The sequence below is a fragment of the Dama dama genome, chromosome 5, assembly GCF_033118175.1.
Source record: "Dama dama isolate Ldn47 chromosome 5, ASM3311817v1, whole genome shotgun sequence".
Taxonomy (NCBI): domain Eukaryota; kingdom Metazoa; phylum Chordata; class Mammalia; order Artiodactyla; family Cervidae; genus Dama; species Dama dama.
The window spans coordinates 31,275,197-31,397,092 of record NC_083685.1 but is presented as its reverse complement, the minus strand read 5'-3'; the positions used below and the strand labels follow the sequence as shown (position 1 = coordinate 31,397,092).

The window sequence follows — 121,896 nt, the reverse complement described above, 5'->3', positions numbered from 1 at the left end:
ATTTAAAAAAGAGTATTGAAGTACAATGGAAATCAATTTGATGCTTAAATTCTCATGAAGTTTAGACAGAAACTACAGGTATTTCTAGGCCACTGTCAGTATTGGAATTGTCCTGTCCCGTTCCTCCACATGGCAGAACTTTTAAAGAGGAAGAAAGATCTGAATTTGAGTGCTTAAAGGAACAGTTCTATTACAATTTTTGGTATTTTATCACTTGGAAGTTAATTCTTTCCTTCTATATATATTCTAACGCCTTGATCTTTTTTGCATTGTCAAACGTAGTCTTTTTAGGATTACAGATAATACTCTAATTTCTCCCACCCCCATATCACAACCTTCTTTTCCAGGGGGGGAGTCATTCCCTGTCTGCTTCCACTGCGCCTGCCTGTTTGCATTCTAGATTCTATTTGCTGTAGAAGCGAAAACGGTAAGTCTAAGTGAGACCCAGAGGTCATCAACCCTTGCCTCTGTGCCAGGACACACAAATCACCTAAACCAATCACTAACCTGTTTTTTAAATACCTCCAATCAGAGAGATTCCACAACTTTGTTTTTGTGAACGGTTGTACTGTACAATGGCATGCTGTAAATGTCTCTTCCTACCCATGTGTACTCCTATTTGCCTGTTCTATTTTAACCCTCACTTGCATTAACCCTTTCTTACCTTTTAATGGATTTCTAGGCCACTTCTCAGAAGAGGTGGGAGATCAGTGTGACTCTGGACACAGCCAGGATGAAAAGGTGAGTCCCTGGGAACTCTGATGCTCTAATCCCAGGCCTCGGGGGTGATGGCATTCATCTCAGGAGGCCTTTATTCTACTGCTGCTAAGCAAACCCTCTCAAATGCCTTTGAATTCCAAGAGTCTGTTTCTAAACAGGACACTAGAGGGCTCCCGGGGGTTAAAAATAAGTGGAGAAATATTTGAATGAAAACTGCTTCTGGACGGCATTTGTTTTTTTAGGAATTTAAAATTAAAGTTCTTTTTTTTTTTAATATTAAAAAAAAAACCCTCACATGTCTTAAAAGTGGGTTGTCAGCAGCCAGTTAACAAGTATCCGCTTTGCTTTGCAATCAGTAGTTTTCAAGGGAACTTTTAAAGCTGAGCTGAAATATTTGAAATGTGGAACACTCTTGACCATGAAATATGTTCTACTTACATGCCTCAGCCTTTAAAAGTTCTTTGCATTAGAGTCAGAGATTACATTCTTCCTGGAGCCAAGCACGGGGCCAGCTGTGTAAGTAACGTTGCTTACCAGTTCTTCTTCTTTTTAATAACGTGAAAAAAGACAGCTAGAGAGCTTTGGGTTTTCTTTCAGCTGAATTTGGTGGAAAGAAAAGGACTAAAAAGCAGTTTGATGCTTTGTGTTTTGTGTTTATGTTTGTGTGTGTGTAATCGAATAAATGCAATTACTTCCCAGATACGTGAGCATGCATGGCTTTATAGTATAATGACCCTTAATGTAAGATAATGAAATGTATTATGAAGAAAAGATTGTACCATCAGATTAAGAGAATATATTTTTGAATTTGAATGTTAATACTTGGTGCTTCTGCCCAGTTAATTAATGCAAGGTTTATAAAAATAAATAAAAGATAGCTATAGATTTTTAAAACCCTTTGTTGCTTTTCTTAAAACATTTTTTAATTTCAAAGAGAAAAGCCTGGATTTGTCCAATTTTAATGCTTTTCCTTCAGGATCAAATTAAAAGACTTGCTACAAGTTATAAAACAGTCTTGGATTTTGGTAGTTTGTTTTCACTAATTGCAACTGAATATCAAATGTATACATCTATCTTGTTTATTTTTTAACTCCATTTAAAAAATCATTTAGTGGGGACAGTAATGAAAGGAAAGCGTCCAGTTTTTTAAATTTCCTCTTGTGGAGGAACTGAACGGGAGTTTGAAACTGACTCAGTGCACTGTTTCCATTCATTCCCAGGAACTAGTCAGACTTCTCCTTGGGGAGACTGATGGGGGTGTAAAAGGTTTGTTGTGGCCAGTGTCAGAAGCCCTCCCGGCTCCATCACCAACGCCGAACTTCCACCTCGACCCCCTGGAGACCACTTAGACACCTGAGCGGAGGCGACAGCTGCGTTAGAAAACCATGCTTCATGTCAGCAGGCACCAACGGCCGAGTTTAAACTCTGTTCAGCATGTGGACACGGCGGAGAAATGAGCTGTCGGGACAAGCCAGGGCAGCTCATAAACTGGTTCCTCTGCTCCTTGTGCGTCCCGAGGGTGCGGAAACTCTGGAGCAGCCGGCGCCCCAGGACGCGGAGGAACCTCCTGCTGGGCACCGCCTGCGCCATCTACCTGGGCTTCCTGGTCAGCCAGGTGGGGCGCGCCTCTGTCCAGCACGCAAGGCCGGCAGGAAAGGGGCCGCACCGGAGCCGGGCTGCCACCGAGGCCCCCTTCCCTGAGATACCCCTGGATGGCACGCTGGCCCCTCCCGAGTCCCAGGGCAATGGCACCACGCTGCAGCCCAACGTGGTGTACATCACCCTGCGCTCGAAGCGCAGCAAGCCAGCCAACATTCGTGGCACAGTGAAACCGAAGCGCAGGAAAAAGTATGCGGTGGCTTCTAGAGTCCCGGGGCCCGAGGCTTTGGGGGGACCATCCCTTCGGCCTCAGGTAGCTGCAAGGGCAGCGGATCCTGGAGTGCCCGGGCACGTCCCAGGGGCAAACCTGGCCAAGGCTGGGGAGCGACCCTGGAGGTGGATCCAGGGTCTGGGAGCGCGAGGTGGGGGCGCCGATGTGCAGCCGCCCCTGGCCGGGGAGAGCAACATCCGGATCTACAGCGAGAGCGCCCCGTCGTGGCTGAGCAAAGAAGACATCGGCCAGATGCGCCTGCTGGCCAACGGCGCCGTGGCCGGTCTCCAGCCGGCCCAGTCCAGGAGCGGAGCGCGCCTGCTGGTGCTGGAGGGGACTACCCGGCCCTCGGTGCCTGCCTGCGGTCCCAGCCCCTGCGGGCTGCTCAAGCCGTCTCTGGACATGAGCGAGGTGTTTGCCTTCCACCTGGACAGGATCCTGGGACTCAACCGGACCCTGCCCTCTGTGAGCAGGAAGTCTGAGTTCATCCAAGGTAACCCTTTCCCAGGCTTCGTTCTTTGCAGCTGTTGGGGATTGGACTTGATTTTCTCTTTTGCCTCCCTCTCTTTTTCTAAATGATTTTCTCCACCCACGGTTCCCATTTGGACAGCAGCAGCAGCGTGTCTATCCACGTGGTTGGCATCCTTGATTTTCCCAGCTTTGGGAGGATGCAAGAGTGCTGGGGAGAGGCTGTCCTCCACAGGCAAGAGAAAGCCCCCACCACGGTAATCTGAGCTCTCTGTTGCCCTGACCTTGCTTCCCAGAGGTTTATTAAGCCTAATTAAAGCCAGTGGCAATTTCAGTGATGAGGAGTGGAAGCTGGGGTGGAAGAAAAGAACTTGCGGGCAGTCAGACATATTATTAAATAGGATACTACTATGGAAGTAAGTAGAATGTTATGCATGGGAAGTTGTTAAAAGTAAGGGGATCTGTTTCACACTTGATAATATACATGTTTCGATGCTGTTCTCTCAGATCATCCCACCCTCGCCTTCTCCCATAGAATCCAAAAGTCTGTTCTATACATCTGTGTCTCAGACTCCAACTAATAAAAATAATTGGGAAGAAAACAAAACAAAACAAAAATAAATAAAAATAAGGGGAGAGTGGGTTATCTTTTTTTCTGCAGATGGAATCTTTTTAAGAGGCCCAGAACCAGATCATGTTAGATTCAACACCTTCATTTTTCACAAAGGTGGATTTAACTGCTTTCATTTACAAAGCTAATGAGGTCAAAAGAGGTGATTTGTTCCGTAGATACACTAATCAGCTGGTGGTTTCTCCAAGTCCATGACTATGGTTTATGGAACCTGAGTGTCCAGATGCCTTCAGGTGATAAACATTTTGTCAAGTTCCGGGGTGTACAGCCAGTTGCTTCGGTTGCAGGTGGCCAGGACTGGTGTGTGGCCATGCTCTTGCCACAGAAAGAATTTTCTCTGATGCCTGAGGCAATTCCAGAGTGTTAGGACAAAGAAGGGTAGGTCCCTTGCTTGTATTTAAAGCACAGTGATCCCAGAAGTTGTCACTAGCTCAATCCAGGCTAGTCCAAGAGGCTAAAAAGAACCCCAAAGAGATTCTAAGCTCAAAGGCTGTTTCTTTACTTCCTGTCGCCACGTGAGTACGAGCTCAGTCGCTTCAGTTGTGTCCGACGCTTTGCAACCCCGTGGACACCATGGAGCCCGCCAGGCTCCCCTGTCCATGGGATTTTCCAGGCAAGAATACTGGAGTGGGTTGCCATGCCCTCTTCCAGGTTATCTTCCCAACTCAGGGATTGAACCGGCATCACTGCATTGGCAGGCTGGTTCTTAACCACTAGAGTCACGTGGGAAGCCCCTTCCTGTCACCATAAAAGCATTTCATCCCAGGCCCTGTGGAGTATGGACTGGAATGCATTAAAGCCTTGGGAGTGGTCAAAAGCCAAACTGCATTTTAATGACTTTAGGAGTATCTTAGCCTTAGAATGGGCACTTCTTGAACTACCTGTGACTTGCTTAGAAAGACTGGTCATTCCCTACTCATCTTGGTTCATGGCTTGGTTCATGGCTAAGTGCTTCAGATTCACAGGTGTGTTTCCATGTCTCAAGTTCACAGAGTCTTCACCAGGATGAGGCCAATGTGAGAAAGCCTCTCTAACATTCACTCCAACGTTGGTAAAAGCTCATTTCTAGCGGGTGCTTGCTATTTGCTAAACACTACACAAGTTGAGACATACAGTCCATATACACCTTGATTCCTATGTTTCTCACAACAGTGCTAGCAGGTAGGTACTATTATTATTTCCACTTTGTAGATGAGAATACCGAGGCTTATTTAGGCAAAGTAATTGGCCTTGTATTCATAGCTAAGCTCGGTTTTGAGCGCAGGTCCAGCAAACTTCATGACATCAGCTCTTAGCCTTTGGGCTTAGGTGGCTGTATCACTTCCTCCAGACAGAAGCATCTTGGAGAGAAGGGAGATCCGGGAGGGCGCAGAGACAGAGACAGCAGGCACACGCTGAGGCTCTCCTGGGCCAGCAGCACAGAGGGTCCCCCAGGAAGGCTCTCTTGCCATTCATTTCACGTTGTAAAGGCCCTTGAGAAGAGGTGATGCATGCTCGAATGTATCCCGAGGAACCATAGTCTGATCTGTCCTTCCAGCTTCCCTGGGAAAATGCTGGATGGAGTTGGGAGAGTGAAGTAGAGTTAGAAGCCTGGGCTCTGCAGCTAGACCGCCTGAGTTTGAATTTACCAGTCATGTGACCCCCCATGAAACAATACCCACCTCAAGAGGCTGTTGTTTGTTAATCCATAGAAAACCTTCAGAGTGTGTGTGTGTGTGTGTGTGTGTGTGTGTGTGTGAGTCACTCGGTTGTGTCCGACTGTTTGCGATCCCATGGACTGTAGCCCACCAGGCTCCTCAGTCCACGGAATTCTCCAGGTGAGAATACTGGAGTGGGTTGCCATCTTCTTTGCCAAAACCCTCAGTCAATATTGGCTGTGTGTATTACTACACTAAGCATATGAGGTACCAAGTTCATTGAGTATAGCCTCCAAGCCTCATCTGTTGTCTTATTTGTTTTAATTGAAGTGTAGTTGATTTACAGTGTTGTGATAGTGTTGGGTGTACAGCCCAGTGATTCAGTTATACATACACATATATATTCTTTTTATACACATATATGAGCACTCTGCACAATATAATTTTATTCATGGAGACACTGTACTGATATAAAGATTCTTTTCAGATTCATTTCCATTATAGTTTATTAAAAGATTTTGAATATACAAAATAGACTCTGTGCTATACAGTAGGTCCTTGTCAGTTATCTGTTTTCTATATAGTATTGTGTATCTGTTAATCCCAAACTCTTAATTATGCCTTGCTCTTTGATAACCATACATTTGTTCTCTATGTCTGTGAATCTATTTCTGTTTTGTAAGTAAGTTCATTTGTATCAGTTTTTTGGTGGTTCCACATCTAAGTGATATTATATATTTGTCTTTCTCTATCTGACTTATTGTACTTAGTACGATAATCTCTAGGTCCATCCATATTGCAGCAAATGGTATTATTTCAGTCTTTTTTACGGTTAAGAAATATTCCATTGTATATATGTGCCACATCTTCTTTATCCATTCCTCTGTTGATGAACATTTAGATTGCTTCCATGTCTTGACTATTATACTGTCGCTATGAACACTGGGGTGCATGTGTCTTTTTGAATTAGTTTTCTCTGGATACATAATTTCTTTTTTTTTTTTTTCATTTATTTTTATTAGTTGGAGGCTAATTGCTTCACAACATTTCAGTGGGTTTTGTCATACATTGACATGAACCAGCCATTGGATACATAATTTCTTTATGTGACAGGACGAGGACTGAAACCCAGGTGTCCTGCTTGCTCAGTGAAACTTCTTGGTGCCAGGATACCTCTAAGGTATTTAATTATGTTCTCCAAATATCCAGCATCTTTGTGAATGAAGAAGGCAGTTGCATTCAATTTGAAGGAGGCATTTATAATCCAAATATAGACGGGTGTTCCCCTCTTCTTTCAGAAGTAAGTGGTTATGGAAAGAAACTGGCAAGGTTGCACTGACATGACTCTCTGTGATTAATTAAATAGCAAAGATCATATTTCAGGTAATACCAGAACTTTCTTTGTTCTTTCTTTGATTCTTTCTCCTAGAATGTAGTTATTGAGAGTCATAAAATCAGGCCAGTTTCCTCAGGAGGCTAGGACCTAATTTAGATATAGTTATGAGCACTCTGCACAATATAATTCTATTCATGGAGACATTGTACTGATGTAAAGAACATACATAGATCAGTTCTGGTTGTGGTAAGTGATCCATAGTCTTAGTTTCCTGGTATCTACCTCTAGCCTTTTTCTGACTTGTGTCTTTCTCCCCTTGACTTCCACAGATATGTGTATCTTCCCTCTAGGGTCCTCCTAGTCCTCTCTTGGTCCAAGCTTAGCTTTATTTGCGCCTCCGCATCTACCTAAGTTGGTGATAGATCTCATCTAGGTACCCAGCATCTGCTTCTGGCTCATTCTGTGTCACTGCTTTGTAACTACAATTGCTTGTTGGATCATCTCTTCCTTCCCACTAGGCTCTAGGTCTGTGAAGGCAGAGATATCTCCTGTCTTGCTCATCACTGTGTTTCGGGATCCCAGTGGAGAGTCTGGCACAGAGTAGGTGCTCAGTAAATATTTTTGAATAAATGTAAGAATGCATTTTTGGACTGTTCCACTGACTCTAAACAGTAAATCTATATTTGCTTCAGGCTTTCAAAACTCAGGACAACTGCTGCCATTTTTTTGTCCTAAATCCAGGCTGGTCTTTCTCCTGCAGTATCTTATAAATAGCTCTTTGGAAAGGGTAATGAAAAATGTCCTTGGCAGCCTCTGAATTATGCAAATAATAAGGTTTATGGAGCTTATTCTTGTGAGACCCATCAATATAATATGGTCTGCAACCTCATGTGCTCAGTCACTTAGTTGTATCCAACTCTGCAGCCACATGGACTGTAAGCCGCCAGGCTCCTCTGTCCATGGGATTTCCCAGGCAAGAGTATTGGCGTGGGTTGCCATTTCCTCCTGCAGGGTATCTTCCCAACCCAAAGATGGAACCAGTGTCTCCTGCTGGCAGGCAGAGTCTTTACTACCGGGCCACCCGGGAAGCCCTTCATACCGTAATGTATGGTGGCATCATACAATGGTATGGTGGCTTCATACTGTGATGTATGTGACCTCATACCACTGAGCCACCTGGGAAGCAACCTCATACTGTAATGTGATTTGATATTGAGTTTTCTGTAGGAGGAACAGTGGAACTCAGGTATGTATTTTTCTGATGATCTGGCTTGGTCTGGGAGTAAAGCTTTTAATATCTGGGAGAGTGGTTAGGGAGACAGTCCTGTAGGTAATCTGCCTTAAGTGTTGTTTTTCTTCTCTGACTTTTGATGAATGTTTGTGAAAATGAATTTATGCTTGGTGACAAGAACACGGCTAGTCTGTCTTGTGTGGTGAATACAGATATTTTGCTTATCTCAGTTAATCTTTCAAAGAAACCTATGCAGGAGACACTGTCTTCAGTTTTGAGAAGAAAGAAAGATAAGAAGAAGGCAGCTCAAGGTCATACAATGAGTTTATTTTCCAGGAAGAATTCAAGCACTTGTCTTGTAACTTTCTGTTTATCATCTGCTTTCCTCACCAAATCATTTCAGGAGCTTTAATTAACTGTGTCTTCTTTCCCCATCACCACAACCTATTCATGTACTCATTAGTCAGTTATCTGACACAACTAGACGCTGATGACTTGCATGCTGATGAACAAATATGGGCTGTTTTATTTCTTAAGGAGACAACACTGTAACCATAGCAAGAATAATATTGAATGTCACCACGTGTCAGGCACTGTTGTAAGTACCATGTGCCTATTATCTCACTAAATCCTCCTAAACTTTTATGACAGGTACTCTATGAGAGACATTTTGTGGACATGGAAGGAGAGGCCTAGTGTAATTAAATACCTTTGCTCATAGTCATATAAATTACCCTGCTGTAAAAAGGGTCCATAAGATGCAAAGGGAGATGTAAAAGAGCATCAGAGGCTGTGATTGAATGATGTGCCTGTTGCAGCCCCTCAGATGAAGCTTTCTGCCCATTCAGTCCAAAGACAAAATGTCCCAGTGATACAGCTCATCTCCAGGTGTTTCTTATTTGTCTTTTTGTAAAAGTGACAGAGGTGATCCTGTCATCCCAGAGCCACTGGCTAAGGTTCATCTGGAGCAGGTTCTTGGTTGTACAACTTGATGAATTCTAGATGTCTCTCCTTGAATCCCAAAATATATAAATGTGAAATTAGCAGGTATACTGGCCCTGAATGGTGTACTGAACCATTTTCTGACAGATGTCACTCCAAATATATCCTAGAAAATAAGAAGGGTGTACTTGGGGAAGCGTAAGGTTGTAATTAGGTAGGGAGGGACAGGAGGGGACCATCCTAAAAAGCCTAGCCATGACCACTGGGCCAGAATCCCATCCTATGATACCTGTGTGGGAAATATAAAACTGAATTGAATGATAGCATCAGAGGCTTTGTAAAAAAGATGCATGTTTGCAATAATGAAATATTTTTTTAGTTGTGAGCCTATAAAGAATCTAGTGTTATGTATCACAGAACATCTATACTGCATTTGATGTCATTTATCTGTTGAATTACTTAACAATTCCACACAGCACAGTATTAATACTTTATATATGGGTATCCTGAGACTTGGTAAGGTGTATTTGCACAAGGATACATAGCTAGTGAGCAGTGGAAGTGGAATTTGTACCCAGATCTGTCTCATACTAAAGTCTCCCATGTTGCTTCTCTTACCCACAATACCACTCAAACATAATTTGATATAATCATGAGATAGTGACAGCAATGTTCAAATTTTAACCTGGTGACTTCTGACTTACCATATGCCAGCCTTTCTATTTAACCTATTTTTTCAACTCAACCATTTAATATTGATACAATTTTCACTCAAGGGAAGTATGACCATAGTACTCTAAACACGGCTACAAGGGTTCAGTTCAGTTCAGTTTATCACTCAGTCGTGTCCGACTCCGTGATCCCATGAATCGCAGCACACCAGGCCTCCCTGTCCATCACCAACTCCCGGAGTTTATGCAAACTCATGTCCATCGAGTCGGTGATGTCATCCAGCCATCTCATCCTCTGTCGTCCCCTTCTCCTCCTGCCCCCCAATCCCTCCCAGCATCAGGGTCTTTTCCAATGAGTCAGCTCTTTGCATCAGATGGCCAAAGTATTGGAGTTTCAGCTTCAGCGTCAGTCCTTCCAATGAACACCCAGGATTGATCTCCTTTAGGATGGACTGGTTGGATCTCCTGTCAGTCCAAGGGACTCTCAAGAGTCTTCTCCAACACCACAGTTCAAAAGTATCACTTCTTCGGCGCTCAGCTTTCTTCACAGTCCAACTCTCACATCCATACATGACCACTGGAAAAACCATAGCCTTGACTAGACGGACCTTTGTTGGCAAAGTAATGTCTCTGCTTTTTAATATGCTATCTAGGTTGGTCATAACTTTCCTTCCAAGGAGCAAGAGTCTTTTAATTTCATGGCTGCAATCACCATCTGCAGTGATTTTGGAGCCTCCCCAAATAAACTCTGACTCTGTTTCCACTGTTTCCCCATCTATTTCCCATGAAGTGATGGGACCAGATGCCATGATCTTAGTTTTCTGAATATCGAGCTTTAGGCCAACTTTTTCACTCTCCTCTTTCACTTTCATCAAGAGGCTCTTTAGTTCCTCTTTACTTTCTGCCATAAGGGTGGTGTCATCTGCATATCTGAGGTTATTGATATTTCTCCTGGCAATCTTGATTCCAGCTTGTGCTTCTTCCAGCCCAGAGTTTCTCATGATGTACTCTGCATATAAGTTAAACAAGCAGGGTGACAATATACAGCCTTGACATACTCCTTTTCCTATTTGGAACCAGTCTGTGCTACAAGGGTTATTGTTGTTTAAGTACAAGCTAATGCCTCCCAGATCTTTTTGTTTTACCATAAACAATTACTTGTATGTAAATATGACTGAACATATTGGTATGTTTTCTGCCAAACTGTCCTTGGGAAAGCCATCAATCAGGACAGAGGTCACCAGATACTGTGTGGTGTTGATACATTTAGGTAAGTTTTTAACAAAATATTTCAAATATGTATCTAAGGCAAGACAAAGCAGATTATGTCTATGTAAAGAGCAGAGGAACCCAGCGGCCCCTGTGATCCTCCACTTAGCAGCTTGGCCAACCTTTGTGGCAGTCTGCTCAGCTCCGCAAATGAATCCCAAGGACTACAATTTTGGTAGCATTTAAGCATCCTACTATTTTTCATGCCTAGCATGGAAGATGCATTATGTTTGCTTTATTTTTAGGATGCTGCTTTACTGCCACAGAGATGTCAGACTGAATTAAGGTAGCCTCGTCCCAGGAAGTCTGTGTGCAAGGCTGCTTGGCTGACAAACTGCAAGCACCCCAACAACTTCCATTGAAATTCATTGTAAATCCCAAGTTGCTCACTGTTCTCTGCCTTGTACTGCCTCGTCTTATCATAAAGCAGGAGAAATATGCTGTGTGTTTTCCACTGTCCTCTTGAGTCCATGTGTTCAGTACTGTGAGTTTCTGGCTGATAGTGAGACTGCCAGGGCAGGGAGATCACAGCTGCACAATTCATGTTGTCTCAAGCTCGCAGGTAAGGACAGAGGTGTTTTGCAGGGAGTTATAAAAATCACCCAGATGCCCATACAACTTGGAAACACCCTGACTTCAAAATCTTAGAAATCTTGGACATGGGTGCAAACTTTCTTAAAATATTAACTCAAGAGTGTAGGAATCATGTCTTATTTTTGAGGAGCTGGGAGGAAAACACGTTGTGTTCTTTATCAGAAAAGCCTTGAGGGTTTTATTTCTTTAGCAATCAAATTGAGTTGGTAAGCTTAACACACAGGTTTACTGAGCATGGGCTCCAAGCAGCGCTAGGCTCTGCTATTTTCTTGTTTGCTCATTACATACTTTCATTGGCCAAGTAGGGGAACCTGGGAGCCTTCTCTGCTGTTCTTCTGGAAGGTGTCCCTGGATCTCCCATGAAGCTGGGATAGAAGGGCCAGTGGCTAATAGTTGCCACAGTGCTCACAGCCTGAAAATGGCATGTTCCTCAGTTCCATGAAATCTGTTTCCTTCTTCAGCATCACATTATCTTTTCTTCTTTTAAGAAATATTTATTGAGCACCTGCTATGTGCCAGCCACTCTTCACTGGGGGCTATATCAGTGGACAGAACAATCAAGAACCCCTGTCCCCGTGGAGCTGACATTGTTGGACCAGGTGACAGCTCATAGCCTGGAGAGGTTCTTCATATGACTCATGATTTCAAGATTGAATCAGCATGAGCCTGAGCCCAAGGTCATGACCTTTCTGTTGGGACTGAATCTGTTGCCGTCTCTAGGTGGGTTAAGGACTGCACAGGTGCCAATCTCAGTTAATGGGCAAATATTGACATTTCAGTTGAGTTTGGTTGTAATTTGTAGCATGTACTTTCTATCTGTGACTCTAAACATGAGGAAGAAGCTGTAGAGTTTTTAATTCAAATAGCTTTGCAGTTCACAGCGTAGACTGGCATATCTGTTTGCTAGGGCTGATACCACAAAATACCACAGACTGGATGGCTGAAACATTTATTTCTCACAGTTCTGGAGGCTGGAAGTTCCAGGTCAAGATGTCGGCTGGTTTGGTTTCTTTGAGGCCTCTTCTCTGGCTTGTAGACAGCCACCTTCTCACTGTGTCCTCCTATGAGCTTAACTGTGTGATCCTGGGCCCCTTGCATTCCCTTACTGTGTCCAAATCTCCTCTTTTTCTTTTATTTAAAAAAATTAAAATTTTTCAAAAAAATGTTTTTAGGATTTTTTTTTTTTATGTGCACAGTTTTTTTTTGTTTTTTTAAAGTCTTTAAGTTTGTTATACTATTGCTTCTGTTTTATGTTTTGGTTTTTTGGCCAAGAGGCATGTGGGTCTTAACTCCCTGAACAGGGATTGAACCTGCATCCCCTGCACTGGAAGGAGAAGCCTTAACCACTGGACCATCAGTCAAAGTGAAAGTCGCTCAGTAGTGTCCGACTCTTTGCGACCCCATGGACTATATAGTCCATGGAATTCTCCAGGCAGGCCAGAATACTGGAGTTGCTAGCCATTCCCTTCTCCAGAGGATCTTCCCAACCTAGGAATCGAACATTTCTCCCGCATTTCAGGTGGAATGTTTACCAGCTGAGCCACTAGGGAAGTCCCCAAATCTCTTCTTCTAAGGATATGAGTCATATTGCATTTAGACCACTCTTAATTGCCTCTTTAAAGGCCTTTCTCCAAATGCAGTCACCTTCTGAGGTGCTGGGGTTGGGACTTCAGCATGTGAATTTTGGAGGAACACAGTTCAGCTCATAATGACTGGCAGTCTAGACTCCCTGAATTTGAAGCTGGGTTCTACCACCTGAAAGTTGTGTGGTCTGGGAGAAATGACTTAATCTTTTTCTACCTTATTTTTTCAAGAGTATCATGATATTGGTAATGGTACTAACCTCATCGAGGTGTGAGCATTGAGTGAGCTGATGTGGATAAAATATATATAACAGCACCGCCCCTCCCAAAAGGACACTCAGTGATTGCTATCTGCTATTTTCATTTGGTTTCTAAGCTAATTCAGCTCTTCGTGATAATGTCTCCTTAGATTTTCTTAGTTTGTTTCTCTAAATTGATGTTTACATGAACTAAATAAACAGACGCGTCATGTTGTCATTTAATGAAGGTACTTCGGGTGGATGGTGGATGATCCCAGTCTTTCCTGTTTGTGGAGTGCGAGGCACTTTACCTTCATCGTCTCACCAAATTGTATGGCAGCTCCACACACCAGTTAGTCTTGAACAGGTTTCCTGTGGGGAAAACGAGGCTCAGAGAGTAAACATGTCCTCCAAAGGCTGGCAGGTCATGTGCAGTGGGGCTGGGGCCCAGCCTTATCCTTATCACTGTATGAGCCTTCACCATTATCCTCTCACCTTAATGGATTCTCAGAGGGTGTGGGCTGGGCCTTCCCAGGTAATCACCATCCACACCAGAACCTGCTACCTCCATGACCTTTTAGTATGATTCCCGAATGGAGCCAGGATGCCTTAACTGTCCCCTTCTCAAGACACTGATTTTGGGTCACAAGGAGTGAGGCAGTGTGTCTGCACCACTCCTGTCTTTATCATTCCCAGTCTCAGAGAATTATGGAGATGTGGGGCTGGGTGGTAGAATGAAGGCCTGGAAACCCCTGGACGTCCCCACTTCTACTCCTCAAGGGCCTCTGATTCTTTTTGATCCATTTATACTGTTGTTCAGTTGCTCAGTCATGTTCAATTCTCTGCAACCCCATGGACTGCAGCACACCAGGCTTCCCTGTCCTTCACCATCTCCCAGAGTTTGCTCAAACTCATGTCTATTGAGTCGGTGATGCCATCCAACCATCTTATCTTCTGTCTTCCCCTTTTCCTCCTGCCCTCAATCTTTCCCAGCATCAGGGTTTTTTCCAGTGAGTTGGCTCTTCACATCAGGTGGCCAAGAGTATTGGAGCTTCAGCATCAGCATCAGTCCTTCCAGTGAATATTCAGGACTGATTTCCTTTAGGATTGACTGGTTTGATCTCCTGCTGTCCAAGGGACTCTGAAGAGTCTTCTCCAATACCACATTTCAAAAGCAAAATTTCTTCAGCACTCAGCTTTCTTTATGGTCTGACTTTCATATCCATACATGACTACTGGAAAAACCAAAGCTTTGACTATACAGACTTTGGCAGCAAAGTAATGTCTCTGCTTCTTAATATGCTATCTAGGTGTGTCATAGCTTTTCTTCCAAGGAGCAAGGGTCTTTTAATTTCATGACTGTAGTCACCATCTGCAGTGATTTTGGAGCCCTAAGAGATAAAGTCTGTCACTGTTTCATTGTTTTCCCATCCATTTGCCGTGAAGTGATGGGACTGATACCATGATCTTCGTTTTTTGAATGTTGAGTTTTAAGCCAGCTTTTTCACTCTCCTCTTCTGCCTCATCAAGAGGCTCTTTAGTTCCTCTTCACTTTCTGAGTACAGTGAAATCACCACTTACTAGGAGGTCACATCAACCAAGTGTTTATTCAGGGGCCATGGACCATTGATTAGAATCTATAGGCTGGAGATGGAAAGTGGGGGATTCTGAAAAATTCACTCATTTATTCATCAGCATATTTGAATGCGTGGTCTAGACATTATGTCAGCAGCTGGAGAACCAAAGATGATTGGTGATGAGTCCCTGTTCTCAAGAGCTCCCAGCTTGGAAGACGGGAGGTGGCTAAGCAAACGCATCCTACAAAAGTGGTCAGGTAAAGACCCCAATGGAGATATTGTTGGGGAACCCTGCAGGCACAGGGAGGGATTTGTATTTAGGGGGATAGTTAGGAGTATTGCAAAAGATGTAGAAGCAGTAATGTCAGACTGTGGATGAAGTGAGAGATGGGTGGGTGTAGAAAGATGGAGAGAGCATGTGCCTGGAAAACAGTTCTGGGAAAAGGACATTAGCGATTGGAGGGGGAGAGTGGAGAATGACTGGGTTTGTGTCATGGAAGGACATGGACTTCATCCCATAGACCATGGGGAATCATTGATGCGTCTGAAGAAGAGGGGTGATGTGATGAGCTTTGGACTGCAGGAAGCTTACTACAGTCAAGAGTTCATGGCTTCTTCATCTACATTAGCAAACACTAAATGACCCAGGACTGCATCACCCAGATGTGACCAACACTTTATTGGCAAAATGTGATTGTCTGTGGGGCCTGGCAGTGATCCCATCCTCACGATCCTCTGAAGCTGAGGTCGGTTCCTATTTTTCAAAGTGGAATATTGAGGCAGGAGGAGTCTGGAAGTTTCCATTTTCATAGCGGAAGTCCTGGGCAGACCTCGAAAGCAGAAGTTCCTGTCCATGAGTCAAAGCTTCAGAACAAAGAAGGACACGTTTTAAAGTGGAACTATGGTTTGGATTGTTTGAGTTGTCTGTGATGGAGGAAGTCACAAGTGCCTCACGCTTAGCTAATGCTTCAGGAAATGTGGAGATTATTTAAACTCAGTTCAACCTCAAGAAAACTAGTGAAACAGTTAGAAAAGTACCTAAATGCATTTATTTTTTTTTTTTGTTGCAAGAACTAAATCACCCAGAAATCGGATTCCTAAAACAAGCTCTTATATTCAGGGCTCAACTGTCTGCATAGATTCTTAACATATAAAATATATGGAATTCTGCCTGTCTGTTGTCTTCCCCTTTTAAAATCATAAAAACCTAATATAAATTGGTTCTTTCTAATATGTGACAGTGCTGTATTTCAGTGTCTGTCTGGATCTCTTACCACCCTGCCAGACAGGTTTGGAAGATGGTCTTTTTACCTCTTGGGACACTCAGTGCCTCAGTCAGGGTGGCTGGAGGACTGGGCTCCAGTCCTATGGAGACCAGAGATACTGTCAAGAGTGGAACCCTGGGACTGCCCTGGTGGTCCCGTGGCTAAGACTGCATCCCCAATGTAGGGGACCTGGGTTCTATCCCTGGTCAGGGAACAAGATCCCAAATGCCACAATTAATGATCCTGCATGCTACGATGAAGACCCAACATAGCCAAAAAAAAAAAAAGGGTGCAAGCAATAGTTGTGACTTCTTTCTTGACCCCATCCACACACTCAGGTCTTCTTTAGAGAAGCTTCTCCTTATCAAAGGCTACAGCCCAATTCCGGAGCCCAGCAGTTTTTTGTTTTGCTTGTCTTTGCACTGAGAGCTCAGCCTTTATTTTAGTCCTTCATTCACTCCCTTCAGAACATTCTTCAACTGGCAGACATGTAACCTGATCATCATTACACACATGTTTGCCTGATTCTACTGAATTCCTAGCTACAGCCTGGGTCTTGCCTGGGCTGGGATCTGGTAGGGCCTCCACTTTTGGTATGCTTCACTCTGAACTCTTTCTGTCAAAAACAAAGGGACAAAATGGGTCCAGAAATTAAGGGGCAGTGGAAAATACATACTTTTGGAGTAAGAGGATGTTTAAAAGCCTGAGTATCTAATTCTCTGTCCCTACCCTCTCCCCCAAGGCCATGAGAATCTTGCATTCTTATTTATCCTCTTTCACATTGACTAACTTGTCCATGTTCATCAACACTAAGCCAAGAGGTCCTGCCTGCTTTTTTCACTTCTGTCTAATACTTTTAATCACTAGAATCTTACCATGAAAGGCACTGTAGAAAAACAGAGCAGATCATTCATTAACAACCAGACACCTGCTACCCTCTCATGGGAGGTACACCCCTTCAACACTTGCTTTTAGCAGATTAGAGTTTTACAACGTTCAAATTTTCCTTCAGTGCATCAGACAGTTGCAATGGTCCTGGGCAAAATTTGTTTCCTGTAACAGAGATGAGCCTCAAGTTTTGGCGGGTCTTGGTTTTCTTTAATGGATTTTGGAGTTATTTTTAATGAAAGGCTCTAAGCTGAACTGTCTCTTTCCTTTCTGTCTTGTTCACAAGAAGTCTTGGAACTTGGCCCATGTGATAAAAAAAGGCTTCTGATTTCAGAGCTCAGGGAGTTTTACTTATTTTTGCCCAGTGGTAGATACAGATTGACAACTCCACCTGTAGTTCACAAAGACAGGTCACCAGTTCAAGGTGAAGGGCAGTTAGTAAATTAGGGTAGAGGAGACTGTGTATAACATTCATTCTTAGTGGATTTTCACATTCATCTTCTCAAAAGAATGTCTTCTTTGTGCTTTTGAATAAAGAACAGACTTGGGAGAACATAAAAATTCAGGGGAACTATTCAGATTTTGGAAAAAATAAGTTTTCCTGGCAAGTCTCATTTTTTTAAGACAGCTGTATAACCTTTAGTTTACGTGAGCACCCACATATCTTCTAAAACCCCACTTCCTCCCCACTCTGACAGTCAGAATTTTATTTCTTCACTGTAAAATTTCTCTCGAGAGCACAGTGCTGCATCATTTTGACAAACTCGAATGTGAAGAGATGAATGCAGCTCATCTCTGAGGCACTTCAGGTAAGTTGCTTTAACCCATTTCCTGCTTTCAGAGACTATTTTTCTGTCATGTCTTCAGATCTATCAAAGTTCGTTTAATGCTGTTATCAGCCACGTTTTATACAAAGTGGAGTTCTCCTGGCAGTAGCTGCTCACAGTTCTGAGCTCTGGAGCCATTCTCAGCTGTCACTACCTCAAGGGAGGGCAATGTGCACAAATACTCTGCAAGACCTGTTTGTTGGGAGGAAGAGCGGGTGGCCTACCCACTCTCAGAACTGGCGCTGGCCCTGCTTTCTGGAAGCCCCTTTCCCGTGGTGACTGATGTCAGGCAGGGCAGGACAGAATCTCCTTCTGTGACAGTCAGAATATTTGCTAATGGGAGATGGATGTGGAGGAAAACAGTCGATACTAACTGAAAACCAATTATTCCTATCTGCTGAAAGCTCCCTGTGGCCGTTTGAGAACAATTTTTAAAATGATTTAATAGCAAATGTATCATTCAAAAAAATTTAAGGTTTAAAAAGAAGAAATGGAAAATGAAATGCAATATACTCATAGACTGAAATGGTAATAATTGATTCACTACAGTCTGTGGGTGAGAGATAGCCCACAGCCCATTTTTGTGTTTTGTGAGCTGCCAGTGGTTTCTACAATTTTTAAATGGTTGAAAAAATATCATCATCATAATAATATTACTATGACACTTAAGACATATATAAAATATATATGTCAGTGTCTAATAAAGTTTTATTGGAACTTAGTCACCACCCTTTGTGTATGTATTGTTTTCACTGCCTTTGTGTCACAATGGAGGTGAGTACCTGCTAGTGGACATTGTATGACCCTCAGTCACCATCTGACCACGGGACTAGATATCACAGTTAAAGTGATAATACTTAAGAATATTTAATTGTGAGAGACATGTTTGCAATATAACATTTAGTGAAACAGTTCTGACAAACTATATATGTAAGATGATTCCAAATAGTTTATTATCCTTGTATGATTTTTGTGTCTTTCCCTTGGTGGAAATGTAAGTTCTATGAAAGCCAAACAGCCACAAAAAACAAAACAAAAACCAAACAACTGAAAACCTGACATGTATGCATGTGTGTATGTATGTGTGTATGCTTTAGGCCTAGAGCAGCACTTGAGATATAGTAGATGCTCAATAAACAAATAAGGGCTAAGGGAAGGTTGATGAATTATGTGGTTTTATAATGCATACATGTAATAATAGTCAAAGCAAAACCTTTCTAGGATATGCATATATGTGAGGCACCATGCTGAGAACTTTAAATGCATGATCCCATTAACCCTAATGCAGTTAGTTTTGGAAGGTACAGTATTGCCCACATTTTACAGAGGACGAAAGCAAGGTTTGAAGAGATTATATAACTTGTCTAACATCACAAAGCTAAGAAGTAATGTGACCAGAATTCAGAAAGTCTCTTGGGTTCCAGAGTCTGAACTCTAACCACAAGCTCTATTCCTTAAATTTCTAAAAACAATTTATTTTTTCAGGTGCAAAAGAAAGACATGGAAAAGTATCTGATGTAAATATACAATTACTAGGATAGGAGATTTTAGATGATTGTTGTTTTCTGGCTGTATATATATATTTCTTGGTATTATAGTTGATTAGAATATTTTATTAGTTTCTTGTGTAGCATAGTGGTTCAATGTTTCTGTAGTTTTATACTCCATTTGAAGTTATTAAAAATCATGGTTATATTTTCTTGTGCTGTATATTGTGTCTTTGTGGTTTCTTTGTTTTTATACATAGTAGTTTGTGACTCTTAATCCGCTTCCCCTGTCTTGCCCCTCCCACTCCCCTTCCTCCACTGGTAACTACTAGTTTGTCCTCTGTGTCTGTGAATCCGTTTCTCTCTTGTTATATAATTTTATTTGTTTTATTTTTTAAATTCCACAAGTATGTGATAACATAGAGTATTTGTCTTTCTCTGTCTGACTTATTTCACTAAGCATCATACTCTTCAGGTCCATCCATGTTGTTGCAAATGGCAGAATTTCATTCTTATTACTGGGTATTATTCACTGAATGTGTACACACACACACACACACACACACACACACACACTCACCCACATCTTTGTTACCCATTCTTTTGTTGATGGACACGTAGGTCATTTCTGTATCTTAGCAATTATAAACTGTGCTGCTGCAAAGATTGGGGTGCATGTATCTTTTATAATTAGTATTTTTGTTTCCTACAGATATATGCCCAGCATTGTAATTGCTGGATCATATGGTAGCTCTAAATTTCGCTTTTTTGAGAAGCCTCCGTATTGTTATCCACAGAGGCTGCACCAATTTGCCTTGTTAGTAACAGCGTAGGAGGGTTCCCTTTCCTCTACACTCTTTGCAGCTTTTGTTATTTGTGTTCTTTTTTGTTATTGAAGGATCATTGCTTTACAATATTGTGTTGGTTTCTGCCATATATCAACGTGATTCAGCCACACAGATACCTATGTCCCCTCCCTCCGGAACCCCCCGCCTCCCATCTCTCACTCCATCCTACCCCTTTAGGTGGTCATGGAGCAGATCTCCCTGGACCACACAGCAAATTCTGACTTACTCTTTCACATATGGTGATATATGTGTCCATACTATTCTCTCAATTGTCCCGCCCTCTCTTCCCTCGCTGTGTCCACAAGTCTGTTCTCTATGTCTGCATCTCCATTGCTGCCCCACAAATAGGTTCATCAGTACCATCTTTTTAGATTTCATACACATGTGTTAATATACAAAATTTGTCTTTCTCTTTCTTACTTCACCCTGTAGAATAGACTCTAGGTTTGTCTACTTCATTAGGGCTGACTCTAATGTGTTCTTTTTTATAGCTGATATTTTATGGTAATATTTCATTGTGTGTATATCTATATCTATCTATCTATATACCACAGTTCATCTGTTGATGGACGTCTAGATTGCTTCCATGTCCTAGCTATTGTAAAAAGTGTTGCTACAAACACTGGGGTGCATGTGTCTCTTTCAATTATGGTTTTCTCAGGGTGTATGCCCAGTATTGGAATTGTTGGGTCATAAGGTAATTCTAACTCTCTTGCATTGTTGATGGGAATATAAATTAATATAGCTACTATGGAGAACAGTGTGGAGATTCATTATTTGTATTCTTTATTATGTTAGCCATTCTGACAGATGTGAGGTGATATCTCATTGTGATTTGATTTGCATTTCTCCGATGAATAGCAGGTTAAGTATCCTTTCATAACCTATTGGCCATCTGTAAGTTTTCTTTGGAAAAATGTTTATTCATGTATTCTCATTTTTTAAAGCTTTCTTTGTTTTTCTGATATTGAATTGTATGAGCTGTTTATGTATGTTGGATATTAGCCCCTTGTCAGTTATTTCATTTACAAATATTTTCTTCCATTCAATAGTTTTTCTTTCTGTTTTGTTTATGGTTTCCTTTGCTGTGTAAATGTTTTTAAGTTTAATTAGGTCTCATTTGCTTATTTTTGCTTTTATTTCTTTTCTCTTAGGAGCTGGCTCCAAAAAATATTGCTATGATTTATGTCAAAGGATATTCTGTCTGTGTTTTCTTCTAGGAGTTTTATGGTTTCAGGTCTTATATTTAGGTCTTTAATTCATTTTGAGTTTATTGTACATGGTATGAGGAAACATCTGATCTAATTCTTTCAACATGTAGCTGTCCAGTTTTTCCAGCACCACTTAATGAAGGACTGTATTTTCTTCATTGAATATTCTTGCCTCCTTTGTTGTAGATTGACTATATGTGTGTGAGTTTACATCTCCATTCTCTATTCTGTTCCACTGATCTGTGTGTCTGATTTTGTGCCAGTCCTTTACTATTTTGATCACTACAGCTTTGCAGTATTGTCTGAAGTCAAGACAGCATGATTCCTTTAGCTCTGTTCATTTTCCCTCAGGATTGCCTTGACAATTTGGGGTCTTTGGGGTTTCATAAATTTTAGGATTATTTGTTCTAGTTCTGTGAAAAGTATCATGGATATTTTGATAGAGATTATAGTAAATCTGTAGATGGCTTTGGGTAGTATGGCCATTTTAACAATATTAATTATTCCAAGAAGGCAATGGCAACCCACTCCAGTACTCTTGCCTGGAAAATCCCATGGATGGAGAAGCCTGGTAGGCTGCAGTCCATGGGGTCGTTAAGAGTTGGACACGACTGAGCGACTTCACTTTCACTTTCATGCATTGGAGAAGGAAATGGCAACCCACTCCAGTGTTCTTTCCTGGAGAATCCCAGCGACTATGGAGCCTGGTGGGCTGTCGTCTATTGGGTCGCACAGAGTCAGATACAATTGACGTGATTTACCAGCAGCAGCAGCAATCCAAGGGGGTGGGATATCTTTCCATTTTTTTGTACTGATATAATTTTCAAATTCCTTCATTAGTATTTTATATTTTTCAGTAAATAGAATTTTTACCTCCTTGATTAAGTTTATTCTTAGGAATTTTATTCTTTTTGATATGATTGTAAATGTGATTGTTTCCTTAATTTCTCTGAGAGTTCATTTTCAGTATATAGAAGAGCAACAGATATCTATATATCAATCTTGTATCCTGTAACTTTACTAAATTCATTTATTAGTTCCAACAGTTTTTTTTTTTTTTTGGTGGAAACTTTAGTGTTTCCTATATATAGTAAGATGTCATCTTTTAGCTATACATTTTAATGTTTTTCCACATTTCCTAAAATGAATAGATTTACTTTTTAAAAAAATGAAACAAATATTTCTAAAGCAAAGGAAAAAACAATGCAGAAATTGTTAACTGTTTATGTGCATCATTTCCTCCTTTCTCTGAGGGCCTCGTGTGCTGAGGAGACTGCTGGTTTGTCTTTCTTGTACATTGTTTTGTTGAAGTTCAGTGTTGGATTTTGACTCCCCTTGAGTACTTTCTAACCCTGAGAATGCAAAACACTAGCTGTGTATCATTTTGTTCCAAAGATACTGACTGATAGAGCCTCTTGGTGTTAATATTTCGAAGTCCATATCTTTGTAAGCTTCCCTGGTGGCTCAGTGGTAAAGAATCCGCCTGCAATGCAGGAAACACATGCAGGAGACGCAAGTTTGATCCCTGGGTTGGGAAGGTCCTTTGGAGAAGGAAATGGCAACCCCCTCCAATATTCTTGCCTGGGAAATCCATGGACAGAGGATCCCAGTGAGCTACAGTCCATGGGGTCCCAAAGAGTTGGACATGACTTAGTGACTAAACAACAAAAAAAATCTTTGATAGCTATGCTGCGTCTCTTACATGTGTTTGGTTACACTGGTTTATTCATGTCTCCCACTACATGATGGACTGTTCCTATTGTTATTGTTGTTTGGTTACTAAGTCATGTCTGAGTCTTTGCTGTCCCATGGACTGAAGCATGCCAGGCTCATCTGTCCTCCACTGTCTCCCAGAGTTTGCTCAAATTCATGTCCATTTAGTCGGTGATGTTATCCTACTATCTCATCCTCTGCCACCCCCTTCTCCTTTTGCCTTCAATCTTTCCTAGCACCAGGGTCTTTTCCAACGAGTCGGCTCTTTGCATCAGGTGGCCAAAGTATTGAAGCTTCAGTCCTTCCGGTGAATGCTCAGTGTTGATTTCCTTTAGGATTGACTGCTTCTACCTGAAATTTATTATTATTATTTTTTAAATTGACATAGTATTTGGAGCGTATACATTTAACATTATATTTAGCTAGCATCTAAGAAGATAATTAGGTCCCTGTAGCACCAAATCATTTAGGACAGTAAAAGAAATAAAAAGGGGTGAGATAACAATGAAGTTCTTTAGTCATGGTTCCTCTTTCTTTATTTTTCTTTTAATTGTACATCGGTGACTGTGACCTATTTTCCACAGTCTAAAGGACTTTCTACATGCCCTGGCCTAAATTGCAAGGCTAAAAGGAGAAAAAAATTTTTTTTTGAACAAAAGTGGAATGTAGGTGCTTAGAATGATTAAGTGAATGTTATTAATATTATTGAGGTCCCTGGAACACCAAATTGAAGAGTGGTTAGAAGAGTGACTGTCCTTGCATTAAAGACCAGAGATAAGAACTCTACATGAAGGCAAACAAGCAGGGTGGGAAAATACATCTTTAACAAAAACAGTTATAGATTGAGAACCTCTCAGGTTATTTGAAAAAGCTTTAAAAATTCCTGTGATGTGTCTTGACATTCCAGCCATAGTTTCAGAGGCTTCTATTGTTCAGGCTTGTTAAGAATGAGTTAAATGGGATTTTTTAGATCTTTGTGACTTACTTTATTTATTTATTTTTTTCCCAAGAGATCATTCTGATTTTTAAGTTACAAGCAAAGCTGCTCATCATCCTCTTTGAGTGACTTTATTTGACAGACATGGAGGCTTGAGAGAGATACTTTTGGCTTTAAGCCTGCAGTATCATTTAATGTACAGTTTAGCAGTGAAATTTCTAAACTATCAAAACTGAGACAAAAACATTCAAGTGACATTTTCTTTGAAATATATTCTATGCACTGGAAATTGAAAAAAATGATATTTGCTTAAATATACTTTATGCGATTTTATGTGAATAAATGATCATTTACCAGCAGTGCCATTGTTCCATCAGAAAAGAAAAAAGAAAAATACCCCCAAACACCTCTAAACCTCTTACTTCCTTTTTCTTTCTTTGGAGATTATAGTGACTGGTGTGAAACATACAATTTCACTTTTAAATTTGCAACTTCTAAAAATTCTTTTTCTTACTGACATCATACTGTGGCCTCAGAAAATCAGACAGTTGTTATTACAAATAGAGTGCAGCTCTACTCAGACACTGAATAGACAATTATAAATGTCTGGATTCTTTCCTTTTTCATGGTGGCTGCTTTTAGATGTGGAATAAAACCACATTAACCAGAGGGTGTTGTTATTGGTGGTTACAGGCCTATTCCTGCCACATCTATAAAGTATCTTTTTTTTTTTTTTTAATCCTTTTCTTTCCTTGTCTAACAGTAACTTTCCACCGTATAAGACTGTTATCAGGAAGCATCATAAAGGTATATGAATATTAAATTATTCAGAAGACAAAGGGACCATAAATGTCACCTAATCCAACTCTAGCACATGACAGATGAGAGTGTAAAGCTGTGGAAGAGTGAATGACATCCAAGGGCACACACAGAGTCAGTAACTTGCTAACTGTTTTTTTCTCTTCTTCTTTTTTTTTTTTGGCTTTTATAGATGGCCGCCCATGTCCTTTCATCCTCTGGGATCCATCTTTGTCTCCAACAAATAATGAGACCCACTCTTCTGTTAAGCTCACTTGGGGAACTTATCAGCAGTTGCTGAAACAGAAATGCTGGCAGAATGGTCGAGTACCCAAGCCTGAATGGGGCTGTACTGAAATACATCACCACGAGTGGTCCAAGATGGCCCTCTTTGATTTTTTGTTACAGGTAAGTTTATTCAATCAAGTAAGTAGTTGCCTGAGACTAACACTGAGCTATGACAGTCTACAGTTAGGAAGTTTCTGCACCTTTTGGGTTTTTATGAAAGTGTAATTTAAATTCTATAATGTTGTATTTGTCAAGCCTGGTACAATGTCAGAAGACATTATATCCTTTAGGAAATGTTCAGAAATGTCCCTTAGCCCTTTTATTAATTTCTGAATTGGGAAATCTTCAGTACATTACTACTGGAATCATCATACCTATCATAGATATAATTTATTATGATAACCCATCAGTGGCTTTTCAAGGTAGGCAGTCTCACAGCACTTGGGAGGTAAGTAAACTGAAGTTTGGTGAGGTTAAGTAACTCACCCAAGTTGTCACAACTGCTCAAAACTAGTCTGGAATCCTGGGATCTGGTGGTAGTAGAAGTTTGTCTTCTTTCTATTTTTCCACACTGTTTTAGTAGTCCCTTGGTCACTTTTCTTACAGTCACCATTTCCTGTTTTCTTTCCTGTAATTCTTTGTAAATACATCATTAAGATTGACATTGGAGAATAATAAATGTTGTCCATCTACATAACTGCATGATTAGATGTTTTATAGGTTTCTTATAACTTTTATCTCCTTCTGATGAGGATCTCATGACTCTTCTTGTCCCCTCATTCCAATTACTGCCTTCCTCTTCTTCCACTTTAGAAAAGCTGCCTTTCTGTTGTTGTATCGTTAATTAGTATTTTGTGGCAATTTAGGACTACCTTAGGACATCTGCAAAACATTCTCCTTTTGTTAATTTTGTGTGTGCATATGTTTGTGTGTGCCTTTTCAGCAAGGAACTAGAGAGGGACAAAAATGTAGGAAGAGGGGCTTCCCTGGTGATCTGGTGGTTATGAATCTGCCTGCCAATGCAGGGGACACGAGTTAGATCCCTGGTCCAGGAAGATCCCACATGCTCAGAGCATCTGGGCCTACACGCCACAACTACTGAAGCCATTCCCTTAGAGCCCATGCTCCACAATAAGAGAAGCCACTGCAATGAGAATCCTGTGCACTGCAACTAGAGAGTAGCCCCTGCTCACTGTAATTAGAGAAAGCCCAAGCAGCAATCAAGATGCCATGTGGCCACACACACACAAAAAAAGTATAGAAAGAAACCCAGTTTGGTGAGAGCCACAGGAAAGGGATTAGGAACTTTCGAGGAGAGATGATCTCTGGTGTCCATGCCTCAGAGCCACCAGTGAGAACTGAGCGGGGAGCAGGCCCCTTGGTTTGGGGAGGAGGCCATCAAGAAGCACCAGATACTGATGAACTGTGTAGCTGTGAGGCTCAGGCCAGGCTCCGTATAGGTATAATCTTATTATTCCATTTATTAGCACATTCTCTGTGTGAGGTAGACACCTTCTCTCCATTGTACAAGTGAAGCCACTGAGGCATAAAGAGGTTCTTATTGAGAACTGTGAAGTGTCTAAGGTCTTACTCTGCTTGGAGGCTAACAGGTTAGCCAGCTGTAGGTGTGAGCAGAAGACAAAGGACTCCCAGATGAGAGACAAATGACTTCAGTACCCATGTTCCTCTGCCCTCAAGGCCCACTGGGGAGTTACTGAGTGGCCTCACTGAATGCTGCACACAGTGGGTTTCTGTACTTCTAAGAAAACCTCCATTCTTATTTCACTTTTTTTAACTGAAAAATGAAATGATGTACAGCATTATGCTGGTTTCAGGCATACTCCACAGTGATTTGACACTTGCAGACATTGTGAAATGAGCACTATGATAAAGCTAACATTCATCTGTCCCCATACAAAGTCATTACAAAATTATTAATTATATTCCTTATGCTGTGTGTTACATCCTTGTGACTTGTTTATTTTATAACTGGAGGTTTGTATTTCTTAATCCCTGTCACTTATTTCACCTGTCAATCTCCCTCCTCTCTGGCAACCACCCATTTTTTTCCTCAACATTTAGAAGTCAGTTTTCCTTTTGTTTTGATATTTTGTTTATTTTTTAGATTGCACATATAAATGTGGTGTTTGTCTTTATCTGACTTATTTCATTTAGCATAATGCCATCTAGATCATCCACGTTGTCACAAATGGCAAGTTTTCACTTTTTTATGGCTGAGAAGTTTTATATATATATACATATGTACAGATATCTCACATCTTTATCCATTCATCTATGGATGGACACAAGTTGCTTCCACATCTTGGTTAGTGTAAAAAATGCTGCAATGAACGATGGTGTGCATAGATCTTTTCAAATTTATGTTTTCTTCAGGTAAATACATAGAAGTGAAATTAGTAGATCATATAGCAGTTATATTTTTAAGTTTTTGAGGAACCTCCATCAGTTCAGTTCAGTTCAGTTGCTCAGTCGTGTCTGATTCTGTGACCCCATGGACTGCAACACACCAGGCTTCCCTGTCCATCACCAACTCCCGGAGCTTGCTCAAACTCGTGTCCATTTGAGTTGGTGAGGCCATTCAACTATCTTATCCTCTGTTGTTCCCTTCTCCTCCTGCCTTCAATCTTTCCCAGCATCAGGGTCTTTTCAAATGAGTCAGTTCTTCTCATCAGGTGGCCAAAGGATTGGAGTTTCAGCTTTAGCATCAGTCCTTCCAATGAATATTCAGGACTGATTTCCTTTAAGATTAACTGGTTTGATCTCCTTGTAGTCCAAGGGATTCTCAAGAGTCTTCTCCAATACCACAGTTCAAAAGCGTCAATTCTTCGGTGTTCAGCTTTCTTTATAGTCCAACTCTCACATCCATACATGACTACTGGAAAAACCATAGCTTTGACTAGATAGACCTTTGTTGGCAGAGTAATATCGCTGCTTTTTAATCAACTGTCTAGGTTTGTCATAACTTTTCTTCTAAGGAGCAATTAGCTTTTAATTTCATGGCTGCAGTCACCATCTGCAGTGATTTTGGAGCTTAAGAAAATAAAGTCTGTCACTGGTTCCATTGTTTCCCCATCTATTTGCCATGAAGTGATGGGACCAGATGCACTGATTTATATGCCCACCAATATTGCACAAGGTTTCCCTTTTCTCCACATTCTTGCCAAAAATTTCTTATCTTTTGATAATAGTTATTCTGACAGGCCCGAGGTAGTATCTCCTTATGGTTATTTGCTGATTTTTTTGGGGAGCAGAGCAGTTGGTATGCAGGATCTTAGTTCCCTGACTAGGGATTGAACCCTCACCCACTACAGTGGAAGTGTGGAGTCTTAACCACTGGACTGCAGGTAAGTCCCTTTCTTTGCTAATTTTTTTTCCTGTGGTTTTATATTTCCTGGGTGATTACTGATGTTCAGTATCTTCTCATGTGCCTGTTGGTCATCTGAATGTCTTCTTTGGGAAAAATGTCTATTCATATTCTATGCCCATTTTTTAGTTGATTTTTGATGTTGAATTGTATGAATTCTTTGTATATTTTGAATATTAACCCCTTAATAGATATATAGTTTGCAAATATATTCTCCCATTCAGAAGGTGGCCTTCCTTTTGTTGACAGTTTACCTTGCTGTGTAAAAGCTTTTAGGTTTGGTAGTCCCATTTGTTTATTTTTCCTTTTGTTTCCCTTGCCTGAGGAGATAGATCCCAGAAAAAAAAAATTGTTAAGACAGATGTCAAAGAGCATACTGTCAATATTCTCTCCTAGATTTATGGTTTCAGGCCTTATATTTAGGTCTTTAATCCATTTTTTACTTTATTTTTTCATATGGTATGAGAAAGTAGTCCAGATTGATTCTATTGTACACAGCAGTACAGTTTTCCCATGACCACTTATTGAAGAGGCTGTCTTTCCCCACTGTATATTCTTGCCTCCTTTGTTGTAGATTCATTGACCATATAAACTTGGGGTTATTTTGGGGGCTCTCTATTCTATTCCATTGATTTATATGTTTGTTTCTATGCCAGTACTATACTGTTTTGATTACTGTAGTTTTGTAGTATAGCTTGAAATCAGGGACTGTGACAACTCTAGCTTTTTTTTCCTTCTGTCTCAAGATTGCTTTGGCTCTTTTGGGTCTTTTTTTGTTTTCATACAAATTTTGGAGTTATTTGCTCTAGTCCTGTGATAAATGCCATTGGTGTTTTGACAGGGATTGCACTGAATGTGTAGATTGCTTGAGTAGTATAGTCATTTTAACAAATATTGATTTTTCCAATCTATGGGCACAAAATCTTTCCATTTGTTTTGCCATCTTCAATCTCTCATGGTTTTCAGAGTATAGATCTTTTTCTTCTTTGATCAGGTTTATTTCTAGCTAATTTATTCTTTTTGATATAATTGTAAAAGTGATTGTTTTCTTAATTTCTCTTTCTTATGGTTCATAATTAGTATTTATAAATGCAGCATATTTATTTTTTATTTTTAATTGGAGAATAATTACTTTACAATGTTGTGTTGGTTTCTGCCATACAAAAATGTGAATCAAGTCTAAGTATACATATATCCCCTCCCTCTTGAAGCTTCCTCCCACCATGCACCCCATCCCACATGTCTAGATTTTCAGAGGATCAGGTTGAGCTCCTTGTGTTAAACAGCAATTTCCCGCGAGCTATTTATTTTGTATATGGTAATGTATATGTTTCAATACTACTCTCTCAATATGTCCCACCTTCTCCTTCCCCTGCTGTGTCTACAAGTCTGTTCTCTATGTTTGCGTCTCTATTCCTGTCCTGCAGATAGGTTCAATAGTACCATTTTTCTAGATTCCATATATGTTAATATATGATATTTGTCTTTCTCTTTCTGACTTGCTTCACTCTGTGTAACAGGCTCTAGGTTCATCCACCTCACTAGAACTGACTAAAATTTGTTCCTTTCATGGCTGAGTAATATTCCATTATATGTACCATGGCTTCTTTATCCATTCATCTGTTGATGGAAATCTAGGTTGCTTCCATGTCATGGCTATTGAAAATAGTTCTAGAGTGGACCTCAAGGTACATGTGTCTTTTAGAATTGAGGTTTTCTTAGGGTATATGCCCAGTAGTGGGACTGCTCAGTCATATGATAGTTTTATTACTAGTTTTTAAAGAAATCTCCATATTTTTCTCCATAGTGGCTGTATCAATTTACATTCCCACCAATAGAAAGTTCTTGCACCATTTTCTCTACATCCTCTCCAGCATTTACTGTTTGTAGATGTTTTTGATGATGGCCATTCTGATGGCTCATCAGGTAAAGAATCCACATGCAGTTCAGGTGACACCGGAGACACTTGTTCAGTCCCTGGGTGGAAAAGATCCCCTTGAGAAGGAAATGGCAACACACTCTATTATTCTTGCCTGGGAGATCCCATGGACAGAGGAGCCTGACGGGCTACAGTACAAAGCGTTGCAAAGAGTCAGACACTACTGAGCAACTAAGCACATTCGGACTGGTGTGAGGTGATACCTCATTGTAGTTTTGACTTGCATTTCTCTAATAATAAGCAATGCTCAGCATTTTGTTTATTGGCCATCTATGTATCTTCTTTGGAGAAATGTCTTTTTAGATCTTCTGCCCATTTTTTTTTATTGTGTTGTTTTTCTGATATTGAGCTGCATGAGCTGCTTGTATATTTTGGAAATTAATTATTTGTCAGTTGTTTCATTTGCTATTAACTTCTCCTATTCTGAGTGTTGTCTTTTCATCTTGTTTATGCTTTCTTTTGCTGTACAAAAGATTTTAAGTTGAGTTAGGTCCCATTTGTTTATTTTTGTTTTTATTTCCATTATTCTAGGGAGTTGGTCATAGAGGATCTTGAGGTCAAAGAGTGTTCTGCCTATGTTTTCCTCCAAGAGTTTTATAGTTTCTGCTCTTACACTGAGGTCTTTAATCCATTTTGAGTTTATCTTTGTGTATAGTTTTAGGAAGTGTTCTAATTTCTTTCTTTTACATGTAGCTGTCCAGTTTTCCCAGCACCACTTATTGAAGAGGCTGTCTTTTCTCCATTGTATATTCTTGTGTCTTTTGTGAAAGATAAGGTGCCCCATAGGTGCATGGATTTATCTCTGGGCTTTCTATCTTATTCCATTGGTTTATATTTCTGTTTTTATCCCAGTACCATTCTGTGTTGATGACCATAGCTTTGTAGTATAAAGTCAGGAAGGTTTATTTCTCCAGTTCCATTCTTCTTTCTCAAGATTGCTTTGGCTATTCTGAGTCTTTTGTATTTTCATGTGAATTATGGAATTTTTTGTTCCAGTTCTATGAAAAATGCCGTTGGTAATTTGATAGGGATTGTACTGAATCTGTAGATTGCCTAGAGTAGTGCAGTCATTTTCACAATATTGATTCTTCCAAAACAGGAACATGGTATATCTCTTCATCTGTTTGTCTTTGATTACCTTCATCAGTGTCTTATACACTTTCTGTATACAACTTTTTTGTCCCCTTAGGTAGGTTTACTCCTAGGTGTTTTATTATTTTTGTTACAATGATGAATGTGACTAACTCCTTAATTTCTTTCTGATCTTTCATTGTTAGTGTATAGGAATGCAAGGGACTTCTGTATATTGATTTTGTATCCTGTGACTTGACTAAATTCACTGATTAGCTCTAGTAATTTTCTGATAGTATCTTTAGGGTTTTCTATATATAGTATCATTTTGTCTGCAAACAGTGAAAGCTTTACTTCTTTTCCAGCCTGGATCCATTTTATTTCTTTTTCTTCTCTAATTGTCATGTCTAGGACTTCCAAAACTATGTTGAATAATAGTCATGAGATAGGGCACCCTTGTCATGTTCCTGAAATTAGAGGAAATGCTTTCACTTTTTCACCATTGAGAATAATGTTTGCTGTAGAAAACCAATCTAATGAGGTGTTGCTAGCAGACCTGGCCAACATTTGCCCCAGAAGGAGACATTATTTTTATTATTTGGTCAGGAAGAAAATCTGTCTTCCGTCCCAGAAGGAGACAGTCTTTGTAAGTTGCAATGCTTTCTGCTATATTGACATCCTTGAACAAAGTTTGCAGAACAAAGCTTGATATAAGACATGCGGAAATGCCATGAAGAATTGTTTCTCAACAGTTACCTCTTTCATTTGTTATTACTTAGTTAGCAAGTTCCAAAATAGAGATTTCAGCAAGTTTGTCTAACTGCATTTCATATTTTACACTATTATTTTACAACAACTGTCAAGTTATTTTTAGTTTAATGAAAGAAGTTGGTGTGATAAAATGTTGTAGCAATAAAGTAGATAATGTATGACGACTTCTAGGATGAAGTGTGTAAAGGTACTCACTGTAGGGGTTGAGCAGCGTAGTTGTTGAAAGTCCTGAGGGTGATGATGCCTTGTGGGAGCAGAGGATGGAGTCAAAGTTCATGAAACTAGTGGTGAAATCTACAAGAAAAGAAAGACCTTGAGGTTTGCCGCCTATGATCAGAAGAGCTAACCAATAATGATTAGAGGGCACACCTTATTTCTGGTGATATTTTGTTGTTGTTGCCCTGATTCTTGGTTTGCTCTGTGTGTTCTTTCCCTAGTTGTGGTGAATGGGGGCTACACCTCATCGTGGTGCATGGGTTTCTCATTGTGGTGGCGTTTCTTGTTGCAGAGCATGGGCTCTATTCAAGGATTTCAGTAGCTAGGGATCTTGGGCTTAGTTACTCCGAGGCATGTGGGATCTTCCTGGAGCAGGGATCAAACCCGTGTCTCCTGCAGTGGCAGGCAAATTCTTATCCACTGTACCACCAAAGAAATCCGACATTTGTTTTAATTTTCGAACCTTCAACTAAATCTCAACAGCCTCTTTCTTTATCATTTTCCTTTCTGTTGAAGGAAGCTCTAACTGTTCTCATACAATGAAAATATATTTATGCAGCATCCACTATGCAGGGGCAGCAAAGTCATGTGAAATGGCTATCCCCCACTACCCTACCCCAAGTTTGGTTTGTAAAACATTATTTAGTTAGGAAAATAGAGTGTATAAAACAAAAAGATAGATCCATGTAAAATGGCTGACTGAGATAATATAAGTTCCTATTGTTATGAGGTCAAAAGAAGAAGAACCTTTGGCCATAAAATAGTAAGGAGGAAGTTTGAGTAGGGTCATAGGCTGTGAATGATAAAGAAGATAAGAAAAGTGTGTCAAAGAACATGGGATTGGCAATGTTCTTGTGATATGTAGGATATCCTAAAGACAGGCACATCACAGGAGATTTGGGGTTTGGTTCAGACCACTGGGCTTCTCTGGTGGCTCAGATGGTGAAAAATCTACCTACAGTGCAGGAGACCCAGGTTTGATCCTTGGGTTGGGAAGATCCCCCAGAGAAGGGAATGGCTATCCACTATAGTATTCTTGCCTAGAGAATTCCATGAACAGAGGAACCTGGTGAGCTACAGTCATGGGGGTCACAAAGAGTTGGACACAGCTGAGCAACCAACACTTTCTTTTACACTTTTTCAGACCACTACAACAAAGTGACTATGATGACAAAGTCAGTCACACAGAGTTTTACATTTCACAGTGCATATAAAGTTTAGCTTGATAGTCTATTATAATCTCTTAAGGGTATTATAGCATTATGTCTAAAGAAAGCAATGTACTTAGGTTAATTAAAAAAACTAACACCGCTGAGAAATGAGTCCAATGGACTTGCTCAATGCAGAGTTTCTACAGACTTAGCAAATGCAAGTTCTTGTGTCTGATACACAGTGAGACCGAACAGAAACTTGGAGTTTAGAACAGAGAAATGCTTATTGCAGGGCCCTGCAAGGAAACTCCAAAACCCGGATCACCCTCAAAGGCTTCAGCAAAGTATTTTTAAAGGCAAGGTCACCATGTTCCTGTGAACTTCCAACAAGACAAATGTTATTCTCTATCTGCAGCTTTTTTCCCTTATATGAATGGAAAAATGTTATACCCTTAAAAGTTAGAGACTTGAGAATGGGCTATCATGTATATATATGACTCTAGGCAACATTCTTAACTTGAAGCAAAAGCAATAGAATACAAAAGTTAAAGTAAAATATGGAGTCAGATTTGTTTTTTCCTACTACAAAGCCAACTTGTAAAAAACACATTTTCTGTGGAGCACAATAAAATGATATATGCCTGTATACCATTTATCTGAAGCAGTTATTTAGGGGAGTAGTTATACTCTCTGTCTATAAGAGATACAATAGAACATTGAGGAAGAGAGCTATTTTTAAAAAATATAGTTATGTTGTAACTCTCTGTTCATTACCCTGACTCAGCAAAAACCAATCCCAGCTGAGCCACAGTCTCATGAGTACATCAGCCTTTATCATCACTGTGTCTATTGCCTGTAGTTGTGAGGATGTATCTGGGTATCACTCTAACAAGTTTTCAACAAAGATAAATATTTCAAATTCTTAAACTAATACTATTAATGATCTATCAGTCATATAACATGTGCTATATGCATGGCACTGTTCTAAGACTTGCTCCTAAGCACTAAAGTATTCACTTATTTAATTCTCATGCCAACCTTATAAAGTAGATATTGTTATTCCCATTTTAGAGGTGAGGAATCAAGGCAAAGAGAAATTAAATAATGACCTGGATCATATACCTGGTATGCAATAGAACCTGGAGTCAGACTCAAAGAGTTCCAACTTGAGAGAGAAATTTCCTACAATACCTCTACCTCTTCATTTTATGGGGGGTGGAGTGGGGGGTGGGGGGTGGATGGTGGTCTTCCTGTTTTCCAAGTCAAAAATTTGGAGTTGTGCAGGTGTTTCAGGATACTTACTCTTTCATCCACAAAGTGACCAAATCCTTGATATCTGCCCAATCCATCTTGTCTCAGGGATAGTTCACACTCTTATGTTAGTTCAGGCTTTGCCATTTATTAACTGGATGATTCCCTCCAATCCACTCAAATTGTATGAGCCAAGGTCACCTTTGGCTTGAGACACCAGGCATCAGGCTACTACCTCAGCAGGAACTGATGCTCTTGGCAGATCAGCTCTATTTGTAGTCTACCCTCTGCTTCTGCTGCTTGGGTGGGGAAGGCAGTCTTTCTCACCCTTGATAATTCATGAGAATGAGATCTCAGCAAGCCTTTCCTGAAACTGTTCAAGTAAAGACACAAAGATTAGAGTTCCTAATTATGGCTCCAGTAAAAGCACTGAATCTAAAAGTCAGAATTTAATCTGGTTGGTAAGAAGTTAATCTGGTTGGTGTGTATATATATGTATACACACACACACACACACACACACACACACATACAAGGATGGCATCTGTGAGAATGGGTTTACATTTTTTTTTAATTCATCCAACATTTATTTACTCCCAAAGTCTCAGACAAAAGGCTACTTTTTCACTAGATTTTGCAGTGTTTTATAATTCTACCAGTAATGTATGAGAGTGTCTGTTTTCTTCTCTTTCCTACTTTGGTAAATGGAAAACTAATGTTTTTGCTGATTTTTATGGAGGATTATAAGGTCTTGTATATATTCCAGTTCTTTCATTACAAGTGAGATTGAGGATATCATATTTTCATCTATTGATCATTTGCATTTTGTTTTCTGTGAATTGCTTGTTCATATCATTGATCTTTTTATTGCATTCCATAATTTTTTTCTTAACGATTTATAAAATCATTTTTATATCTGTAAAAATAGCCATTGTCCAATCCTAAATGTCTCAGGTAATTTTTCTTTATTGTTTTCTTTTGAGTTTTCCAATAGTAGATTTTATGCTAGAGAAATTTTACATTTTTTTGTAAGGTCATATCTTATCCTTTTACTTCTTATATTTAGCATTAATGTTTACTGAGAAAATAAATGAACAAGCTTTGGCCATTTTTCATGAGTACCATAATGAATAGTTATCTTTTATACAATAATGCTTCCCATCAATTACTTTGAAATTTTTATTTTAAAGTTGAATATAGGCCTTATTCAAATGGTGTTTGGGAATATGTTGGATTGTGGTGGATAGATTTTGTAAGCAGTCTTAGAAAAGTTATGCCTGAAACAAATTGAAATCACTTGCTCTGTGATGTTGCAGCAAGGACAAGAGGATACAGAACACAGTTGTTGATTTTCTATACACAACATTCTTTCTGTTTCACCCAGTTAACAAATCTACATTCCCAAAGGCGATGGCATTTTACTGGGTCTGTAAAATGTGATAGAGGCACAAGTAACCTTTTATTCTTGAAGCGTGGGGTTCTGAACTGAGTGGATAAAAATTCTTCTCCATTAGTATGACAAAGAGTAGTATTTTAGAGAGCATTTGAGTTTCCAGGATTTGGTCAGATTTCTTTCAAAAGATTAAATAAAATAACAGAAGATTTAGGAGGTAGAAAACTTGCTTTTTAACCTCAAATATAGTCTGTATAATAGGAAATGAGATTCTGGAACCAGCCTGCTAAGCTTGAAATCTAATTTCCAATGACTAATTTTTTTTCTAGGTCTTGGTTTCCTTAACTGTAAAATAGGAATAATCATATTGTTTATATAGATTATATATAACAATAACAATCATATTGTTATTTAGAAGATTCAATACTTTTTATACACATAATGGATATAGAATAATGCTTGTTAACACAGGAGGTGCTCAGTGGATATTTCATATTAATTAAGAAATTGATCACCCAGAAATAATAGTAGAGGTAAATATCAACATAAGAATTAAAGTATTTCATCATTATTTTCATGTATTAAATTATTCCCAAACCATTTCATTTTTTCTACTCTCCTGTGCTTTCATACTTATATTTAGATTTTAGCCTATTAAGTTTTAATTATTTTTGATTACTCTGTCTTCTTTAATAAACTGTGAATTTCTCAAGGGCAAGTCCCAGTCTTACTCAGTTTTATAACCTTTCAATTAGCAGCAGCATGTCTGAAAATGTTACAGTTACTCAGGGCATTTTTTTTTTTTTTGATCAAAGAAACCTACCTGGTTACATCAAAATATTAAATTCAAAGTGTGAAATTAAAAGTGTTAAAAGTGAAAGAAATAAAAGCATACTTGCTTTGCAGTAAAGAAATACAGTTTTGTTAAAGGCAGAGAATGAAATGTTTAGAAAATGAAAATCAAATGAATAGAAAATGTTTAATATTTTTACTATTTAATAAAGTCCTCCCTGTATTTATATTTTTTGTTTATTTGTTGGTAAGTTAAGGGATGTTTCTATAGACAAGGATCAACATAAAGGTGTCTTGGGAGATGTTTGCTTTCACCATAAACAGAATAAGTCACACATATTTCTTTCCAGTTGGATATGACAGATGCTTTTTGAGCTCTTCTCTTTTATAAAAAATTTTTATTTTTACTTTTTTATTTTACTTTATATTGGAAAATATTTGATTTACAATGCTGTGTCAGTTTCTGGTTATGGAGCTAAGTGATTCAGTTATATCTATCTATTTATATTTATATATCTAAACCTCCATTCTTTTTCAGATTCTTTCTCCCATTTAGGTTATTACAGAGCATTGCGTATAGTTTCCTGTGTTGTATAGTAGATCCTTTTTGGTTATCTCTTTCACATATAGTGATTCATATGTTACTCTGAAATGAGCTCTTTTCTGTTCCAGACACTCAGTAGGTTTAGCGCTGGGATAAAAGGCTGAGACTGTTTCCGTGCCCACAAGAGTCATGAAATCAGATAGAAGAGACAGATCATCACAGAAGAATATGTTATGTCTAATAATTGAGTTTAACAACCTGTAGAAACAAGTGAGATATTATGTGTTCTTATGGAATTTGAGGTAAAAATATATGGACAGAGAATGTGACATTTAATATAGAAAGGTAAGAACTGGCAGAAATCAGGTGAGCCACAGGAGTTAGGAAGAGAGTTTCAGAGGGATGGATGCTAACAAAGGACTGGAAGAGGGGAAAAGTTCCCTGAGTGGAAGAAATGATGCTTTGGAAACTTCCTCTTCCCTTAAGGTAGTTTCTTCCAGATGTCTGTGAGTAGTAAACTTGTGATCACAGATTTGGTGAGTAGCAACAGTGTGGACTGGTAAGCCTGGCCCCTAGCACGCTGTCTCCTCTTTTACCTTGGTTCATGGTTTAATATGTCAATTTAATGAATCAATTAGCATGTGTTAAACTCTGACCTATTCTTCCCCACTCTTTTTTCTGTGAGTTATTTTTTGCTCTTAACGGTGTGATAATAATAAAAAGGGCTTCTCAGATGGCGCTAGTGTTGAAGAACCTGCCTGCCAATGCAAGAGACATAAGAGATGAAGGTTTGATCCCTTCATCAGGAAGATCCCCTGGAGGAGGGCATGGCTAACACACTCCAGTATTCTTGCCTGGAGAATCTCAAGGACAGAGGAGCCTGGTGGGCTACGGTCTATAGGGGCACAAAGAGTCGGACACTACTGAAGTGATTTAGCTCACACAGCACAATAAGTAAAGGTAAAAATTTCAACTGACTATTAAGAGTAAACATTACTCTTCATTAAAAAGAAACTGAGTCTGTAGGAATGTTCTATATGCCCAGCAAAGAAAGATTCCTGCTGTGTGTGGTCTCCATGGTAGTTGATGACAGGCTTCTAAGCATCCTTCCCCTTTATCCGTACAGCTCAGTGATCAAGGGCCTCGCTGCCAACTTTGGAGGTCAGTGCAGAAAAACACTAACAAGCAGGTAGGTGTTCTGACAGCAAAAGGCATAGCAATCCAGGGACCCAGACACTGGCATTTCAAATACATAATTTGGGTCAGTTTTATTGCTTTTGTGTAATTAGCACACTGCCAATCTAAATGGCCCCTGGCCATGTATTTATTAGTAGGTCCAAACAAGCAAATATAGGTTCTCATTCGTTTGCTGGCAGATAATGAGGGATGATCCCATTGGATTCTATCTTGGCTTCAAGTAGCAGAGAAAATCTGGGATTAGCTTTGGCAATATCTGTTGGCATGCTGCAGTAGCTGGGCTCTAGGGAGCAAAAACTGCCAAGGATGATGAGAGGATTTAGAGAACATTACATTCCTGCTTTTTATTGTTTGTTAAAAACTCAACAGTGGTTCACTTGACTGTAGAGTCACTTTACTAAGGTAAAGGACATGGAGAATATGTTAGTCTAGGCTTTAAAAATGACAAGCCTCTAACTTTGCAGATACTTGTGTGCTAAGCACTAAAATATATTCTGGTTAACTAATAAATTTTCAAACTGTAAAACTAAATTTGCCCTTTTGATATTCAAAAATCTGACTTTGACATAGTTTCTTCTGTATGTATCCTCACACTGTCACTAGAAGAAACTCTTTCAGTATTAATGATGCTATAATATAGGGACTATTTATTGAAGAGACCTCAGAAGACTTTATGGATTAACTTGTGACACTATAGTTTCAACCTTCTGAGTACTGCTTGCAATATGTGAGCAAATTGTGTAGAAAATGTGGTACCATTGGGCCGTACAGCAGCTTTATTATTTTTTATGTTTTATGTGTAGAGATAGGGAAGTGAGGTAACAGAAGCATATTTACTCCTGATGATATCAAAGAATATAGGGATTTTTGTTTTATTAATTAAATTAATTTATTTAATTGGAGGCTTATTACTTTACAGTATTGTGGTGGTTTTTGCCACACATTGACCTGACTTAGCCATGGGTGTACATGTGTCCCCCATCCCGAACCCCCCTCCCACCTCCCTCCCCACCCCATCCCTCTGGGTTGTCCCAGTGCACTGGCTTTGAGCACCCTGTCTCATGCATCAAACTTGGACTGGTGATCTGTTTCACATATGATAATATACATGTTTCAATGCTTTTCTCTCAAATCATCCCACCCTCACCTTCTCCCACAGAGTCCAAAACTCTGTTCTTTATATCTGTGTCTCTTTTGCTATCTTGCATATGGGGTCATTGTTAATATCTCTAAATTCCATATATATGTGTTAATATACTGTATAGGTGTTTTTCTTCCTGACTTACTTCACTCTGTATAATAAGCTCCAGTTTCATCCACCTCATTAGAACTGATTCAAATGTGTTCTTTTAATAGCTGAGTAATATTCCAATGTGTATATGTACCACAACTTTCTTATCCATTCATCTGCCAATGGACATCTGGGTTGCTTCCATGTCCTAGCTATTGTAAACAGTGCTGCAGTGAACGTTGGGGTACATGTGTCTCTTTCAATTCTGGTTTCCTCAGTGTGTATGCCCAGCAGTGGGGTTGCTGGGTCGTGTAGCAGTTCTATTTTCAGTTTTTAAGGAATCTCCACATTGTTCTCCATAGTGGCTGTGCTAGTTTGCATTCCCACCAACAGTGTAAGAGGGTTCCCTTTTCTCCGCACCCTCTCCAGCATTTATTGTTTGCAGACTTTTTGATAGCAGCCAGAGTATAGGGATTTTGGCAGGGAAAAGATATAAATAAAATGGCTAAGCCATGCTAAGAAAATATTTTTATTATGGAAGAATTTGGCCTATTTTAATATTAATTCCAAGAAGATTTAACATACATTTTTTAATTAATTATTTTGTTATAATACTTGAATGTATAGCACTTTATTTTTAAATGAGTCCTTCCAGTCAGAGAGAGAGCATGAAGGACATCATTATTGCACCTGTATAGTTAAACTGTAATTTACTTTTAACAAATAAAAGTAAAACCTTTTATTTTGACAAAATTTTATTTTTAATAAAGGCAACTTGTCTCTTCAGCCTCTCAAACTTGAAGTCTGGAAGCAAATTTGTCACTTCCTTCCCTAACAGTGTGGTTTCTCTACTTACCTATTTCTTCTATTTATGACATTCCTATTTTTAAAATCAGCTAGATTTGAAATTTTTGAGTCATCTTTGCATCTTCCTTTCCTTGGTGACTTGTATTTGAATAGCACTAAACTTTGACAGTTCTGAATGATTCCACATGTTTCTTTTCATTCTTACTAATGCTGAGAACAACCCAGACCCGAATCAGACTCACCCCTATGGGTCAAGATGCTATGAGACTCTGAAGTGATTTCCTGGTATCTGGCCTTCCCCAGCACAATTTATTGTGCAAATCACTGCTGATTTCCTCTCTTCTACTTCACTTAATTGTATTACATCCTGTGAAAAAAAAAATTCTCCTAAGACTTCTATTTGATTGGAAAGTGAATTTTAAATGCTCCAATGCATTGAAAAAATGTATTATAGACAAATTAAACATATAGAAAAGTAGAACATTATAATGAGCTTTCAGGTAGCTGTTATCCATATACATCAATCAGTCACCTCATGGCTGGTCTTGTTTCATCTCCATCTATCCATTTCCTGTGCCCACATTTATCTGAGACAAGTCCCAAACATCATATTTCATCTGTGACTATTTCAGTATGTATTGTTGGAAGATAAAACACAGAAGCACATTACCACTATCACATTCATAAAAAAAATTATCAACAATTTCAGTCAGATATCTTGTCAGTGGTCAAGTTTTTAATTGTCTACTAAATATCTCTCTATGTATCTCTCTATGTATTTATCTATGCATCTGCCTATGTATTAAAGTGTATATGTATCTGTCTCTCTATCCATTTATCTCACAGTTGTTTTCTATCAGGATTAAAATGAAGGCTACCCTTTGTGAACAGTTGGTATGTCTTAATGAATAAACTCCACTTCATCTCTTCTTTTCTTCCCTTTATTCTACTTATTGAAGAAACTAGGTTGCCTGTTTTTAGAATTCTGGATTCTGGAAATTGCTAGTTTAACTTCTTGGTGACTTTATTTTGTCCTCTCATCATCTCTTTCCATGTAAGTAGGTGTCAGGCTTAGAGACTTGATCAGACTTAGATATAACTGATTTTATCTAGACTTCTTCACAGATAGTGGTGTATTGTACTAGGGACTTGCTGGTGGGTGTCGAGCTGGTTCTTCTTTTCAAGATAGTATCAGTGTGTATATTAATCACTCAATATTGATCCATGCATTCACTAGCCATTGAAAATGAGGGTGTTCTAATCCTGTCATTACTTCTTTATTAATTAGTTGGAATACTTCTTTACTTTAGGGAGTAATTTCCCTGCATCACTTATCTGGTTCTAAGCAGTACAGGTCATGTAGCATCTGTTTATCTAGAGGTATGGTTTACATAGAAGAAAATTAGCGTTACTTTTTAGAAACATCATGACATGAGCTTCTAACTTCCTTTTTATTCTCGCCTGTTATGATTCTCTTATATAATATTTGTGTACCATAGGCTGAGAACATTACAGTTAACAAGCACAATAAGGAGGTATGTGTTTATTAACTGCCTGTGTTAACTCTGTGTGTGAGTGTGTGAATTTTACAGTTTGGTGTATTCCAAACTGTCAGTGATGGAACGTGCCCCCAACTCTTCTTTACTCTGCTCACCATCAAGACTCTGCTCCTGCTCCTATCTGATGTACAGGCTGCTCACGCCTCCAAGTCCAGCTCAGATTCTGTCTTTGCAGAGTCTCTGGGACTAACTTAATCTGAGTAAGCTCCCTTTCCCCCCTGAATGTCTAATGCAATTTTAAAAAAAATCCTACACGTTTTTAATTCACTAAATTCACAGAGAAATAGCATAGATAGTGTTCATGTAAAACAGACTTGGGTTCAAATCCCAGCTTCTTCCAAGTCACCTCTGTAACCCTGGGCAAGTTTATAATCGCTCAGAGCTTTACTTTCTTCTTTATATGAAGAAGAAAATGATTTTACTTCCATTGGAGATTTGCTGTGAGAATACCATGAAATAATTCACATGAGGTACTTACCATGGTACCTGCCTGTCAAGAGCTGAGTGTTTGTTCACCCCAAATTCATATGTGACTCCCGCCCACCCCCGCCCAAGGTGATGGTATTAGGAGGTGGGGCCTTTGATGAGATCTTGATGACAGAGCCCCTAGAATGGCATCAGCCCTCTTAGGGAAGAAGCCCAACAAAGTCTCCCCGACCCAGTCCCTTCTGTCACTCCAGACTCAGTGAGGAGTCAGGAGTGTAGCCCCAAAGAGAGCTGTCACCAGAACCCAACCACACTGGCACCATGATGTCAGACTTTCAGCCTCCAGAGCTATGAGAAATATATGCTTCTCATTTATAAACTAACCAGACTAATGGACTAAGACACTGGTACAGAGCAAGTACTCAATAGATCAACATAGTTATCATCTATAACCACTCTGTTTATAGGAACTGAGTTTATATGGAAGCTATGATTTCCTGAATCTCCAAATACTGCAAACCTTTAGTGGTGGGAATCATGTAGGTCTATATTTGAATTTTCTGCAGTGTAGAGTTGCTCCTGGTAGCCTTTGGTGCTGCAGGAAACCATGAGAGTATGGGAGACCATTTCCATGGAACTGCAATCCGGTCAGGTTGGGGTGAGGGGCATTTTTGCATACATAGGGGAGCTGCAGACAATACCTCCTTTGGTGCTTGTTAATTACAGGGTTCTCCACTGACAGAATTCAGGAAACTAGCTGGGATTTTATTCTCATATTCTATTCCTTGAGCTTTCCTTGTCAAGACAAAAAAATATCAAAGAAAAACAATGGTCCTAAAAAGTAATGTGTTTTCAGCTTCTAGAATTATCCTGTCAACTTCTTGTGCATATTGGCTTTCAGAATTTTCTTTAGAGATAGAAATATGTAAAAGTTAGTGAAAGTCCCTTTGACCACCACCTCATGTCCCCTTCCTGCTCTTTGTCCCCAGAGGTGATCACTGTCATGACATTTGTATACATTTTTTCAGCCAATTTAAAAATTATTTTACATGCACAGTACATGGATATCTGTGTGTTTAAAAAATTTCACATATTGAAAATGCAGTTGAGTACATGCATTTGTCACTGCTGGTTTTTTTTTTTACCAATTGCTTATACTTTTAACAATTCAAGAGGGGCAGGGTCTAGCCAGGCTGTGGTTTTAGGATGAGGGAGGTGGGAGGTGGATATTAGGGAGGATCTATTCCTGAGAATATAGGTCTACAAGGCAGCAGCCAAGAAGTTTTTCCAGGATTGGAACTGGAGTCTTAGTGCGACAAATCCCACATTATTGCTTTTGAACTGTAACATTATGCGAAAGGCTTTGCTCGGTTTCATCAGTATTCTGTTTAAATAATTTGCTTTATAACCATTTGTTCTATTTTTCCTGTAAGCATATCTTCTTGCTTTTAATTTTGCTTTATAAACAAAACTAGGAATTCTAAGTGTACAGGATACTGCTTCCAGGGTTCAATTAAATGCAGCAAACTTGGACTGAAGGATTTCTGTGTTCCAGCTAGACATCCTCAGGCATCCTTTCAGGTTTTATGTCTTGGCTCTCAAATCTGACTCAGTGTCATTCCCAGGCCTGGGAACTATCGTTCTCTCCTTTCTCAGTGTGATTCCTCCCCAGAAGGCTCCTTGGTAGACTCACACACCCAATTCCGTCTACAGAGCCAGTAACATCTGCAGAAATGGACCCGTTAGAGCATCCTTCTCTTTAAGAAGCAGAGCCATCCCAAAACCTCGGGGAGATTAGAAAACCAACAGTAGAATTATATTGGCTTATATTTCAAAAGGCAAGCAATTTTACTTTTTATGTCCCTCATTTGGAATGTACTTCTGTTGCTAAAAATTCTCTACAAGAACATGGCAGGATGGAGAAAATCAGTACAAGGTCTTGACGTTTGTCAATCTATGTTTGTGGCCTGGACATCATTTCTCTAGTGGAGACCTTTTAGAGACCACATTCTCTCACTCTAGAGAATTTAAGCTATTTATTTTATTTTTCACGGAGACAACTTTAAAGAGAATGAGTTGCCTGGTCACAGTAAGCCTAGTGCCTGATAGAGGTGACCTGGCCTCTACAACACGAAGGTATTTCTGTAGATCCTGTACTGTACTCTGTTCAATCACACAGTTGTGTCTGACTCTTTGCAAACCCATGGACTGTAGCCCACCAGGCTTCTCTGTCTATGGAATTTTTCAGGAAGGAATACAGGATCAGGTTGCCATTTCCTATACCAGGGGACCTTTCTGACCTGGCCTACTTCCTATAATGATTCTATGTGTCTCAAAGCATCTGCCTCCTCTGAAGAGGCATAGAGGTGAGACATCTTCTTCTGACTTCGAAACCTTTAGAATTTTATACATCCTTTCCACCTACTGTCTAGCATTTATTCTCAGAACTTTCCAGGATGGATTATGCTAAAGCCTTATTTGCATAAAATGTGGACTGGATGACATAGGTCTTTGCTATTGTATCTTTCTGAATCAAAGGGGAAGTGTCTGGTCAAATCCATTATATTCATAAACCTCATATTACCAAATGACAACCAACTGAGCATTTCTGGGTCAATTCTAATTTAGCTATTAGTCAAAAGCATGATCTATTTTCCTTAATAACAGGTCATTTTTTCATATTTCAATCCTTGCCTTGGCATTTTTAGGCTGTGCTGAAATTGATGAGTATATAGTCAGTATATATCAGCCCTAACTCTTGTTGTATCCATAGATGGACTGGAGAGATCAGGGATTGGAGGAAGTCTGTGTGATTCTTTAAATAATATTTTGAGACTCAAAGATTGTTTAATGCATCATTTGAGCTAGATTTTGGGATTAGTTTCCCCACTGATCCTATGCCATTGAAATGTAGACACTTTGAAACCATCCTTGACTGCTCTGTTCCAGTAAACTATGAGGTCTAAGTTTCAGAGCTCTAGATAAATATGCCACAAAGTAGATAAAAATCCATGGAAAAGGCAGCAACAGTATTGCCACAGGGACAATGAGAGGGCAAGCAGATACTTGTCTGGCTCAATATGTATTATATTTTTCTATGTAATCATTTAAAAAGATTTATGGTTCATTTGGGCCAACTGAATAGACTCAGAGAGACTTAGGGGAGAGCTGGTCCATAAGGATTCTGTTAGCACAAGGCTCTTCCCAACCATATTCAAGTTGTTTATGGATGCAGATAACTAAGAGATAATGAGAGCTTTTAACATTTGTTACTGTTTGTGGTCACATTGAATGGGACTGTTTGGGACAGTGGCTTTTCTGTGGCCCTTTCAAGCGGCTCCGTGAGGTCACAACTATTTCTATAATAACACTGAAAGAGGTTTTGCTTTTCTTTAATGATGTTTACAAAATTTGCAATCATGGGGTGAATCTGTTGGTGCCTTAGGATGAATCAAAGCTGGCACCAGAACCTCCCAAGGGTCAAACTGCTCTCTGTGGCCAATGGACTCATGTGAAAAGACACATGGAATCCATGCCTGATTCAATCAACAAAGTCCTTGATGAAGCAATGTTTGTATGTTGATGATGTTTTTAAGTCTTTACCTTTAAGTGTACACCTTTTGAATATTCTGGGTAACAAAATGGAAAGTGTATATAAAGCACTTCTACTGCTTGTCACAGTGCAGTTGTTGTCTTGAGGAAAACTGCTTATTCAATTGTTTGAATCAGGGGCTGAGCTCACTGCAGAGTTTTTCTTTTAAAACTACTTTAACTTGTGAGAACAATTCCATTTCTCTTATTATTTTTAGAAAGTGTAGCAATTTCTTGTAAAATTGTTAACGTGTAACAAGTGTATCAGTGTTATTTTTCAATGAGTTAATGCATAGCTATTCAATTTTTTTCAGTTTTAATTTCTATATGGTAGATAACCACATCAAAGAGGCTTTTGAGGCTCCCATCCTTTTAAGAATGTCAAAATGTTCTAAAATAAAAAAGTTGGAGCACTGTGGCTCTAGGGTAATTTTTCTGAAATAAACTTAACTTTGCCTGTGTGGACTTCCTCTGTGGCTCAGTGTAAAGAATCTGCCTGCAATGAAGCAGACTCGGGTTTGATCCCTGAGTTGGGAAGATCCCCTGGAGGAGGAAATGGCAACCCACTCTAGTATTCTTGCCTGGACAATTGCATAGACAGAGGAACCTGGTGGGTTATTGTCCATGGGGTGGCAAAGAGTTGGACATGACTGAGCACACACGCATGCAATTATTTGCTTGTATAGGCTCTAAAAACTTCAACGTCATTACATTATTGTAATTCTAATATTCTTTGATTTTGATTTTAAGACTCTGAGCTTTTTACATGATATTGGATAGAGGAAAACATGGAGGTCCGGCCTGATAAGAGGTTTTTTAGTAGTTTAGTGTCTCTATCAGACAGACATCAATAGGAACCAGCATCTGTTCCTTCATTTTCCCCCACAGACTTTACTTAGAGTATGTACATTGCACAAAACCTGATGTGGTCAACGTGGAGGATGTACAATGAATCACACTTAGAGATGATGGATTGGAATCTCCCAGAAAGCAGGAATCTTGTCTTCTCTACACTGGGGGCAGTGTGGAAGAGGTAGAATTTGGTAGAAACCCACATCATTCATAGCTGTGTCTCCTTGGGCAGGCTCCTTAGCTTCATTGAGATTTTTTCTTTATTTGCTAATATGAGAGAAAAAAAAAATGATACCTTTGGCTCAGTTGGTAAAGAAACTGCCTGCAATGCAGGAGACACAAGTTCAATCCCTGGGTCAAGAAGATCCCTTGGAGAAGGAAATGGCACTCCACTATGCTTACCTGGGAAATCCCATGGACAAAGGAGCCTAGCGGGGTACAGTCCATGGGCCCATAGAGTCAAACGTGACTGAATGACTGAGAACACATATGTGTGTATAACTGAAATCCCATGGACAGAGGAGCCTAGCGGGGTACAGTCCATGGGCCCATAGAGTTAAACGTGACTGAATGACTGGAGAATACCTATGTGTGTATAACTGAGATTCCATGGACAGAGGAGCCTGGCGGGCTATACTCCATGGGGTTGCAAGAGTCGGACATGGTTAAGCGACTAAAACACCACCACCAATAGTTTGGGTTATTTTAATAATTAGAAACTGTATGATACAAATTGCTGTGGCAGTAGCCTTGGATTTTATTTCCAAGCTACATAAAGGGCTTTATTTTATAGCTTTTTGCCAACCCAGGGAGCATAAAAACAAATCCATTTTCAAACAGGAAATTCTATACATATGTGTAAAAATAATCTTTTTTAAAGTTTAATATATTAAAGCAGAATTCATTTTTCACTTTTCTGATTTTTCCCTTCTAGCTTTATTGAGGTATAATTGAGAAATACAATTGAATATACTTAAAGTGTACAATGTTGTGACTTGGAGATGTGATTTATATATACGTTATGAAATACTTACCACAGTCAAGCTAATTAACAGATTCATCACCTCACAGAGTTAACCTTTGTGTATGTGTATGTTGAGAATGTGTAAGATCTACTCTGTTAGCACATTTCAAGTGTACAATACACTGTTGTTAAATATAATCTGATCCTCAGGACTCATCCAGCTCCTCCCATCCAAAGACTAACCAGGCCCGACCCTGCTTAGTTTCCAAGATCAGACGCGATCGGGTGTGTTCACGATGGTATGGCTGTAGACAGAAATTATCCATCTTCTAACCGAAAGTGTGTTTCCTTTGACCCACTCAACAGCCCCTGGCAACCACCATCCTACCCTCAAGCAATATTTATTTTTAAATAGCCAAAGAATAATCAGTCTAGCAGAATTAACTTTTTATAAGAGAGCCAGTTTCCATGAATAATGAATTTCAATATCTTTAGGATATATTACATTAAGTTGTGTTAATCATTGTAAAAGAAAGAATATTTCATGGTGCTTGTTAAGGATGGTGAATGAGACTTTATCCAGGACCATCGAGACAGGTGTAGGGATCACTGCGATGGGATTTGACAGGGAGACAGGGAGAAAGATGGGGCTCCATGCAGCAGTGCAGGTGGGGATTTATAGCCAAGGAGCAGAGGAGGGGTCATGGGGTAGACAAGGGCTAAGAGCAAACATCAGGGGGAAGAGGAATTCCAGGTAAAGTGGCCTGACCAGATTCTTGCTAAAGACAGGTGACAAGACCTCACCTTGAGGATGGTGGAAGCTGAGGACCCAGGTTAGCTATTAAGTGTGATCAGGTAACTCCGAGAGTAAGGACTTTTCAAGGTTCTTGCTAAAAGTTAATTTTATAAGGAAGTGCACCGATAGGCTTAGGAGAATTCAGGAGACCAACTAAAGTTTGGTCAAGCAAAGTAGTTGTGTCACCACAATCAGAATTATGTTTTAGTGCAGTCATTTAGTTTATTTTTACTTATATTTGTGACTATCCTTGTGATAAAATACTACATGATAGGGTACAATAAAACTGATAGAAATTTCGTAAAAATGCTAAAAGTGAATGCATGTCAAGTTGAGCAAAGCAAAAGCTTTTAATGTCGCTGCCCTGAGATGTAAATGTACATCGTTTTAAAATTACCGGGCAACCCTATTTAATATTAAATCATGAAAAATGCTGTCTCAGTTCATTGGAAAAAAAGCATTTTTAAGAAACAGTACTTATAATTAAGGTTATTTTATTGCTGTTTTAAATTTATTTGCTTCATATAAATCCATTCTATAAATGAGAACTTGATAAAATGTAAAAATTATTGTTTCTCTTGGTCCAAGTGCTCTTTAGAAATCTTTACAGGAAGGTGGGTGTGCCTTTGATAGAGGCTATTTTCATGCAGCCCTGCTTGTGCAGATTACAGAATGTGAATTTTCTTTTCTTTAAAAATAGATTGTCACTTCCCTGGTGACTCTTTCCAGAGTCTTTCTGTGGCAGGATGATGTTTGATTTCTGGTATTTATTCAGAGTTACATGAATTCAAAATATTACATCTGTCGAGACTTCCCTAGAGGCTCAGTGACTAAGACTCAGTGCTTCCACTGCAGGGGGCATGGGTTCCCTCCCTGGTCTGGGAACTAAGATCCCATGTGCAATGTGACATGGTCAAAACAAAAACAAACAAACAAAATTATTCTATCTATAGAAACAGATCCAAATATATTGTAGTGTTAAAAATAGCTTTACTTATATATAAAAAATTAAAAAAAAAAAATAGGCTTCCCTGGTGGCTCAGAGGTTAAAGCATCTGCCTACAATGCGGGAGACCTGGGTTCAATCCCTGGGTCGGGGAAGATCCCCTGGAGAAGGAAATGGCAATCCACTCCAGTGTTCTTGCCTGGAGAATCCCATGGATGGAGAAGCCTGGTGGGCTACAGTCCATGGGGTCGCAAAGGGTCGAACCCGACTGAACGTTCTATATATAAAAAATACTATTATGTCTTTACTTATGGTTCAGCAATGGGACGTAAACTGGAGAGTCTGTCTTGAACTGGTACTCAATGATTGTTATTGTTCAATGAGGAGCTCTGGATTATAGGTGGTGTAAAGCCTGTTTACAGAGGCCAAGGCACAGGGGAACTCATGTCCATAGTTAGATATATGTACTGTAAATTATTTTTACTTTCCTCATTGTTCATAAGCTGCTCTGCTGGGCATTTGCATGCATACTCATTTAACAGGCTACCTGTTGCCATGGTAACACAGAACAAAAATGAAACCTATTCTTTTCTGAGGTGAGAGTTCCTCAGCAAGACAGATGCAGGCTGGTGAGAACCTCTGCTTTTGTTTTTGCTTTGTTGAGTTCCTAAGGTATCAGGCCAGGTCTGTGATCACAGGTACTGTGGGGGCCGTGGGGTTTGTTTGAAGTTGCTCTTCTCTATGATCTGGTAGAAATCCACACATCCATTAGACCACAGGGATCCAAATATGGCTCCACTGATGACATGGCAACCACGTATTGATCGACATCAAGACAAACCCAAGTACAAGGATTTCCCAATGTGAGTTATTAGCTGATGAATAAATAAGCCCATCTGTTTGTGTTTTTCTCTTTCTTGGGTGGGGATGATAATGTTAGTGATTCTCATGCATTTTCTAAAGACAAATGAGATGTCAAATGAGATCACTGAAATTCAAAGGAATTTTCCAGAAAACTGCAAAGCACAGTCCTGTTGTTACCTCTGTCACATCTTCTTGTCAAGTGTTTATCAAATGTCTCTTACAAGCAGGATGTCATGCAGACTCCCTGTGGAATGTGAGACTTCTGGTCCAATAGTGACATTGAACCCACATAGAGACGCCAACCAGGAGTGGATGACGAGCACAAGCAGCTCTGTTCTTTGCTCCCTGCCCATCTTTCCCCACTCGTTAATACTGGATGCTGTTTTTAAAAGACCCATGTCTTACTCTGCCAGCATGATTTTATTTACTTGACTCTTCCTAAAGAAGGGTGTTTGGAAGAGCTTTGTAAATAGCCAGATTCAAAGGGGATACCAACCATCAGGAAAATTCTCTTAACAATAAAATTTTATCAAGTGCCTGCTCTGTGCCAAGCGTTGGATGAGTTACTGTGCTAACACTTTACATATTTTATTGCACAATTTAAACTTTCTCTCTAAAAATGCAGTTTTCTTTGTAAAATTGCAGTTTTAAATTTTTATTCTATTTATTTATAATTTTTAACATTAAATTTTAAGTATACATGATTTATAATGATTCAGGTGTATGACCAAGTGATTCAGCTTTATATATATGTCATATATATATATATATATATATATATATACACCCATATATATATATATGTTCTTTTTCGGGGCTTCCCTGGTAGCTCAGCAGTAAAAAATCTGCTTGCAATGCAGGAGACACAGGAAATGTGAGTTTGATCCCTGGGTCCGGAAAATCCCCTGGAAGAGGGCATGGCAACCCACTCCTGTATTTTTGCCTGAAGAATCTGGTGGACAGAGGAGCCTGAGGTGATACAGTCCATGGGTCACAGAGAGTCAGACATGACTGAAGTGACTGAGCATTTACACATATATTCTTTTTCATATTACCATTATAGGCTATTAAAAAATTTTGACTATAGTTCCCTGTGTTCTCTTGTTGTTTATCTATTTTATATCTTGTAATGTGTATATTTTAATCCCCAATTTCCAATTTATCTCTCTCCCCCGAAAAGGTGGCATTTTTAAAACAAATAATTTGAAAAGAGATGATGAGAAGCTTGAGGTATTGACTTAACAGACCAGAGGCACACACCACACATGTGCTCACTCAAACCTTCAAATAAGTGAGGAAAGACAGGTAGAAAAATAGGGTGATAACATTACCTAAAATAATTGACTGAAAGAAGTTTTTGGATCGGAGAGTTTCTCATCTCTGTTCGAAAGTATCTCTTCATTTTAGTCTCTCCAGCTTCTGAGCACATCTGGCCTTGGTTCCCTTCGGTTCCTGTTCTTCTGATGTCTCCTGATGCCCTGCTCCCTGCCTTCTCCTCTTCTAGCCTTGTGGGAGAAGGTGGTGGTGGAGCCTGCAGATACATCCATTTCTCAGCTTTCGCTGTAGGCACCGGGTCCTTGGTCCGCTCCGGCTCCGAGTCCTTGGCTTCATGCCCCTTTTACCTGCAGGAAATGGGCTCAGACTGTGCTACTCCAGGTGTGGTCATGCACCTGGTCAGTCCAGACCCATTCGCGGAGAGAGAAGGGCAAACACTGCAGATGACCATCTAGAAACTTTGATATCCCTTTGGTAGAGTGGTTTTGTCTGTTGAATCTAACAAGATATTTGGTTGGTATTTTGTATCTTTTAAAATTTCATTTCTCTTGTAATAAATTATTTTGTTTTATTTTATTGTATTCTTTTTTTAAAAAAGAAGTTTCATTAGAAGGACAGTGAATACATTCATAAGAATATTTATCATAATAGGGTCTTTATGAAGCTCTTGTTCCCTGAGTTCTTGAGATGATTAGATGAATCTAATGGAAGCACTTCTAACTATGAGTGATGATGTTCATTTATTTATTTATTGAAGTGTAGTTAATTGACAATGTTGTGTTAATTTCAGGTGTAGAGCAAAGTGATTCAGTTATACATATATAGATATGTATGTATTTTAGATATAGATATGTATGTATTTTAGATTCTTTTCCTATTATAGGTCCTTACAAGATATTGAATATAATTCTCTGTACTGAACAGTAGGCCCTTGTTGGTTATGTTTTATGTATAGTGGTGATTATATGTAAATCTCAAGCTCTTAATTTATCCCTCCACCTTTACCTTTCAGTAACCATAAGCTTTTTTTTCTATGTCTGTAAGTTTGTTTCTCTTTTGTAAATAAGTTCATGTATATCATTTTTTTCATTCCATGTATCAGTGGCATCAGATGGTATTTGTCTTTCTCTGTCTTATTTCAGTTAATATGATAATATCTATTTTATTGTCTTTTAACAAAGCAACAGTCAACATGGAATGTGAAGCCTGGGGAGGGAAAAGACAAAAATACCAGGTTTTTCACTGTAGATCATTTGAGAAGTGACCATCTAACATACCCTCAGGTTCTCTAAAATGTCTTTTGATTTCCTACCTTCATGCCTTTGCCTGTTTTTTAGCTAATACTACCTATCTCTTAAATCCCAACTGTAATATCCTCTTCTACATGAATTTTGCCTGAACTTTTCATTGAAGTTCATTGTGTTTCTGCAGAAACCTTGTGACCAGTGATTATTGCAAGTAGGATCATTTAACCTTCTATACAAACACACTTGTCTTTCTATAGCACCACCTTTGAAGGCTGTCCCTGGGAGATACACTCAGGGTAGATAAGAGATGCACTTTGAAGGGGTGGACATCTGCTTTAGAATCCTGAATTTCATCATGTATGAGCTGAGGGACCCTGAGTCATCAGCTAGCTTGTCTGCACAGCAATGTCCTCATTTATAAAATGGGACTCTTGGTAGCACCTAGGTCTTAAGGTTGCTATGAAGATTGAATAATCTATGTAAAGATTTAAGTGTATAATTCCTGGCACATACAAAATAATCAATTAATGCTATTATGTTCTTCATTATTAATATTAACATGTTTGGAATATTTTAATTGTCTTTGTTCACACAATTAAATCAGTCATTTAACTGTTTTACTTTGAGGAAATAGAGATAAGAAACTCCCACAATTGTACTGACAGACCCACATTTTGAAGACACAGCTAGGATGGGTGGGATGCAGAAGCCTGGGAAGTGACTGGATTTCTGCAGATTTCTTCTGGGTCTTAGAGAGCTAGTCAGGGCAGCTAAGACTTCCTTGTTTGGACTCTGCACACATAGCTTGAGTCACTCATAGATACTTTTTCTTACAGACAAAACTTACACCACCAAATGGAAAATGGGATTAGAAGAAACTTCAGAAAGGCCAAATATCTAAAAATACCCCCACCAATAAAGTATTTGGCTGGAACACTTGAATTTTCTGAGTATAATTTTAATTAGGTAAACACTGAAAATATATATTTTTCTAAAAGAGGAAAGAGTAATTTTATGGAAAATAATGATTGTCATGAATCTTCAGATTCCTTCAGAAGATCAATTTTGCAAAAGACTTTCCTTGTTTTAAGGAGTGAGAAGATATGAATTTGAACAAGCTGCTGCAATGGTGATCAACATGTAACTGCTTAAACAACAAGATTTCCTCCCAAACTGGCTTTTTTGTAGCATTATTATCTAAAAACATAGACAGGAAGTTGGTAACTGTGGTGCTTGATCATGTGATTGTTGTTCAGTTGCTCCGTCATGTCCGACTCTTTGCGATCCCATGGACTGCAGTAGGCCAGACTTCCCTGTCTTTCACCATCTCCTGGAGCTTGCTCAAACTCTTGTCCATCACATCAGTAATGCCATCCAACCATCTCGTCCTCTGTCATCCCCTTCTCCTCTAGTCCACAATCCCTCCCAGCATCAGGGTCTTTTCAAATGAGTCAGTTCTTCGCGTCAGATGGCCAAAGTATTAGAGCTTCAGCTTCAGCATCAGTCCTTCCAATGAATATTCAGGACTGATTTCCTTTATGATAGACTGTTTTGATCTCTTTGCAGTGCAAAGGACTCTCAAGAGTCTTCTCCAACACCACAGTTCAAAAGCATCAGTTCATCGGTGCTCAACCGTCTTTATGGTCCAACTCTCACATCCATACATGACTACTGGAAAAACCATAGGTTTGACAATACAGACCTTGTTGGCAAAGTAATGTCTCTGCTTTTTAATGTGCTATCTAGGTTTGTTATAGCTTTTCTTCCAAGGAGTAAGTGACTTTTAATTTCATGGCTGAATTCACTGTCCACAGTGATTTTGAAGTCCAAGAAAATAAAGTCTCTCACTGTTTCCATTGTTTCTCCATCTATTTGCCATGAAGTGATGGGACCAGATGCCATGATCTTAGTTTTTGAATGTTGAGTTTTCAGCCAGTTTTTTCCTCTTTCACCCTCATCAAGAGGCACTTTAGTTCCTCTTTGCTTTCTCCCTTAAGGGTAGTATCATCTGCATATCTGAGGTTATTGATCTTTCTTCCCGCAATTTTGATCATGTGATAGTTAAATGAAATGATTGTTTTGCTGTGTGCTCTAGACAAGTAAATATATTAAAACCATATTATGGATACATACATGTCTAGAATATGTTTTGTTAGGTCTTAAAAAGGAGGTGAACTCTACTCAAAGTAAGCAGAAATATATTCAAGATATAACTGAATTAAATGCCAAGCAAAATGACACTTAATTTAAAGGAGTGGATAATGATTTTGTGGTCAGATTATTTTGGATATATTGAATGTCAATTTGAAAGAGAGCCCATAAACACAATTCTGGGAAGACCTAGGGAGTGGTATTTAAGAGCTGCTTAGGCCCTTAGGAGACAAGGCCAGTAAACAAAGACATAGTTTACTATAGGGGAGGCTAAGAAAAACAAAGTAAAGCAATTATTTGAAGCCTTACAGTGTGATTCTCTGTATGTGTACACACACACACACACACACACACACACACACACACACACACACACCATTTGAAAAGTGGTGATATACTCACCAAGTACATGCATTATCTGAATAAAAGGAGTGATAAACATTTTTGGAAAAGAAGTTAGGCTGAAATAACACACCTACTTTCAATAACAGGGCCTGTGAGACTTGAAGGGCACAGCAGTCTGACAGGGAAGTGGTGAAATCATCATAGACTGTTGAATGATTCAAATTGGATCAGACAAAATGCTTTTAAAATACACTGTTGGGGGGAAAAACATACACCATTGGAAACAATCTCACGTTGGGAAGGCAGTAAAAAGATGGACCTAGAGCCCATCACACAGAGTGGAGTAACTCAGAAAGATAAAAATAAATATATGTTAAGGCATATATATGGAATCTAGAAAAATGGTACTGGTGAACCTATTTGCAAGGCAAGAATAGAGATGCAGATGTAGAGAATGGGCTTGTGGACACAGCAAGGGAAGAAGAGAGTGGGATGACTTGAGAGACTAGCTTTGAAACATGTATTAGGTTGGTACCAAAGTAATAGCAATTTTGGACCATGAATTTTAAATCATTATCACTAGGCTCAAACACATCTTTATTTATCAAATAGGAACCATTACACTCAATACATTTTTGCCAACTGGAAATAAGTTTGCTTATTCCTGTAGTGTAAAGATTCATGCTTCCAGATTCCACGGAGTCTTGGAAAACATTTTCTGTTTCCTGCTAGTTGTGGAAGCATTTTCTTTGCAAAAAGTTGTTGAGATGCTTGAAGAATTGGTAGTAAGTTGGCGAGAGGTCAGGTGACTATGGCAGATGAGGCAAAACTTTGTAACCCAATTCATTGAACTTTTAAAACATTGGTTGTGCAACATCCAGGTTGGTGGTGTTGTGAAGAAACGGGCACTTTCTGTCGACCAATGCTGGCTGCAGGCATTGCAGCTTCCAGTGCATCTCATCAAGTTGCTGGGCATACTTCTCAGGTGTAATTATTTTACCAAGATGCAGAAAGCTATATTGGGTCAGACCGGCAGCAGACCACCAAAGAGTGACCACGACTTTTTTTAGTACAAGTTTGGCTTTGGGAAGTGCTTTGGAGCTTCTTGTCAGTCCAACCACTAAGCTGGTCATCCACTAGTTGTTTTATGGAATCCACTTTTCGTCTCATGTCACACTCCAATCAAGAAATCATTCATTGTTGTTGCATAGAATAAAAGAAGAGACACTTCATTTTTTTTTTTATCATAACAAAAGTAGTACATTTATTTATTTATTTTTTTATTAGTTGGAGGCTAATTACTTCACAACATTTCAGTGGGTTTTGTCATACATTGATATGAATCAGCCATAGAGTTACACGTATTCCCCATCCCGATCCCCCCTCCCACCTCCCTCTCCACCCGATTCCTCTGGGTCTTCCCAGTGCACCAGGCCCGAGCACTTGAAGAAGAGACACTTCAAAACAACAATTGTTTTGATTTGCTATCAACTCATGAAGCACCCGCTTATGAAGCTTTTTCACCTTTCCAATTTGCTTCAAATGCCCAATGACTATAGAATGGTCTGTTGAGTTCTTTGGTAACTTCTTCTGTAGTTGTAAGAGGATCAGCTTCGATGATTGCTTTCAACTGGTCCTTGTCAACTTCCGATAACCGGTCATTTCACTCTCATCTTAAAGGCTCTTGTCTCCTTTGCAAAACTTCTTGACCTACTTCTTGACTCATTGCACTGTAGAGTCGTTAGCAGTTCCTGGGCCAAATGCACTGTTGATGTTACAAGTTGTCTCTGCTGCTTTATGACCCATTTTGAACTTGAATAAAAAAGTCACTCGAATTTGCTTTGTGTCTAACATCATTTCTGTAGTTTAAAATAAGAATAAAATAAACAGCAAGTAATAAGTCATTAACAAAATAAATAAAGCAAGAAATGTGCATTAAAATGATGTATAACATAACCACATTTGTTTAAGAATGTATTCCAACATCGAATGGCAAAGTTCGACAGTGTAAAACTGCAATTATTTCTGCACCAAACTAATACATCACGATGTGTAAAATAGCCAACAGTAATTTTAAAAGGATGCTCTAAGTTTCTCTGTCTCACCTCTAACCGTTAATGCTTTCTTGTAGTCTAAAAACAGAAAGATATAATATTTATAGAGTACTGGAGGTTAGGGCCTAGATGCTAAATTGCTTGTTATCAAACAATATTATATGTTATACCCCTGGCTTTGTTGTAGTGACAACAGAAATGCTGCTATTTGTTTTGGCCCTTTCCCGCTACTAGAAATCAACAATGAAGAAAGAGCTTAGGGTTCAGAGCACCGTTTAAGAATTGGTTGGTAGATGTGTCTTTACAAGTAAAGCTCTAAACACGCTTATCCAACACAACACACCTTAATGTTGTAGCCAAAGTGAAATAAGATTAAGCTTTCTCCCATATATAATGTCATTATAATTGGATAAAAGCATACAATGATGATGGGAATAGGGTATAGAGACTCTTTGAGAATTATTAGCTACTGTATATATAAAAAAGGGACGTTGAATGAGAATCAGCTCCCTGAAGAGGTATTTTTTACATTCTCCCTGACCCCTTAATGGTGACTTGAATAACTGGCAAGCACATACCACCTCTTCATATCATTTGATTTCCCTTATATTCAAATCTGTCAAGATAATACATAAAAGGAATCAGCTGAGGAGAAAGGAGTAAATTCATTTTTCTAGTAGTTTCCAACTTACGCTTTTTTCATTTAACCACAGTGATGTGGTTGGGGCTCTCTTGCTCATTTTTGGGAAACATTCAACCAGGCCTGGGAGCTTATGTGCCCTGGAGACAGCCAGTGTGACATTTTTGGATAAACCCCTGGTTAGGCCCATGACCCCACAGATCAGCTTGCCTGAAGCTAGTTCTGCCAAGGTCCCCTGATCTGTACACTGTTTCTCGACCAGCATCATACCCTCTGAACTGTCCAAGAGGCTGGTGGCTCATGGAGCACCTCATCCCATGTGACTGCTTTTATATAAATTTCATAGAAAATTGGCTTACACTAACTTCTCATATAACCACTGCTTCCCAAAGTATGCTTTTTGATGCAAAGTCTGCTTACCTGCAGAAAGCAGAGAGGAGGGTCATTTGTCTGGTCGTGGGTTTGCTGTGTTAGCGAGGCAAAACTAAGCTGATTCATTTCCCTCTGGAAGTAGTGCTGGTTTGGGTGGGGTGCTGGCCCTGGGTGACATTTGCCTCAGTGCCTGGCCCACTGCTGGGTGGTAGAAGATATTACATAAACATTTGTTGGATGAATCAATGCAGGATTTTTGCAACGGAGGCTCAATTTTGGTACTACTGTTTCTGCTTTTCTGTCTTAGCAACTGACGACCTAGAGTGACCAGCCCTATAGGGTCTGCAGAAAAACAGGAGGAAGAGAAGAGATGGGAGTTTAGTAAATAAAAGAATAAAAGACTTAAAATGACAAAAGAATAGAAATGACAGCTTGGGGACTTCCCTAGTGGTCCAGTAGTTACGACTCTGTGCTTCAATTCAGGAGACAGAGGTTTAATCCCTGGTCGGGGAATTAAGATCCCACGTGCTGGGTGGTACTACCAAATAATTAAAAAATAAAGACAATCTGTGTCAAGCCATCTTCTGAATCTTGAGCATACATACAATCTTCGACTAGACAAACTATTCAATGTGGTGTATTGGGGAAAATGTGGCATTTCGAAGACAAACACAACTGCGTCTGAATCTTAACTTTGCTACTTACTAAAATTCTATGCAGAGTACAATATTTAACCTCTCTGAAGCTCAGTTTTCCTTCACTGAAATGGAGAAACTACCTTTTGTTTCAGAAGCTTGTTTTTTTCTCAATCATTTCATACAATGTGTACATGTGTGTCTCAACAATAGTAATGACAGTTTTCATTTTTTGAGTATCTTCTAGATGCCGGGGTCAGGCTGGATTGTATCCAGACACTTTTGTGTCCTTAACCCACCAAAAGTACAAGGCTAATAGTATGATTCCTGATATACAGATAATTAAATTTGAGACTCAGTATTGTAAAGGGAGCTATACAAGTTTGCGGAACTGCAAAGAAGAAACTTGAGTTTAAGTTTATCTAACTACTTAGCCTAGGCTTTAATTTACCATGATTAATAAACATTATTTTTTCCCTTGCCAAAAAGATATGGAAGTAACCCAATTCTCCCTTTCCTAGTTAATGTCTGCCCTCTGTAGGGTGGTCACCCTACTCCCACAGTAAACCCCAATAAACCAAAGTGTTCTGCTCATTCATTTAGAATCTAACTTTGTGCTCCATTATCATTGGGCTATCATTGTCGGATATCACATCTTTTCCATAGTTCTCAGTAACTTGGAGTTTTATACTGTAATACTGAAATCCAGAGAGAGTTAGGGAATGCAGTAAACTTTTGGAGCCACTGAGATAGCCCAGATTTTCTGGATGTATCCAAGTACAGTGATTCGTATCTTCTGTTCCAAGTATCATCAGAGATTCTTCTGGCCACACATCGACATATGATGTCAGTGGGAACTCTGAATGTGAAGGGTGGAGATGCTTAGTTTGGATGATCTGCCTATGGAGCTGTTAATGGAGCTGGGTCAGAAGGATATGAAATTTGGACTTATTCTGACAGTTAATTAAACGAACCTGGCCCCAATTAAATTCTGGCAAGTCAGCCACTTGGAAAGTACTTGTTCTTTGGAAATCTAACTTTCCCAAGTTTTGTTTTTACTCAGTATCTTGGATTTTGTTTTTGTCTTCCCTTTCAGATTTATAACCGCCTGGATACCAACTGCTGTGGGTTCCGACCTCGAAAGGAAGATGCCTGTGTACAGAGTGGACAGAGTTCAAAATGCGACAACCAGGATGCCGTGGTTCTAGCCCACATTGTCCAGCGAAAGGAGGACCCAAGACACTTGGTTTTTATAGATAACAAGGGTTTCTTTGACAGAAGTGAAGAGAACTTGAACTTCAAACTCTTAGAAGGCATCAGAGAGTAAGTTTCCTGATATAGTAACATCTGCAGGATTTTGCATTTCTATTGAATACATAGTAAGGTTTGAGAAGACTCATATCCTATGTCTGATCAATTTAACCCTTAAAGAGAATCTGGGAATGAAGGCCCAGAGAAGGGAATCAAACCCAAGGGAAGTAGAAAAAGGGTGCAGCCAGGTTTCCCTGTAACTAACCTGTGCAGCCTACAGAGGTCCCGCTGCCTTTCACAGGCATCATATTGCTTGGCCCTCAGTGTGAAAATCCAGGTGGGATGAGGTTGGAAGCATGCAGGCATCTCTGGAATAGGAACTAGCCTGGTGGAGGTGAGCAGGTCACAGGGGCTCTGTTACAGGGTGCAGGACGGGGGAACCAACAGACATTCAAATACTGACAAGGCAGGATGTCCCAGGGCAGAATAAACTCAGTGACTTTGATAAACACGTGGGAAGTTAGAGGCAACCTGCTGAGTAGAACACAGTAGCCAAGAATAATGGCTGTTCAATTCAGGTAAGAGGGTTTCTGAGTATTTGGAAATCCTTCTGTAGACATAGATTATGGGGACGAGTATCTTGAGCTTACACTCAAGAAGTATTTGGAAATAAAGGAAACTAAGATGCTCCATAGTGGCAGGGACCTCACTGTAGAGTCTGAGATATTCATCCCCAAACATGGGAACTGAAGCTACATTTCAGACTCCCCTTCATAAGCACCCATTCATTGTCTTTCTTTCTTTTTTCTTAATTGATTAATTAATTTTTGGCTGCACTGGGTCTCCATTGCTGCACGTGGACTTTCTCTAGTTACGGGGAATGAGGGTTATTTGTTGTGGAGCACAGGCTCAGTAGTTGTGGCTTGCAGGGTATAGAGTGTGGAATCAGTAGTTGTGGTCCGTGGACTTAGTTGCCCATGGCATGTGGGATCTTCCGGGATCAGTGATCAAACCTGCATCCCCTGAATTGGCAGGTGGATTCCTATCCACTGCACCACCAGGGAAATTCCCTTCATTGTCTTTCAGCCTTGGTCAGAGATCAGGGTCACTAAGAAACTGGGGTGTGTGTCTGAGACTTGAAAATAGGAGGGTGCTCTAGTGAGACAGTCCACCAGCCTTGTGAAGTTGAGTGATTGCTGGGGACACATAAGCAAGTCTAAAATTGAGAGTAGAACCCAGGTCCTCCAATCCCAAGTCCAGCCATTTTTCTGCAGTAATTCATGGCATTTCTGCTGTTACTATTTTTCTTGTTAACAAAACTCTGAAGCATATTTCAATAATTCTTCCTAGCATCATGAATTAGGTAATGGGGAATTTTATGTATTTCCAATGCTAGAGTTAATGAGCTTCAGGGCATCCATTTTCATGAGTTCTTGCCATGACTTTCTCTGTTAATACCCATTTCTTACATCTCTGTGGATGGAAGGTAAAATATAAGTGTCTGCTAAGTGTCTGAGCTGAGAAAATTTTATGTGTAGGAAAATTTACATACCAGTGGCATCACTTACTAAGTCGATATTATGGAGTCTTCTTAAATCCCTGAATTTCCTCTTAGAATTAATAGTGCCTGGAGAATCTATCTCTCTCATACATTCATAAAAATATGAATAACATTTTACTTATGCTTTCAAAGGAGATTTAACCCTAAATGCATTATAAGGAGTAATGGGTTTAAAGTTAAATCTTCTTTGAATATGCAATTTCCACATTCAAAAGCAAAAATGAAGATTTCACTAACCCAGATTTATGCATAGAATATTTCCATTAAGCAGCATAGCGCAGAGTCAGGTAATTTTTTTGATTTTCCTTTATGCAAAGGATTAGACACTAAAGAGATCCATGAATGTAGCGCTTCATCTTGTACATTTTGCCAGAGATAAGTTAGTTCAAGGGCCAGAGAATTAATAAATCATGGATTATTAATACTTCCTATAGCAAAAATGCTTAATTAATACTATGGTTACTAAACTCTAAAGGACATGTCTTTGGGGTGCTCAGAGCATCTGATTAACATTATTTAATTCCACACTTACTCAGACTCGTTAAGCACGTCCAGCTCTTTGACCTTTGGTCTCTTGGCAGCATCAGAAATGCTGGAACATATGGACTGCTGTATTCATGCCCCTTCAATGCCATCCCCAGCTTGATCCATTGAAATTTGGAAAAGATGCTTAGAGGACTGAAGCTCTTGGCAAACTGTACTCTTGGAACAAATATATATTCTGTTTTAGTTTTTAAGGAACTACTAAATTTACCCTTAAACCCCAGTATTTGTACTGTACTTTTATCAGCATTTTAATGAAAGCTGGGAGAGAGGCCAAATTGGAGATTCAGCAAAATGTTGCTTTTAATTTTGAACCAGAAATTTTACTAAATCCTTTAGATAATGTATGTGCTGTATCCCTTCCTTTATTCTTTCTAAATGAGGAGCAGAAATCATAATGCCCTTCTTTAGGTAATTCAGCAAGGATCCCTCTAAATTGACCTCAGGTTTTCCAGAGAGGTGCTTCCTTGTGGAGTACCCTGGCCCTCAAACTTGAGTTTTGCTAAATTTATTTGAAAACAAATTAATATTCTGGTTTAATATAATGTTTCCAGATTCTTAGAATTTTTGAAGTATTATCTGAACAAAAGGCATTTCAGTCTTTAATTGGGCATTTTGGTGTGACTTCTTTCTTTACACTACATGTATTTTGTATAATTTCTCATTAAGTTCATTCATGCAACTCTGCTTCAGGAAGAGTAATTTACTGAAATTGTCAGCATTTTTTTTACTTCTCATATTTTCTTACATATAATCTCATGTTGACACTTAAAAGGATAGGATTCTACTCAACAGATTAAAGTGGTTTCTTATGGGTGCAATGGAGTTTAAATTTGAGGAAAGTACTTTTCCAGATTATCAGAATTCTTGCTAATTCTGTCCCTGTCTCTGCCTACATATAATGATCTTAAGTAAGACATTGGTATGTCAAGTTCTCAGTGGTATAGAAAACTCAGTTCCTTTGAAATCTGTTCTTCTATTACATAATTATTGAGAAGTATAAGCTAGACACTGACAGAAATGTTTTGATCCTCAAAGTATTATCTGATAGTATGATTTATACCAGATTAATGACTGGCCAAACCACTGGGCAGGGCATAGTATTTCCAAGCAATTACGAAGAATGAAATATCATTTTCTCTTTTCAGGTTTCCCGAATCTGCAGTTTCTGTTTTGAAGAGCCAGCACTTACGGCAGAAACTCCTTCAGTCTCTGTTTCTTGATAAAGTCTACTGGGAGAGTCAGGGGGGTAGACAGGGCATCGAAAAGCTGATCGACGTGGTAGAACAGAGAGCCAAGATCCTGCTCACCTACATCAATGCACATGGGGCCAAAGTGTTACCTATGAATGAATAACAAAAGGTCTTCTGGCTGGTGGTCCAGTCCTTTCAGAGATGAGGCAGTGGAGATGAATACACAAAGTAATGAATTTAATCTAGTAAATATGGTGAGCCTGAGCACAATAGCAGTCTTTAAAAGCTTTTGCAAATATACTGCTAAAATGTATCTGTTTACATTTTCCTTTAACATCATGACCTGGAGTCTCAACATCTGAGCACAGAATGGTTGCAATTTTTATCCCAGTTAGTTGTGTTAAAGCATCTGTCACATCGGTTAATAGGATAGTATGAACGAGAAGTGGTGATTCCTTTAATAAATCCGATTTGATGCCATTTGCTGATTTGACCAAATACTAATGGGAACAGTTCTGGACATCTTTCTGTTGTTGACTGTTAGAACAGACAGCAGTTTCAACACTACCCAGAGGCAACTCTACACTGGAAAATGGAGGTGTATAATCTTCAGAAACTTCAGACTCTATAGTAATTCTAAGGAGAAATGTTGGTTTATTTGTAAAACCCCCAGTGTATATTCTATTATATCTAAAAATGATCAGCCAGCTCTGTGATCCTCAACACAAGAATCTCATTTCCCATTCCCTTTTGGAAATGTATTAACATTTTGTCATCAGTATAGGAACCTACATCTGACTGTTTATACATTAGGTAGCTTTACTCTCTGTTTTGGTCCAACTTATATCTGGTGGCTTAAAAATTCAATTTTTAGGTATAAAGTTGCATATGTGAAACTACGCTTATTGAGTGTCTTTTGGTTGGGTAGATGCTCTTTTTACATTTTTTGTCATTTTTACTAAGGGTAAGCTAAAATTTCTGCTTATTTCATAAATAATAGTGGATTTCTTCAAGCTTGTTCTTTGTAATTATATTTAAACAGAATTAATTGATATTGTCCAGATTTGACAATAGGGCCAGATATTGAGTGTTTGAATATATTGTTTGACTTATTCTAATATGAAAAATAGGAGCAAAATAAGTTAAAACCCAACTCTGATCAGTTCTCCTCAAGTGAAATCACATGACTAGAAACAGGAAATTGGAGGATATTTAGCCTCAAACAATTCTCTCTGAACTCTGTTGTTTAGTCAATAAATCGTGTTCAACTCTGCGACCCCATAGACTGTAGCCCTCCAGGTTCCTCTGTGCATGGAATTTTCCAGGCAATAATAGTGGAGTTGCCATTTCCTTCTCCAAAGGATCTTCCTGACCCAGGGATCGAGCCCATGTCTCCTGCTTGGCAAGTGGATTCTTTACCACTGCACCACATGTCCTTGGAGGCATCTACATCATGTTGTTTGACAGATGTTCCCATAGAACATCTATGATTTCTCAGTTCTGCATGTTATTCCTAAAGTGCATCCCATTTTCTGTGTTCTAATAAGGGTCGCTCAGAATCACTGAAGATTAGAACTACTAGAGACAGTATGATAAAGGCTAACCTATCTATAGATTTTAATTTATACAAACATTTGGGCAAAGTGACATAACATGTAGATTATAAGAAAACGTAGACAGAGGGAAAGGGGGTCATTTGGTCCTCTAATTATAACTTTTCTAGGCTTACATTCAAGTCCTACTTTTTAGCACCCTCACTTCACAGCTGACCCTTAGAGAGCTGGCCTTCAGACCATACCGTCTTCAGCGTTCCCTCTGTAGCCCTGAGTGTGTCTCCCCACCCTCTGCCCCATACTTTCTAAGTACACATGGACTCTGCTGAGTCTCCACCGCTACCTGCTGTATTTGGTCTCTTTAAGATCACTTTGTGTCTCAATAATCAGCATATTAATGAGACATTGGCCTAACAGAAGTCTGGAGATGCAAACTCTACATTAAAATAACTCTTTGTCAAGTTGCCTTATACTTTGTCTTATCTAGGTGGCATATTTGCATTTTAATATGCCTTTCATGGAATATACCATCTTGTCCAACTTTGTGATAGTGGTGCTGGAAATCCCAGGTTCCTCAGAAGTGGCTTTGATTTTGCATCTTAACCTATACCTCTTCTAGGCAACTTGGTCCTCCAGCTGGTGGGTCTCATTGTCTCCAGTTTTTCTGAAATGCAAAGTATCAAATGACAGGTCCAGGAACACATGTTTAATTTAGTCACCTTTGCTTTTTAACAATATATGTTGTTTTAGAATCAGTGAATAATTCATGTTATATTATTTTTGAATAATGGATGACTTCAGGCCAGGCTTTTCATTCTAATAAGTAATACTCTTCTCTTACTGAAACAATGAGAATACTCTGTGCCTTTCAAATGTACTCATTATGCTGCAGTTTGGTTCACATTGCACATTATGAGGTTTATTTATAATTTGATAAATTTAAAATAGAGCAGTTTACATAGGCAGACATACAAAAGCTTATTCTTGTGTGATTATTTTTAAACTGATATTATGAAAATAAATACATATCTTAAAAATATGTCATAAAATGTTAAAAATTAAAGATGTGTACTTTAAATTTTGTCAGTGTTTTTGTTGTTGTTGTTTTATTTTTATCTTGTTTTATAGGTGAACTTCTTTTCAGAAGTGAACTCTGGGGGAATGTTTGCTACCTTTATCCATGATAAAAGAAACAATTGAATAGTCGACAATTATACTAGACTGTGTTTGTGTATGCATATATTTGATATCATTAATAATGATATTATGCCTTCCCTTGGTGTACATTTAGCACTCTTTTAGGTGGTATGCAAATTACTTAACAGATATCATAAATTATAAGAAGATACTAATTTGGGGTTTTCTTTGCTTGATGTGAGTCTTACCATTATATTTAAGGCTTCCTTGGTAGCATTCATATTTATTAAATTTATTAGGCACCTGGGGAACTTATTAAAATATAAAATGTCTTAGACTTGTGCTTAAAATGTTTATAATCTCTAAACTTCTGTAATAGCCTGTTTATACCATTGTGCTTTTAGATATATGGTAAATTATATCCAATGACTGAAATAAAATAACCTAAATGTAGATTCATCTATACATTGTCTTATGAAATTCTAATATTTATCTCAGTACAGATTAAATAAGGCACATTTAGAACACTAGCCTGAAAATATGATATGGAAATGGTATTGATACATAAGTCAAATAAAGATGATCAAGGCATTTCTCTAAAGAATAAATAATGCTATCAAGAATCAGGAACTTTCATGAATGAAAGATGATTTGACTTGTCAGAAAAGGTATTGGACACTTGGAAATAGCCCCAAGTGTTCTTTCAGTGCAATGCTGGACTTGATTTTGTATTGAATGGACTATTTAACAATGCTCTAAAGCAGAGGTTAACTTGTAGATTTTTACCCCAGGAAGATATAAATAATTTCTGTCTGGTGGGTAAAGCAATCCTACCTTAATGGCTTTACAAATTATTACCCTGTTGGACATTAGCCAGTTTTTTTTTTTTTTAATTTGTCCAACAATCTTATCCTAACATTTGCCTATAAATATTTAGCTTTTGAAACACTCTTGAAATTGTAGTGTCATCTTACTAGTTTCCTTGTTATTAATTATTTTAATAAAATCTTTGAATATGTTCATTTTATATTTGCATAAGAGTTGTGGTTTTACCTTTTTGAAGATTTTGGTTTAATAAACTTTTGACTGTAGAGTCTTACAATTGTATTTACTTGAGTGTCATGATTTTAAATTTTGAAATTTTAACAACTTTTAAAAGAGTCACATAATTAAAAAAACTGAATGCTACCATTTGATCAACAGCTTATTTTCATTTCATCCTTTAATTGATTAAGAATTGTTAGTTGATTATCTACTTGAAAGGTCCGACTCAGATGGGTTACAGGCAGACTTTGTTTTGCAGTCTAAAAACGCACATTGTTCATGAAAGAAGTCACAGAAATCGTTTCTTATACTAGCATTGCATATAGTTAAAATAGTTCAACATTTTGTTTTTTCTTCTTAGAAAGGTATCTTTTTACCCTTATGTCTCCAAAGTGCATTTTATTTGTTGATAAAAACACACACAATTTTGCATGCATTAAGAAATCTCTATGCATCTTCTTAAAAGGTAATGTGTGTTTCTTAGCAGTGCTTGTCAAGATTTTTAAAGCTTTTGAGACAAAGAGATTATAAAAACCTTTCCTTGTCAGGGGCCTTTTTGTCATGCTGCAGAATAGCTAGCTGAGCTATATTTCAAAAGGCAAACTGGGCTGCAGGGAATGTGGCCAGTCACTAAATGAGACTGAAACAGCTGTGATTTTGCAAGACGTGCCAACATTTTCTTTAGCTCCAGGACACCAGACATTATCTGGCTCATAAAGTACTCTATGTTATTGGCTCAACTTCTGTTTAGGAGAACAAGAGATCTTGTTCTATATCCTCATTTCAGGCCCTCAGGAGTACTAAAATTTGAAGTCAATGTTATTTTTTGACCGTATAATACTTTAAAAAATAAACTGCAGTTCACAAATCCTCTCTAACTTGGTGAGAATACTTACAGTTAAACTTGCAAAGTTTAGGTCTTTCATAAGAGAATTTTGAAAAATATATAGCATCTCCTAGGAGGGAGTGTCTTCTTCTCTCTCAATCAGGTAACAAGTGACAGTTAAAATATAGGACTTTTCTGAGAGTTTCACTGACAATTATGGCAGTACTATTTGTGTCATTTCCATCTTACTGTATTGTTAGTTGCAAGCAGAGAGAATATGTTTAAAAAGGAGTGACATGGTGGCATCCAAAGTAGGAAGTTCCTAATTAAGGACTTAGATTCCTAATTAAATCTTGATGTTGGTCCCAGATTATTTTCCAGATGCTAGGAGTAACAGGTCTCCAAGTTGTGACAACCAAGAATATCTCCAGATGTTGCAAACTGTCCCCTGAGAGGCAAAGCTATTACCTTAAGGTTTAGAACTACTGCTTTAGTCCATTGATAAAAAGCACCCCCCTGCCCCACCATAGAAGGTAAACCTTTAATTTTCTTTTGTCTTCTCACATTCATAAAGATTGTCCAATTCCTCATATTAGAATGGGTTGCCCTGCTTTATGGCATCAATCAGAGTCCCAAGAGGTTTGATGGTTTGGGGGAAGGGGTCTAGAAATAAGCCACTTGAAAATCATGAGGATGAGACATCTTGGGCTCATCAAGACAAATTTCAGGTGAAAAATGTATCTGGAGCACAGCATTAGAGTGACGAACTGACTCCATGCTGCATCTGTTTATCTTACTTTAGCCTTTGCTTCCCATTTCTTTTGTTCATTACAAGGATACCGTTTATACATCACGGCCTGCCTCAGGGAACCCTGACCCCTCTGTCTGAATGTTAAACCAAAATGCTTTGTTCAGAACCCGGTCCACCTGTGGATGGCTACAAGAAGGAAGAAATTAACACCCCTTCCCCGAGGCTGGCCATTCCAGGAGATATTTGCAAGATTAATGACCTTTTTACTTTTCCTCCTCACCTACCCCCATCTTTGTTTTATAAAAGAACCTGGAATCCAGACCCCAATAAGATGGTTGTTTTGAGACATTAGTCTGCCATCTTCTCAGCCTACTGACTTTGTATTCCTTGCCCCAACACCTCATCTTTTGGATTTATTGGCCTGTCGTGCAGTGAGCAGAGTGACCTTGGAGTTGGTAGCAATATGATAAATTAAACATCAGGGAAAACATTTTGGATTGAGTGGTGGTAAAAGTGTTTACCTTCTTCTGTCTCTGGGGCCAGTATCTGTGTCCTTTGACATGAAGACTGGTCTGTAAAGAAGACATCCTCTCCTCAGGACCCTAACAGTCCTAGGAACCTCCTCCCCTACCTTGAGAGAAGATCAGACATTGTGGAAGGTGTTTCCTTGTTAGCAGGTGAGGAGAAAGAGAAATGAAGTGCATTAGAAAGAAACTGTTGGGCCAGGGTACAGTTGCAGCCAAAGGGCAGAGCATAATCGCATGGGAGATCTAAGAAAAGGTTAGAATATCAATATAATAGACCAAGTAGTGTCACAGGAGCAAAGTACCTTCAAATCTCCATGGCTGGAAACTGCTAAGTTTGATTTCTACTGGCAAATGTCCATCCCGGCTTGGCAGGAAGGCTTTGCTTTTCATAAAAACTGGAGATTCGAGCAGGTGAGCAGCCTGGATGTTTTCATCTCTGTGCCTGAGTGAAGGGAAGTTCTGAAGGGCTGGTACTTTCAGTTACAAGTCATCAGACAAAGCAGTTTGAGAATCGGTTAATGAACTATCTGGTGAATAACACTGGTGACTACAGTGGATGGTGAGAGGTATTAAACAAATGATGACTCTGATTATATTTGAAGCAAATACAAGCTACATCTTTTGTCCATCCACCAATCCTCTTCTTCTGGGGCCCTCCAACCCACTGTGTCACTTCCCCTCTGTCAGGGCCCCCAGTCCCTATTTGAGAGGTTCAGGGATGTACGTGTGACTTCCACTGGGCAAACAACATCTCTTTATTTAGCTTTGTTTGCTGTCATCATTGATTGGTTCAGAATTGAACTCCTAACTGACTAGGAGAATGTGCCTCAGAATTTTAGAGCTGGAAAAGAGAAAAAAAAACAGGAATAAAGTACTAATGGGCAATATTCTGGAGATCTTAATCAGACTTTCTTCTTCATAAGCTGGAGAATGCTGATGGTAGAAGAGCTGGCAACAGGTAGCTGCGCCCATGGTCCTGTGGCTTCTGCTGCCTTTGTTTCCCTGGAGATGACTTCCAATTCTTGCCTTGAAATGTCTCAGTATCTTTCATTGCTTTTTTGCTTCAACTTTTGCCTTTTTGCTTCAACTTAATCTAGGTTGATTGTTTTTCTGATGCTTGCATCCAACAGAAAAATCTCTGATTAAGCTCTTTTTCTAAGCCAAGTTTAGAAAGCATGTCATGATTTTTTCCAATGAGAGATGAAGATGTCCATGTTCTTAGATGCTCTTCCCCTACTTCTTTCCTTCATGAGCCAACTTCTGAAATATGTATCATCGTGCTCACATTGTTAATCTTCTTACTGTTTACTTTCTAGCTTCCTCCTCTCACAGGTGCCTTATTGCTTTGTGTGCATGGATTTCCTGCCTGCCATCAATTATAACTTCTGCATTCCTGAGGTCTTTGTTTTTCCTCCTTCATCTCTTTGCTGACACGTTTCTTCATCAGATGATTATTAAAGACTTACTCATGAGTTCTATATTCATAGAGACATCCTCATTTGTGAATAACAGTGTTTTATTGATGTATTTCAACAATAGCCTGGTGATAGGAAATTCGGATTTCATATTTTATTTTCAAAACAAAATGCCCCTGGAGGTTTGTAGACATTGCACATCTATTATTTGGCTTTGAACATTACTAATAAGATTACAGAGGTCACCCTGGATTCTTCTAACTTGTAGGTGATTTGCTTTTCAAATTTTGTTGCACATTGTGTTTTTTCTTCATTCCTTAGTTTTAATAAATTCTCAAGACATGTCTTAAAGCTGGTCATTCTACATCAGATTTTCCTAGAACACAACAAGGAATCAACATATTTATATTTTCCTTCATTTCAGGAATACTTTTACAATAAATATTTGAATATTATTTGCTTCTATTTGTTAGGTTTTCAGATAAAGAGATGTGTATGATGTGTGTATGGAATCTGCCTCTGAATTGTGTTTTCCTTATTCGCTTAATTTTCTCTATATTTTTCCTTCACAAAATTTACTATTTTCTCAAAGGTTTTCTTTATATCTCCGACTTTATCTCAGCAGTATTTACCCTATTTCTAACTGGTTCTAATTAGTCTTAATTCTTCTAAATGCATTTATCTTCAAATTTCCTTTTTAGAAAGCTCGGTTTTCATTTTCTGCTTCTATATTAATTTTGTGTTGATTAAAAAAATTTTTTAATCTTTTTAGGTGAAATAGTTTTTCAAAGAGTTTTAGAATTTTCTCAGAGACTGTAGGAAATAGTTTCTGAAATTTTTCAAGTAAAATTCAAATGAAATAAAGTTAAAATTGTATTTCCTCAGTCACACTAGCAACAATTTAAATGTTCAGTAGCCATGGGTGCTTTAATAGATACTCTGCTGTCATCAGCACAGGTGGAGGATGTTTCCATCATTATAGAATGTCTACTGGCTAGCACTGCTGCATAGCACAGGTGTCTCTGTATATTTTCATGTGCCACCCTCAGCAACAGCTGCTGTTCCCCAGTCTCTATCTCAACCTCATCTGCCAGGTAACACATCTAGGTTAGGGTTGTGGTCTCTGTCTTAGGCAGCTCGGGGTGCCATAACAAAATGCCACAGACCAAGAATTTACTTTTCACAGTACTGGTGAGGGGGAAAGCCAAGATCACAGTGTCAATGGGGCCAGAATCTGGGAAGGGCTCTCTCCTTGAGTTGCAGATGGCCACCTCCTTGCTGTGTATTCACATGGCCTTTTGGGGGTGTGCAGGTGGAGAGAGAGGAGGCAAGCTCCTGGGAGTCTCTTCTCACAAGGGAACGAATCCCATCATGAGGGCTCCATCCTCACGACCTCTTCTAAACCTCCCAAAGATTCCCAGCTTCAAGTATTATCACATGAGATTGGGGCTTCAACACATGAATTTTAAGTGTGACACAATTAGGTCTATAGCACTAGCCTTTCAAACTTCACATCCTTTTTACATAAAAGATGCATTAATTCCATGCAAATAACCCTCAAGTTTTAAATTGTTTCTGCATCATCTCTAAAGTCAAAAGTTCAAAGTTTGATTTAAAAATCATCGAAGTCACATGTGTAGGAGACTTGAGTTATGATTCATCCTGAAGCAAAATTACCCTCCAGCTGTGAACCTGGGAAACCAGGCAAGTTAACTGCTTCCAAAATACTGTGATGGGGCAAGCATAGGATACCATTCAGAAAGGGAAAAATAGGGATGATGGGAGGAGGGAAAAGGACCAAGCAAGCCCCAAATCTAGAAAGGTGATTTTCACTGGCTCTTAAGTCTTGAGAATAACCCTCTCTGACTCTATGTCCCACCTCCTGGGACCACTGAGGTGCCAGCATCACCCCCACAGTTCTGTCCCTGTTGCTTTCTGAAAGGGTCCTGCTCATGTGACGTCTGGGAGGGCAGTGAGTGGAGGCATCCTGGCCCAGTGAAAGCAGAAGGAACTAGTTCTGGCCCCCGAGCCTGTGGGGAGAGTATCAGCTCTGATGATCTCTGAATCACCTTCAGCATCATCGTTCCATTTTCTTGAGGAAGAGTGCACCTTTATAACTAAAGAGCTTCACAGTCCTGTGATGTAGAATCATGCAGGCTGAGTAGTCCTGTGATTTGCAGTTAGCAAGTTTGACAGCCTTGCTTCATTCTATCCTGCTTTCTCTGTCCCTTTGATTTCAAAATGGCAGTGTCTTTGGTGGTATAACCCCATTTTCTCTTTGTTAGGTTTCTTAGACCCTTTTATTTATTTTCAAAGAAATCTGCACTCTGCGTTCTGCTTTTGGTGATGATCATCTTATAGCTTTATACTAGACACATCATTCTTTCCCTTTTGCATCTTCTTCATTCATTTCAGTGGTTTCTGAAGAAGAATCATGTCTTTTATCCCTTGCCATGTTTTTATTTTTGTGAGTTTTTCTGTTCTTAAAGAAGAGAATCATGTGAGAAGAGAGTCTGTTGGGGTGGACTGGAATGTGTGTTGGGCGAGAGGATGTGGAGACCTGATCTAAAAGCTCTAGAAGTTACTTAGTTATGAAGAAATCAAAGAGTGAGGCAGGATGGGGCTAATTTTGAAGTAGTTTTCACACATAATTGTGGGCCATTACATAAAGGTTCAGAGGGAATTAACTAACCATTCTGAGAAAACTGTCATGGCTATGGGAGATAACATGAAAAGATATTCCAGAAACACCATGCAATAGAAATAGTCTGCTCTGGCTTAGATCCATTTTGTGCACCTGTAGTCATCACACCAGTAGTCATCTCTAAAGGGAACTATGTTTACCAGGGAAGGTCACCTGAGTTTGTATCATTGAGAAAGATTCAGAAGGACTGAGACACACACACTCATGCACACACACACACACGACATACAGGACAATAAATCTAGATACAGAGGTAGATTGCTTTTCTTTCTTTCTTTTTTTTAGGGGGTTGGTTCTTGATGAAAAGGCTGATTTCACAGTTGATTCAAAACCAAGTGATTTACTATTTTCAGAATTGAGGCTTTTAATTTAAGTGAGGGTGCCCCAAACCACGAGATTAAACCACACCTCAGGATTTTCTGATATAATTAGCTCTGAACTGGTGATGACTAGATAATTTTTTAACTTTATTTCTTTAAGGCTTTATTGACTTGTTCATGTGATAACTATTTCTTGAGTGCCAACTATGTGTCAAGCACTGCCTTAGATCTTGGGATATAGTGGAGGAAAATAAGGGATCACTCTTTTTTCCAGCAGCTTTCTTCTTCAAGTCTTTGATCATGAAATTGTAAAGGTTAATATCTGTCTATATGTGGTAGAATAGAAATCAGAAGCATTAGCTAATTTTTTCACACATAAGAAAAACTAATTTTGTATAGAGTTCCTTTAGCCTTTTCTTTCTGTTCTTCAACTGTTCTTACTAAAAAGGCATGTTATTTTTCAGATATGTTTATAAATCAAAACCTCTTGCGTAATATCTCAAATATCCTTCATGATAGCTCCAGCCAATGCACTTTATTGTCAGGAATTGTGTGTTTTGCGCCCTTGATGCTCTGTTCTTCTTTGATTTTATATTTGGTAAAAAAAAAAAAAAAAAAAAAAAAAAAACTCCTCGAATAAATCATGACAAGGACTCTGAAAAGAAAGAACTTGGATTTAGGCCAATCTGGGTAGCATGCTTTCAGATCAAGGAAATGTTCTAAAATCAATATTTAAATAGCATATTTGGCAAAATGTTCTGCCCTGAAAGGAATGGGTGACATTTTTTTTGAAGGGAAAGAGTAATGGGAACCAGACAGCAAAGTTCAAGAAGCCAGTTCCTGTAAGCCTGCTTCCCTCTGTTGCAACATCATCCCCTTCAACAGCTTTCAGTGTCTTAGATCTATTCCTCCATTATCAATTGTATTCTCTTTCTGCTTTGTTTTTAGAGCGTTGCAGAATTGCTACCTTCTATTTTGTTTTATGTAAAAAGTCTCTTCAATGCAATGTCTGACTATTGGAATCTTTTTCTGCCATATGCAGCCATTTCATCTATGTAAAACCTCCAGTGGTTCTTTCCCTTTTCCAGTAACTCAGATTTATTCTCTTTCTCCGAGATACAGAGATATGGTTCTTGATATTCTGTCCTGTTCTCCTACTTCCCTCAAAGACTCTACCCCATTTTCCCCTCTCCCATCTTGTTTCTCTTAAGAAATGCATAGCTTTGTTTCTACTGCCTGGGACAATGACAGCTAAATCAGCTTTGTCTAATGAATAGTTTCACAAACCTCTTGTTTGTCTTATTTTTCAGCTTTTTGAAAGTTTCTTGAATGAGTACTGGATACCATTTGAATCAATGGAGAAGAGCAGGACATAAAGAAAGAGGCAAATAATGAGTAGAATGAGACACTTGGATAACTGGTCATTATGTAGGCTCATTTGGTATCAATTTTTCATTTATATTTTGAAAATGATAATCTGTGAGTTATAGAAGGTTGTAACAACATAGATCTCCTAATTTAATAATGATAGCTACCCACCAGTCAGAATGGCCATCATCACATTTCTACAAATAATAAATGCTGGGAAAAAATGCTGGAGAGGGTGTGGAAAGAAGGGAACACTTCTACACTGTTGGTGGGAATATAATTTGGGGCAACCACTATAGAGGCACCATAAAAAACTAAAAACAGAGCTACCATATGATTACAGTAATCCCACTCCTAGGCATATATCTGGAGAAAAGCATAACTCAAAAAATACATGCAACATAATGTTCATAGCAGTTCTATTTACAATAGCCAAGACATGAAAGCAACCTAAATGTCCATCAACAGAAGGCTGGATAAAGAAGATGCAGTAATATGTACAGTGGACTATTACTCAGCCATAACAAGAACGAAATAATACCATTTGCAGGAACATAGACGGACATAGAGATGGTCGCACCGAGTGAAGTAAGTCAAAGACGAATGTATCACTTATATGTGGCTTCTAAAAAAATTGCATAAATAAATTTATTTACAAAACAGAAACAGACTCACAGACACAGAAAACAAATTTATGGTTACCAAAAGGGAAAGATTGAGCAGGGGAAGAATAAATTAGGAGATTGGATTATCATATAAACATTACCAAATATAAAATTGATAATCAACAAAGACATACTATATAGCATAGGGCACTGTTCTGTAATAACCTGTATGTGAAAAGAATCTGAAAGACAGTGGACAACTGAATCGCTTTGTTGTACACATGAAACTAACACAATATTGTAAATTAAATATACTCCAATATAAAATGAAAATTTAAAAAGATAGTTACCATATCAGGTTCACACTTTGAGGCTGCTATATATATATACTGTGATATACTTCAAAACATAGTATCTGCTTTAGTCCTCTCCACTCTATCTGACACAAGAGAAAATTAAAGAATGAAGAACAAGAACAGCCAGGAAATGACAATCTGAGAGTCATATCCAAATCCACCCAACTTTACAAGCCCTGCTTGTGACAATCAGGTCACGTGGCCTACACAAGTCCACCCAGAACTCTCCACTCTGTCAAGTGACTCACTTCCCCGAGAGAATTTGTATCACTTATACACACTGAGATAAACTGCAGAAACCATGGCCAGATGCTGAAGTGGAAACATTGTCTAATAGCCATCGGATTGAGAAAAGGGTCAGCCACTCAAGTTTTTCAGTGTCTGTCTCATATTTGGTTCTACTCAAGCATATTGAAATGACAGTGACCATTTTCCAAGATGGGTACCTACTCTTTAAAATCATTATCTTCTTGGTCCATATATTTGGACTTCCTGATTCACAGGAGACAGAGAATGCCAGCTCAGAATTGCAATCTCAATCCATTTGCCATGATGCTGAGTTACACAGAACTCGGGCACATGTAAAATAAATACCTCTTTCTGTTCCAAGCCTTGATGAGCATTTTTCTTGATGCATTTGGACTCCTCGGGTAAGAAAAATCACAATGTAAAGCCATTCTTTACATTCGATGTTGTGAGTTTGAACAAAGGGCTGTGAGACCGCTGTGATGTGAAAGCTGGCGAAGTTCACAGAACAAAGGAGGGCAAAGCCCCCTTAAAATCACAGCATTCCACTTCATTTTACTTTGTGTTGTTATGTCGAAAATTGAATTTGCTAGTTTGCAAGTAGATATAATAGCCAGTTAGAGCTTTGTTCAACTGATTAGTTAGTGTGTTTTAAAGCAAGAGATTGAAAAAACAATTAGCAGATTTAAACTCATATAAAATCAACTCCGTGGTGAGAACAAATTTTTACTTTCACTGAGAGGCATACAAAAAAGTTTATTTTCATGATCAAAATTGATACTTGAAAATTTTTTTAACATGACTTCGATTGAAGCATTTTTTGGCATTCCTGTTGCCAGTTGTATGAGTGATAACACTCTTAAAAATGATATTAAGTACCCAGCATATATTTAACAATCCAGTATCTAACTGGTTGGTTTATATGGAATTTTGGAACTTTTATATTGAGGATTGTGGAGGACTGAGAGCTAAAAATAGACATCTCTCCCTTTATTGTTGTGAGCAGGTTTTTAAGCACACTGGACTCTCCAAGCAGACATCTATCTCATCACAAGCATGAAACCATGTCAAAGCTCATAGCCGGGGGCTATCTGAGCCTGTAATGCACAAAGCAGTATGAAATCCATGGCTTCAGTCCAGTGTTTTGTGTGGGAGATAAGGTGTTGTTTTAGAATATTATGTTCTTTCTTATGAAGATAATAGGCTATCAAAATCTGTTCCAATGCCATATGTAATTATGAGAAGCAATACCTGAACAACTGGTCAGTCCAAGACCCATTTTAGAAGAGGCTACTGTTGGAAAACAAAGCTCCATCAATCCATCTATCAAGATGTGCATTCATACAGCATTGATTTATTTTTATTCATGTCTTTCTCTATGTCATTTGCAAAAAGACTTGAAGCACCTGGTTTCACTTGCCCCCAGTTGAAGCTAGAAGTAGCAAAACACTTATGCTATAAAAATGCAAATGATGAACTTTTGGAAGCTGAATTTTGATCCATAGCAAATAGAGATTGAAAAATAGAGTGATTCTTCTGAAAAGCTTTGTGTATAGGACCTCACAAAATAGAAGAAAATCAGTGAGTTATTTAGGACCAGGACAATCGACGTATTAGGAAATGGATGAATATGTGAGAGAAATGTCATCAATGTCACAGCTGCATTAAGTTTCACCAATGTTAATATTAGCTTTGAGATTAAAGCCAAAAGCTTTATCATATAGCTTATATAAATAGAGATTTAATGCACTATATGTTTATACATACATATAACATACATATTATGTTTACATATATTATATACATAAATATGTATATATAAAGACCCTGATGCTGGGAAATATTGATGGCAGGAGGAGAAGGGGGCAACAGAGGATGAAGTGGTTGGATAGTATCACCCACTCAATGGACATGAGTTTGAGCAAACTCTGGGAGATAATGAAGGATGGGGAAGCATGGTGTGTTGCAGTTCATAGGGCTGCAAAGAGTTGGACATGACTTAGAGACTGAACAACAAACAACAATATATTTAATACACACAGATGCATAAAATATACACATATTAAATACGCTCATGTATATTTATATAATGTATGCTGTGCTGTGCTCAGTCACTCAGTCATGTCTGACTCTTTGCAACCCCATGATCTGCTGCCTGCCAGGCTCCTCTGTCCATGGGGATTCTCCAGGAAAGAATACTGCAAGGGGGTAGCCTATCCCTTCACCAGGGGATCTTCCCAACCCAGGAATTGAACCCAGGTCTCCTGCATTACAGGTGGATTCTTTATCAACTGAGCTACCAGGGAAGCCTTATATAATGTATACACACATGCATTTATGAGTGTATAGTGTACATATATGTATCTACTTTATATAATGCATTAACTATTTAGTAACTGTGTATAACATTTCATAGCATATGTTCAGGCATATACACCAAAAACTTGAAGTCGTTCTAAGTTCAAGATCCTCAGAAACTCTTCAGTTGGTGTTAACAAGTGACCACTCCTGGTTAATTTCTGGTATGCATTAATTAATCGCTTCAATAAATACTTCCTGAACACCTGCCATATCCTCAAGTCCAAAAAGAAGTAGTGAACTAAGCAGATACGGTTCTCGACTTTTTGGAGCATATATTTAGGGAAGAATATGTATAATAACATTGAAAATTGCAGTGAAAGTTGTGAGCAGAGAGCTGTATTACTGATCAGGGCAGAAATGAAGGCCCCCAGAGGAAGGGATGTGGAGGCTGAGATCAGAGGGCTGAGAAACAGTTACCCCAAGAATGGGAAGAAGAACATTTCAGGCAGAAGCATCAGTACATGCAGAACCTTGAAAGTGGAAAAATATTCCATGTCCTCCAGAAAATGAGATAAAGCTCTTATGAAATATGGCAAATGAGGGAGAGACACTGCAGGTGGATGATGAAAGCTGAGGCCAAGATCATGCACCTCTGACCCAAAGGCCTTGCTAAGGAGTTTGGATTTCATCCCAGGCTTGGTGAGATCACTCTGGGGTCCGTGTGGAGAATGAGTGGGAGACAGGCGATGTTTTCCTGAAAGTTTTACTTTTGGTTTAGGTTTGGAGGATTCATTAACAAAAGACACCACTCATTACACACACAAATAGTTTTGCTTTTTTATAGACAATCATTTGAATTAATTTAAATATGCAGTCATTAAAAGAAAAGAAATAGAAACAATAGAGAGAAGTAACAGCACATACATCACCAAATTGGGCCGACCACCATTCGTTAAACAGCTCTAGGAAGTCACTCGTTAATAGAAATCTGGAGTCCTAGTTGGGAAAAGTTCCTGAGTGGCGGGTCCACCCCATGGGTGAGACTTCAAATTGCAGTTTGTGGGTCTCCTGCTTATAATCCCAGGCCACAGATATCATCATCAAAATTGCATGCAAAAATGCAGCTCTAGTTTTACTTTAACCTTTTTGCAATGCTATATGTTTTACCTTGTGAGTCACAGGATTTTGTTAGACCTTGGGAGTTGACCAGACCGCCAGGTGCTCAAGAATTCTAAGATCCACTCCATTTCTTACCTAGAGTGCCATCTGATTTCCTTTCCTTGAAGGCATGGAATCTAGGTAGTGTCCAGGCAGGTCAGAGTCCTACTCTCCTGTTTCTGAACTTGAACATGACTTTTTCCATTTTAATTTTTCTAACGAATATGGAGGGTGGGGAGACGGGACAAAAGGCCACCTAGTAGCTCCAATGAGAGATGGTGAACCATTATAGGGGCAGTGGAGATGGAAAATCAGTGAATTTAAAGTGTTTAAAGTGTATCTTCCATCTACTAGATGGAAAATGATGTTTTCAAGAATGACTACAAGGTTTCTCACTTGAGTAATCAGGTTCATTATGTTGCCCTGACTCAAATGGGTATGATCCAGTGAGAACCAACTTTGGTGCATTAAGAAAAAAAAAGTTTTTTTTTTTGTTTGACAGAAGTCATTGTGCATTCGAGTGGAGATGTTAAACATAGATGTGAGGTGTGAGCTGGTCAGGGCCTTTCAACACTGGTGTCATTTGAGATTTTGGGCCCAGGTAACATCCTGGAGACTGTAGAATGTTCAGCGCCATCTCCAGCCTGTACATGCCCCATGCCAGTGACAACCCGTCTTGCTCTGACAATCAACCTTTCTGCAGACATTGCCAAATGTCCTTGGGGGTAAAACCACCACTGACTGAGAGCGAATGGCTTAGAAATATAATTGGGAATTGTCAAAATAAAGATGAAATTTAAAATCCATGAAAGCAGAAGAAATTACCCAGGTGCTTTCAGTTCCTGCAAGATTGAAAAAAATATAAAAAAAAAAAAAAATCAAAAAATGCAGAATTCCTCCATTAGGATTGAAATGTCTGATAAAATCTTTCTATCAAAATGTAACATTGAGAACATAAAAAAAAAGAAAATGCCTAGACAATGGTATTGAAATATAATATAAAGTAACAGTACTATTATATGATGATAAAAGTAAGAAGGAATGGAATTTAATAAACAGCTGTTGTTTATTATAAACATATCAGCTGTTGCCTGATTTTGGAGGTGCAGAGGTTACTCACCGCATGAAGAGAAAATGGAACTTGAATTTTAATAACCATGCAGGGGCTGTACAAGGAAAAGATTCAGGGCTCCTCAAGAAAAACATTCTTTCATAAAGGCTGGGCTGTAGAAACCTGAAGCTTAAGTGAAAGGTGGAAATGAAATATCTAGCTCTCACTTAGCAAGCAAGTTCCTATGTCTGGTGTACGGAAAAAGGTTCCCCTCACCAATCCAAAGATTTGAAGGCTGACCTTTATCTGAGATGGCCAGACTGCCCAGCTGAGAAACTAATATAAGGTGGTCCTTGGGATAACTCTGGGAGTTATAGAAGAAATAACTCAACACTTCCTTGGGGCATCATCCTCAGAACCAGTCAGTACCTGAGACTCCAGTGAAAAACAAGCTCCTCTCAAAGAAGTAAAAAATTTTAAATTAAAATATAAAGAACACATTTACTGAAAGTTTACAGGAAAATCATTGTTTTAATCATTTGAAACAATAAATAATGTGAAACTTACTATAAATTAATAATGTGGTAAATGAAAATCATTTTCATGATTAAATATGTATATGTATATATTTATATGTGTACTTATATAAGTGGCACAGTTGGTAAAGAATCTGCCTGCTGCAGGAGACTCAGAAGATGAGGGTTTGATCCCCGGTTTAGGAAAATCCCCTGAAGTAGAAATGGCAACCCACTCCAATATGCTTGCCTGGAAAATCCCATGGACAGAGGAGCCTGGTGAGCTACAGTCCATGGGGTTGCAAAGAGTCAGACATGACTGGGCACACACCTTTACAGAAGAAGAAGAGGCCAGGAATAAAATAAGACAAGATGGAAACCAGACAGTAGGCTCTTACTCTACAGAAACTGGAGAAATTGGAAGATAAAGCTGAGGAAATATCACAAATTAAAAGTAAATCAGTAAGAATAGTCAAAGAGAGCAGAAAGATGACTTCGTTGTGAAAGATAGCACAGAAAAGACCCACACGTACCTGTGAGGAGTTCCAAAAAGACAGCACAGAGGGAAGAGAGATGTGGTAAGAACACGAGACAGAGCCCACAAATTTCCAAAACTGAACAAAGACAAATTCTCAAAGTGAAAATACTTTTAAAAAGCAGAGCATCCAGTAAACGGAATAGGACAGATGACAAGAAGCAGGAAGACCTGTCCCGGGTGAACAGCTACAGAAGGTGGATCGGGGGTATCAGAGCAGCCAGACACAGGAAGAACCCAGGTGCCCAGCAATAGACACCAGGCTTCAGAAGACATGAGACGGATATGTATAATGGAATATTACCCAGCCATTAAAAGGAATGGCATAATCCCATTTGCAGAGACCTAGATGGATTTAGAGACTGTCATAAAGTGTGAAGAAAGTCAGATAGGGAAAAATAAATATCGTATATTAACACATATTTGTGGAATCTAGAAAAACACTACAGATGAACTTACAAAGCAGAAATAGAGCCACAGATAATAGAGAGCAAACTTGTGGTTACCAAGGAGCAGAGGGACAAATTAGGCCTTTGGGATTAACAGATACAAACTGCTGTCCATAAAATAAGTAATGTCCATAAAATAAGTAATCGACAAAGATTGACTGTATAGCACAGGGAATTATACCCAGTATATTGTCTTAAACTATAATGGAATATGATCTGCAAAAAACCTAAATCACTAGGCTGTACATGTGAAGGTACCACAACATTGTAAATCAACTATTCTTCAGTGAAAAAAAAAGAATATTTTGGAGATTCATATCTGAAAAAATTTGTTCATGTGTGATTTCACTATATGCAAGTGAAAAGTGAAAAAAAAAAAATCTACCTAAATATAACATTTTTCCTCCAGGGCACAAGGACCATCTAACACCAGAACTAAAGCTCTTCTGCTTCATTATAAAAAATTTGATCTTGAGGACTTCTGTCTACTTCAAATCAAATGAAAGATTCTTGGCCTCTGCCCAAAATCTTTCACTTGGTTTTAAGAAACGTAACTTGTCTGACATTTAAAGTTTCCTTTAGTTTTATTAAAGTAACAAGAAATAAACTCTACTGTATGAAAATATTTTTCAGATTTTATAAAATTATGATAATAAAACATGTTTTTTTTTTTTTTTAATTTGAGGATGAAGCCTGACTTTATTTATGTACCAATAATTCAAATTATAAATCAATATGATAAATTAATGCCCATGCACATAAACATTAAGTCACACAAGTATAAATTGTCTACTAGCTATTCATTCACATGTTGATTGGGCTTCAGGAAATAAGATTCTAGGTGAGATATCATAAAATATTTAATACAATATAAAAATGGTAAAAATACAAGTGATACATATGCATATACCAATAAAAATTTTTTTTTAAATATTTATTTTTTTTTATTTTCATTTTTTATTATTATTATTATTATTTTTTTTCCCAGTGGGTTTTGTCATACATTGATATGAATCAGCCATGGATTTACATGTATACTGACACATGTATATGGAATTTAGAAAGGTGATAACGATAACCCTATATGCAGAACAGAAAAAGAGACACAGAAATACAGAACAGACTTTTGAACTTTGTGGGAGAATGTGAGGGTGGGATATTTCAAAAGAACAGCATGTATACTATCTATGGTGAAACAGATCACCAGCCCAGGTGGGATGCACGAGACAAGTGCTCCGGCCTGGTGCACTGGGAAGACCCAGAGGAATCGGGTGGAGAGGGAGGTGGGAGGGGGGATCGGGATTGGGAATACATGTAAAACATGTTTTTTACATTTATTTTTTTATTTGAAATGTTCTTTGTATCCTAAAATAATTTGTAAATACTGCATGAGTAGTTGAAAAGGATATATTCTCTTAGAAATATGGAAATTCTATTCTCTTAGAATCTTAGAAAATTTCATACATGTTAGTTAATATCATTAAGTGAAAAAACAACTTGCAAAAATTTTCCGAATTTTGTTTTGCTTCCCACCATAAGCCTGTAGAGTTTTGTTAGAAATTTCCTCTTTGTATTATTAATGATTTTTCCTATAGTCTCTATAGAGACTTTAATTTGTGTACTTTTTCCTATGCCCTTGCATTTTAATGTAAATATTTTGTTATATTTTGCTGTATTCTTATTTTTGACATATCTGTACTATTTGACTTCAGATCAATCTCTCTAAATAGCAGATAGCTATGGTTTTATTGTTCAGTTTAAGAGCCTTTGCTTTTAAGTAAGTCAATTTTAGTCATTTAATTCTATTGCCAATATTATTGCTCTTGGTATAACTTTAATTTTGTACTTTCTGGATGTTTTTAGGTTATATGTTTCTAGTTTGTCTTCTGTCACAAAAGCTATGCTGTTTTTATTCATATTAATAATAGCTAGTATTTGCAGTTGCCAGATGTTTTATGTAATGAAAGTGATATTAATAACTCGGGTATCTAGCTCTTTCTATGTGGCAAACATTTTGCAAAGATTTTCAGTTTTAAGTCTCATAACCACATGTGAAGCAGGAGCAACGATGACCCCTGATGTGTTCTGGTGAGAAGATGTTGCCTGAGAAAAACAAACACAAGACAGTGAGGAGCAGAGGTGAATTTAATCCCAGAGGCCCAGTGTCCTCCAGTGCATCAGTTCAGCCGAATCCATAAAGACTCTGTATGTGAGATGTCATCATCACATGCTGCAGGTGGAAAAAGATGGTACTCAGGGCAGCTAAACACATTGCTCAATTTCACCAAATGGTGAGCAGTGGGCCTGGGATTTCAAACCCCAATGAGAACTGGGAAGATGAGAGAGTCTATGTTTCCCTAGGAAACATAGGGACATCGGATGCTCTATTTGTTTAGCAATTTGCCAAGAGACAGCACAGTGTAGCAGGTAAGAATCTAATCTCAGGGCTGGAAAAAGCCCAAGATCAAATCCCAGCTGGACCACTTTCCTTCCCTGGGCCCTGGACAAGTGTCCCATCTCTCCTAAACTCCAGGTCTTAAAATGTAAATTGAGGATGAAAAATAGCTGCACCTCCCCGAATGTATTGCTGTGAGGAGTAAGTGAGGTGACTCATTTGAGGTCCCCACTGATACAAGTTCCATCATAGAGGATGTGCTACAAGGTGCCCTAGAATAAATTTTACGTTTTAAAATTCTAAAGCAGGTAACTAACAGAAGGAATGGATGGTACTTTGAAAAAGAAGTGAAGACTTTGGAAGCAACAGGGACATATTTTCTATATTCAAATGCCTGAGGAGATTTCATGTAGGAGATGGAAAAATAATCATTCAAGGCTTGCCTCACAAACAAAGACAGGACTTGTGGTTGGAAGTTGTAAGGAGCTTAATTTCATTCCAATTAGGAAATGCTCTTGCAGTCAGAACTATTCATAAATTCTCTGCTTCTGAGGATGTTTGAGTGGAGCTGGTTTCTGTGGGTCTGACCCTAGATTTTTAGGTCAGTATTTCCGACACCTTCTACATGCATTCTCTGTTGGATACTCACTGGGAAGGAAAAATAGATGACAGAAAAATGGAGGAAATGAAAGAAAAAAAAATTATATATATAGAGAGACAGATCAGGGCTGTGAACGGGGTACCATACCAGTTTTTCATGAGAAAACTGTGTTATTTTTGAATTTATAGTAGCTTCAATTTTGTCAGAATCTGTGACCCCCAAACTGTAGTGCACCACACTCCTCTCTCCGAGGGAATCTCCAGGCAAGGATAATAGAGTGGGTAGCCTTTTCCTTCTCCAGGGGATCTTCCTGACCCAGGAATTGAACCTGGGTTTCCTGTATTACAGGCAGATTCTTTACCATCTAAGCCACCAGGGAGGCCTTATTTTTGCATGCTAATCATTTAATTAAAATTTTTTTCTGAGTGCCTAATTTATAAGTAATAGTTTATAAATCCCTACTTTCCTGGAGCTTCCATTCTCATGGGAGGCAGCAGATGATAAAAAAGCCAATGATTGCATAGAAGGTTGAAATATCTCAGTGGACTGGAAAAAAAATTAAAGGAAGCTCAGGAGATAGGAGTGCAGGGTGGTCATTTTAAACTGAGTGATTTGGGAAGACCTCAACAGGAAGGTGATATTTAGAAAATACCTGAAAGCAACAAGAGACTGAGTCACACGTGATTAGGGAAAAGATCATTCCGAGCTGAGGAACATTCCTTGAAAACGTCCAGAGGTAATAGCTGCCTTCTGCGTTCTGGAAAGAACAAGAAGGCTAGGGTGACCAGAGCAAAGGGCCCCATGCAGGGAGTCAGAAGGAACAGAGTCAGAAAATTAAAGGGCTGTGCCATGTAGAGACTTGTGTGCCATTGTGAGTACTTTAACTTATACTCAGAGTGAAGGATTTAAGGATGACACCATCTAACTTCTTTCTTAATAGGCTCCCTCTGGCTGGAGTGTGGAGAGCACATTTCAGGGGCAAGAGCAGAAGGAAGGGGGCCAGAGAGGGTACTCTAATGATGTATATGAAGCACCGTGATGCTTTGGACCGCAGTGGTGAGATGCTGGATACACTTTGAAGGTGGGGCTACCAGATTGCCTGTGGGTTTGAGAGAAGTAGAATGAATAATGGTCAAGATGGGGGAGACTGCAGGCTGGATGGTTATTGGGGTCAGGGGAGAGGTCCATTTTGGCACATTTAAGTTTGAGGTGTTTACTAGGCATGGTGGCTCCTGAAAAAGAGTGAGCAGCACTATAGGTGGAAAACTATGCCATCTTAGTGCCATGCCTGAAATCTAAGAAAAAGAAAAAACAAAACATGGCAAAGAGAAAGATTAGAAACTGTGTCTGAGAACTGACCACTTATTAGTGATCTTCAAACCAAGTGTCTCTGGGGTACTTGGGGTGGAAGTCCAACTGGAGTGATTTTTTTGTAAATGTGTGGAGAGAAATTAGAGATGGCAGCAATATACCAAACATGGTCTAAAATAATAAATTCATCTTGAAATTTATATTACCTGAAAAATCTAATTTTCTTACATTATTATTTTTTTTATTTTTAAATACTCCATGACTTTTCCCCTCTATTTATCCCTATCTGAGTCTTGGGGTGAGATCTATACTTGACAGGGAAGAAGAATAATTAATATTTCAAAAGCTTGTTTGCACATTATATGACCAGACCATTAGGAAAGTCAATAGTACCTTGAATTATTCTCCTATCATAGTTAATGCAATGATTCATTAGTTAAGTTATACCTTTTTGGATATGCTATCATCATGATACAGACTTTTAATATTATGAAGTTATATTTAACAATGCAAATTAAGCAACTCTGATTATAATTTCCTTAATGAGCCTTCCTAACTGGCACTGGATTGAAGATTTCATGACTCTCAGAGCCTAACATACCAATCTTCCAGTGTATTCTATGAAAGAATATCCTTATTTGGCAAAGGGAAGAGTCAAATTTGAAACATAATTTTCTTTTTTATTTCTCTGAAACAGAAACTGCTGGGACTTTAATGAGTAAACTTCTTTAATGTTGGTGGAGTTATTTCAGGGAAGATCGCATAGAAAGCCTCAGGATGTGCTCTGCTCACTAACTAGCGTCTGTAAATATCTCACATGATGGTAGGTTTCTGGATCTCAGAACAATACAGGCCAAACTACAGAGTAAGTTTTAGACTATTGTGTTTTACATTATGGGTTCTGGTTCTATGTTCAGTGGGTGATCAAACATCCCTGAGGCACCACTTTGGCTTGTGTTCTGTACGCCATACCTTCCTTGACTTTTCTTGTTCTGTCTCCTCTGATGACTTTGAACCAATCCACTGTCATTTATTTACTGCTGCACTTCATATTTGCATCTTCTCTGGTACTTGACTAATCACTCAATGGCAGTAGGAGGAACGAAAGCCACAAAAAACATAACCGGAAAAGAACTGGGCTGGAAAAAATGGGCCAAAGTGAGGACTAAAGGTAAATAAGTAAATCCTGGGCAAGGATCCTTGGAATAGACTATGTCCACTTGATGGATATGGGATCTGCTTTCCAGGTTACAAGAGGCTAGGAAATGTCAGTGAAGTATGGAGGTGAGAGCTGAGGACAGGAGTAAGCCTTGTTTATGGCCCTGGCTGGATGCATGCTGCAGAGATTACAGCAATGGATGAAATAAAGTCTCTACTGCTGAGAAGTCTAGGATTGAGAGCTCGGTGATCTCTCTGAAAACTAGAGATAAAATATCAAGTGACTCCATAATAAAAATAATTATAGACTAGGTATTATAAGAATTAAACAATCAATATAAGCCAAAATATTAGCACATTTGATACAAAATTTTACTTTATGAAATGTGCCCTTGTTTTTTTTTTTTTTTTTTATTATTATTTTTTTTTTCCCAGTGGGTTTTGTCATACATTGATATGAATCAGCCATGGATTTACATGTATTCCCAATCCCGATCCCCCCTCCCACCTCCCTCTCCACCCGATTCCTCTGGGTCTTCCCAGTGCACCAGGCCGGAGCACTTGTCTCATGCATCCCACCTGGGCTGGTGATCTGTTTCACCATAGATAATATACATGCTGTTCTTTTGAAATATCCCACCCTCACATTCTCCCACAAAGTTCAAAAGTCTGTTCTGTATTTCTGTGTCTCTTTTTCTGTTCTGCATATAGGGTTATCGTTATCACCTTTCTAAATTCCATATACATGTGTCAGTATGTATAGAAATGAATGAAAATGAAAACACAACAACCCAAAACCTATGGGACACTGTAAAAGCAGTGCTAAGGGGAAGGTTCATAGCATTACAGGCTTGCATCAAGAAACAGGAAAAAAACCAATTAAATAACCTAACTCTACACCTAAAGCAATTAGAGAAGGAAGAAATGAAGAACCCCAGAGTTAGCAGAAGGAAAGAAATCTTAAAAATCAGGGCAGAAATAAATGCAAAAGAAACTAAAGAGACCATAGCAAAAATCAACAAAGCTAAAAGCTGGTTTTTTGAAAAAATAAACAAAATTGACAAACCATTAGCAAGACTCATTAAGAAACAAAGAGAGAAGAACCAAATTAACAAAATTAGAAATGAAAATGGAGAGATCACAACAGACAACACTGAAATACAAAGGATCATAAGAGACTACTACCAGCAGCTCTATGCCAATAAAATGGACAACTTGGATGAAATGGACAAATTCTTAGAAAAGTATAACTTTCCAAAACTGAACCAGGAAGAAATAGAAGATCTTAACAGACCCATCACAAGCAAGGAAATCGAAACTGTCATCAAAAATCTTCCAGCAAACAAAAGCCCAGGACCAGATGGCTTCACAGCTGAATTCTACCAAAAATTTAGAGAAGAGCTAACACCTATCTTACTCAAACTCTTCCAGAAAATTGCAGAAGAAGGTAAGCTTCCAAACTCATTCTATGTGCCCTTGTTAAAGATTTTATTTTCTCTAAGTTTTAAGGAATATCTCCAGTCATTTCTCAGGGAGACTGGAGAAAATGAGCTTTCCTTTCAGTCTGGGGTGAAGGAGGGGTATGAAGAATAAAATCAATAGCCCTCTGGCCTCAGCTAATGGGCTCAGAGGGTTTCAGCCCCCACATTTTGCAGCAGATGTGAAGAAACAAGATCATCTCCCTGAACTTCTCCTTGCCACGGGGGCCAATGGTGATGGCACCTCCTGGAACTCTGAAATCTGGGTCAGGATATTTGCCTGCCTGGACTCACTAGCAGGAAATACAAATTGTGCTTCTGTCCTGGCTAATCCATGTGTTCACTTTTCTCCAAGTACACTCTTCTCTCTCTCATCTCCAAAGAGGCTGGGTCTGGACTGCCCATTCATAGCCAAGTTGACGAGAGCAATATCAGATCATCAATAAGTGCTGAAATCACTGTTAAATCCCATGCAACAGTTGGTCAGGAAGCATTTATTTATGATTTTTAACAGAGCATTGTATTTCCAAGTGCTTCTCCAGAATTATTTTTCATTAGAGCAGATTAATCACTTGGTAGATTTTAACTTTGATCTTCCATAACTTTGACATTTGTTCACTTTTTCTTTTGCTAAGGATTAACCCGCTGACTAAATCCAGGTCCTTAAGAGACATATCTAAACAAACCTGCAAAAGAGCAGTATTTCTGTAGAATTTCCTTTGATGTGTGCTGCTAGAGGAAACACACTTCACTGTTCCTTTCAGGGTATCTTTTGTAAAGCAAAGGTCTCTCATTTAACTCCAGCAATTTGATATTTGATGAATTTCTATTGTTGCTTTTTCCTCAAGGTAAATAGTCTGTTTTGCAGATTGGGGTTTGGATTTATTCATATTTAAAAAAAAATATTATCTCAACAAATAGTGGGGAAATCTTCTGCAACATTTCACGAAGATGGAATTAGACTTTGCCCTAATTACAAAGCAGTTGGTTTGATCCCTGGGTTGGGAAGATCCCCTGGAGGAGAAAATGGGACCCACTCCAGTATTCTTGCCTGGAGAACCCCATGGACAGGAGCTCCTGGTGGGCTACAGTCCAAAGGGTTGCAAAGAGTTAGACATGATCGAGTGTGAGCTTGAATGATTGCTGGAATTTTACAGTTCCAGGCGAGGAGCTCCTCATAAAACTAACCATAAAGAATGATGCCAGCCTGCCATGCCTCCTCTACTGAGGTCAGTGTAATCCAGGGACAGAATCATTGGTTCCTGCCTTTCTTGTACATCCCTCATGTTCTATAACTTTCTTCATCTGCCATTTACTGGATTCGGGTTGGAGTTTGGATTTCAGATAGCTCTGACCTTGGTGTGTTCTTTTATTCTTTTTGGATAGCAGTGTGGATACACATCTGCTTCTGCCATTACTAATGCCAAAGTTATTTGCCAAGAATAGAAGATGGGTTTCTCAATATTTTGCAAATAAACCCTATTTTTAAAAAAGGATATCATGGGAATGAGAATATTTTGCAGTTAAATATCATATGATATCACTTCTTTGTGGAACCTAAAATAGGATACAAATGAACTTATTTACACAACAGACCCAGACTCATAGATGTAGAAAACAATCTTATGATTACCGTAGAAGAAAGATGGGGGGAGGGATCAATTAGGAGCTTGGGATTAACAGATACACACTACTACTATATATAAAATAGATATAACCAAGAAGAACCTGCTGTATTGCACAGGAAACTAGATTCAGTATCTTGTAATAACTATAATGGGAAAGAATCTGAAAAAGAACACACATATATATGTATGTGTGTGCATGTAAATATATATATGACGTGTTTTATATATATATAAAGTATATATATAATATATATATGTACAACTGAATCACTTTGCTGTACACCTAAAACTAACATAACTTCATAAACTAACTATATTTTAATAAAAAAGAATGTGTCCCCAAATAATAATGGAAAACTTGCTCACTATAATTGGAAGTGAAAAATATTCATAAATCATAATTTGCTTCTTAGATGGGCATAAAATCTCTGGCTCATCTTCCTACTCAGGGCATCTACACTTGATCTAAAAATTTCAAAATAATAGCCAAAGCAATAATGGTTCACGAATGCTTTTTCATTTAGTTTTGCTACCACTAATCTCTGCAGGAGGTGAAGAGCACTTTATTTTTTCATACTTCATTTTAATGTACCTGTTAAGTACACATGCCTTCAGGGTTTCTCATACTTGGTGCTCATGTGGTTCTGTTGGAAGTTCCAGGAAGATACATAAGGAGGTGGCCCCTGTCTGTAGGTGAAAATAAAAAGACATGGGGTGCAGCCAATGCTTAAGACTCCACTTACATTTTCAAAAGGTGTCTATGGCCACCCCTTCTTCTCACAGACTGAAAGACTGAAGAGGCTTGGGGCAAAGTCCCAGCAGGTTGCTCGGTTTGTTTTATGACTTATTTGTCAATTCATGACATCATGGATGTTTATTTTTATCTTGTTTCATGTCTAGAGAATCTTGCCGGGGGACACACTGCTTGCTAACATCCTCAGTGTCTTCTCTGTTCACCCATCTCCAGAGTAGCTTATGCAAACAACGTACTGATATTTTGCAATTTTAAATTCCAAGGGAACAAATACGCTACTTTCTTAGAATGCTACCAGGAAGCAAAAGGAAATTAATCCAGATTAAATTTCACCAGTCATGGCCAAATTCTTATCAGTCATAAAATCTTTTAAAACTTTTTAGGAAATTTTATAAAAAGTCTCTTGGCCACTTTTTTGTATAACATTTCCCCCTTTTAAACAAAATATTGTTTCAAAACTCATATAGGATAATGAATCAAACAACTAGCTTTGACAGATTACTGATGTGTGGCTTTGATGTACTTTTAAAATGAACTATTTATAAATCCATTAATTGTAAGTCAGGTATGAGTTCCATCCCTGGGTCAGGAAGATCCCCTGGAGAAGGAATTGGCAACCCACTCCAGAATTCTTGCCTGGATGATCCCATGGACCGAGGAGCCTGGCAGATTACAGTCCAGAGGGTTGCAAAGAGTTGGACATGACTGAGTGACTAACACTGTCAATGGTAAGTTATAAATTGGCTTTCTAAGTGAGTGCCTTATATGGACATAGTTGTTGTATAAATTTTATTTATTATATTTATGTATATAAGCTGCCATAAATTATTTCAGAATTTCTTATTGTTAAAAAAAAAGCAGATTTTTCTTCTTTCTTTCCACCTAGAACCATGCATTCTATACTTAGACTTCAAAATATTGAACTTAAATGAATAATCTTGATGTTGAAAAAGCCATCCCCCAGAAGTTCCTTGACGGTCCGGTGGTTGAGAATCCACTTGCCAATGTAGGAGACTCAGGTTCAATTCATGGTATGGGAAGATCTCACATACCCCCGGGCAACAAAGGCCCTGCACCACTGAGGCACAAGCCACTAGGGCCCAGGAACCACAGTTACTGAGTCTGCTTGCTGCGACTTCTGAAGCCTGAGTGCTGCAGAGCCGGTGCTCCCCTCAACAAGAGAGCATGCCCTGCCTGCAGCAGCTAGAGAAACCCCAAGCACAGCAATGAAAACTCGGCACAGCCAAAAATAAATAAATTAATTAAAAAAGACATCTCCCCAATTATTTATTTTTCCCAATTCTTTAATGTGATTGTCAATCAATAGTGGTCAATTCAATCAATTTCAGTAAAATCACATTTGGATGATACATTACAAGGAAATGTCTAATGTAAATCCAGAATTTTGATATGATTGCATCAGTACATACACAAATGAATCAGCTCTATTTTTTTTTTCTGTTGTTCTGCAGAACATTAGTTTCTAATTCTAGAGATATTTAAAGCATGACTCTTAACCGCAAAGGGTTGACTGAATCGGTGCTGTGCTATGAGGACTCTGTACTAGCTCTGGGGGGTGTAGGTTTTGGGAAAGCCTCAACTTGTGGTGAGAAGTGTGTATTTGGGTGGATGTGGGGGTAGGAAGGATTCTGGTTTCTAGAGACTGAAAGTTTCCATTAAAAAAAATGTTAAGAATAACTTAATGTTTTCCATTGCAATGTATTTGCTCTAGTGAAATTTATAAAATTGTATTCTGCTTTAAATATAATGTAATTACATTTAAAGTTTGGGGGAAGTGGAAAAAGAAAAAAAAATCACTCATAGCTACACTACTCTGATATTAACCACTGTTAACCTCTTGTTGCATTTTGTCCATTATTTTTAATTTTCCATATATTAAGCTCCTAACACCTTATTTGACATTGCTTTTTCAGGCAGATAATAGTGAATTATCTATGGAGCCCTGACTATAAGTACTTTACATACATTATTCCATTACATCTATACAACATTCCTGTGAGGCAGGGACTATTTATTAGCTCTGTTTCACAGACAAAAAGAATTGAGGAAGGCTATAAAGGTTAATTAATTTGTCCAAGGTCATATTCATATGGCCAGTAAATTGCAATGTCTGACCTTAAATCCAGGAAGCTTAACTTTAGAGTTCTTGATTTAAATGTTATGCTATAATGTGCATCTGCAAAGCTACTTTTGGTGGAATTTATATAGCTTGAAAATAAAATTATCTGGCTATTGCCAAAAAAAAAAAAACCACTTTAACATATTTTCTCCATTAAAGATACACGTTATGGGCTCCAAGTTAATTTTGTAGATTGATTATATTGTTTAAATTTATTGGTCTAATTCTTCTGATCAAAATTATAGTTAGCAATATCTTTAAGGGATATTTGGCTTAGTAACTAAGTAACTAGTTGAGTGGCTTTACCTTTAATTTTGTCTGAATTTTCCCTCCTCCCATGTAGGTTCTTAATCCTTCCCCCTGTTTTTTTTTTTTTGACTATGGTTACCTAACTTAATCAGGGAATATGTTTGGTGCTGCAAAGACATTTGCACACTTTGAAATTCATATTTCCTCTTTGGTTTTAAAAAAGGAATTGAGGCAAATTTAATCATGCTTCTTTTTAAAATTTATTTCCGCTGTAAAGCCACAATAGTGCCTGAGATTTCAGATTGTCTAGAAAATGAAAATTGGAGAAAGGATTAGTGAATTGAAGGGAGGAAGTCATAACTTACCAAAAATCAATCTGAATTTTTATTGCCCAGTTTCAGGGACATCAATTAAGAATGTGATTGTTCTTTGTGTAACTGTCTTTTTCATATTCAGAGCAAGACAATAGCAGCTGCCCAAGCAAACCCTTCAGTGCTCTTTTGAACAAAGTGAAATGCTGAGAGTTAGGATAATTTCAGGAAGGAAGCCAATTTTGAGACAGTTTAAGCAGCTGAATAGAACCTGACTGAAGTTTTGGTTTTTTCTAAAAGCTTATTTATTAAAGAGTGATCATAGCAAATGTTCGCCATATTGACGTGTTACAGTGTACTCTTAATCCTCAGAATGGGAGACAGAGGGGAGAATTCCTCTCCTGGAGACAAAACTGGGAGCTCTCTCCTTCACACTGTTTATAATCAGGGATGAAGAGCAAAGGAGAGAAAAGCTGGAATGATACTATGGTAAAAGTATTTTTGTGAGTTTTGAATTAAAACCAGCACTCTTTCCAATAGCCAAGACATAGAAGTAACCTAAATGTTCATTAAGGGCTGAATGATAAAGAAGATGAGATACATACCTACAATGGAATATTACTCAGTCATAAAAATAATCAAACAATGCCACTAGCAGCAATGTGGGTAGACCCAGTGAAGTAAGTTAAAGAAAGACAAATGTCATATGATATAACTTATATATGGAATCTAAACTATGATACAAATGAACTTATTTATAAAACAAATAGACTCACAGATATAGAAAACAAACTCATGGTTACCAAAAGAGAAAGACAGGAGGAGGGATAAATTAAGAGTTTGGGATTAACAGATACACATAACTATATATATATCAGATATATAACAAGAATCTACTGTACAGTACAGGGAATTAGACTGTATATCTCATAAATAGAAGAGAATGTGGGTTTCCCAGATACCTCAGCTGGTAAAGAATCCACCTATGATGTGGAAGACCTGGGTTTGATCCCTGGTTTGGCAAGATCCCCTAGAGAAGGGCAAAGCAACCCACTCCAGTATTCTTGCCTGAAGAATCCCCATGGACAGAGGAGCTTGGCGGGCTACAGTCCATGGGATCTCAAAGAGTCGGACATGACTGAGTGACTCCGCACAGCACAGATGAGAATGTAAAAAAAAAAAAAAAACAAAACTATATGTGTGTGTGTGTGTGTGTGTGTATCTGTATCACTTTGCTTTAAATAGTATTAAATAATCCTTAAATACCATCTGATTAAATAGCTGTTGAATCAGATGTAGGTGAACCTGGGGATATCCACAGAGGACAAGAGAAAAAGGAATACAAGCTTTATGTGATTGATAAATGATACATAAGTAGCACTATGTATTGTTACCACACATGATGTATGGAATGGATGATTATACATTTTATATTTTAATGGCCAGTGTTTGAATTTTCTTTGATTTCTATGAAGGCTTTGACACCTGAGTGATCTTCAGAGTGAAACCAAACACTGAATTCTTTTCTTCTATAATAATTTTTAATTTAACTTAATTTTTATTGAATTCAATATTTATTCATATTTTTTACATTGATATTCAATATTGATATTCAATATTTATTGAAATCAATACCTATTGATTTACAATGTTGTTAAATTCAAGTGTACATCAAAGTGATTCAGTTATACATATATGGACTTCCTGGGTGGCTCAATTGTAAAGAATCTGCCTGCAATGCAGGAGACATGGGTTTGATCCCTGGGTAGGGAAGATCCCTTGGAGAAGGAAATGACAATCCACCCTAGTATTCTTTCCTGGAGAAGCCCATGGACAGAGGAGCCTAGTGGGCTACAGTCCTTGGCGTTGCAAAAGAGTCAGAGACCACTTAATGACTAAACAACAACATATATTAATATGTGTGTGTGTGTGTATTCTTTTGCAGATGACTTTCCCTTATGTGCTATTATAAAATATTGAGTATAGTTCCCTGTGCTAAACAGCAAATAGGTTCTTATTGGTTATGTCTATTTTATATATAATAGTGTGTATCTGTTAACCCCAAACTCCTAATTTATTCCTTTCCTCTTTCCCTTTTGGTAACTATAAATTTTTTATACATCTGTGAATCTACTTTTGTTTTGTAAATAAGTTCATTTGAATCTTTTCTTTTTAGATTGTACATATAAGTGATACATGATCAAATCAATGAATTCCGTAAAGTATCTAAACAATCAGACCCAAATGGGATCTTGGCTTAAGTGATTCTTGACATGTAAATTCTTCAACAGGTAGGGCAGTATTATGGGTAAAATTGTGTCCTCTCCAAAAGATTTGTTGAAATCCTAATCTCTAGCACCTGTGAATTGGATCCTTCTTGGAAATAGAGTCTTTGTAGATTTAATCAGGTTAAGATAAGGTCATGATGGTGGATCATAATCCAATGTGACTGGTGTCCTTATATGAAGAGAGGCTCTTGGGCACAGATGCAGACACACAGGAGAACACTATTAGGATGGAAGCAGAGACTGGCAGGAACCACCCACAAGCCAAGGAACCAGGAATGCTTGGCTAGGACCAGAGGCTGGCAGAGAGGCATGAAGGAGCGTCTCTGTCAGAGCTCTCAGGAGGAGCCAACTCTGCTAACACTCTGATGGCAGACTAAGGGCCTCCAGAACTATGAGACAATGCTTCTGTTGCATTAATTTACCCAGTTTGTGATCATCTGTTATGGCCACCCAGGAAACCAGAATAGGTAGGAAACTTCTTCCAAGTCATCTCGTCCTGGGTGATGGGCTTAAAATAAAGCCAAGTAATAGAAAAAAAACAAAAATAAAAACAAAAAACAAAGCAAAACCTCAAAAGTCAGCTAACTATTGAGTTGGCCAAAAAGTTTGCTTGGGTTTTTAAGCTTCATTTGGGATATTCTCATAACAGCTTACGGAACAGCCCGAATGAACATTTTAGCCAGCTCGATACTTCCTTCCTCACTGAGGGAAACCAAGTTTTGAGAAACCTGAGGACTCTGGCCTTGAGCTCAAAGTTCTCACTGATCACCAGAAACGGAGTATTTTTTCCTTCCTATGCCTTCAGGTTCAATAGTTTCTGAACTTTGTGACTCTCTGCTTTCTGCCATTCTAGTGAAAACAATGTCAAAGTTTGACTATTTTAAGATGAAAAGACAGGAATCACGCCTAGAATTCCAGATTCAGGTGTACAAATGTGTGATTGTGAAGACAAAGAATGACAGATCTCAATGCGCCATCATGAGGCTCCTCGTGTGGTTGACACGCTCTCATTATTAACCATGTAATACTGTTTGTCTGTTGTCCCAACATGTAGTGGTAGTTATATACTCTGCTCCATCACCTCTTCCTCATTCACTGCCTCCCATGGAAATCAGGGGAGCACCATGGGGATACCGAAACTATCTAGATTGCTTAATTGTTAAAGACATGAAAGGAATAAGTATTACTTGATCAGGCAGTCTTGTCTGCTTAAGCACTAGCGAGCACTGCACCAGATTCTTTGAAAGAGTAAACAAAATATTTAGGCATGCTCTCTGTCTTCCCGGAACTTACAGTTCTGTGACATTAGGTATCAACATGCAGACTCAGGAGTCAGATGGTCCTGTCTTTGATCTGACCTCCATGAAAAGTATTTCAGAAACATAGCATGAATTATATTCTCTCTGCTTCATTTCTAAACTCTTCAAATGGTAGTAGCTACTACATATGCCAAAGGAATTATTTAGGTTAAATCAAGTGTTTGGCTTATGGCAACTGCATAATAAACATTGGCTATTGTTACATTACTGATATTACTGATGAAATTAGTTTCAAAGTAATATTATTAACCAATACAAAAAATAATTTTAGAGAAGAGTCTTGGGTGTGAATGCTAAGAAGGAAGAGTCAACCCTGCAACATATATGTCTATATGTGTGTGTGTGTGTGTGTTTGTATGTATACACACACACACAAACATACACACACATATATAACTCACTGGAGAAGATTCTGATGCTGGAAAAGATTGAAGGCAAAAGGAGAAGAGGGTGGCAGAGGATGAGATGGTTAGATAGCGGCGCTGACTCAATGAGTATGAATTTGAGCAAACTCTGGGAGACTGAGAAGGACAGGGAAGCCTGGCATTCTGTAGTCCATGGGATCAAAGAGCTGGACATGACTTAGCCACTAAACAATAACCACAGACACACACACACGTATATTATACAATATAAAAATACAGAGAAATATATATGCATACACACATGCACACACACACACGCACACACACACACACACACACATATATATATATGTATATATAACTCATTGCACGTGAGTGTATTCACTATTTTAATATAGGTAACTGAGAAAGAGCCAGTATTTTAGGCCAATAAAGGAGAGTTTACCAGTTGGTTGTGTAGAAAAGCAGTCTGTCCAGTTAATTTTTTCATCAACCGAGTAGAAAGGAATAACAGGCAAAATTCTTTTCTTAAAACTTTGAATTTGACTGAATGTTTTTAAAAAGATTTCTGTGAATGTCATTCTCATTGCTTAAAATGAATAGAATAGTAAAATTTAAGTTACCAAACCTTAGTTGTGGTAGGCAGAATAATGATTTCCCTAAAGATATCTATCTCCTACTCTTTAAATGTTGTGAATATTTTATTTGGGTTGATGCAAAATTAATTGTGTTTTTGCGTTGTTCAGCTTTGTCATTTGACATTGGAATATATTCTTATATAAATGTGGTTATGTTATACATCATTTTAATGCACTTTTCTTGCTTTATGTTTTTTCTTTTTGCTAATGATTTATTACGTATTGCTAACTTTATATCTATTTTCGACTATAGCAATGTTGTTAGACCAAAAGCAAATTCAAGCGATTTTCTTATTCAAGTTCAAAATGGGTCATAAAGCAGAGGAGACAACTTGCAACATCAATGATGCATTTGGCCCAGAAACTGCTAATGAATGTACAGGGCAGGAGTGGTTCAAGAAGTTTTGCAAAGGAGACAAGAGCCTCAAAGATGAAGAGCATAGTGGCAGGCCATCAGAAGTTGACAAGAACCAAATGAGAGGAATCATTGAAGCTGATCCTCTTACAACTATATAAGAAGTTGCCAAAGAACTCAACATAGATCATCCTATAGTTGTTGGGCATTTGAAGCAAGTTGGAAAATGACAATGCTCTATAAATAGGTGCCTCATGAGCTGACTGCAAATCAAAAAATCATCATTTTGGCTGTCATTTTCTCTTATTCTATGCAACAACAAAGAACCGTTTCTTGATCAGATCATGATCTGCAATGAAAAGTGGGTTTTATACAACTGGCAATGACCTGCTCAGTGGTTGGACTGAAAAGAAGCTCCAAAGCACTTCCCAAAGCCAAATTTGCACCAAAAAAGTCATGGCCACTGTTTGGTGGTCTGCTGCTGGTCTGATCCACTACAGCTTTCTGAATCCTGGTGAAACCATTACGTCTGAGAAATATGCTCAGCAAATTGATGAGATGCATCAAAAACTGCAATGCCTGCAGCCAGCATCGATTAACACAAAGGGCAGAGGTGATTATGTTAAGGATCTTGAGGTTGTTGAGAGTATGCTGGATTCTCTAGGTGGCCTGGTGTAACTACAAGGGTCCTGAAGGGCAGAGAATCTCTCCCTACTGTGGTCAGAGAGAGCTAGGACTCCAGAATAACTGTCACAGAGGTGCAAATTTGCTGTCTTGGAAGACGGAGCAAGAAGTGATGAGCTGAAGAGTGTGGGTGATCTTTAGCAGCTGGAAAAGGCAAGGAAATGGATTCTCTCATAAAGCCTCCAGAACGAAATTGATTTTAGCTCACTGAGATCTGTGTCAGGATTTGGATCTACAGAAATATACGTAATAAAATTGTGTTGTTTATGATAATTTCTGGCAGCAGCAACAGAAATCTATCAGTTACTGAACATAAAAAGTTAGGAAGAGGACAGTTTCAGCCTTTCCTGCTTTCTCTTTAACTATCTCATACTTTTTCCTTAGTTCCTTTAGTATTTTTTTTTTTTTAAGGTGAGGGCTAATTTCCTCTTTTGCACAAGATATAGTATCAGAGACTGAAAACACCCTTCTGCTTGATAAAAACACAAAACCAAAACCAAAAATCCAGACAGTATGTAAAGAGTTTTCAAGACACTAGTTATCAGACTCAAAGCCTAATGATCCCCAAAAGAAACAAAGAAGGTGAGTCCTGTTATTCATTTCCCTTCATTACTGCCCCAGGTTGTCCCATGGGGAAGAAGGGAACTTACGTGGAGTCCAGGAGACTCCTGTAAGAGTTGGACCTGAGTCTCCATCTAGGGAGACAAAGGAGGCTGGAGTTCCCAGGACAGAGCCCTTGGACACAAGTGTTGCTCAGTCGCTCAGTGGTGTCTGACTCTACAAATCTATGGACTGTAGCCCATCAAGCTCCTCTGTCCATGGGATTCTCCAGCCAAGAATACTGGAGTGGGTTGCCCTTTCCTCTTCTGTGGCATCTTCCCGACCTGGGGATCAAACACATGTCTCTGGTATTGCAGGTGGATTCTTTACCACTGAGCCTCAGAGAAACCCCTCGCCCCCATCCCAACACAAGAGAGCTGCACAGAGTTTGCTCCCTGGAGATCTAAAGACTAGATCCTCCTGGAGGTTTCATCAGAGCAGTGGCCAGTGCAGAGGAAGAAAGAACTGTCCAAGCCTGAGGAAGCAACCTACCAAAACTGCTAGCGGGAACAGTGACTGGCGCTCACACAGCCTGGGAATAGTGCCCGTTTCCAGTAGCCAGACTGGAAAAACTCATAATTCAAGGTAGGTCTGGCCCGAGGAGCAGGAAATTATTAGTCTTAGACTGAGCAGCTCTCTAGAGCTGCCTAAAAAATCAGAAAGGCAAGATCAAAAAGCTTTAATTATTTCCAAGTACTTAATTGCATACTAAAATAAAACCCCCCAAAAAGCAAAATTCACCACTTATTATTCTCTTAGTTTTTCTTTCTCTTAGTTTTTTTAAGATTAATTTTTTATTGAGGTGTAGTTGGTTTACAATGTTGTGTTAGTCTCATGTATATAGTACAGTGTTTAATTAATATATATATATTTTTTCATATTATTTTCCCTGATAGGTTATTACAAAATACTGAGTATAGTTCCCTGTGCTTTGTAGTAGGTCCTTGTTGTTTATCTATTTTTATACATAGTAGGGTATATATGTTATACCATGTTTGTTATTGAATTGACACTTACCAGGCATGCAAAGAAGTTGGAAAACATTATGCATAGTGAAGAAAATAATCAGAAAAGCCAAAGCAACCCAGAACTGCCATAGATGTTATAATTAGCAAAAATGAACCCAGAAATAGTTATAACTGTTTTCCATATGTTTAATGTGTTCAGTAGAAAAAGACCAAATTCAAAATTTTAGAGGCTAAAGCTTCAAAGTATGACACAAAATACATTAGATGGAATTAACAACAGATTAGACATCACAGAAGAAAAAAAATCAGTGAATTTAAAGTTATGGTAGCAGGAACTATACAAAATAAAAAGCAGAGAGAAAAAAATTAAATGAAAAGCACCAGTAGGCTGTAGGAAAACTTCAAGCAGTCTCATGTACTCAAGTTCCTGATGGAGAGAGGTGTAGGGTCAGGAAAAACATCTGAAGAAATAACGGCCAAAACATTTCTAAGCTTGATGAAAACCTTAATATAAGACACTCTACCCAACAGCAGACTAATATGCCTTTTTTCAACTGCATGTGGAAGATTTACCAAGATCACTCATATTCTCAGTCATAAAATACATCCCAATCAAACCTCAGCAAGTGATTTGTAAATACTGGCAAGCTGATTCTAAAATTCATAAAGAAATACCAAGGATTTAGAATATCAAAACTATTGAAAAGCCAACTTTTAAAAAGAACAAATTTACAGGACTAACTCTAACTGATTTCAAGACCTTTAATAAAACCACAACAGTCGAGTAATGTGGCATTGTTATTGAGACAGACAAATAGATCAATTAAAAGAACAGAGGTCCAGACATAGACTCACATGTATGGGGACACTGGATTTTTTTTTAACAAAGGTGAAAGAAATTCCACGAAAAAAGGATAGTCTTTTCAACAACTGATTCTGGAACAGTGTAGTATTTACATACAAAAACAAAAAGCAAAATCCTTTAATCATACCATAAAAAATTAGTTTAAAATGGATTATAGATATAAATATCAAACCTAAAATGGTAATAATTCTAAATGTAAACATAGGGTAAAATCTTTGTGATTTTGTGTTAAGCAAAAATATCTTCGATGCACTACCAAAAGCATAATATGCAAAAGAGTAAACTGACAAATTGGTCTTTCAACATTAAAAAATAAAAAAGAAAAACTTCTCTTCAAAAGACACTCAAGAAAATGAAAAAATAAGCCATATACCAAGAGAAAATTCAAAGACTTGTACACACAATATGTAAAAATCTCTCAAAACTCAGTAATTATAAAACAAGAACCAACCAATAAAAATAGGCAAAAGATCTGAAGAGTCACTTCACAAAAGAGAATTTACAAATAGCAAATAAGCAAATGGGATTTCCTGGTAGCTCAGATGGTAAAGAATCTGCCTACAATGCAAGAGACCCCAGTTCGATTCCTGGGTCAGAAAGATTCGCTGGAGAAGGAATGGGCTACTCACTCCAGTATTCTTCAGCTTTCCTGGTGGCTCAGCTGGTAAAGACTCTCCCCATAATGTGGGAGACTTGGGTTTAATCCCTGGGTTGGGAAGATTCCCTCGAGAAGGGAATGGCTACCCACTCCAGTATTCTGGCCTGGAGAACAGTCCATGGAGTCACAGAGTCGGTCAGGACTGAATGACTTTCAATAAGCAAACAAACAAAAATTATTATTGTTAATAATAGTTAACTCATTAATTATTTTTGTTGTTTAGTCACTAAGTTATGTCTGACTCTTTTGCAATGCCATGGACTATAGCCCATCAGGCTCCTCTCTCTGTGGGATTTTCCAGGTAAAAATACATTTTTTATCAGGCAAATGAAAATTAAAACCACAATGGGATGTCACTGTAGACTGTGCAAAAAGAACAAAAACTTAAAAGACTGACCACACCAAATGTGAATAAAGATGTGGAGAAATAGGACCCAATAAACTGGTGGCAAAAATGTAAAGTGATACAACCACTTTAAAAAACAATTTGGCAATATCTTTAATAAGCATACAGCTATCAATCACATGATCCAGCGATTTGGCTCCTAGTCGTTTATTCAGAAAATTACTCAAAAACTTGTCCGTAGATATTCATGGAAGCTTGATTTGTAATAACCAGGAGCTGGAACAATCAGTGTACATCAGTTCAGTTCGGTCGCTCAGTCCTGTCTGACTCTTTGCAACCCCATGAACTGCAGCACGCCAGGCCTCCCTGTCCATCACCAACTCCCGGAGTCCACCCAAACCCATGTCCATTGAGTCGGTGATGCCATTCAACCATCTCACCCTCTGCCGTCCCCTTCTCCTCCTGCCCTCAATCTTTCCCAGCATCAGGGCTTTTCAAATGAGTCAGTTCTTTGTATCAGGTGGCCAAAGTATTGGAGTTTCAGCTTCAACATCAGTCTTTTCAATGAACAGTAATCTCCTTTAGGATGGACTGGTTGGATCTCCCTGCAGTCCAAGGAACTCTCAAGAGTCTTCTCCAACACCACAGTTCAAAAGCATCAATTCTTCTGTGCTCAGATTTCATTATAGTCCAACTGTCACATCCATATATGACCACTGGAAAAACCATAGCCTTGGTTAGATGGACCTTTGTTGGCAAAGTAATGTCTCTACTTTTTAATATGCTGTCTAGGTTGGTCATAACTTTCCTTCCAAGGAGTAAGCACCTTTTAATTTCATGGCTACAATCATCATCTGCAGTGATTTTGGAGCCCAGAAAAATAAAAAGTCAGCCATTGTTTCCCCATCTATTTGTCATAAAGTGATGGGACCAGATGCCATGATCTCAGTTTTCTGAATGTTGAGCTTTAAGCCAACTTTTTCACTCTCCTCTTTCACTTTCATCAAGAGGCTCTTTAGTTCTTCTTCACTTTCTGCCATAAGGGTGGTGTCATCTGCACATCTGAGGTTATTGATATTTCTCCCGGCAATCTTGATTCCAGCTTGTGCTTCCTCCAGCCCAGTGTTTCTCATGATGTACTCTGCATATAAGTTAAATAAGCAGGGTGACAATATACAACCTTGATGTACTCCTTTTCCTATTTGGAACCAGTCTGTTGTTCTATGTCCAGTTCTAACTGTTGTTTCCTGACCTGCATACAGGTTTCTCAAAAGGCAGGTCATATGAATGGATAAACAAGTAGTGGTATACCATGTGATAGAACCGACTAAGCAAGAAAAACTGATATCTAATTATACATGTCCCTTGGACTGCAAGGAGATCCAACCAGTCCATCCTAAAAGAAATCAGTCTGAATATTCATTGGAAGGACTGATGCTGAAGCTGAAACTCCAATACTTTGGTCACCTTATGTGAAGAACTGACTCATTTGAAAAGACCCTGATGCTGAGAAAGATTGAAGGTGGGAGGAAAAGGGGACAACAGTGGGTGAGATGGTTGGATGGCATCACCGACTCAATGGACATGAGTTTGAGTAAGCTCTGGGAGTTGGTAACGAACAGGGAGGCCTGGCATGCTGCAGTCCATGGGGTCTAAAAGAGTCAGACACGACTGAATGATGAAATAAACTGAACTGAACTGAATTTATACATGTACCAGAATGGATGATTTCAAAATATTAATAACTCTGTTGAGAGAAAAGAACCAGACAGAAAGGGCCACATACTTTGTGACTCCCTTTATGCATGAGTGTAGCTATATTCACATATTCTGTAGCTATATTCACATGAATATGCTAATTCACACTAGTCTGTACTAATCTATAGTAACATAAAGCAGATCAGTGTTTGCTTGAGCAGAGGGAAGGCAGAAAAAAATGGCCAGTTTGGGAGACAGCTGTATAATTTGATTGTGATGGTGGACCTCACAGTGTGGACATCTGTTACTCAGTATGCGCTGTGAGAATTAAATGCATTTATACCTGAGAAGTCTTAAAAGGTGTGCTAAAAAGTAACATGCCTGCAATTATTAAATATTAATATAATGTCTAAATCAAAATATTTCCTGTATCAGTCTTAAAATTTTCAACTCTAATTCTCACAATCAGGACTTTTCTTCTCATCTTCTATGGTTTTGTTTTTCATCCTCTCCCTTTCATGAATTTTTTTCCATTTGGTTATGATTTTTAATTCTCTTTTTATTCTTATTCTTAAAATGCAGCCCTACTGTTTCTTTTGCTGCCCCTAAATTTCTTTGTCATTGAAATCAACAGATAGTACAACAGTCTCTGAGAAAAAATTCAACCCAATAATTATCTTTTGGATGAAGAAAATTGCCAAAACTGATTAAAAGAATGTGCCTGCATTCAACAATTCCATTAAAGACATTTTATATGATTGATCAGCTTTTATATTAAAAAATCCAACATTTGATATGTACAAAGTAATAATTAATAGAATTGAAATTAATGTATTTTGTCCAAAGTTTTACTTTTGTTTTAGGTTCCAAGGATTTGCTAACAATAGAAACCACTTGTTATTCACAAATAAATGATTTTAATATTTAATAGAGGATTATTTGACTTAATTTCAATATACAGCCATTAAAAGAACAGAAATACAAATAATAAAGAGAAGTAACAGCATATACATCACCAAATTGGGCCAGTGACCTATATCCAGACTTGTACAGAACTGGGAAGTCCCTCATTAACAGCAATCTGGAGTCTCAGTTGGGAAAGAGTCCTGGGCAGTACATCCACCACATGGGTGAGAGTTCATATTGCAGTTTGGGGGGCTCCTTTTTATAACCAGACCATGAACTGATATCATCATCAGTTTGTTCCTCTGAAAATACAGCTCTGTCTTTTTTTTTTAAAATGCTCTTTGTTTCACCTAATGAATCATAATACATCTTAGACCCACTGGGAGAGGTTGGTTAGCCAGGCCCACAGGGACTCAGAAGAGGCCAGGACCCATTCCTTTCATTGTCTAAAGTGCTGCCTGACTTGCTGTGTTTGGGGGCAGGCATGGAATCCAGGCAGATCAGAAGCAGGTCACAGGCCTGTTCTGCTTCTGAGGCCTGAACAAGACATCTTCCATTTTAATTTCCCTAACACACTACTTTTCTAATTAATAAAGATAGAGACATAGACAATCCTGATTATATTTAGCACTATAGAATACTGGAGGGGAAAATGCAAGGTTTTTTCATAATTCTAGTCCTCTGAAGTTCATGCAAGAAACCATCAAGTTCTACCTACTCATAATAGTAAAACTGAGACTCCTACAAGGAAATAAAGCAGTATTTTAGTTCTTAATTTAGTCAGGGGCATTAGGGACAGTGGAGTAGGAGGTGGCAACCCACTCCAGTATTCTTGCCTGGAGAATTCCATGGACAGAGGAGCCCATCTGGCTATGGTCCTTGGGTTTGCAAAAGAGTCGGAAGCTACTTGGTGACTAAACAACATCAGAGACAGGTTGGGAGTAAAGAGAACTGTGGTGTGTCAATTCAAATAAGCTATCTTTAAGTATGTCTTTTCTTTCCAATATAGAAAGGGAAAATAGGCTAGAGAAATCCAGAGATAAAGCAAGATGTTATAGTAATCCTCTCATCTAGGAAGGGCTATGTTGGTGGCACAAAATAGCCCTGCAATTTTCTTTCCACTAAATATAAGAGGAGGGATGTGTGGAGGGCAGTAGCGATTATTTAACACAGGTTATGAGTAACTGGAGTCAAATAGCATTTCATCTGTGCCCTGTAATCATACTTTTTATCCCTTGTGTGTATTGCCAAACACGTAAACAAAAATGTCTTCACATAAATTTAGCTTCACAAACTCTTCTGTAAGAAATGTGTACTGAATACATACCATAGCAACAGCTAACATTGGTTTTGTTCAACCACGGAGACTCATACAAAATGTATTAAAGGAAAGAAACAGTTTTATCAATAGTCTACACTTTGAGAAATATGGACATGTCATTTGGTACAGCAACTCATTAATGTTTCAGAATTTGCTGTCTGTTGCCTTAGAATAGTGTGATTTATTGTTTCTTTATTGTTAATAAAGTGATTTTTCTATGGAATTGCTTGTGGCTGTTCTATCTTGAGCTGCCACTACGACGATTCTAGACTGTTTTGGCCATTGTGTGGGTTAAGAACCTATAAAAGTTGTTTCCATGTTGGGCTTTTTGTGTCTCCATGGAAACTCTCCATGAGTTAAGTGTGAATGATGCGTGGTCTTTGATGAAGCAAAAATTTATGAAATAAATGCCTTCATGAGCCATTTGTGTGTGTGTGTGTGCTTCTTTTGTGTGTGTTTTGTGGGATAATTTCAGAATCTCTCCCCCTAAAATTCAGCACCCAATTTGCTTTTGTTGGTTTTGGTTCTTTCAGTTTACTGATGAGCTTCTAATTTTTGTTTTATCTATTGCAATTGCTTTTTGCAAATTCCTCTGTGTCCTCTTTCAGATAGCTCTGTGGTAGTACTGGAAAGTTATATGTCCTGTCTCAGAAGTGATCATTCTCCTTCCAACACTGTATTCAGTGTAAAGTTGCAACAAAACAAAACAAAAAATGTGCTGTCAACAACATATCTGGCTGAAGATGTTCCCCTGCTTCGTAAATGACTTTTGGAATGAAATTAATTTTCCTTCCATTTTCTTTACAGCAAACTTGTAAGGAAGCTCCTGCTGCTGCTGCTGCTAAGTCACTTCAGTTGTGTCCGAAGCTAAGCAGGGGCAAAGCCAGAGTATTTCCATCAAGCATTTAAAATATTCATTTTATTTATTTAATTTATTAATTTAATTTATTTTACTAATTTAATTTACTTAATTTCTCTAATTCATACTACTCATTTTATTTAAATATTTAAACCTATACCATTATTAGTATAAGTATTTAAAATTTTATCCAGGAATATGGGGCTATTCCAATATTTTTGGTAATAGAATTCTAATTGCAGTATTTAACACCAGTATTAGACAGTGCTAACCCTAATAACTTAATATTTAAATAAAAATTTAAAAATGTATTTCCAAAGTGGCTCCACTATATGAAAGCCATATAGGCTACACTATACGAAGATTTTAGTCATCCTGGTGGAGGCAGGGTAGGGGTATCTTCCAGTGTTTACTTGAATTTCCCTAATGGCTAATGAGGCGACCATCTTTTCAGGTGTTTAGTAACTATTGCATATCCTTTTCGGAGAAATGCCTATTTAGATTCTTTGCCTCATTTTTAATTGGGTTGCCATTTTATGGTTGAGTTAAAGATTTTTTTAAAAAGTTAATGAGGGAGACTTCCTTAAAGCTATATTTTAACTGGTGAGTTTTAACTGACTTAAAAAAATGATTTCTACTTTTAATATAGTCTGTTCTACATCAGCCTATTATATAGCATTGATTATTATATAAAAGTATCAATACGGTTTTATATTTATTTAAAAATCAATCTTGGCAAAATAATTTTATTAAGCATTAATTTTAAAATAATGCTATCTTTTCCTTCAAAGGTAATATTTCTTAGGAAGAAACACATAGAGCATATTTTGAAAAGCCAAAACTGCTTATTGCTTAACAAACAGTAGGGCCTGATATCAAGAAAATTTTGTAATTCCAAGGAGACCTTGGCGTTTAGACAATGACAATATTGTTTGAATAGAAGTCATTTTTAAAATGACTCTAACTTTTTCCTACCCTGCTTTGGTAATTTTCCTGAATGTCTGTGAGGGAAGATTAACAATGTTGTCAACGCCAGGTCGGTGTCTGAACCTTGAAAACTTGAAGTGAGCTGAATGTCATAGCAAGAAATAAAAATATTTTCTGCAAAACAGCAATTTCTAATGTTTTGATTCTGCAGATCTCTGGAAATACATGTTTGATTTTTAACATGGACACTCTCTGTAAAGTGGCAAAGTAAAGGACAGTATAAACAATAATACTCAAAAAATGATTAGGAAAAGTATTATTACTATAGTTCTCAAGGCTATTCTCAAAGGGGCTTCAAGAATAATATCACTTGTAATTGGAGAAAAATTTTAAATTATATTCTTGGCATTTTTATCATCTAAATAAATCTGTCTTTCACAAAACACAAGTTAAAAATTTCAACCACCACAAATTAATCTCTTTTTTTGATTTTTTAAACTTTTTTTTAACTTCTTTCCTTTTTATTTTTTTAAATATCTTTTTATTTTAAAAAATTAGTACTTAAGGTGTAAAATTTTTCCTTAAATGTTTTACCTGTGAGCTTCCTGAGCATAGGGACCTGTCTTATGGACCACAGAACTTGAGACGTAGTAAATACTTAATATATGTTTATTGAATGAGTGAACTAAGGCTATTTTTTCGTTGGTGAGCTTTCACTGACTTAAAAAAAGTGATTTCCACTCTGTTTAGCCTAATTCTAATATGTAACATTGATTTTATTTAATAGTATTGATGTAATTGTATACTTTATAAATTAAAGGCTACCCCAAACTGGGGTACTTGGGATGAACGTGGTCTGCTTCACCCCAAGAGGAACTGGAAGATTCAGAGCCATCAGGGAGAAAGGTGGGCAAGGGAGCCTTTGGCAAGTGGGGTGATGGGCTTGCCTTCCTGCTGGGATCCTTCCAGACCCTCAGATCTGGCAGGAGGGGGTATGTTTGGGACAGGGGACTGGAGAGGGGTTGTCGAAGGCTGTGGTGTCTTGTCTCCAGGGCTCAGTGGACCAGGGATCTTGGTCATCTTCCTAGTAGTTAGCTTGGTCCTTGTCACCAGCATCTTCCTGATGGCCTCCTTAGGGCTGGCAGAGATCATTGTGTTCCAAAGCAGTGCAAACTCAGGGAACCAGGAGGTAAACACCAGGTTATCTTCCTGGCTTTTCTTATTATATTCTTACATATTAATTTTTTTCCCCTAAAGTAGGCTCTCTATTATGGCTGAGAGTGTCTGTGAGTGTCACGATGAAAGGATGATCAAATCCTTGGACACAGACCTCCCATAGCGTTTCAACTGTTGGAGCATGGCCTGTGATCCCTTTTCTCTTTCAACTCTCTCGCCCTGGAATTCCAGCTAGACCCAGTACCTGTCAGAGGTCACAAGCCTACTTCTCAGCTTCATTTGCTTTAGTTCCTTTCAGATTCTTGGGAAAGAAAGGGAAGAGGAAATGCATTTGCCTTTTACATGATTTAGCCAATGATTTACAAAACAAACAGGCATTGGTTACAATGCGAAGAATTGTTGCCAACTATAAAACACTGGTCTTGCACATCATTCCTTCCTGATGCTGGATATATTTAGCCAATGCCAAGTCAGGGCTGCAGCAAACCCGTGTAACAGTGATTCTACAAAGCCACTGCTGAGAAGTAATAAAAATCAAAAGCATTCCACTGGCAACAAATCAACTATTTCAATAATTTTATTTGTAAGAATGCAAGCAATCTTAGGCATGAGTTAGTATTCTTGAAATCCTGATTATACTAAGCTTCTTTCAATTCTGGACTCAATTAAGAAGTTAAAATTATGTAGGAAAGAACAAGCATGACAGCAAACCTCACTTCACCTTAATCATGGCCATGAATGCATTGCTTTTTCTTCCCTAGGGAGACAGAAGTGCTGTGTGAGAGATAATAAAATTCATTCAGAATTAAAAAGAAAATTGAGGAAGTGAAATATAAAAGAGATTTGTAGGGGTAAAGGACCTTCAAGATGTAATCTAGTGATTACTCAATTGTTCATATTTGGCAGATGAGAAAATTCAAGCCCAGAAATATTCATTTCACAAGAACAGGCTACATGAGAGACTGGGCAATAAAGCTGAAAGTAGAGTAAGAATTAACTATCTGTTACACATCTACAAAAGAGAAAATATGCAAAAAGTAACCACTCACTAAACCTATGCTAAAACCCATGGTCACAGATGAGGAACTTCACTCATTGACAGTCATAGCAAATTATCATGGTTCCTAGTCTTTTGATATTGAGAAATAGATATTGTGACCTGGAAGGTCTTCTGATTGGTCCTCAGAAGCAATAATTAATAGATGTTCTGTCAGTAAAAAAGAATGACTCTTTGACCTTGATTGACTAATTTTTAACATCTTGCAAAATTGGTTTTTCTCTTTTGATCTGTCTCTGACTCTGCCTGTCTCCCTGTCTCTTTCTCATACACACACATGTACATATAAAAACTGGTTTCATTTTATTTTTTAATCTGAACCATTTGAGGGTAGGCAGACTACGCCATACTCCTTTATCTGTTAATATTATAAGTATTTCATAAGAACAAAGATATTCTCTTATAAAACCAAGTATAGTTAGAAAATTCAGAAAAGTTGATTTCAATCTAATCTATGTTTTATCCCTTGTAACTAAACTAATTATATTAGTTTCAGATTTATTATTTTTTTGGTTGTTTTTGCAAAAATAAGCAGATACATATATGTTTTCTTATTTCCCTAAATAGGATTGTTTTGTACAATAGGTTCATTAATTATACAGAAGTAAAACACAAGCCAAATTTGAAGTAAACATAGTTTGTAGATTTTGAGATACTTTTATTCTTTCCAATGTCTTTTTCTTTACCTCTTTCCTTCTTTCCTTCTACATTGCTTAAAAGTACATTAGAAAAAGCCAAACCTGATTTGCCAAGGAAATGGTACTATTAGCAGTGATGAATTTCCAAACAGAGAATTAATATGATCAAACCTAAGACTGTGGCCATTGTGTGAAGGAGGAAATAAGAAGGGGAGACAGTGGAGACTAGCAGACCAAATAAGGATGTTATTGTGATTTTCCAGGTGAGAGATGTTGAAAGTCTGAACGAGGATCATGGCTAGAGGAGTAGACAGTGATGGTTTGAATCTGGAGGATGAGCAGGGGAAGGCGAGTATGCAACAAGGTTTTATAGCCTTGGAGTATGTTGTTGTTATCGAAAGTAGAAAACAAGGTGTAGTTTTGGGTGGTGGGGAAAGAAGTGATTTGGTGTAGACCTAGTGCGTTTGAGTCGTTGGTGTTCTAGCCACGTGGGGAGGAGCACAGCACAGTGTGATAACATAAATCCATGTGGACTATCACTCAGTCAGAAAAAGAATGAAATAATGCCATTTGAAGCAATACGGGTGGTCCTGGAGGTTGTTGTACTAAGTAAAATAAGTCAGATAGTGAAAGACAAATGTAAAGTGATATCACTTATATATAGAATCTTGAAAAGTGATACAAATGAACTTATTTGCAAAACAGACTCACAGACATGGAGAACTTATGTTTACCAAAGGGGGATTAATTAAGAGTTTGGGATTAATAGATATACACTGAAAGTGAAAAGAAAGTGAAAGTCGGTCAGTCCTGTCCAACTCTTTGCAACGCCTTGGACTGTACAGTCCATGGAATTCTCTAGGCCAGAATACTGGAGAGGGTAGCCTTTCCCTTCTCCAGGGGAATCTTCCCAACCCAGAGATTGAATCCAGGTCTCCTGCATTGCAGGCCAATTCTTTACCAGCTGAGCCACAAGGGAAGCCCAGATACACACTACTATGTATAAAATAAATAATCAATAAGGACCTACTGTATTGGACAGGCTACTATGTTCAATAGCTCAATAGCTTGTAATAACCTATAAGGAAAAAGAATCTGAAAAAGAATATGTGTGTGTGCATAACTGAATCATTTTGCCATACACTTGAAACTAATACAACATTGCAAGTCAACAGCACATCAAATCCATCAATCAACCCATGTAGAGTCACATAGAATGCTGTATGGACTGGGTGTTGCAGGAACAGTTTGCTCTGTAGTTTCATTTTATTTCTTTCACACAGAGCCATATTTTCTGCTTTGAGCTTCACATGTAGGGTTGCAGCGAACAAGTGTGATGCTTTAGGCTTGTGCATGTGTGCTAAGTCACTTCAGTAATGTCAGACTCTGCGATCCTGTGGACTGTAAATCACCGGGCTCCTCTATCCATGGGATTTTCCATGCAAGCATACTGGAGTCGGTAGCCAGTCCCTTCTCCAAGGGATCTTCCTGACCCTGGAACTGAACCTGCTTCTCTTATGTCTCCTGCATTGCAGGTGGATTCTTTACCACTAGCACCAACTGGGAAGCCCTGAGGCTTTAGACTTCCTCATGGTCAAACCAGAAGGCAGGCTGAAACATGAAGTCTGGGTTTTGTATTCTACATAGCTGCACAGAACTACTTAAAAGTCTAGCCTTTGGAAAGACAATAGTCTTCTAAAGGCATTTTGTAATGTTGCATCATGGTGTCTGTAAAGAACTCTGCCTATTGAGTTTTCCTGGTTTTCTTTCTGTATGACCTGAGTAATACCTGATAATGTAAGTGGATTTAATATGGGTCAGTGTCCAACTGTCACCCCTGTTCATGGGAAAAACACGCATACACACAATTTTTCTGGAAAGGACTCAAGCTTCTATTGTTACCAGGATTCTTTCCATGGAGAATAGATTTTGCTTTTCTCTTCATATAGTTTTCCTGTTGTACATGAAGAGGAAATATTTTCTCTTGTTTCTAAAAAACAGTTATGCACAGAAAATGCAAAACCTTGTTTGAAAGAGAAATGATTCTCTTTACTGAGAGAGAAGATGGCTTTTACAAGAATTCCTAATTGTTAGGAACAAGTGCCCAAACAATGGCAAACTGCCTTGTCTTTTCTTGGGATGAAACAAATCAGGTTGGGAGTGGGGGGGTAGGTAGATACCCATGGCATTGCCCCTTTGCCCAAGAGGCAGTAGGAGCTGTAAACAAGTTTTGCTTTTCTCCAGTTAGAAGATTGAGACCCCAGAGTTTTCATGAAGGACAAGCAGGACAAGCCTCCTTGGCTCCCTTTGGGGAGAAGTCATGATGCTGGCTCCAGCTCCCTCCAGGATACATAGAGGCAGAGGAGGCCTGCCTCTTCTGGTCCTCACCTACTCTTCAGGGCCAGTCTCATTCTTGTCAGCCTTGTATTTTAAAAACCTGGTCTTATTTCTCTGCATGCTCAGTTCTACTGGACTCTTTGCGACTCCATGGACTATAGCCAGGTCCATGGGATTTTTCAGGCAAGGATACTGGAGTGGGTTGCCATTTCCTTCTCCAGGGATCTTTCTGACCTAGGGATTGAACCAATGTCTTCTGTATTGACAGGTAGATTCTTCACCACTGAGCCACCAGGGAAATGCAAGGCCTTTCAATAAAAGATCTTTTCTTGAGTATGTTTCCAGCCTTTCTACTCTGGCCTTTCAAACTGTGCCCCAATACAGCTTTTCTGAATTAAGTCTCCTCCTCACCCCTTGAGATGGGACAGGCTGGAATCTGGGACCCTTTGCTGCAAAGCTTGCACCTGGACACACCTCTCCTCTAGTAACAAAACACAAAGAAACTATGAAGGACTAAAAGTAACTGCTCATATGTACAGTTGGGGCAAATTCTGGATCCAAAATATACAAAAAGATAAAAACCCAACTGCTACCTCTGGGGAGCCTGGAGCAAAAACTGGGTGTTGGGAGCAAAAGCAGGGTACTGTGCATACTCTTTGCACAACACCACCAGAGGGGTGGGCAAACAACCTAACCCGCCCCTCAGGCCTGACCCCTGGACACACCCCTACCCTCCCCCATTTAAGGGACCAGCTCACCACCCCGCTCGGGGAACAAGCAAGGGAACACGTAGCTTGTTCTTGCTCCACCCTGCTGCAGGAGGGGCCTCAATAAAGCCTTGCCAGGATTTTTTGTCTGACCTCTAGTCAATTTCTATTGATTAAGGAAGCCAAGAACCCTGGTCAGAACAGTTTGACCCCTCGATGTGTTCTGTGTAGAACCATATTTGTGGTGTGTATTATGTGATATCATTGACATTATTGTCTTACCTGATATGATTTATATTAATGTCTTGATATGATCATCTCAGGACTATTAACCTCTGGAATTAGACTGTACAACCAATAAGAAAGGAAGAGTATTTGGGTTCTAATTTAGATTCTATCATTAACAATTTATCTGATTTTGTAGACATCATTACAGTCCCTGGGAGCCCATCTCTGCAGCTGCAAAATGCACATGGGTTTGAACTGCATGGATCCACTTACGTGCTGATTTTTTCTGGCTGAATCCAGGGATTTAGAACCCTTGGTGTGGAGGCTGACTGTAAATTAAGTTATACTCAGATTTTGGACTGCACAGGGGTTGGTGTCTCTAATCCCTGCATTGCTCAAAGGTCGACTGTATTATTAGCGACTCCAACTGCTTCTGAGAATTTGAAAGAATAAATTTTGTTAATAATAATAAGGTACTTGGGAATATTGTATTATATAAGCATAACTGAAATTTCTGCTCTTCATCAATTATTTTGCAGTCACCTAGAAGGGACAGAGTTTTAAGAATGGTGTACTGAGACAAATTGTTATTCTGCTATTTAAAATATATTTTCCCATAAATATTATTCAATATATAAGCTGTCTAATAAAATTCTCTAAATATATCCCTTAACCATCTAGATCTGTTCGTTAGCCATACTGGTCATAGAAAAAATTTTGTAACTGCATAATAATAGCATAGAGACTGCTATTTGTTATAAATGGTGAAGAAATAGAGTAGAATAAAACTAGCATGTATTTGTGTTGAGTATGTACAATACTACTCACTATCTTATTAGTTAGACAGTTTCTATGTATCACATGTGCTAGGATTAAAAAGCCTTAAGAAAAGAAACCATCAACAAAGTGCAAAGATAGTCTGTGAAATGAGAAAAAAATATTTGCAAATCATATCAATAACCTCAGATATGCAGATGACACCACCCTTATGGCAGAAAGTGAAGAATTAAAGAGCCTCTTTATAAAAGTGAAAGAGGAGAGTGAAAAAGTTGGCTTAAAGCTCAACAGTCAGAAAACTAAGATCATGGCATCTAGCCCCATCACTTTATGGCAAATAGATGGGGAAACAGTGGAAACAGTGGCTGACTTTATTTTTCTGGGCTCCAAAATCACTGCAGATGGTGATTGCAGCCATGAAATTCAAAGACTCTTACTCCTTGGAAGGAAATTTATGACCAACCTAGACAGCATATGTCAATGTATGGCAAAAACCACTACAATATTGTAAAGCAATTAGCCTCCAACTAATAAAAATAAATGAAAGAAAAAAAAAGCAGAGACATTACCTTGCCAACAAAGGTCCATCTAATCAAGGCTATGGTTTTTCCAGTGGTCATATATGGATGTGACAGTTGGACTATAAAGAAAGCTGAGTGCAGAAGAATTGATGCTTTTGAACTGTGGTGTTGGAGAAGACTCTTGAGAGTCCCTTGGACTGCAAGGAGATCCAACCAGTCCATCCTAAAGGAGATCAGTCCTGGGTGTTCATTGGAAGGACTGATGTTGAAGCCGAAACTCCAATACTTTGGCCACCTGATGCGAAGAACTGACTCATTTGAAAAGACCCTGATGCTGGGAAAGATTGAGGGCAGGAGGAGAAGGGGACAACAGAGGATGAGATGGTTGGATGGCATCACCGACTCAATGAACATGGGTTTGGGTAGACTCTGGGAGTTGGTGATAGACAGGGAGGCCTGGCGAGCTGCAGTTCATGGAGTCGCAAAGAGTCGGACACGACTGAGCAACTGAACTGAACTGAACTGATATCTGATAAGGGGTTATACATAATTCATACACTCCACAGCAGGAAAAAAAAACAAAAAAATAAATAACACAAATTAAAAATACACAAAGAACCTAAATAGATATCTCTCAAAAGAAGATATATAAAAGGCCAACAGATTTCTGAAAAAAATGCTCAGCATCACAAGTCATTAGGAAAATGCACATTAAAACCACAATGAGATATCACCTCATCCCTGTTAAAATAGCTATTATCAAAAATGACAACAAATAACAATTGCTCACAAAAATGTGGAGGAAAAGGAACCCTTGTGCATTGTTATTGGGAATATAAATTGTGATGTTATTGTGGAAAACAGCATGGAGTTTCCTCAAAAACTAAAAATAGAACTACCATGTGATCAAGCAACTCCACTTTAGGAATACGTCAAGGAAATAAAATACTAACTCGAAAAGATATCATCACCCCCTTGTTCATAGCAACAGTCTTTTTGATAGCCATTAACAGTATTAGAATAATGAAAAATATTTGCAAACACAATATGGTTTTCTTTGTGAGATCTTCACCTTAGGCCAGAAAATAAATTGTGAAATAAAAAAATTAAAGAATACACCAATTCTACCATTTATCATTAATGTGAATCCAAGGGGAAAGGAAGGTGAATGTATAGTAACAAAATGATGTCAAGTTAGATATTAGATAGGTGAATTCATGAAGTCACAAAAGACACATGCTGATGAGATTTGAAACTCTGAATTATATTTGCTTCTCAGTATACATTTATGAATCTGTTATGTCTATCACATGGATCAGTGGTAGGCAAATTACCACACACTGCAAACCAATCCAGCCAGGCTTCTCTCTTATAAATAAAGCTTTATTTGAACACAGCCATGTCCAATCATTAACCTGTTGTCTATGGCACTCCAGTGGCAGAGCTGTGTTCCTGTTACAGAGACCAATTTGGTTATGCAGTCTCAAATATTTACTATCTGTCCCTGTATAGGAAAAGTTTCCTGATGCCTGAAACAAATCACAGTTAAAAATCAAACATATGATTTTTTTTTAAGGAAACTCCATACTGTCCTCCATAGTAGCTGCATATATCTACACTGCCACAAACAGTGGAGAAGGGTTCCTTTCCCCACACTCTCTTCAGCATTTATTATTTATAGAGTTTTTGATGGTGGCCTGTCTGACCTGTGTGAGGTGATGCCTCACTGTAGTTTTCATCTGCATTTCTCTAACAATTAGTGCTGTTGAGCGTCTTTTCATACTCCTTAGTCATCTGTATGTCTTCTTTAAAGAAATGTCTGTTTAGGTCTTCTGCTCAATTTTTTTGCTTGGGTTGTTTGGGTTTTTTTTTTTTTTTGATATTGAGTTTTATGAGCTGTTTACATATTTTGGAGATTAATACCTTGTCAGTTGTTTTGTTTGCAAATATTTTCCCACTTTTCTGTGGGCTGTCTTTTAGTGTCATTTATGCTGTATCATGCAAGGAACTCAGCTTGGTGGTCTGTGATGATCTAAATGGATGGGATAGGTTTGTGGGAAGGAGGGGGGTTCCGAGAAGGAGGGGATATATGTATACACATAGTTGATCCACTTTGTTGTACACCAGAAACTAACACAATGCTGTCAAGTAACTATATCCCAAATAAAATGAAATAAAACAGATGAACAACAAGGAAAAAATCCAAACAAAGAGTACAACAGATTGTCTTACCTCTCTTCCATGTGGAAGCAAAATTAATAATGATTCACTCCTGTTTCTCTGGCTGTGTTTTAATTTTTATTGTTTCTCTTACATGTGAAGGTTGGTAATAACATTGTGTTTTCAACTTATCTATCTAAATATATGGAAGTATTTCCTTTTGAAGATGTTACTGAAGTTAATGGTGTTGTTTCTCTATATTCTATAAATCAAATCACATTTCTAGTTATTGTCCTGTTAGCAACTGCTTTGTCAATTATTAAGCAAAGGAGTATTTGAATGTCTTACTAACATTTGAAGGTTAAAGACAATGTTCATTTTTCAGCTGAATATTTAGTTGCTCTTTCTAATACTTTTAATTCTCTGGGAGCCAGCTCTGGGGAAAGATGAATCTGCGTTAGCATTATTCTGCATTTTTCTTTCTTATTCTTTCTGTATTCTTTCGTAAGAGCACATATCATTGTTTCAACAAGATCATGATATGTTCAAGACAAGTCAGTGTCCAGGTCCTGAGTAAAGGCAGACTTCCATACCTTCCCTAATTAAAGAGTCTACTCTAGAAATATAAAGTGTTCTTATAAAGTTTTTTTAGAATGGCCTCTATCAGTTAAGTGAGGTGAATAGAGAGATTTAGGAAAGAAATTAGTCTCAGTTGAACAATTCAGAGTGCAAGTTGAGTACAAGTTGATAGAAGTCTGAAGTTGTATCAGAGAACGTTGAGTAACATATCAAGAAGGATTTAAGTGAATGGCTTTTGAGATTAAAGTGAAGCTCTGAACAAAAGTACTCCAGAGAGAGCCAAGAATTGAAACTGGTTTTCACACCAGGAAGGTCCTTTCATAGGACAGGTCCCAGTACATCTGCAGATCCATGTGTTTCGGGTTATCATCAGTTCAGTTCAGTTCAGTTGCTCAGTTGTGTCTGACTCTTTGCAACCCCATGAATCTCAGCACATCAGGCCTCCCTGTTCATCACCAACTCCCAGAGTCCAAATCCATGTCCACTGAGTCAGTGATGCCATCCAACCATCTCATCCTCTGTCGTCCCCTTCTCCTCCTGCCCTCAATCTTTCTCAGCATCAGGGTCTTTTCCAATGAGTCAACTCTTCGCATCAGGTGGCCAAAGTACTGGAATTTCAGCTTCAGCATCAGTCCTTCCAATGAACACTCAGAACTGATCTCCTTTTGGATGGACTGGTTGGATCTCCTTGCAGTCCAAGGGACTCTCAAGAGTCTTCTCCAACACCACAGTTCAAAAGCGTCAATTCTTTGGTGCTCAACTTTCTTCACAGTCCAACTCTCACATCCGTACATGACCACTGGAAAAACCATAGCCTTGACCAGATGGACCTTTGTTGGCAAAGTAATGTCTCTGTTTTTTAATATGCTATCTAGGTTGGTCATAACTTTCCTTCCAAGGAGTAAGCATCTTTTAATTTCATGGCTGCAGACACCATCTGCAGTGATTTTGGAGCCCAGAAAAATAAAGTCAGCCACTGTTTCCACTGTTTCCCCATCTATTTGCCATGAAGTGATGGAACCGGATGCCATGATCTTAGTTTTCTGAATGTTGAGCTTTAAGCCAACTTTTTCCCTCTCCTCTTTCACTTTTATAAAGAGGCTCTTTAATTCTTCACTTTCTGCCATAAGAGTGGTGTCATCTGAATATCTGAGGTTATTGATATTTCTCCCAGCAATCTTGATTCCAGCCTGTGCTTCTTCCAGCCCAGTGTTTCTCATGATGTACTTTGCGTATAAGTTAAATATGTAGGGTGACAATATACAACCTTGACGTACTCCTTTTCCTATTTGGAACCAATCTGTTGTTCCATGTCCAGTTCGAACTGTTGCTTCCTGACCTGCATACAGATTTCTCATGGGGAATCCTTTGAACCTTTTAGCATTTAGGGATCCTTCACCATTGAAATGTGAAGGTGCTGTTGTGTGTGCCCTAAAAGAGATTGTTGTTGTTTAGTTGCTAAGTTGTGTCCAACTCTTTGTGTACCATGGACTGTAGCCTGCCAGACTCCTCTGTCCATGGGATTTCCCAGGCAAGAATACTGGAGTGGGTTGTCATTTCCTTCTCCAGGGGACCCTCCCAACCCAGGGATCAAACCCATATCTCTTGTTTGGCAGGTGGATTCTTACCACTAGGCCACCTGGGAAGCCCAAAAGGATTGTTCCCACCCTACTAGTTATTCTGACTTCTAAATAGAGGCTGACTTATCAGAAGCATAGCTTTACTTCCAAAGATCATGATACAGCAAATATCAAAACATAGAGTTGCAGATATGGATAAAGACAGTTGTGTCTGAATATATAACATATTTTAGATTAAGCATGGATATTTTTGAAATTTTCTGACTTCATAGAAGTCCTATTTCTGTTTCTCTCATCTGTCATCTTAATCAAAATATGTATCACAAATATTTAACTTTTACTTTTGGCAATAGTTTAGCCTATGATAAGCTTATTGCTGATGTCAAAGCAGACAATTATTTTATTGGTGT

The 121,896-nt window shown here is 38.4% G+C and overlaps 1 protein-coding gene across 1 annotated transcript; it reads left to right on the top strand.

Annotated features, from left to right (window-relative positions):
- Positions 1-1,081: 1,081 nt before the first annotated feature.
- Positions 1,082-67,921, top strand: GASK1B (golgi associated kinase 1B). The gene is made up of 5 exons (XM_061142252.1): positions 1,082-1,236; positions 1,941-3,083; positions 24,936-25,150; positions 60,592-60,818; positions 63,999-67,921. Exons 2-5 carry the CDS (start codon positions 2,174-2,176, stop codon positions 64,204-64,206), a joined length of 1,560 nt encoding a protein of 519 aa, XP_060998235.1. The 5' UTR covers positions 1,082-1,236; positions 1,941-2,173; the 3' UTR covers positions 64,207-67,921.
- Positions 67,922-121,896: the final 53,975 nt, after the last annotated feature.

Excerpts from the sequence above, each read along its gene's own strand:
- GASK1B (XM_061142252.1), top strand. The coding sequence starts at position 2,174 with ATGAGCTGTCGGGACAAGCCAGGGCAGCTCATAAACTGGTTCCTCTGC. Across the intron at positions 3,084-24,935 it reads GAAGTCTGAGTTCATCCAAG|ATGGCCGCCCATGTCCTTTC; the intron begins GTAACCCTTTCC and ends TGGCTTTTATAG. Across the intron at positions 60,819-63,998 it reads CTCTTAGAAGGCATCAGAGA|GTTTCCCGAATCTGCAGTTT; the intron begins GTAAGTTTCCTG and ends TTCTCTTTTCAG.